The sequence below is a fragment of the Phascolarctos cinereus genome, unplaced genomic scaffold (assembly GCF_003287225.1).
Source record: "Phascolarctos cinereus isolate Bilbo 61053 unplaced genomic scaffold, phaCin_HiC Scaffold_5;HRSCAF=322, whole genome shotgun sequence".
Lineage (NCBI taxonomy): Eukaryota > Metazoa > Chordata > Mammalia > Diprotodontia > Phascolarctidae > Phascolarctos > Phascolarctos cinereus.
Window position 1 is genome coordinate 415,676,399 of NW_027555958.1, and position 144,179 is coordinate 415,820,577.

The window sequence follows — 144,179 nt, forward strand, 5'->3', positions numbered from 1 at the left end:
AATTTCATTCTTCAAAAGGTGGAAAAACTAACGAGGGGAAAGTTCTCTCCTGGAGACCTTATTCTCATTAATTAGGAAGAAATCAGTTGCCATGGTAAAATAATGGGAAGCATGGGGAAAAGAGAGTACTATATCTTAGAATTTAATGATAGAGGAAGGGAAAGTCAGGTAGATTAACATGCACCTTGGATTTTGGGAGAGCAAATTTCAAAGGATTCAGCAAGACAAACAGGATTCTCATGACCTGAAGTTCTCCAAGAAGTTTGTCCAGGAGGGATAGAAAACTGAAGAATGCAATTCCAAGGACACAAAGGGAAGCAATTCCAATAAGGAGGAGAAAAATGGGAACTAACCAAAGAAAGACTGGATGTATGGTACAATGACCAACAAACTTAAGATTTTAAACAGGGTTTGAATACAGTACCACATGAATAAATAGGGTCAGAGCTGCTCACAGCTCAGAATGAGCTGAGACTAATGAAGAAAGCTAACAACAAAAGGAGCTTTTTTTATTATTATTATTGGTAGGGGAAAAGGGAGAACTTAAAAAAAAAAAGTAACCTTTGTTGGTGATAGACAAGATCATGATAACTGAAAACTGCAAAATGAAGCTGCTCAATTCGTATTTGTGGTCACTGACACTCAATATAAACAGACTGTAGAGAAAACACAGAGCTGTCGTTGAGGAGCTCAGCTTACTTGGTTCAGGTGAGCTACATCTTCAGGGACTGATATAACTTGCAGAAGAGATGGCCGAGTCACTATCAATGATATCTAAAAGATGTCCTGCAGCCTGAATGAAGGGCAAATGTCCTGATTTTCAAAAAAGAGAAGAGCTTAGAGTCTACAAAATGACTGGGACAGAACTGACAGATCTAATTGCTGACTACGGTCAGTTTTACCTGAAAAATATTGCAGAATAGGAGATGAGGCAAGGGCAAATGTCCAAATTGGTGGGAAAGGATAGGAAATGGGAACCTCCACACTGTAGTCCACGGAACTTGACTTCTAAAATTTCTGGCAAAACTCTAGAATACATTGATAGTAAACATTTATTAAGGATGACAAAAAGCCGGCATGGCTTCCTGAGGAATAGATCGTGCCAAACTTAGCTTATTTTTTAAAATAGATTTTTTTAATCTATATTAATAAAGCAAGGAGCTGCTGTAGATAAGGTTTACCTAGATTTTAGTAAAATATTTGAAACAGTCTATCAAGTTATTTGGGGGGGGAGGAACTGGAAAGATGTGGTTTAGTGAAGGTACAGCTAGATGGATTAAGAACTGATTAGATGGCATGACCCAAACATTAACAGTTTGATACTAACTTGGAAGGTTTCCACTGGAGTGGCTCTGGGATTTGTGCACAGTCCCCTGCCAAGGGTAGAGGGCCAAGCACACTTACATTTTTATCAATGACTTGGATAAAGGCATACATAAAGATACAAAGCTTAAAGTTTCACTAACACACTGTATAAGTCAGGAGCCAAAAGAATGTATACAAGCTAGAACACTGAGCTGAATACAGTAAAATGAAATTTAATGTAACTATAAATGCAATGCCTTATGTTTGTTTTTTGCTTGTTTTTTTTTTTTAAAGAGTTCCTAGGAACAAAATTGGAGTGGGGGGCGGAGGGGCATGGTCAGATAGCAAACTTGTCTGAAGAAGATCTAAGTATTTGAGTGAATTGAACTTTCAATGAGTCAACAGTGGAACATGGCAACCAAAAGGCAAAAGTTGTATCCAGAGAAAGGCATGGCTCTTCCTGGAATTAAGGTGTGAAAGTCCTACCTTCTGCCTTAATATTGAGTTCAGTTGTTGTGTGTGCCACATTTTAGTAAATATTTTGAAGCATCCATGGGAAGAAAAATAATAAGAGAAGGGTTTTAAGTTTATGTTATATGTGGATCAGTCGATGGAACCACAGATGTTTAGCCTGAAGTGTCAATGAGGAACATGAGGAATTTCTTCAAGTACCTAAAGAGATACCACGTGCAAGAGAGATTAGACTTACTTTGGTCCTAAAGGGCAAAACAACTGAAAGCTTTAAGGAGGCAAATATAGGCTCAGGATAAGAATTTAAAAAAAAAAGTTATTCAAAAGTGAAAAATGCATCCTGGGAAAAAAGTGGGTTCTCCCTCATTGGAGGTCTTCAAATAAAAGCTAAATGGTCACTTTGCCAGTATTGTTTGGAAGAATTTCTAGTAGCTCTCCTGGTAGAGACAGAACAGATATTTGCTGATGTCCCTTCCAACTCTGAGTTTCTAGCCTTCCCTGCCTCACTTCTTTAAATAATAACCCTAAACAAGGAAGCTTGAGGATAGCTTTTTTCTTCTCTCAGTAAATTTCCCTGCAGCAAGTGGAGGCAATTAAACCCCTCCTACTGACCTCAGATGACATTTTCCAAGTTCTATAGTAGGAGCTTAGCATTTCTTATTGATGGTGGTTGTTTCTCCCATTGAAAAAACATTTTTTAAAGTAGGGGGAGGTAGGTGACAACACCAGCAGAATCATTAGGTTTCTCTTTTTAACTATCTGATGTTGGTTTTCCAGTTATGCTTCAAGGTCTTAAGAAAGAACAATTCTTCTGTCTCATGCAAATGTTGTATAACACAGACTCCCCAAAAGGCATCCTCCATTAATGATTAAAAGATCATGCTATCTAAGAAGGAATGAGTATTATGACTGTATATATCTATGTACGCATATATGCATGCTTTCATACTGGAGAAGAATGTAGTACAAGATTACAGATTTCTATTTCTTCAGAATTCCTATAAGGTCCTTGGTTCTTGAATTCTCTTAACTATATCTTTTAATAAGCAGCCAGAAAATTACTATAACAGTGAACAAATAAGGGTTGACCCAATATTTCCATCACCTTCTCCATCTCCTTAATCTATTGAGAGCCCCAAGAACACTTGCTCTATATAGTTCAAAAAAAAGAAAAAGAAAAAAGGAACTACAGGAAACAGAACATGCTGTTGAATCATTCTGTAATCCTCAAACACCATAGGGATTACCTGACACTTTACTGAACACTATCAGAGCATTTTAGAAAACTAAAAACTAATGTGAATTTTTAAAAAGATGCTTCAAAACAACTCCCAAAGAATTGCTATTACAAGTAAAAACCCAGCATCCTTGGACATGCATGTGCCTCTATGTGGCAAGAAATGAACCTGCAATTGAGTGGTAAAACACTAAGCAAATATTAGAAGGTACCAGCTTCAGTATTTGGTGTTTAGTTCTAGCTCAGCCCATAGGTGTGCTTATCACCTGATTGTGTCTCTAGGGAAACAGAAGGTCACCAAAATTATTAGCTTTGACTTGGCAAAACAGTATAGGTAAATCTTTACAACTATTTCAATGACCTATTTAGACTTTCAAAAAGCAAAATGATAATCTTATCATTAATGACTTCTGAGTGCCTAACAGCATTAAAAATTCAGAGCTAGAAGGGACCTCAGAAGTTATTCATCTAGATCATCGCCTTCATTTTATAAAAGAACTGAAGTTCAGGGAGGCTGTGACATGTCCAAGGTCACGTGGTGATGGAAGTTAGATATGAAATAAGGGCCTCTGACTTCCCAGCCATCCAGTACCCCAAAGGGCCTTCTAGTAGATTTATGTCACTGACTTTTACTAGTTGTATGTGCAGTGAAATATCAAGCACAGAAAGAGGAAAACTTGGGTGTGTTGAGCTATAACTCAAATAATATACTACTGGAGGCTTTTTTTGTTGTTGTTTCACATATTAAAGGTTTGGTTACCAGTAATATCTTTCAACTCATGTAACTAATAATTTGACATAACAGAAAAAAGGCAGACGTAGAATTACACAAAGTTATTTTCTCATTAAATATGTAGAGTTTAAAATGTACCTATAGAAGCGAGTCTAGGAAGAAGAAATATATAAAGATCAAACAAAATCAGAACGTTAGCTTGATAACAGAAAACCTGAAATCGTTATTAAGTGAGATTAGCACCAAGCATTTATGTACAATCCATATAAATATTTAGCAGAATGAATGTTGAGTGTTTAACTAAAAAAAAAAATTAAAGTTACAGAGATCAGTAATGAGCTTGTGAATTTCTCTTAACAAAAAGAAGAAAAGCCATTAAATTAATAAAGACAAGTGTTCAGATTTATTTGGAAATTCACAGTTTCTAATGGCACTACAATCTTCTTCCCACAATGTTGAATGCTGCACTCAGATGATACTTTCCCATCCCGATCATTCTAATTTGGACCTCAATTCACTGTAATTACTATAAAACTCAGGCCCTCCTGCTCTGAATGGCTAAATGTGCAGACTGACCAACAAAAATGACATCACCCAAAATGTACTGGTAAATTAACATGAAAGCAGCAAAAAAAATTTTTTAAAGGCTTTAAATAAGTCACATTACATACAATACCCAGAAAAGGCATCAGATCAGTTTTAAAAAAGGATATTACTAAAAGTGCTCAATAAGTTATAACAACCTTACAAGGAACGTGATGCTGTTAGACCTCTCAACACAAAAAGAAAAAAGAAAATGCTTTCTCCAACTTCACTCATCATTGCACATTCATACCCCCTATGGAATAATTGTAATCCAAGTACACAATCGCTGCCAAAATTTAAAAAAGAAAAAGTATGAAAACAGACAAAAACCACACACATCCAAACATCCCACCCTGCACATTTGTAGCCAATACTAAAGCAAACACATTATGGAATAATTCAGTCTTGACCATTTAGACAAGGTTCGGCAAACTCGTTGGTATGCCTGTTGACTCTGCAGTGATAATATAATTTTAGAATATTACTGGTCACAAGGTTTTTTTTTCCCCTTTGCCAAATCTACTTCTCCAAATTTTGCATGTTTCAAAGGATTAGTGTTCATTGTGAACAATCAGAATTCAAATGTGGCCAATGAGTACCCATAATGGTAGTTAAATATCCCTAAGGTGAATCTATAAAAAAATTAGTTTGGGAATAATGGTCATCTGCAAGATCTTAGGTGGTCCAATTTATATTTGTATCATTCAATTCCCCAAGGAATAATGAATTCATTCTAAATCAAGTAAATGAAAACACCATTAACAGCATCACAATCACCCTCCGAGAACAGGCTCTCTGGCCCTGAGAGTCTTCCATATTCCTTTGTTGAGTTTGCTACACAGAGATCTTCTACGAAAGTCTCATCTGATCTTCACTGCCCAACATACACGTACAGGCTGAGCTTCAGGCACAGGCCCCTTGTAGAGCAATGTAGTGTTTACAGCTTCAAAAGAGCTTATATTAGCAAAGAAATCAGATGACAGCAACAAGTTTCTCTTTCTCTCTCATCTTCCAGTGGCGTTATAAATAGACACAAGGCACATAAATATGGGAAGGTGCAAGAAATAGGAACAAAGCTGAAGGAAGAGCATTAGGCTTTCATTCCTATTCTACCCGAGGAACTGGGTTTCCAAATTACCCTTGCCCCAGTAATTAATCTGTGAAAAAACATCTTTATAAAATGTCTCCCATTGTCCAGATAGGAAGTGATCAGCCTTGTAAAACTGCAGCTCATTAACCAAGATTGACACAATCCCATCTACTTAAAAAGGCAGAAATCATAATTTCTGAATACTTTTCCCATTAGTTTTTAATGCCTCCCTAATCCGCCCCCCAGCCCCTTCAAATACCACAGACTTCTTCAGTGAACAACAAAAGTCTCCAGTATGAAAAATTCAGCTAGTTTTAGATGTGTCCTGATACTGCTGTGACACCAAATGTTCCCACCCGTGATCTCCTTGTTTCCTTTGATGAGGTCATGCAGGCTCGGCATCGAACCCGACTTAGTCTGAATTAGGGTTTTTATCAACTTTCCTTGATCTTGAACTCTAGATCGCCTTCGCTTTAAAGCCCTCTTCTCAGTTTTTGTTTTTTGGGTCTGTCCATTACACAAACTTGTGCACGCTGAAATGCCACAGAAATAGGATTCCTCAGACTGTGAGGAGGTTTCTGAACTTCCTTCAGATGGAGGACCCTTATAAGAAGAGTGATAAACCTCTCCCATATTAGAGAAATCTCTCTGGTTCGTAAAGGGCTTTCTTCCTTTAATGTCTCCATTAGCTATAGGATGCGATGTGTCAGCTGGCTTAACAGTCTCAATTTTTTCAGTTTTATATTTGCAGCGTTTCTTCTACAACACACACACAAAAGAAAACTGGGATTAGAATTTCAAAAATTAGGCAGTTATTTATCTGGAAGAACTGAATCACTGTGGAATAAGCACCATCTTCCGGTGCCTGGCACATACAAGACACTTAATAAATGCTTAGTGATTCAAAAAGTAAGAACAAATACATACTGTTAACCATGACTGATACCCTCCCAACTCTGCATAACACTAATCTTTCAAAAATAACAGATTTTAAATAAATTGCTACTTCTGGCTAAAGATAACCTGTCATTCATCAAGATTCAGGTAACCACACTAATAACATTAATTCTCATAATCTATCTACAAAACAAGAATCCATTTCCCATTTTTATGGGGAGACAGATAGTATTTAACTGGCTTATATTTATCTCTAAGACCATACTGACCCTATTCCTTATCCATCATCTCATAATATACCAAATGTATTCCATAAATGCAAAACTACCTTTTTTTCCGGTGAGAACTTAAGTGGTTCTACGATGTATAAATCATCTGGGTCCACTACAAGGAGAAAAAGAGCAGATATGAAAATGAGAGTCAAATGAACTGCAATTAGTCACTAATCTTGCACAACAACTGTAGTAAAGTCTTTAGTCTTGATCCAATAAAATCTTTAGCAATCTAATTCATTACTTATATTTCTAACAGTTAAAAAATTATATTTGTAATAACATAAAATTACTAATATACATACACAAACACGTACATACACAATAGCTAAAGAAAAGTTTTAAGTAAGGCTTCTAATTCAGTCAAGGGCATGTGGCTTAATGTGCACAAATACTGTGATACTAGGAAGCACTTGGGTTTTCTGAGAGTCAGAGACACTGCTCATTAGCTGTGACCTGGCAAGTTTCCACAGAAAAGTTTGAAGGAACTTTAAAGACCCAAAGTTCCCATCTAATTTAGGAATCCCCTTCAACATCCCTGTCAGATTATCTAGTCCCTGCTTGATAGCAACAATAATAACAATAACAATGATAATTACAATAAAACTAATGCTAGTGTTTTAAAGTTTGCAAAGTGCTTTATAAGTATTTCATTTTATCTTCACAACAACCCTTAGAAGTAGGAGCTAACATTATCTCTATCATACAGATAAAGGAAATTAAGGCAAACAAAACTCAAGCAATTTGTCTCGGCCAGGTCTCACAGTAAGTGTATGAGGCAGGATTTGAACTTAGGACTTCTTGACTCCAAGCCCAACACTCTATTTATGTGCCACCTAGACGCCTTGTACAACCTCCCTGTTCTGCTTAAAGATTTGTCAGATGGAGAAGTCACTATTGCAAGGTAGACCCATTCCATTACAAAATTGTTCTATTTCTTTGTAAGTTTTACTTTACACTCACATTAAACCTTCCCTCCCTGTAACTTCTATCCAATGGTTCCAGAATAATTTAAACTTTTTAGAAAGTTTATCATTCCCATTTCAACCACATTAAGGTCTAAAAAGCAGACATAATTTTTATTGCAAACATAATCCTCCAATTTTAAGTATTATCTATCATTTGCCACAGATGCCACTATAAAGGTGACTTGCTTCTGGAATTATGGCAAAAAAGGTCAATTTCTAAGTTCAGGTGGGCAAGCAGGAAGGTTTTAACATCCATAAGGTACCTAATGTGATCCTCAGAAAAATAGCAAGAACATACAAAACAAGAATTATCCCATAACTTAATTACATTTCCTGTTATATGCGTTTAAATACAAATACACATACAGAAATTAAATTCTACCCTATGACTGACTTTTGCCCTGTTGTTTCTCAGTCTGAAGAATGCCCCGTAGACTCTCCTGACTTATTGAAATCCCTTTTGACTCTCTGCTCTGGAAGCTGAAGAAAAAAAAAGAAACTGCTCTATTTATTTAAAAAAGTAGGCATCTGCTAAATTACTTAAACTTAAGCTTTATTAAAAACAACCACAAATGTTAAACAAAGAATATACAGCATAAAAGTCCATTCTCACATATTCTAAGGTCTGGCAAATACTGATTTGGCTGGATAATTACCTAACTATATGCACATGCTAGGAGGACTGATTTATAACATGGTTATAACCAATTAATATTTTTATATAACCTTGAGAGGGACAAGAAAAGAAGTAATAAAAGGGTACAGAATTCACCCAGATTTATATCACAGATAACAGACTTCTGGGTTGGAAGGGACCACTTAAATGATTAGTTTAGTCCAATAAACTGAAAGATGAGGACAATGAGGCTCCAGTAAGTTAAATGGCTTGGCCAATGTCATCTGGCTAGTTAGCTGGGAGACACAACTAGAACCTAAGAATCTTGGCTCCTAGTATGTCTGCTTTGCTCTTTATGCTCTTTATATGTAATTGGAAAAAATAAAATACTATTTATATTAGAAAAAAAAAGAAAATGACATTTATTGAAATCTTAAACTTGCCCATGTACAATGAAGTACATGTGAAAAGCTGCTAAAAGATGACATCTACTGGTGAGACAGTAAACTCTGACTCAAACTTTGGATTTATAGGACAAAATCAAGGAAGCTAAGCTAAGCTATGAAAATATGATGTGATAGAACACATCATAATTGGAAACTAATTTAATGCCTAATAATCTAATGATCTTTCTGCTTTAGAAATAGTAGACTCTTAAACACATTAGTAATATCGTTATATAAAACTATTTTTTTAATTCACCACACACATACACATACCCACACAAAGCCTACCTTCTTTGCCAGTTAACTGAAGAGATTTAGATCTGACAAGGGGAAATGAAGTTCTTCTTTTTAAATTCAGATCATCATAGGAGGAGAAACATCTAAAAAGTTAAGAATCATCAGCATGTACAAAAAAATTCAGAAAATCACAAATAACCCTCTGAAATATTTGGGCTAGATAGTAATTATTGGTAACTATGAGCAGAACAGTTTCTGTAGAATTATAAAGTCAAAAACTAGATTTGTAAAGGGTTGATGAATGAGAAGATGTGGAGACAACAAAGGTATTCAACTTTTTCAAAGAGTATAGATGGAAAAGAGAGAAATACAGAAAAATAGAGGAAATGGGAGGGATCTAGAGAAGTTTTTTTTTTTAAGGGTGAGAGAGAGACACTTGTGCATGTTTGAAGGCAACAGCGAAGAAACTAACTGATAGGCACAAGTTGAAAATTCGAGACAGGGAGATGACTGAAGAAGCAATTTCATGGAGAAGACAGGAGAGGATGACAGTGCATATGTACAGCAGCTGACCTGGGCAAGGAGATGGGTAATCTCTTTGTTTGAAAGTAGGTAACAGGAGAGAGTGGGAAATGTCAAGGGATTTTGAGATAAAGAGAATTGGGGGAGAAGCAGCTCAAGTATAATGGGCTGAATTTTTTCATATATATGAATATATATGTGTATACACACATATGTTTTGAGAAAAAGAGAAAGAGAAGCTTGTACAGGTAAAGAATCAATTAGGGAGGAATAAAAAGGATGGTCTTGCTTCAGTAAAGGACCTGGTGACATCATATAACATGAATTTGTAAAAACTCCACTTAGTATATTTGTGGGATTTCCTCCAGCTTTATCTAGCAGCTCATAAGTAAGAGTAGAGGAGGTAGATGGGTGAAAGTAACTCCAAGCTAAGGTTTATAAAGAGGAGGATGATGACAGGACAAGAGGGCAAGGAATTCAGGAGCAGGGGCAGTATAGACTTGAAATGACTAATTACTGGTTTAAAGTTAGAGACTGGAGAGGGAGTAAATGACCTGAGAAAGTACTGAGGGGTGGAAGGAATACAGGTCTCTTTGAGGATGACAACTAAAGTGTATGAGAAGTAAAGAAAAGGGATAAGTAGAACTATAAAAGGTTGAGGTCAAAATGTTGTGTGTCAAAATTTCTAACCAGAGAAGTCAAACACTTATGGGTAATGGCAAGATCTAGTGTGTGACCATCCTTATTGGCTGAGGTAGAATGAAGTGTAGGCTCATGGGAATTTAGGAGGTTAGGGAGTCTAAGGGGCATCTACATAAATCTTTAAGTCCCCTAGTACAAGTGCAGCAATTTAGAAGAAGAGAAAGATGATGCACGAGGTACCGAACTCTTTTGAGAAAAGAGAAAGAATGACCTGGAGATCACTTTACTACACCTACATAATTACTACTGGATGGAAAATTTTAATTTTGAGGACTTCAAAAGAAGACAGATTAAGTGGAGAACAGAAACAAAAGCTTATCTGGAGCAAGGAATATTCTGATTCCCCTTCCAAAACCAATGTGGCAGGGATTAGGAGAAAATAATAATGACAATGGTGATACACAGAAAGATAGATAACATTTATATAATGCTTTAAGGTTTATAAAGTGCTTCACAAATAATATCTCACTTTATTCTCACAACAACTGTAAGAAGTAGGTGCTATTTCTATTTCCATTTTGAGGATAAGGAAACTGAGGGAGGCAGAGGTTACAGCTAGTACTGGTACTTTGACTTCCATATTCAATTGTTCCATATACATAGATGACTTATAAGGAAAAAAAAACCCTACTAAGTTTTTCTAGTCCTATCACTAGTGCTCTTATCACATAGAGGAGGTTGTCTCAATAAAGCTAAGGCAACCAAATACCGGGCCATCTAAAGTATCAGCATTGACAAGAGGACAAATGAATTTACAGGACCTCAAAAGGGTATGGGAATACCATTTTTCTCCTTCAATTTCATATGAATAGTAAAGAGGTTTATTCCACCCACCAGAAAAGTTAGTTGTTCAAACTGCTATTCAAATAAGCCATTCAAATTCATATTTCAAAGAACATAAGAATATTGTTAGAACAGAGAAATAAGCCAGATTACAAGATCATATATCTAGAGCAGGAAGGGAACTTAGAAGGTTATCAGTCCAGTCTTTCATGTTACAGATGAGGAAACTGAAACCCAATAGAGGTTCTATATCTTGCCTTCCACCACAAAGCTACTAAGTACCTATGAGCCAGCCAGGATCTGAACCCAGGTATTCCTGACTCAAAGGCCAGGGCCTTTTCTATACTTATTACTAAAGGAAAAGTGAAAGGATAAATTTCTTAAAAGTGTGTAAATCATTGCAAAGTAAAAGCAAAATTAAATATAATAACTACTGTACCTTTTAGGGCTGGGATAATGATTATTTTTAGGAAGCTTTGAAATATAATCTCCATCAAACTGAGAAGTATTTCTACAACGCTGCATACAAAGCATCAGTCCCAAGATGACACACAAAACCAAAGAAATCACAAGATAGCTTTGTCGATCTGAAACCTGGAGGGGGTAAGTAATAAAATACATTTTATAAATTATTTAGTCACACTAGAGAAAAATATATAGTCTACTCGGTGAACTTCAGTGATCAATTTGAAGATGAAGGGCAAGCATTTCTCTGAGAATCTACTTTCCAAAGTACTCCTTCAGTACTCCTCAGCACTTAACTGAATTGAAACATATAAAAAGAAGTGGTAAAATTACTTAGATTATTACATACTTATACTTCTCAGTTGTTAAATATATAAGAACTGACAATGCGATCTAGTTAAAAAAAATACGAACACACACACACACACACACACACATACGGGTATAATCTACCTTCAAAGTTTATAAATCATTTTATATCCCATATTATTTCATCGAAGGCTCACAGCTCCCCTCTGAGATAGGTGCTACAGCTACCATCCACATTCGAAAGAGAAGCGGAGGCTCTCAGAGACAAGGTGACTTTGCTTATGGTCAAACCATGTCTCAGAGGCAGGATTTCAACTCAAGAATTCCAGATCCCAGTGCCTACTATAGTACACTACATCAAACAAACACTTTATTAGTTCTTGTTCAGTGTTCAAAATAATGGCCAATAGTTAAATGATAAATTATGTTTCACTGAAACTTAATTTTAGTAAAAGTAGCATGTTCTTTTAAAATAAAGAAGGAAAGGGAGGCAACATGGCTTGGTGGGCACAAAACTGGTCTCTAAATTGAGGGGCTGGGTTTGAGTACTGTAGCCTCTGTGACCCCAACAAGTCACTCAGCCTCTCAGTGCTCAGACCACTCTCTCTGGCTGTAAAATGAAAAAGAATGCTGGGATCTGCATTAGCAGAGAAGCTCCTCACAGATCCACCTCTTAGCACTCAGTCAAAAAAATTGGGTTGCTGGGTTTTATTTAGTTTTTTGCGGGGAGCTATTTTATTAACAAAAAAAATTCTTTCATATTCTTTCTATATAACAAAAGTTTATTAAACATTCGCTAAGTGCAAGGTGCTTAGGTGAGTGGCACCAGGGATACAAGGATGAAGAAACTACAGCCTCTGCTAAGGACAGAGGAAAGAGCCAGAAAAAAGAACTTCTGGATAATGTGGACAGAGGGAGTATTTGAGGAGGGGAGGGGGTTCAGAGAGGGTGGTACTGAAGCTGGCTCTTCATGGGACAGGTAGTATGTGTAAAACGCATAGCAGCCCAAGAAGAGCAGGGAGCAGAGAGGAACCCAGTTCAACCACGACACTGACAGGTGAAGGAGAGTTCAGCTGATGAAAAATTGAATTTAGGTTAAATAGTAAATAGGTAGGGCTACAAAAAACAAAACAAAAAAAACAAAGGCTTGTTTTGGAGTTGTCTAGAATTATTAGGGGGTATGTAAAGTTAAAGAAATGAAATATCCTTTGTTTTGGAAAACAAGTTTAAACATGATTTGTTAGACTCAAAAGTTCATTTGAGAAATATTAACTGGATACTTTTAAGTTATAAAAGCTTGTTAGCTAAATATTTGCTAAGATCTAGATTATGAGACTATGAGAAAAAGCTAAAAGAGGGCATTTAAAATTTTAAAATACCATCTATCCTGGCTTATGATACTATTATGTTAACCATCAGACAATCTATTTATGAAAAAGTTCTTAGATTCTTTGACTTTCATCTTTATAACAATTTTCAGGCATGGACCATTTCACCGTATTAATAATTACCTCACGTTTTAGTTCCACTACTGTTGTTGATAAATTAGAAACTAGCTGTGTCATGTTGGTCAGCTGCGCCTGCAGCAACTGGATAGCTTCAGTTTGCCGTTGATCCTGTTAAAAGGAAGGGACATTTTTCTTCTGAGTTAAATTTGTGGAGATACAATTTGAGTATAACCAATTGTGTTTTATTTTAAATTTCACTATTTGAACTTCTAAGTCATAATGTAAGATTTTCATAGTTTTCAAAACTCTAGCTATTCTGATTGTAAATGTAAGTATATCATATATAGCAAGATACATAGAATATCTTGATTCTGATAAGAATTATTTTTCAAGGAACCACCATTTCAAGAATCTGAACTAGGTCAACTAAAAAAAAACAACCAAAAAAAAAAGCTTCATCCACCTATAGCACTATTCTGTAAATTGAAGACTTATCAAGAATCAAAAGTCATTTTGTAAACTGCAAATCAAAGAACTGTGGCTATATAATAAACAACATATACTCTGGGAGGATAATCTATTTTTTTAAATGATCAATTTAAATTTGCAGTATTCATCCATTTATAAAACCAAATGAAATCCAGTGAATTTTAAATTCTTTAAATATATCTGTTTAAAATTTAAGAGACTCTATTAAAATCCACACTTGTCTTGTTCTTGCTTACAAATATCATTTTGCATATATTAAAAATTACAGATTTTTTCAATCAGCATAATTCTACTTTCTTCCTCCCAACATACTATTTCTCTGAAATTATCCTTTTTATCTCTTACAGCACAATTGTATTCCATTATATTTATATAACCTAATTCGTTCAGCTCCTAACCAATTTATGAGCTCTCCCTCAGATTTCCCATATTTTACTCCCTCAATAAGAGCTATAGATATTTCTGTACATCCTTAGGATTTGTTTTCGCTTAGGACTAATCACCCCTCTTAATCTACTTTCCCTTTAATTTCCCTTCCCACCCCACCCCACTCCTCTCTATCCCTATTTCCCTGTTGAGCGAAATTTATTTTTGTACTCAACTGTGTTTATATGTCTTGACCAGTTCAGATGAGAGTAAGTTTCAAGTGTCAGCAGTTCAAACTCCAAACCCCTCCTCATTTGTATAGATATCTATATGTACACCTTAATTACCCAAGATAATTTTCCCCAAACCTTCTTTTCCCTCTCTCACCAATGTTTCCTTCCCCTCTTCTTCCATACTTCTTTTAAGATCAACACATAGCAGAACCCAGACCTTCTGTCTAATTGGACACCCTCTATGACTCCCAATGATAATAAGATTCACAGGGGACATATGTAACATCTCCCCAAATTAGAACGTAAGCATTTTGTATCCTTGTTTAGCCCTTCATCATTGTTCATTTATGTTTGCCTTTTTATGTCTCTCTTTGAACTTCCACGCTTCTGCTTAGAAGTTATATATTTCATTAAAGTTCTCTATTTCATTGCCCCCTCCAAATAAGATTATACTTAGTGTTGCTAAGTAATTCTGGTTGTAAACCTTTTATCTTTTGCCCTCTGGAATATCATATTCCAAACTCTGTTTCTTCATAGTGGTGGCTGCTAAAACATGTGCGATCCTGACTATGGCTCCTTTCCTTCTGGTTGCTTTCAGTATTTTTTCTTTTACCTGGAAGCTCTGGATTTTGGCTATGATATTCCTGGCAGTTTTCATTTAGGGGCTTCTTTCAGGAAGTGACTGGTGGATTCCTTCTATTTCCTTTGTCCTCATTTCTAAAAGCTCAGAGTAGTTTTAAGATTTCTTGAAATATGATGCATCTCTAGTCTGTTGTTTTAGTCATGATATTTAGGTAGTTGAGGATTCTTAAATATTTCTTTTGTTTTCCAGGTCAGTTGTTCTTGCTATGAGGTAAATCATATTTTCTTCTATTTTTTTTATCTAGTCTTTTGACTTTGTTTTAATATTTGTTGTTGTCTCCTGAAGTCTGGCTTTTATATGGTCTATTTCATTTTTCAGGGACTTTATTTGCTCAGTCAAGGTACTGTACCTCTTATATCAAACTGTTAATTCCCTTTCAAATATTTCTTCCATAGTCCTTATTTCTTTTCAAGTTTCTCCCTCTAATATTCTCATTTCAATGACAAAAACATTTTTAAACTTTTTTTTTTAACTTTTGCTTCATCTCTCTCAGGAATTCTCTAAATCCACTAAATTTGTGCCCCACTGTATTTTTCTTTGCAGCTTTGCTCACATTCTCTTTTTCTAGTTTTGTATCTTGAGTGCCCCTGTTATCATAACATCTTTTTATGGTCGAAGTCTTTTTTTTTGTTTGCTCATTCTTCCAATCTACTGCTTGACTTTAGACTTAATGTTAAGGCTGGGCTACTTACTGACTTCTGTAGAGAAGACCTGGGTGGTCCTGTTGCTGCTTTCTTGGGGTACTAAGTGTTGTGTTTTCAGGATCTCACGGACAGCTCAGCACTTAGCAAAGTGCCTGGCACATAGTAAATGCTTAAGAAATGTTTACTGACTGAATGACTGGGGAATCTGCAAGCTTTTAGCACTTCCAAAGTGATCTGATCCATGGTAAAGTCTTAAAAATGGCTCTGGTCTGATGTATTTGTCTTTCCTAGGTTTGGGGCTCAACAACAGCAGACTGCTGCCAGGTTCAGCCAGTCAGCCAGCTGGGAATTTCTATTGGGTCAGTGTGAAAGAAAGAAATGTAGGATCTCACATCTAGAGTACCAATAGCTGCCCATTTGGTGATGAAGTCTTTGGCCATGGAAACTCATGAAACAAAAATACATAATGACTTTCAGCATCTCAGGATGTTTTGGTTTTTGCAGTGACAGTGTTACAAAAGGAGACAGAATACATTAAGAATCACAGTATTCAGACCTTTTAAAAAATTAACATAAGTAATAGTACTCTACAATTAAGATTCTCATCTCCAGTAGGCATTCTATCAGAAGAACTTAAATGTATCAATCTTGACATTCTTGCTATAAATAAAACCATTAAGAAAACAGCAAGTTGCAGCCACATAAAAGGGATGGTTTGCAGAATTTTCTTGGAATTGGCTTTATCACTTTTACAAAGACAGGAAGAAACAATTTCATACTAGCATAATAAAATAACTATTTGCAAAAAGAACGTCAAGAAAATAATTGCAATTTATCATATTTGTTACAAAAGACAAAGAGCTAGAAAAATTCTTTGAAGATCTTCCAAATTAAATAAAAATATACTTTTCGTGTGGTAATATCAAAGCAAAGGTGAGGACAGTGAAAAATACTGGGAAATATGACTCAAAAGTAAGGAAGCAAAGATGTGAGACTGGCAGACTATGGAAATGCCTCACCTACACATCATGAATACTCTGTAAATAGGTAAGAAGGCCATGTACATAACAAGGGCTATTAATATCCTAAAATAAAATGGATATTTTAACATAGAGGAAACAACTATTACTAGGATAAGAGTCATTCCTGAATCAGCAGTCTTATCCAAACTCAACTAGGCAGCAGGGTATAACAGCTAGGGAACCTGCAGTCAGTAAGACCTGGGTTCCAGTCTGGATTTGCAATTACTAGCTGCGTGACAATGTCACATCATCTCTGTGCCTGTTTCCTCATCTGTAAAGTGAGGAGACTGGATTTGATGGCTTTGTAAGGTCCCTTCCAACTCTAAATCTTTGATCCTATGATTTCTCATGCCAATCCTTTCCCTCTTCTCTGATTCTCTACAGAATCTGTTTCAAACTTCTTCTCTCAAGTCATCTAATACCCTCCCTTCCCATCCCTTATCAGCAAACCCTGCCTCATATTTAGTTGGAAAAAAAAAAGTGAGCCCATGTGTCATAAGCTCCCTTCTCTCCAATTTCACATTTCAGATAACCTAGATAGCATCTCCCATTCTCTCCTTTGCTTCAGCTTCGGAGAATAAAGTAGCTCATTTTGCCAGTTGTAACCCCACTATTTGTGGCCCTGATGCTACTACTTTCTCATCTCCACCATGAACTTGCCTCTTTGATCATCCTCTCATTTATATTTGTATATCTAGTGCCTGAAACACAGGATTTAAAGGCTTGAGTGACTGAATTCAGGTGAATTTCTTAATTCTTAACATATTACCCAAGTGTTCAATGGATCGCTTATAATATAAAAAGGAATGTTTAATTTGTCTATGTTCCCTGGGCCTAGATCATAGGTATTTAATAAAACATGTTAAACTGAACTTAAAAATGCTTAAGCTTAGAACCCTGGATCCTGTTCTTCAGATACTTATAATCTAGTGGGGGAGAGAGGATTTATATATAATTCTACACTTTCTTTTCTGGGGTACTGAATGAGAGGATTAGTTGAAATAATTTTGAAGAAATTGGATGAAATAATTTTTGCCAGTACGCTCGATTTTTAATTAAAATTAAGAGTGAAAAATCAAGTTCATTAAATAGCACTTGTGGGATCCAATAGTTGCGGGGTAGGGGGGGATTTTATGAATACATAAAGTCTTCAGTGTTCCTCCCTATAAGAAGGAATAGATCATTGCCTTTTACTAAGTTAACTCTTTTCTTTAGGTCAGGCCAGAGAAATTTTAGTGTCCAGAAATAACTAAGTAAGAAAAAGCAAAGGGACACAAAGATGGCCAAGCAATTACTTTGTAACTGATTCTGTTCAATCAGCTATTCTCTGCTATATATAATTCTATTTTACATATAAAAGCTAAAGATTAGAAATCAGTAGGTCTCTCCCTGAATAAAATTAATGTTTTCCCTTCATCTAAAGTGTCTACAATGTTAAAGGCAAGAGTGTGTCAAAGGGGGATATGCATTCCTGTTCAGCTTTATTTTATTTATTCCCACTAACAAAAATATTCTGCAGTTCAACTTGCTCTCAAAGAATAGATAAGATAGTATACTAACCATAATATGAAGTAAGAATATGGCAAGAGTCAAGAGAGGTATAAAAGTACAATAGTTATTCAGAAAGGAAAGACTTCTTTCTGGTTGACAGGAGGCATTGGGAAAGCTTTACAGCAGAAAAGGAATCTAACCTGGAACTTGAAATCTGTTAGGATTTCATCAGGTTAAAAATAGGATTAAAATAGGCCAATCTGGGGGGAGAAAATAAAGAGGTGGGAAAGGTAGGGAAGCAGGAAAGACTGAGGATTGGGTATAGTGTAATCCGTGGAAAGGCTTTGAATATTTAAAAAGCATGGATTTATCAACGCTTTTTATTAGCAGCAATATATCAGATGGGCTGGAAGAAAGAGAGATGGGAAGGGAAACTAAACTAGTAAGAAGAGGTTAAAAAAAATCCTAACTTTCATAATAACATGCTTCTGCTGTGGAAAATTAAATATAATTGTATAATAGGCACCACTGCCCTTCAAATTTTCAATTGCTTTGCTAACCACCAAACATACTTTGACAAAACTCATTTGCATCATTATTCTGTATATTTTCCCAAGCAAAATTTTATTCCCTCATCTGAGCAGTATTCTGAGATGTCAAACTGAAAAGACCCAAAGCAACCATTTTTAGGCATAATCATATTTCAAATGTTCTTTTATCAAGATTATGAAGAAACTACATAAGGGAATTCCTAATACTGATGGCCAAACAGCATGCCAAGAAAAAAAAACACACTAAATAGAAGCCTTTAGAGTTTACCAACTAGAAGAAAATATAATGTCTTAATAATTATTTCTCCCATTTTAGCAGGAAGTTATTTACCAAAATTCAGAAGGAGCTTAATGAAAAAACTATAGTAGCTAAAAAGACTACTTACCTGTTCCTCTGCTATTCGAGAAGTGTTCTGAAGTTTTATTATAGTTTTATTAAAGGCCTTTTGCATTTCTTCCATTTGTTTCCGATACCTATGAAATGAATACACTTTTAAAATTAATTTTCCTTTTCCCCTGATTTACTTATTATTATGTATGACCTCTACTTTAGAGAATTATATCCCTAGTTCCAAATCCTTCCTTGATTTTCTCCATCAATGACAACTGTTTTCACTAACTGATTTTTCATAGAACTACTAAAAAATATAAAGAAAAGGTGTCCTGGGAGTCTACTGGATACTGCTATTTAGTAATAGTGATAACATCACACTCCTTAGGGGTCTATGGTTTTATTTGGTTTGAGGTTTACTTGGGGAAGTGGAGTATGCTAGACAGGTAAGGAGAGACAAGGAAAGGTGATTCTGGAACACAACAGGAGGATTACTCAAGTAACAGGAAACAAGAGCTGGGAAAGAAGTCTGGTGTCTCACTAAATACAATTTTTCCTTATTTTGGCCTACTGAAATCCCACCCTTCTTCCAAGGCCCAGTACTGATATTGCCAATACCATGAAGTCTCCTCTGATCATTTTAATCAGAAATTATCTTTTCAAACACTGGAAGGAGGAATGTTGGCCATATCCAAAACTAAATTTTAATTTTCATGTATCTGTCAACAAGCATTTACCTACCTATTATGTACCAAGAATTCTGTTAGGTACTCTGGCCACACAAATTAAAAAAAACAAAAATAAAAACAAAAAACAATCCCCACGTTAAGTAGCAGTAAGGAGGGAGGTGGCTATGGAATATATTATGTTCACAATTATTATTTAGCTTTGCCTTGAATCTCATGTTAGCGGGCTAACAATGCCATGCACATAGGAGGTTATATGTTTTATTAATGCCATTGGCTTTTACATCAACAGTCATTTCTTTATATACTCAGCCCCTATCTTGTGGGTCTTCTTTATAAAGAAAAAGAAAACTAGTTAAGTAAAATCAATCTATATCAACCTGTAGTTACATCTAAAAAGTATGCAATATTCTGAACTCATAATTCTCTACCTTTCCAAAGAAAGGTGGGAGCTAAATTTGCTCATCTCCCATGATTGGGAAAATCATATAATGATCATAATGCTAAGTCACTATAATTAATAGCTAGCATTTGTATAGGACTTTAAGTGTTGCAAAGTGCTCTCTCTCTCTCTCTCTGCTCTCTCTCTCAACATACACATACACACACACACACACACACACACACACACACACACACACACACACATCTCATTTTATCCTCACAACAATTCTCTGAGGTAGGTGTGTGATTATTACCCCATTTACAGATGAGGAAAGTGAGGATGAGAGTAGTCATGTGATTTGCTTAAGCTGAATATAGCTAGTTATGTATGGGAGGTAGAATTTGAACTCAGGTCTTCCTGACCCTCTCTCCAGTGGCCTATTCCATTGTAACACTTAGCTGTGTCTCCTGTACAGCTGTTTGCTCTGCTTCCCTTACCACATGTAAGTACTTCCTGAGTATTCCTAAAGGACATACTAAAGCTATAATAATGTTCCAGATGGGCTAATCTGACTAATGTAGCTGGACCCAGAAGAAGCGGGATGTGATGAGGACTGAAAAAATATTATCAAGACTTTTCTAAGATCCTACTGTTCTCATTCCTTGACAAGAAGCTCCCACACAGCTGACTACTAAGCTGATTGTTCAATCATTTGGTTAACGGTGAGAAGAAAGTTGAGGGCTAAGCTTGAAGGGATGGAGTCAGGCACTGTGCAAGCTCTAAACTCTTGACACAAATGTTATCAAGAGCCTCAAGACAGCAGGCCCAAGGAAACCATGTGAGGCCAGCTTGTACTCAAAAATCTATCATGGAGAAGTCTTCAAAATGTCCCCACAGGGAACTCATTCCCACATTAAGCTCTTCTAAATCTTCCATCAATATGCAGGGTTGCCTCTAATGGTGTGTTACACAGTTAATGATCTTGCCTACATAAAGAAATGTAAGGGAGGGAAAATAAGTAGACGTACATTCTTCCCACAGAAAAGCAAGAATGGCACTCTGCTTTTTATAGTTTAAAAGAAAACCGGAGGGCATATGCATGTGTACACACGGCAAGTGTGTACCCCTTGTGCTTTGTGCCCATGGGTGCCTCAATAGACTGGAAGGGGCAGGGAGAGAGAGATGGCTCACTCTCCCGCAATTCACTCAGAGGAAAATAATCTCGGTTTTTCACAGGAGCTGGATCTGAGGTCTGGAAAGCTTAGCAATTTTGCGTAGCCAGTATCACAGAAGAAGAAGCAACACTGGAAGAGGTCTCAGGAGCTCTCTAGTTCAGCTCTTTACTCCAGAGATGAGCAAAAGTGAAGATCTCACAAGTTTAAGGATTTGCCTACACTCATATGGCTCCATGGAGGTGGGACTAGACATGGGGCTGCCTGAATCCAAATCCACTACTCTGCCTCTTTAATTTCAAAGCATCGGATCCAAAGATGGACAAAGGGAATATTAGGGAAGGTTGTCTTTTTTCACTGTACAATATATTCCTGAAAATATTTGCCTGAGAGTTGCACCCTCCAATTCCCCATTACATTTCATCACTGTCTGTATACTCGTATATCATCTTCTAATGAGACGGAGCCCTTTCGACCTATATTCTGTGTGCCTTCTTTACTCAACTATGGTATGTGAGAATTACAATCAGGATTAATTAAAAGGTAAAATTCTGAAAATAATGCTGATGTCCACTGACTAAGGAATGCTGACACATTATGTGGTACATGGATGTAACAGACTATTATTGTGATGAAATGGTGAATATCAAGAATATGGGGAAATTGCATGAACTGATAAAAAGTGAAGGAAGCAAAATCAGGAATACATACAATGACATCAAAGTAAACAGAAGGCTAACAAGAATAAAATAACTGAAACTGAATGATGCAAAATCATAATGACTGATGACCAAGTCTATCCCCAAGGAAGAAATATCAGAAGGCATCTCCTTCACATTAATATCTGCCTTTCTGATATGAAGGTTGGTTTCCATGAATGTTTTTTCTTCTTTTTCTTCAGGTTGGGAAGAGAAATCCAGGTGATGTAAAAAAGATATAAATTTTAAAAAGCTAAGTATTCCCCATGCAATCCAGTTATTTTGTGTTTACCAAAATGGGGAATTAACTCATTTGTCTTTGCATTATATTTCCCTCAAATGGTCAATAAACAGTTTAATTCTTTATAATTAATGAAATAAACCATTATTCTAAAAGGGATCTGTGTTGATCTCTGTTGCCAAGATAAACTTGGCAAAGATAATAAAATCATAGAGTTCTCACAACATGTATAAGAGAAGCACATATCCACAGGAGAAGGCTCAGTAACATATAGAACAGCATAGTAGTTCTATATCAACAACTCAATTATTCACAAATAACCAAAAATCTCCATCATTCTTCTCCACCAAACAAACTATAGTCGGTGAAAAATAAGAAAACTGATCAGTTTGAGCTTCATCATTATTTTTATTTTCCTTCCTAAATTGCTAAGATTTGTGGCTCAAAGTTGGCTAAGACGCAACTTGACACCCTCAAATAAGTTTAAGTTTCATAATACTAACCAACTGTGGTTAAAATTCCACAATTAAAACTTACCAAGAAAAAAAGCTAATTATTTCATTTTCATCCATCTGTGTGTGTATAAGTAAACTCTGTAGGTAAATACTGGCTGGTACCATTATATCAAGAATTAATTCAATCCTGATCTACAATTTTTTCTTTCTTTCTTGAATGTCCTAAGAATATTCCAGTCCTCAGGGAAAACACTACTTAACCTGCCCTTCAGGTACAACTACTTCGATTAATCCTTCTATGACAATCTTACCTTTGGCTAAGCTCCTCTAGGTACCGGCCACTGAGGGACATGTTGACTTCTAGGGCTTTAATTCGGTTGTTAAGCCTCATAAATACAGACTCCTTTTGGTTTGATCCATGCACAAGGTTTCCATTAGCATACCCTAGATCTGTTGAATTTTGTAATTCAGCATAAAAATCAGGAGCTGTCCTCTGCAAACCACCATGCACAGGGAGAGCAAGCAGCACATCTTCTGCAGCTTGTTCCTCATCTCTTATGTCAGAGACTGGAGAAGACTCCACAACAGGAGGTGGAATGTGCTTGTGTATGTCAGTGGTGGTCACCTTGGCTTCTTCATCTTCACTGTCTGGCACAGAGGTCGTATGTTCGGGCAGCTGGACTGATTCTGAAGGCTTTAAGATCATTTGAACTGAGTTTACATCATCCCTAATGCTACTGTCCCTGACTTCACCCACTGTAATGGTTTCATGGATCACAGAATGCTTTTCTGTAGCAATACTGTCCTCAGACTTTTTTTCTGTTTCTGTATAAACTTCAACAATGCTTTCTTGAGGAAAGAGCTGTGATACTGTCTGTCCCACTTCCTGCTTAATGGGGTCAGGAACCTCAGCTCTGGAGGATGACTTGATTTCTGGAGTTACATCAAAAAGAACTGATTGAGACACAGCTGGAGGATGGCTGGGCTCCAGCTCAATAGCATCCTTGGTATGATTGATCAGATCCTCATGGAAAACACTGCTTACATTACGTGCCACAGCAGCTTCAGCTTCTCTCTCCATCATCTTACTGTCCAATTCCTCACTCAGAGGTTGTGACACAGAAGCCTCTACTGACTCGGTGGCCAGTGGTAATAAGGGCTGAGCTGTAACAGGATAATATGCCTCTCTGCTCCCCACAGTTCTACTGCGCTGACGAGAAAGAGCAACTCTAAGGGAACACCACTTCAGCAGATATTCTGAAAAGCTAGAAATACAACACGCAGTTGCTAGCTCACTGCAATATGTTTGTGTCTCCAACTCAGACCATGCTGGGGACTCTTCTTCTTGTTCATCATTCCCCAGAAGAGTGACAGTTGATGGGCTTGGTTCCTCCTCTTCTTCTTGGACCAGTTGTACAATTGGGCCTTCTTTAGGAAAGTCCAGGGTGGGTGGCTCTGCATCTGGTAAATGACCTTCAGCAGCTTCAAACCTAGGAATAAACATCTCCATTATAAATCTAAAGGCCAAACAGGGTCTCAGAGTTTAAAAAAAAAATCTATGTCACGCAGTAAGAATTCAAATATCTGTTAATATTTTAAGTTAACTTTTCCCCCTTGAAAACACGTGCAATATTTCAAATGTTGTTCAAATACTGGAAACAGCTAATTGTTTTTTCAAAAAATCATTAATACATCATTTTTGTTTGGGAACATTGCTTGATTAAAGGGACAAAATGGAATAACTTTGCGTAACAGTTATATTACTAGAACCCAAGTAACTAATTTTTCAAGTGACTAAGAATAGTATATCATACTAAATCATAATCTTTTACTAAGGGAGGCCTACCTCTATTCCCCCCCCCCCAAGTTCTCAAAATACTTCCATGTATATTCTCATGCAGATATCCCTTCAGATAAAAACTAAAATAAAGTTTAAAAAAAAAAAAACGGAAGACTTAATTTCATTGGCACAGAAAATTTTATAAGAGATAAGCTGAGGAAGGAATAAGGGGAAATATCAAGGGAAAATCACTTCGGGGATAAAATTTTGAGGTATCTTAATATTTTTAGGATGGTTTTCTATTATTTTAAAAATAAGACAAAATGCTGTTGACCAACATTATTCCTCCCCACCATTCTAAGACCAACAATAACTCCAAGAGAAAACACATAAAGTATCATTAATTAAAGAATACTATATTCCAAATCTGATTTCCTTTAATACTTAAGAGTCTATAGCATAAAATGTATCGATTGCGGCACATTAGGAATATCATAAGTTACCAGATGTTCTACTTTTCTCATATCCCACACATGGTATGCACTTATTAATATTTATAAATTTAGATTCATTATAATTGGACCCTTTAACAAATCCTTTGACCTATAACCATAACTAGTCTCAAAAGAAAATAATTTGCAGTAATGGAAAAAATAAGCCCTAAGAATACTAAAAAGGTCAAAATCATGCCTACCTGGCATTATAATGTAGTGAAAACTGTTTTTTGGGGGGGTCTGTTCTTACCATACTGTAAGATTCACCTGCCCTTCTATGTTTTGCTTGGGGATAATCAAGTCTGAGATTTAATAAATTTTTACTAGTAATACCTCACTCACCATTTCAATGGAACTCAAATTAACACCTTGCTGCTTCTGGGCTTAACATTACAGGGTACTATTGTAACTTACTCAGTTGGTGGAATGGGACTTGGCTCTGAATCTGGCATCTGAGGGGCCGCTGTGGTTGGGGCATTCTCAGATACACTCTTATTTCCTATTTTAAAAGAAATTATACACATCCACATTGAGAAGCTGATTAAATAGAATATTTTCTTAAGCTATATCACAAGCACCCTAACAGAAAACTTTACTTTCTTAGGCAATGATAAAGAAAATAAATAGGTTTATTACTACAGCATATTGTCCTTCAAATAATTCTGCACTGGCTTCCTTAACAAAAGCAAAAATTCATGGTTAAACCTAATGATATTTAGCATTTTCCCCCAAATGAAATCACTGGTACTTAAACCAAAACAAATACCATATAGGACTGAGTGTGTGTGTGTGTGTGTGTGTGTGTGTGTGTGTGTGTGTGTGTGTGTGTGTGTGTGTGTGTGTGTGTGTATCACATTTTCCTCCCTTAAATCTGGTAATTATAAAACTGAGTAAGGCACGTAACTGGCACTATTTTTCACACATTTCATTTTAAGGCAAAAGGCAAGAATAAATATTAAGATCAATATGTTAACACAAATAAGTGTTCTAACTTTCCTTCTATCCTGCTGAAGAACTTAAGGAAGGAGAGAAGGAAATGAAATTGTGGGTTTAATTATGCCATTAGCAGTAATTAATGTGAAATACCATATTGTCAGGAGAGTTTAAAATTACAAATAAGGTAAAGGGCAACCAAAAGACATAATATGGCAGACACATATAGACCACTGCAAGTCACCAAAGACTGAGGTAGGGAAAATTGCAAAAGACTATGATTAACAACATGTATATCTCGGAAAAGAAGGTAGGTTTTTCTATAGAATGAAAAGCAGCAGAAAGACAATCTGGTAGAACACTGCTATCTCTGAGATACAGAAAGAAGAGAAAGACCTCTAGAATACTGGACAGATCACATATGGAGGATTTATGGAAAAATACAGATATAAATCATAAGAGAAGCTATGAGAAAGCTGCAACCTGTATCAGTAGAGGACATACCCATAAGCTACTTATCATGGTCCATCAAAGCAATAATCACGTGGGAGGTTTAACTATCAAACATTTATTAAATAGCTATTTTGTTTGTGTTCTAGGAAAGGACCAGGAGGTTGGAAGGATATAAATGATGACTTAGCCCTCATGGAAATTACAGTTTAGTAAGCTGACAGGACAGCAATGTAGATAGGTATAACACAAACTATTAAGTGTTTTAGAGAGTTACAAAACAAAATACCATGTAAGACCTTTAGGGAAACACTGTTACTAACCAAGGATTCAAGGAAGGCTTCAAAGACATGATGGCAGCTTCTGAATTGGGTTTGAGGATGGATATGAATTCAAGAGCTGAAGAGAGGGAGCCACAGAGAACAGGCTGGGAAAAGGGAGGAAGGTATGATAATGCAACATGTATTGGGGGGGGGGTGTTAAAAAGTAATCCATTTTGAAGTAATACTGAAAAAGATAAGATGGTGCCTGATTGTGGAGGGTCCTGGGGTCCTAAATGGCAAGAAAATTAAGAGAAAGGGGTGGCTGTTTGTGTCTGTAACTGATTCCTAAACAGACTATAACAATAGGGGCCTTATTTCTAAACTGTCTTGGTAGGCCATTAGATAGAAAAATAGTTTAGGTAGCAACTGAGGAATCAAAATTATCACTATCACACTCTCTTGACTATTCAAAATAACCTTAAACAATTCTAATAAATGGAATAAAAGTGACAGTTAATGAACATATGTGTCATATGTCTATGCGGCTGTGTGTCTATGTATGTGTATCTAAGCAGGGAAGAACCATTAATAAAGGAATTAATTACAATTCTATTAATAGAATCCTGCTACAAATGCAGAGCTTGTAGTAGCTCTAAAAGGAAATTCTTAAGTATCTTATTTATATTTTTCTTTTTGAAATCTAACTAGTTTATTAATTGGTCTTCCTAGTTAGGCAGAACAATAGCACAAGTAGTATCTGAGAAGCCACATTTGAAAAAAAGATTCAAAACGTGGGTAGGTAGGTACCTTCTGCCTCAGCAAGGTCTTCAGTTTTCGCTCCCAAAATATTTGCAGCAATATTCACCATATTTAGAATGGCATCTAAACAGAAGGCAACCAGTCAGTTATGGAATGTTGTGAAGTGTCACTGTTTTAAACACTTTTCAAATCCTATAGCAACAAAAATCTCCATGTAATTCAAGCATTAGCCAATAGAGTTTTAGTTCAAAAAATACTTGATATTGGACAGTTTATTCATTGATAAGTGCATAGGTGATAAATCATAGTGTGCCCGATCTCAATAACATTTTTCTTTTGATGGATCTGCGACTGATTCCAATTACTCCCAATACCACTCTTCTCATCTGATGTGATACATGTCCATAAACTCCTATATATCCTCCTTTAAACCAGGAGTGGAGGAAGAGAGTGATATTTATGCTCAGTCAGATTTCCTTAGGAAATGAGATTAGTATGCATTAATATCCATTTCCAGTTTTTCAGTAGAGAATATACAATTGTCAACATCTTAATTGCATATGCTTAAGTTCTTGCTTTTATTTTCTCTTTCTCATCTGATACAGAGTTTGATCTTTAAACCTGCGGGCGTAGTTAACGTCAGCTGTAAACAGCTGATTCAAGAATGACTCACTCTGGTATGATCATTTTCTCTTGTCCTTTTAGCTTTGCTATTTTATTCCATGGTTACCACATGGTGACAAGTAGACTCTCTCCTTCAGTAGACTATTCATTATTAGCCTTTGGCCTCTCTTGTTTCTTACTCCTAAACTATGTTTTCCAACATAATTTTTTCCCTCTTCTTCAATTTGTGCAATTTCACCACTATCTTAATCCTCTTACAAAGGATACACTGATTTAACTTGGAACTTCTTATTGGATTCATCATAGACATACTTGCAATACTTTCTCATTCTTTTACAATTCATACTGGTGCCTCAAGTGCAACTATGTTTACAATGATCTTTTGGCAAATATTCACCATGCAATACAAAAGGATCAAGTGTCTCATTTTGTACAAATGATAAAACCCATCTCTGCCACCTCTTTTATTGGTTTCTTCAAGAAGGCTCTCCAAGTCATCTGTCCATTTAGAGTCACATACCTTTTGTCTTCTGGTTTCATTTATAACAAGAATGTCAATATTGATATGATCTGATTATTGATATCATTTGATTATTGGATTAGGATTTCACTTAAAGTGCCAACATTAACTTAATGTTTAATAATGTTCTAAAAATCATGTGATTCTTAGAACACTCGTTTTGTCACTCTGCCTCCACCACTATAAAAGTGAATGGGGCCTATACAGAAATGAAGGCCATTCTGAATTTCTGTTTTATGATTCACCATGTCCAAATAATACGTCAGCTACTGTATGTATGTGTGTATATGTATATGTGTGCATACATGTTTGTGTGTATACACGCATGTGTGCATGCGTGTGTGTGTGTGTGTATGTGTGTGTGTGTGTGTGTGTGTGTGTGTGTATGTGAGAAGACTCGTGCCCATGCCTTCCTTTGAAGTCATGTTTCTATCCAATATATCACATTGCATCTAAAGTCCTTCTTACTAGGGTTTATTGAAATATAGGTGGCTCCCAAGTATATGAATGAGTTTTTGTGTCTGCCTGTCTTCAGAATGGTACAATTATTGAATCTGTGCTAATGTTAATGACTAAATGTGTTAATGACTATAGAAGAAAAGCGCTATGAATGGAGGAGAGCTTCATTCAAACAAATGCTGACTCTCTAAGGGATAGAAAGCCAATGATACAGTAAATTCAATATAATATTCCTTTTATTTTGTATAGCAAGCCTAACAAATTTAAATTTTATGTGGTAATAGACTCCCACTTTGAAAGATCTTAATTTTCTAGAAATATATCAAAACATTAAGCCACATGCTATCCTGTTACTATATTATATATTATATTGATTATATTTAAATGTTAATCAAAGAAATTTAGCATAATGTTGTATTCTTGTGGTATTATGTCTCACTAAGTAGAAACCACTAACCTATTTGAACAAGTTATAAAATCAATGTGGCAATGACAAAGCATGACAGAAAGACAAAAGCAGAAGGGTATTTTAATATTTTCTCTTTATATGTCTACTTTTCATAATTTACCAGAAGTTTTTCCTCACTTATTAATTTCCGAATAAATGGAAATTCTTACAATCTATAGTAGTTAACACACACACACACACACACACACACACACACACACACACACACACACACACAATATGTATCTATGCTACTTTTAAAAACTGAAGAGTCCTGATGGGAGATGGCACCTGACTAATACTCCATTAAATCTCCCTCTCTTTCTACTTCTATGTTAGAAGCAGCATTGCCTCACACAAAGAGGGGCCCTTCTTGCCAAAGCAAACGCCTCTGCAAGCACAAGTGATTCAATGCCACCCTGTCTCTCCCATCACACTGCCCCCTCTATCATCCCAACTCTCTCACTTACCTTCGATCATTTATCTACTGGATATTTCCCTGTTACCAACATTCCTCTGTCTCATCCATCTTCAAAAAACCATCACTTGGATCTATCCATCCTTACCATCATCCCATATCACTTCCTCCCTTTTATGGCTAGACTCCTTGAGAAGACCATCTACAATCAGTGTCTCCACTTCCTTTCCTCTCCCTCTCCTTTTAACTATTGCCAGTGTGGCTCCCAATCTCATCATTCATTCAAACAAAACTGCTCTTTACAAAGTTAATTAAAAGTTAACTTTAATTGCCCAGTCGAATCTCCCCTAAATCCTTACCCTTATTGACCTTGCTGCAGCCTTTGACCTTGTTAATCGCCTATTTCTCCTTGATGTTCTCTTCTATGTTTTGGGACATTGCTCTTTCTCCCGTTCTCCTTCTACCCACTTGACCACTTGTTCAAAGTCACCTTTACTGGATCTTCATCCAGGTCATGCCTGATAGCCATGGCTATTCCATGGGGCTTTTCTGTTCTGGGCCTTCTTCTCTTCTCCCTCTGTACTCTTTCACTTGGTAATTTCATCAGGTATGATGGATTCAATTATTATTTCTATGTCAATAATTCTCAAATTTACTTATCCAGCACTAACCTGTCTGCAGACCTCTAGTCTTACATCTCCAAATGCCTATTGGACATCATGAACTGGACTGTACAGTCTATATCTTAAACTCAACAAGGCCAAAACTGAACTCATTTTCTCCTTCCCCCCGTACACCCCTCCAAATCCTCCCAACTTCCAAACTTCCCTATTTCTGTCAAGAGTACCACCATTTCCCCAGTCACACAGGTTCACAATCTAGATACCATGATCATCATCATCAACTAACTCCTCACTCTCTCCCAACTTCCATATCCAGTAAATTGGCATGGCCTACTGATTTTTTTCTCTACACCATCTCCCACACATACCCTCTTCTCTCCTCTGACACTGCCGTGACCCTGGTGCAGACCCTCATCACCTCACACATGGACAATTGCAATAGCCTTCTCAGTTGGTTTCACTGCCACAAATCTCTCTTCACTCCAGGCCATCCTCCACTTTGTTGTCAAAATGATCTTCTTAAATAAAGTACCAGTGTGACCACATCACCCCCCACCTCTACATTCTCTCTCTCTCTCTCTCTCTCTCTCTCTCTCTCTCTCTCTCTCTCTCGATACACTCCAGGGTCCTGTGGCTCCTCATCACTTCAAGGATCAAACATAAAATTCTTCATAATATCCCACCCCCCACCTCTCTAGTCTTTTTACACCCTACACCCTTCCCCACCCTCAAATACTCTGTCTTCTTGCTGTTCCTTGAACAGGACACTTCATTTCCACTTTAACCAATGTAAAAGTATGGCTAAAACAGAGTACATACATACTCAATTAGTATAATGGCACTTCACTTGCATGTTAAAACCAGTTCTTTCTCTTTACATATGCTTACAGCTCAACATTCTGAGACATAGTCTGGGCTTTTTTCTCCTTTGACTAGTCATTCTGTGTCCATCCTTGCTAGTTCAGTGTATTATAATATTCCTCTCCTCAATATCCTAATCAATAATATTCTCTTCAAAGGTCAATTAACATTCTCCCTCCCTTTCTTTTCATATCAATTTTCAACTGTGGATATAAGAAAGGCAAGAGTGTGTCACAGCAAATGTTAGAGATTTCCAAGTGGGTCACAAAACGAAAAAATGTGGGAAGCGCTACAAAGTGACAGGGGAAAAATACTTACTTGTAGCAGAACCAAGAAGATTTTTTGAAGATTTGTCCTCCCCAGCACTATAATCCAAAGGATAATCTGTTTGAAATAACATAGTTTATCATCATAAAAATTACACCACACCAACAACTGTGGCCACGCACAAAAACTAAAAGTAAAATAACTGGGAACACTGACACACTGAGAAAATCAATCAGCAATTATTTATTTAGCACTTGCTATGTGCCAACAGAGTGCTAAGTACTGGGAATACAAAAACAAAAATCAAACAGTTCCTGCCCTAAAACAGCTAACATTCTATCGTGTGTATCTAAATATACATAAAATAAAATACATGATTACAGGGGAAGGGGACACCACATTGGAGAGAGGAGAGGGGAAGAGGAAGGATTTTATGTAAAAGATCCTAAGTACCTAAGCTGAATTTTGAAGGAAGCAAAAGATCCAAGAGGAAGATTGGGAAAATGGGCATCCCAGCCATGAGCGACAACTAATGGAAAGTCATGGATGTGAGAGTGTCAGTGTCAGAGGAAAGGAACAGCAAAATCCTAAGTTCAGCTGGAGTATAATGTAACAGAAGGTCATACTCTACAGTGCGCTCTTATAATAAAGCTGGAATGGCAGGCTTGAGCTAAACTGTAAAGACAAGAGATTATATTTGAACCTAAAGGTGTCATTAAAGTTTACTAAATAAGGGAGTGACATGGTCAGATATATATACTTTAGGAAAATCACTTTTGTAGCTATGTAGAATGGAGGATGGACTTAAGGCTGGGCTACCAGCAGGAGACCATTGCAATAGTCCAGATGAAAAGTCACTCAAAAACCATTTATTAAGCACCTACTACGTTCCAGACACTGTATTAAGCACTGGGGATAAAAAAAAAAAAAGAAGACAAAAGATAGCCCCAGCCCTCAAGGAGCTCACAATCTAGTGGGGGTGATGAGGGACTGGACTAGGGTGGCAGCAATATAATGAGACAAAAGGGGATGGGTAGGAGAGATAAAAAGGTAGAAATAACAAGATCTGAGAGGTGTGGGATAAAGTTAAGTGTAGAGCAGAGGATAATGCTGAGAATGCAAACCTAGGTGACTATAAAGCAACTATGTGATACGGTAAAAAGAGTGCTGGGCCAGGAGGAGGAAGACCTAATTCAAATCTAATCTCAGACACTTATTAGCTGTGTAATCTTGAGCAAGTCACTTAACCTCTGTTTGCCTCAGTTTCCTCATCTGGAAAATGGGGATCATAATAGCACCTACCTCCGAGGGTTGTTGTGAGGATCAAATGAGATAACATTTGTAACATACTTAGCACAGTGCCTGGTGCATAGCAGGTAATTAATAAAGAACTTGTTTCCTTCCCTCCTAGCAGGAAGATGATATCTTTAACAAAAACAGGGAAATTGGAAAGAGGTTGGGAGCTGGGTTTGACACTTACAGGACACCTAGTCTGAAAAGTCCAAGTATAGCTGGAGATTAGTGACAAACTCAAGAAAAGAGCTAGATATATAGATTTAAGATGATCTATAGAGATGATAACTGAATTGTTAAGAAATAGTAAGGTCACCAAGTAATAAAGTATGAAAAGAGAAGATAAAGCAGGACAGAGCCTGGGGATATGATTACAAGCAGAGGTTTGTGATATGGATGGTGAAAAGCATTAACTCAGGTTACAAAAATCTGTGTAAGCAATGGAACATTTGTAACAATTATAGAACTCAAAATTTAAAAGAGATCTTGCAGATCAATTTCCTTTTCTTTATATATATCACATATATAAGTAAATACTGCCCACTCAATGAGGTTAAGTGACTAGATGAAAGTTACAGAGGTACATTTGAAATATTACATAGAGTATGTTTGAAATTAAACTCAGGTTTCCTGACTCAGCATTGGACAGGGCCCCTGGGGGTTGCAGTCAGAAGATCTGGTTCAAAAACGACCTAACTAGCCATGGAACTCTGGGCATGTCATTTAACCTAGCTGTACCTCAGACAGATCATTCACATTCACACACACACACACACACACACACACACACACACACGCACACACAGAGCTCATGAAGGAAAATTGGAAGTAACATTAAGAAATTAAACAGATACCATTTAATGTGCAAAATAAAAAAACCATTCAACAAAACATACTGGTATACTAATGTTAAAAATCGCCAAAAATAAGTTGAAACCACATATTTTTACTATAAGACCAGGATCACTCAATTTTCTTAAGTAACAAGAAAACATTGTAAAACACTGAAAAGCAAAATGCTTAAATGCATTGTTTGCCTCTATAGGTTACTTACCATAGTCCTCATCAAATAGCTCTTGTCGTTCAGACTGATACTGAGAATCAGCAATTTCTTCATATTCTTCAACCATGCTGGTGCCAAATACCCTAGAAACAGCAATTTATAATGAGATTCTCAATTCAATAATTTTGCTAGCTTAAGAACATATTTTTGACAATAAAAGGCTTTTACAAGGTTTTTTATGATGAAGGTTTCAAATTCATACTAAAATGCAAAATATACTTTGAAATCCAGTTAAAATATTTTGAATAAACTAATGTACTAAAATTTCTTCCATATCATATTTAATCAGCAAGACGTGAACCTAACCCCAACATGAATTTGAAGATTCCAACTTAATGAAATTCTTAAAATCTCACGTTAACAGGGTTGCCTTGCTAGCTATCTGTCTATATCTATCTATACATGCAAACATGAAATAACTCTCTTTAAATAATGCAATTAAAATAAACAAGTTGGTGCTATAAGAAATGATGAACAAGTCGACTTCAGAAAAACATGGAAAGACTTGTATGGTCTGATGCTGACTGAGTGAAGTGAGCAGAACCAAGAGAACGTTGTACAATAACAGCCACGTTGTGCGATGATAATATTGACAAACTTAACCCTTTTCAGCAATACAAGGATCTAAGATATCCCCAGAGGCCTCGTGATGGAAAATGCTGGCCACATCCAAAGAAAGAACTATGGAAGCGGAATCACTATCATTTTTTTCCTCTTCTTTTGAGTTTTGTTTCCTCTTTCTAATGGTTCCTCCTATTGGTTTTAATTTTTACTTACAACTTCACTAATGTGAAAATATGTTTAATAGGAATGTAAACATATAGCCTATATGAGATTGTGTGCCATCTTGGGGAGGGTGGTGGGGAGGAAGGAGGAGAAAAATTTTAAACTCAAAAGCATATGGAAGTAATTGTTGATAAATCAAAATAAATTAGTAAAATTTAAAATAAAATAAAATAAACATGTTGGAATTTTTAAAAAATTAATTGTCAAATATTTTTAAGGCCTTAAACTCTGTGAAATAAACCTAGTGTTTATTTTCTCCCAGAACATGCAATTTGTACTACATTACCTTATAAGGCTTAATGGACAAAAGTGTTCTGATCCAAAATGTGATACCAACTCCACCTAAAGAATAAGAGGGTTTAAAAAATGGAAACCCAGAAATGTTTAACCTTATTACAATTCACAATATAGATCCAAGTTTTACACTTTCCATATTTTTACAAGGTACACATTCCCAGAGAGAAGGTGGGAGAGGAAGAGGGAGAAGGAGAGGGGAAGGCAGAGAGAGGCTTGGAAACTTTTGTTTTTGCCATGCATTAAGATGGTGAGCTGCAATATACCAAGCTCTATGCATTCAACATTCCAAAACAGAAGGTCGCTAACCTTTATGTATTTGATGAACATCTGAAGCAAGAGAAAGGAAAAGAAAAAGATATCAGTACAAAGTCTAGATAACATGCTAAAGGCAACTTCAAATATTTTAAAATTACATTTTATGGAGAAAATACAGAAAGAAATGTACTGTAATGGATAAAGTTGTAGTACTCTCACATTCTGAAAAGAAACTAAAACTATAGCCTTGATTTTTATCATTACTATTTATAATTTTATCATTACTATTTTTAAATGTAATCTAACAACATGTGCCTTAATGCCTATATCAAAATAAAGAAATTTAGCTTTATAATCCTCAAATGTTTGGTTACTTTAGTTAAAATGATCGCAACTGACCAGATTGTCAAATTATAATATTTATAAATCTCATTAATATTTATTAGATGCACAAAAAATTATTTTCCTATATGTGAGAATGTATTTTAATCAGTTAACAGCACATAAGAATGAAATAACCAGTCTCTTAACAGCTACTTTTACCTACATCAGCTACAGATATACATATATAGATGTAGTGTTTAAAGGTTATCATCCCAACATGAAAGATTATCTACAGCTTGCCATCCTATTTTAAAGAAATAATCTCAGGCAAAGTAATGACAAAGTCAAATCTGGTAAAATACAATTTTTTTGATAAGGCATAGCAAGTATCCCTTTAAGCATCATTTAATAATTTTAAATATCGGTGATACTGCAAGATATGCAGTAAAACTGCATTTGCAATACAAAAAAAAAGCTTTAAAAGAACAATTTATATACTTCCCAAATTTTGTCCTTGGGGTGGGTTAAAGAAAATTAAGTATAATCCTAAGATTCAGATTTTTGAACTGGAAAAGATCTCGGGTCATGAGTTCCAAACACATTTTATAGATAAGGAAACTGAGGGACAGAGAGGTTAACTGATTTGCCTAAGGTAACAAAGAGTATTAGGAGTAGGACTTGGAACCAGGTCTGACTCCAAATACAACACTCTTTCCACTGCACCAAGTACACAGTGTAAGAAATTGATCAGTAGAGAACGAGAACCAGAGATAAACTACTCTCACAATTAAGACCCAATTACTCAAAAACCTTAGTGCCCTATTCTGCAAAAATGATAAACACCAATAAACAGTCTTGAGCCTCCCATAATGAAAAGGGGGTAAACTGTTTAAGGACTCACCAACTTGGGTAGTAAATTTTGAAACAAAAATGCATTTATACTGAGAAAAATGCACTTCTACATTTAATAACAAAAGCAATGAAAATAAACCAATAAGCATGTCAATACTTTGCCTTTATTGAATAGTTACTACAAAAAAATTATCAAAAGCAGTTAAGAAAAATAAAATTTAATACTTTTAGATTAAGATTATGAATACTACAAGTTTACCCGTTTGCAGATGTCAATTAAATACGTGCTAAGCAAACAGTAAAACCCCCAGAAGACCACTGGCTAGCTATGAATTATTAAAGGAAGAGCAGAAGTGATCAATGCAAGTGCCATTCAAAAAAAGTCACTATAATAGCCATAATAGAGATTTCAAAGTTTGCAGCTATGGATAGAAAAGTGGAGGAAAGGCAAGGTTATCACAAATCCAACTTAAACTAGAAGTTTACTTATTTAATCAAGAGAGCGTGGAAAACAGACATTAAAAAACACCCTTTAAAAGTTGAACATCAAAATTTCCACAGGATTTCCACATATTTCATCTGTATACGTAAAACTTGGCCAAGAATCTTGCAACAATCTCTTCTTGCTTATATGTTTAAGCTACATCAGAAATTTCTACATTTTTACTTTTTAAGAAATTATCATATATAATAAAATTCCATTAATTCACTAGTGTAAGATAATGTTCCAGTGACTTCCACATCAAATAACTAAAGAATTAAAGTAGAAGAAAAAGAGAGCTTTTTTAAAAATCTTACTGCTTTTAAATGTAACAATATGTGTTTTTAGGTTATAATACGTGAGGAAAACAAATCTGCTTTATCATTAACAGCAAAATTTGTAAGAATAAGATTGGAAGGAGTTTAGATAATAGCATTATGCAATGATGCATAATAAATTTCCTTGGATAATCATTTTCAGATATTGATACAGGAAGCAGAACTATGAAAAGGCAGGCTTGGAAAAAATAAAAACTAATTTGCCACTTCATCATGCCCAGAGATTACAAAATGAACTTATTTAAGCTTTCAGTTTGTCCCATAAAACATCAGTGTCAAAGAACAATAATTTTTTAGTTAAATGATTAATACCTGCATACTTTTTCATGTGTGTCGAATTTTACTTTTTAAATGAGAATAGTCACATTTTCATTACCGAGAACAATATTCTATTACCAACTATTACCTTGACATATTTCGCATACATCTGTTCGTCTAAAGGGAAACTCTGGACAGTCCTCTCATCTCTACCATGAAAAGTGCCCAATTTAATCCATTTGCTTGTTGGATATCTGGAAAACATACACACCCATCCAAATGGGGGTATTACTTAGTATATTATATCACAAGCTATAGATCAAGTTTTTATCTGTTTTTTTTTCCTATCCAAGTTGACATTGATTTACCTCAGTATAAAAATGCCTTAAGTGATTTTGTCTACATGTATGATAATCACCGCTAAAGTGCCTGTAATAAAGTCTAGGAAGCGCCCCTTTAATGGGGAAATAGTTCTTGGGCAGTGTGAATTTACCAAATAGCTACAAGGGTGAGCATAAGATCAAACCAGAGTCATTTCTAAGGGGCTGTCCTTTCTTATTTGTATCCTTAGCACTTGGAACAATGTACACAGAGCACACTTTTAAAAGGTGCTTAATGGTTACTGAATTAAATTGAAATGACGTTAGTATAAATGAATGAGTGGATGATTTTTGTGCTGTATACACAGTATATGGGAAGAGGAAAAATAAGAAATAGTGAGCAGAAACAAAGTTATCATAATTATATCTAAGTCTGGAAGAAATATATAGCATTATAAGAAAAAACAATAGACTAAAACTCAAAACTGCCCACAGTGGTAAACTGAAGATGATTGCCTATACTATACAGTTTTCCTTACTAAAAAGGATTCAACAGACATCCTCCTACCATATTAACAAAAATTCAATTTAGATATACTTCAGAAGTTAACATCTTACTATGCAAAATGAGTCAATTACAACTTTTCTATAAAATAAGGCACTGGCCATGGAAAGCAATGTAAAAAGTGGCAATTTAGGTTTTAAAAGAACTTACCTGTCACTAATAGACACCAGAAAATCTTTAGGAGTAGATGAAAATAATTCATAATTAGCAATGTCAAACTGCTTTACTTGAATTGGCTCACAGAGTTCAATAACAAACCTTAAAAGAAAACACAGACATTACCTAAATAAAAGAATTACCAAAAATCAATTAATATTAAAATAGCTATAAGTTTTGAATTTTTCCTTTAGAATAAAAAGCAATAAAATACATATTTATTAACAAGTCATTTCACTACCTAAAGCAATCAGCCTTAAGAGAATTAATAGTTTGGGAGCTATTCAACAACTTGAATGAATTCACAAGATTTTATCTTGAAATCCTTAACTCTTTTTCCATGAATTCCATTAATTCACAGAAAAAACTTATTTCTTTCTCCTTGAATATATGTATCAACTCCAGAAAATGCTCCTTAAAACAACTTTAAATTTGTGCAGTTATTTACAGAATAATTTTTAAACAGCTGTGATTAAGCACACTCCATTAATCCACTTTTGAAAATGCTAATTAAAAGTCCAGATATCTAAAAACGCTTGTAATTTCACTTCATAAGACATGCTTGGAAGGTATTTTAAAAATATCTCTGCCATACTTGTCTCGTCGGCTATAACAAAAATTCGGTAGTATTTCTGAAGTACTAATACTTACTACACACTTAATAATTAGCCAGACAACATGAGGTATAAAGCAGTCTTTACCCACAAGAACTTATAATAAAGTTACAGAAAAATGTAGAATATGATGAATTAGGAAAGTGTGTTTATTTCCTAAACATACAACATTTGAGAAGTGCAGTCAAGAACTGCCTATGCTTTTTGCTTTTGTTTTTTGGGTTTTGTTTTTTTTTTAAATCTCAGATGTATTTTGAATACAGAAATTTTTTAAAAGGGTTTGGAAGTCTTAATCCGTAACTACATAAATGTGGCAGCGCGGGTGAGTGCAAATAGAGCCAGTTACCAAGCCAGAAAGACCTAGGCTCAAGCCCTACCACTAACACATTTTGGCTGTGAAACCCTAAGCCAGTCTCAATTTCTCAGCACTTTATGTAATTCTCTAAGGCAGAGATTCTTCAGTCTTGGATAATGGATCCTTTCAAGAATCAACCTATGAACACCTGAAAATAATGTTGTTTAAGTGCATAAAATAATATACATACAATTACAGAGGAACCTAATTATACCAGAAATAGTTAATAAATTATTTAAAATACATATTCATGCACACTCTGAAATCTATTCCCATTACAGATATCAAAATATTTCAAGAACAAATTCATTGATTCCAAGTTAAGAATCCCTGATCTAGGTCCAGGTAATTTAACACAATCTATATATCCACATATAGCTGGTGAGATACAGATAACAAACACACATACAAACATATGACTACTATGGAGGTATTTTGCATGACTACACATGTATGACCTGTATTGAGTTGCCTGCCATCTCAATAAGGGTGGGTGGGGAGGGACGAAGGGAGAGAATTTGGAACCCAAAGCTTTAAAAACAAATGTTAAAAATTGTTTTTACATGCAACTGGGAAATAAGATACACAGGCAATAGGGTATAGAAATCTATTCTGCCCTACAAGAAAATAGAAGGAGAACAGGATCAGAGAAGGGGGTGGTGATAGAAGGAAGGGCAGATCAGAGGAAGGAGTATCTAGAATGCACACCGTCTTGGGGTGGGGGAGGGGCAAGATGAGGAGAAACTCGAAATCTTGTGGAAATGAATGTTGAAAACTAAAAATAAGTTAATTAATTTTAACAAACACATATGAGAATAGCTAACCCATAATTCAATGTTGGCTAATGAATAGAAGCAATCAATGGCTAAAAATCTGACTTTAAAATATGCTGTCTTAGCAATTGCTATTCAAAATTTTTAATAATTTCAATGATGAATGTATTTAATGTTGAGAATAAAATGGTTATCACCATGATGATCTCAAAACTATTATAACTCAAAATAACCAAGCTTAAAGTTTAGTAATAAGAACTGCAGGATAATTTACCTTGTAAAATAAAAACCAAACTACATTTTTAAAAGTGGGGCAGGGAGCTCTTCTGAAGAAACATGCTGAAAAGATATTGAAGTAGGAGACTACCAGAAGCTAAATTTAAGCAAAGAATTTAATACAGTCACTTAAAAACAAACCAAAAAAAATGTGATAGCTGGGGAAAAATAAGGGAAAAAAAAGATCTTTGCTTTTCTATTCTGATAATGTTGAACCTTTATTAAAGGGTAATAAATTATGCTCTAACTTGGGCCCACAAATGAAGCAAAATAATACGGCACACAAAATAATTAATTGTCTCAATTTGTATATTTGCTAATTCCCTAGGATTTTACAAGAAGCCACCATGTTATCAACAAATAGGGAATAGTTCTATTTCTTCTTTACCTACAGCAAATCTTTTTTTTTAATTCATATCATTAGCATTTCCAGAATGATGTCAAATAATAGTAGGGACAATGGGTATCCTTGCTTTACTCTTGTGTTTACTGAGAAAGCTTCTAGTATATTTCTATAGCACATGATGCTTGCTTTCAGTTTTAGAAAATTTTTATATTTAAAAAAAAGATAACTCTATGGCTATGGTGGTTTTTTATTTCAAAGCACAAATAATTGTTTCAAAGACTTTTCCTGCATCTATTTAGGTAATCATGTGGTTTTGGATTTTTTTTTTGTTTTAAATATTGTAATACTGATTGTTTTCCCAATACTGAACCATCCTTGTATTCCTGGTATAAATCTAACTTGGTCATAATGACTGATTATTTAGATAAAACACAGCAGTCTGAACGGATTTTACTTTAAATTGTTTAATCAATATACGCTAATAATATTGATCTATCATTCTCCTGTGTTTTATCCTTCCTTAGTTTAGGTATCAGGACTACATTCATGTCATAAAAGGAATCTGGCAGTGTGTGCTTTCTCAGTTTTTGAGAATAATTTGTATAGTAATGGTAATAATTGTTTTTTAAAAGTTTGTAGAATTCTTCCATGAAAACATAAGGAAAATGAGTTTTTTCTTTGGCAGTTCTACTATAGCTAATTCTATTTTTTTTAAATGAGATTTAAGAACTCTTTTGTATTCTCTTAGTTTGGGTAGTTTATATTTTTGAAATATTCTATTTTTTTGGTTAGTACATAACATAGTAGATGCTGATCACTCTTTTTCTTTAAATTTTATTGTGATTTCACTTGGTTCATCTGCTATTTTGTTCATCTGATTTTTAACCATCTTCAGTCAAGTTACAGGCTACAAAATAAAAACCTTCAAAAATCAATAGCACTTCTATGTAATAACAAAATCCAATGGGACTTAACAGAAAGGGAAATCCCATTCAAAATAACTACAAAATGCATAAAATATTTGGAAATCAAACTACCAGAGCACACAAAATAATGCAGAAACAGCCTGGCATAATTTATACCTATTGCAAAATAAGAGACTCTGATGAGGTCTTTAAACCTGAAAATATAAATTCATTCTTCGAAAAAGCAAGGCCAACAGTGAAACTGCTACTACAGATCTGATTCTCATCAATAAAGAAGAAATTGTCACTGATGTAACCATGACTACATCAGAATTTGTGATAAGCCAAGAAGAAAAGTCAAGAATAGTCCAAAATAAATACACAATAATAGAAGGCAGATTTCAAAGTTTCCAAAGAAAGTATAGATAGGATACCATGACCTAATATTTTTCTAAGAAAGCTAGCATAGGATAGATGAAAGACCAAAAGAACGAAATTCTGAAAACAAAAGTGAAACAATTCCAAAGAGAAAGAAAATGGGGAGTTGTCCATAGGGATCGATGAAAATGTACATGGAAGTCACCAAGAACTTACATTTTAAAAATACATTTAAAGAAGATGGAAACATGTGCACGTAATATAGAATGAATAAAAAAGTGTGCCATAATAATAATTAGCTAACATGCACACTTTAAAGTCTGAAAAGCTCTTTACATATATGGTTATTAAACAACTAAGCCAGGATTTGAACTCTGGTCTTACTGATACTAAGTCTAGTAGTCTCACTGCCTCCCTGACAACAAATTCTTGCATGAAGAGTTTCAGGAATCTAAAATTCAGAATATGCCCACAGTGATGAGGAATACTATGGACAATAAAAGGCTCCCAAGACCACAGCTGGAGTGGATGGGGTAATAACAACAACAGCAGGAAGGCAGAACTGAAATGTCCTTATTTTGCTTCTTTTTGTCCTCTGCCATTCATCTTGTCCAGTTTCTGAACCTCATATATAACATACCAAATAAGTGGCTATTTATTCAGAGTTTGTTTTTAAAATGTCCACTGAGGGGAAACCCAATACATCTCAAGGCTATATTCATTTCATTTCAAATAGCTTGAATTCTTAGGAAATTATTTCCATACAACAGGATTAAATCTGCCTCTCTGCAGCTTCACACCATGGCTCAAAGTTCTGTCCTCTGAGGCCAAACAGAAAAAGTATAAACTCTTCCATAAGACAGTCTTTCAGATATTATTTTATCCTCAAGGCTAAACAATCCTAGTTCCTTCATCCACACCATACAAAGCATAATCTAATTATACTGCTGTGAAAACTTGTTAATCAGGATGTTACGGGGCTGGTTGCTAAATTCTAGGTAGATTATATATTAAAAAAGGAAATAAGATTAATCTCGCATGACTTGCTGACTCTTTGTGATTACTGTTTCCTTTTCTAGATGTTCATTAACCATCCCTTTAATACTATATTCTAGGAGTTTTGCCAGAAATCAGTGAAGTTTACTTAACTATATGTAAACAACACTCAGTTACCTCTTTAAAAAGATAATATGCTCACAAAATGATAACAATTTTTAACTGAAATTTTTCTCATTTCCTTTCTTAAAAAAAAACCCTTATGTCATTTTGTTTCTATTTTGCCATCCTTTCCAAATGTATCCCTTGCAACAAGGATTTTACAAAGAGGGAAGAAAAGGCAATTCAGAAAAGCCAACCAAGGTATACACCGAGTTCCCGGCTCTGGGAAGAAGAGACACTAAAGGTTTTTTTAAAAAGGGGGGGGGGGAGAAGGGCAGTAGGATTGCAAAAATTTCCTAAAAATTTATAGTACAGACTAGCTACAGTTTTATTTGTAAGCTAAGAACATTCAACTGGCACAACAATGCTTGTCCACCCACAATTCTCTTTATGCTTACTGGACTGCATTCTTTTGATCAATGTGATCAGGAACCAGGTAAAATAACTGGCTAGAATAAGCCTTGAGATCACCGAGATGCTGATGATAATTCTGATGATAGGCCTATAACTATAAAATTTGTTGATACAGAAATATAATTACGAATTTCTTTAACTTACCAAATTTTAGTGCTACATGGATTCAGCATATATAAGTCCATGTTTTCTATCAGAATTGCAGATGTGCTCTATGTAAAGAGGAAATAATAATTACAAAAGGAAAATACTAGACAAAAAAGAAAAACATTTTTGAACAGTTATAAACCTCTTAATTTTTCACTCCTCAGGTACTTAAGCTTCAGAAAGGATATTAAAATCTAAAAAATAATGATTTGAAACTGAATTAAACTCATGGGTTATAAATACCTCAAAAGAAACACATAAATATTTCTTCCTAAAGCTTAGGGTCAGATTTTATTTAAAGAAAGAACATTTCACATTCCCTTCAAGACATTCAGGATCATAGTTTAAATGTCCCCATCCCTTTTAAAAAAGAAATCCTAAAGGCTCATGTGACATTTTAGCCAAGTTAAAAAAAAATTTTACAGCATCATAATCCTCAAAATCAAACAAACAAAACTCATAAAAGGCCACTTTATACTGAACTTTTTGTAAAAAATGCTTTTAAAAGAATTATATATAAATTTAATTATGAATCAAGACTCAAATCAGTCAACAAGTATTTATAATGCACCTATGTGTCAGTCACTGTGGTGAAGATACAGATACCGAAAAAAAGATAAGCTTACATTTAATCTCAGGGGACAGTGTGAACATATATAAATAAGTACACGCACAATAAATACAAGGTAGTTTAGGGTGGGAACGCATTAGCAGTCAGAGGGAATATGGAAAAGCTTCATGTGGAAAGGAGTCCTTCAGGTGAGTCTTAAAAGAAGTAGGCAATTCTATAAGGCAGGGGGAGGAAGGAATATATGGTACAGCAAATATGGGAGTCAGCCAGAGCAGAGGCACAAAAATGGGAGATGGCACAAAGATGCGTATGAGGAGCAGCAAAACCACAACTGCACAGGTAGACCACAGAATGTGGGAAGGAAAATAATGATAAAATAAGAAAAGACAGTAGTGAGCAGCTTGTGAAGAGTTTTCTTTAACAGTCAAACAAGAGCTAACGAAATCTACTGAGAAGAGAAATGACATGATCACAGCCTGCACTTAAGGAAAACCACTTTGGTAGCTATGGGGAAGATGTGGAAGGAAAAAGAAAGCCAATAAGCATTTATATAGTACCAGCTATGTGCCAGGAATCGTGCTAAAAACACCTTTTACAAATATCTCATTTTCAGGGCAGCTAGGCAGCACAATGGATAGAGCACCGGCCCTGAAGTCAGGAGGACCTGAGTTCAAATCTGGCCTCAGACCAAACACTTGACACTTACTAGCTGTGTGACCCTAGGCAAGTCACTTAACCCTAACTGCCTAAAAACAAAAACAAAAACAAACAAACAAAAAAAACCCCAAATATCTCATTTTCCATGTCAATTAAGATAGAATGGAGTGGGGAGAGATTTGGGGCAAAGAGGTCAATTGGGGGGGCACTGCATAAGTCTGGGAAAAAGTGTTGACAAGGGGCAGCTGGGTGGTGCAGTAGATAGAGCACCGGCCCTGAAGTCAGGAGGACCTGAGTTCAAATTCGGCCTCAGACGGCACACTTGACACTTACTAGCTGTGTGACCCTGGGCAAGTCACTTAACCCCAATTGCCTTTAAAAGAAAAAGAAAGAAAAAGTGTTGACAGCCTGAATTAAGGTGCTATTTTTTTTGAGTAGTGAGAAGGAAAGGGATGTGAAAGATAGCAGGGAGAGATAGAAATATCAAGATTTGACAACTAGTGTATATGTAAGGTAAGGGAGTGGAAGGAGTAGAGAATGATGCCGGGGTTACGAACTTAAGGAAAGAGAAGAACAGTGGTGTCCTGAGCAGAAATAGCAAAGATCAGAAGAGGTGAAGGTTTGAAAGAAATGATAGTATTTTCTGTTTTAGGCATGTTCAGTTTGAGATGCCTATAAAATATGCAATTTTAAATGTACAGGAGGAAGTTGGTGATGTGGGACTGGCATTCCAGAGAGACTAGGAACGAAATATACAGTGGAGAGAAAAAAAAAAGAGATTAGGTATGAGAAGAGACTTGGAATGTACACATGACAGGAATAAAAAATGGAAAAGGAAGTAAATATCATTGGGACCTCAAATCAAATTTAAACTTCTTTCAAATAACCATGTAACTATACTGATTACTCTAAAAACTTAACCTTCTAAAAGTTAAAGAAATTTAAGCTTCTAAAGAGATTACCTTGGCCTCTGGATTAGCTGCTAATATTTTGGCACCACATTCTACTGAAGCATAATTGTTCCGGTTTTTCTGGACTTTCTTGGTTGAATGTTGACCACCATTGGAAGATGGATGCATTGACTGACCTGTGGATAAACATTATTTATAAAGAACAACTCACCATTCTTAAAAGCTAAAAGCATTAACTCTACCTGTCAGTTAAGAATAGGAATTACTGGAAACAGGAAAGAAGAAAATAACAAAAAATCTCTGCTTATATGATCAACCCAAATTATTTTGTCTACACAGTTTTAAAATTCATCTAGTATTCTTTTTAGTTAATTAGCAATATCAATATTCCATTCAATTAAGACATTTATTAAATTTCCATAATGTACACGGCACTGTGCTAAGTTCTAAGGATATAACAATGATAGGGGAAGTTAGGCAGTACAGCGGAAAGAATGCTGTGCCTGGAGTAAAGACATGAGTTCATATGCAGTCTCACCTACAGTGTTGAGTGCACCTACCTCCTGTGATGATCAAATGAAATGATAATTGGAAAGCTTGTGGCATAGTGTCTGGCACATAGTAGATGCTATATAAATATCACCCATTATTATCTTAAAACAAAACAGACTCTACTACAAGGAAATGTATGTGTAAGCTCTGCAATTCCTCCACTAGAAAATCTGTTATCCATGGGTATAGTGTTCTTCTGTATTATATAATCTTTTACACATGAGGAATGGCACAGTTACATATGTAACCTTAACACTGATAATTTTCAAGGATTCTTTAACTTAACACTTGGGTCTTTCTACTCTGGCTCAAGACAGCAGAAGAAAGAAAAACAGTTAACTATGACAATGAAAGCCAATCTTCATACAACACATACATTTGCACATATTTATATGTATATAACAAATATACTTCAGACAAGCTGGCTTTAAAGCAAAACCAATTAACTTACTGTTGACTCAAACTGTAAAGTATGAGTCAATGAGGAAGCAGTAGAGAAAAAGAACTCAGAGAGGGACAACTGCAAGGCAGAAGCTACTCAGATGGGGGCACACATAATATCATTTTTATTCTTGCAATATCACAATGATTTTATAAAACAGCTCTATACTACTTTTACTCAAATTTCAACATCTCCCAAATACGGTTCCAATAAAACACAAAATGCTTAACTTACTGTTTGAATGTGGTTTTTTCCTATAAAAACCCACTGCTGAAATGTATGCAATATCTCTGAGATAGTTTGAAAAGTTTTTGTCCCAAAAAAATGTAAATTAATAATTGTTTTAAGTTAACACTTTTTACTAGAGAAGTACTTAGGGAACTCCAAAATTAAGATTTCTATAAGCAAAGTATTAAGAATAAGATTACTTTAAATACAAGTCATTTTATGTCAATATGAGAAAAAAAATAAGGAATATTTAAATAGTCTCCACATAAAAAGTGAATAAACTTGCTGCTTACTTTTTTCTTTCTCTACTTCCATAACTTTTTTTTTCCATTCATCAAATGTTGGAATGTCTCCTGGATCTTTGGGGCTTACTACAGATGTGGGGTCAGCATCTCCAGATTTTCTGTAATCTGGCATCTGAAAAAAAAAATTCCACACAACCTTAAATTTGTTTCAAGAGGTAGTCAATGCCTACTATACAGTAAACTCTTCTAGGTGCTAGGTACATGAATATTAAAAAAAAAAATTCCTCCACAAGCTAGGTATATGAATTTAAAAAAAAAAACCTCCACAAGCTTAAATCCTAGTAGGCAGAACAAAAATATACACACAAAAATATCTTTTAAAAGTTGTTTAAATATATATTCTATTCTCTTTCTACAGTCAACTAGAGTGGCACAAAAGATAGAAGGAAAGATCATTTCTAGCTAAGGGGAATCATGGAAGGCTTCCAAGAAGTCTGAAATAAGTCTTAAAGAAAGAGAATTTCAACAGGCAAAGATACAGGGAGGGTAAATTTCAAGACGAGGAAATAGTATGACACTAGAAAAGAGCCAGCTGTATAGTTTGACTAGAGCATGAAGGAATAGATGAAGGCGACCAGTGTTTAGTTGCTATAAAAACAGGTTAGAGGAAGAAGACCCTGAAGACCAGGCTAACAACATCATATTTTATTTAAAAAGCAATGAAGAAACACATTTGCACTAGTCCAAATTGATCAAAGCACTCTAGACTATTTTCTTTGAAGTGAGTATTTATTGTTTTTACTTCTTCAAGTAGCACATTCTTCAGTGTTCAACAATTTTAATATATTCAGTGCTGAGAAAACAAATAAGATCATCACATGGCTGTATGAAATCTTATCTGATGGCTCTCAGATGTATTTAAAAGTAATGGGGAATTCCGACAGTAGACGCCTTCTTAATAAAAAAATTTCATTATAAAATTTTAGGGAAATTTCAATTGTAAGAGTGAAACGGTCAAAAACAACAGAAAATGGAAAAAAGAAAGCAAAACTGGGGATCATAAGACCAGAATTACAGTCCTGGATCTAACTAGCTGCAGGGTTTTGTGTAACACCAACTTTTTCAGTTTTGGCACCTATAAAACATACAAAAGATTATCTTCAGTCATCCCTTTTCAGGTCTTAAATTGTAGAATTCTAAGGATAGTATTAGATTATTATGGATTATTAAGACAATCAGGCTTATTAAAAAAACCCAACAGGTTATCTATGTTTGCCTTCTTGCAAGATTTTATATATTTCTACTATTGTGTTTATTATAATAGTTAAAGGTGGTAACCTTAACACATCTACTCAAAAAGTAGCAATTAATACAACTTCAAACATTTATTATTATATTTTCTTTCTTTTTTAAAGAAAGCAGAAAAATTAAAGAGACCAGTAGAGGGAAAAAAACTACATGAAACAGTGCTTGCCATGATTAAATAAATTCACTACCTTAAAAGATATTTGTTAAAGACTGAGATTAAGAGCTTGGAGATATGGGTGTTGACTGAAGAAGCAGTGACCTCATTTAACTAACATAAAAGCTACTTATTTTTGCTTTTTCAAAAATCAACTAACTAAAAACCAAATTTAAAAAATTATAAATCTAGTTAGCTAATTCGATCAAATTATTTATATCTGTTCAAAGAATAGCATTATATATTAAATATTACTTATATATCTATTAAGTAGTATTATATATACTAAAAGAAAGTGTGGCACAGTATAGAGAGAGATGGAGTCAGAAAGCCCTGGGTTCAAAACCTGCCCCTAAAGCATAATGCCTATGAGATACTGGACAAGTTGCTTAACAGAAGAGCTTCCAGGCAATTCTGTAAGACCAAGTTACAGAACAGTTGCTGATATATGGGTAGAGGTAAATTCCTCAAATATACCAATTAAATCACAGGTTTGGATTCTCTCCCCCTCAAAAAGAAAAAAAAACACTAATGAAGAAATCAAAGAACCAGAGGGAGGAAACATCATGGAGAACATCTGGTGAAGGCCAAAAGTCAGAAACACAAACAATAACATCATCTGAGTATTAATACAAATCACCTGAACAGAAAGAGGAACTGGATTAAGAATTTGTAAGAGCAATAACTCAGTAATGATGGAGAACATCAAATTCCCAGTCCTCTGCTGGAACTCTCCCCTTCCCCCTGAAACAGAGTAGCTAAACTTAAGGATAACATCATCACTGAAAACAAAGCAAGGACCAAAAAATAATTTTTATCCTTTAACTTGGAGGGACTGATTACCGGGGGGAGGGGGGAGTTTAAAAAAAAAGAGAAGTCACCACTCCCTCTAAAAACCTGTGACAAAGAAGAACACCAGGCAGAGTCTGACATTATTATTGTTCAAGTGGGAGAGGGCAGGGGGAGGAAGGAAAAAATGCTTGAAAAATAAACATTTTTTTTCAAGAAAATTTTTCCTATTAATACTAGTACAGGTTCAGCCAGGTGGCGCAGTGGATAGAGCTCTGGCCTTGGAGTCAGGACGACCTAAGTTCAAATCCAGTCTCGGACACTTACTAGCTGTGTGACCCTGGGCAAGTCACTTAACCCTGACTGCCTCACCAAAAAGCAACAAAAACAACAACAAAAACAACAAAACTAATATTGCATGTGTGTGTGTGTGCACACGCACGCGCGCACGCGCATATGTGTATACACAGTTAGCAATTCCATTAAAAAGAAAAATCTCTCTACACTGATAAAAGTAGCTACTTAACTTACGGACAGTTAAGAAATAAATGCCAAGGAAATTCAATTTGACAAATACCTATCGAGTAAATACTATGTACAAGGTACTGATTGTTACTACCTGCTGTGAGTGGTAGTAAACAAAGATGAATAGGCTGTCCTCTCTGCCATTTATCTCCATAGATATAAATGATAACATCATCTTATACTGGGTTCCCACCTCACACTTATCAGATTGGTAAAAATGACAAAGAAAAAATAATTGTGATGGGGCTGTGGAAAGACAGAAATACTGATGTACTGTTGCTAGAGCTGTAAATTGTCCAGTCTTTCAGGAAAATAGTAATTATACCTCAAAAATCACTAATCTGTGTACTTGATCCCTCGCTGGGATGGCTAAACTCCTCAGGAAGGGTGTCTACAGTGTGTGCCTCCACTGTTTTCCTCTCACTCTCTTAACTCTGCAGTATGACTTTCAACTCCCTTATTCAATGGAAACTGTTCCCTCTGAAGTTACCAATAAGCTCTCAACTGCCAGCTGAATGGCCTTTTCTAAATTCTCATCCTTTTGGACCTTTCTGCATCTTTCCACATTTGTCAATCACTCTCTTCTCAATACTCATCGCTCTAGGTTTTTGTGACACTACTATCACCTCCTTAGTCTTCTTCACTGGAGCACCTGTCAACCATGACTGTCTCATAAGACTTTGTCCTGGGGTTTCTTCTCAATTATCATCTCTACATTAATGATTTCCAGATCTGTTTACTCAGCCCTGATCCTTCTAATCTCCAGTCTCATATCTCCCAAGTGCCCATACTTAAAGTCTAAAGTATTGTAACCAAATGAAGACAGTATTTCAAGGAAAAACTAGAGCATTTCTCTGATATTCCAGCCCTTTAATCATGAGTGGAAGCACCAGTCATTGTGCTGTAGTAGTACCAGGGTATTTGTTTCATAATTTCCTTTAGAAAACTTTTGCTTAAAGAATCTTTAAAAGCACTGGACTGATTTTCCAAGGGAAAACAACTCAATTGTCATAATACCTGACCAATATCTATAATCCTCTTTCTTGATATTACATTAAAAGTGTTCTGGGTTTCAACTTCAAGCTAACAGGGAACTGGGGGATACTGTTTGTCAAAATTGTTAACTTTCAAACCAATCTACCTAATACCACAATGCACAAACAGCTGGATAAACAAAATCAAAATCATCCTTGCCAGTCAGTGGCCTAAGTTATCTGTCAATCGACTCTCCCTGTCACTGAACATGTGGCAAAAAATAGTGACTTGACTAGCATCAAAGACTGACTAGCATTAAAAAGACTGACAGACATCAATGTTTTAGATTACAAAGATTTCACTTACCTCTTTTAAGTTCTCTGAAGCATTTAATGCAGATTTTTGAAGATTTGCATCCTGCTTACTTGGTTCAACTGATTCAAATTCTGATTTAGTCATCATTCCCTTGTCTTGTGAAGAGGAAGCATTTTCTATATGCTGACCAACAAGACTATATATATGAAAGTAAAACAAATTTTAAGTGATAAACACTGGCTGGATCATATACACTACAAACTAACCATGAAATGAACATATTAAAATGATCAAGTCCTTTACAAAAAAATAGCAAATTAAGTACAACTTTCCATACTCACCTTTCTGGTGGACTGACAAAGGCTGACTGTTCAACATGCTGGTCTAAACCAATGGTCCCATGTTTTTCAACTTGGGGGTCTGAATAAAGGCTCCTACCAATATTACAATCAGTTTCAGACTGCTCGATTTCACTCAAACTAGCAAGTGGGTTATCAGCACTGGAATTTTCTATTTCACTGAAGTAAAGAAAAAATGAAAATAAAAACATTCTAATCACTGAAAAAGACTAAACTATTCAAAAAAAAAGTCTAGCACAATGCCATAACTAAAGGCAAGAGTTGTGAGAAAGAAAAATGATTGAATCAAACAATTATACATCATTTTCTAGAATAAATGCATTTCCCTATTTTAATTCACATAAAAAAATTCAAAATTTAATGTCTTCTCTTTCCATAAAATTCACAAACAAGTACTTTAAAAGAAAAAACTATAAGTACTTTAATTACCATAGATAGCATACTGGCAATAAGCAATCTGATACATTATGCATACTAATTAACTTTGGATTGCCTATGTTTTTATTTCTAGATCAATAAAATTTTACTGTGCTAAAGTTGCCATAGTAAGAGAAATCATCTATCATTTTAAAAATAGCACTACAGTTTTTATAACATTTCAGACTTTTACTTCTAAAATATTAAAACCCCTAACATTTGATTTCTTGGAAAGAAATAAAGGATAGTCAAATACATCTCATTATTTGTGGGAAAAGACTTTACATTTACTACTTCCACAAAAAAATCTTTATTATACGTGTGTTGTCTGATGATGACGATGATGATGATGACACTGGTGATAATGACAGGGCAGGCACAGAGACAGGGGACTAAACCTGTGATTTCAATGATATATACAGAGAAATAAGGAAACATTCTTAGTCCCTATGCAGGACTACACCTTCTCTGAAAGAGAGTTGCCTAGGCCACACGGGCTCACAGCCAGCAAGTGACAGAAGGAGGACTGAGGCCAGCACACTATGCACTAGCAATAATAAACAGCTGACATTTCAAATTTGCAAAATACTTGACATATATTATCTTATTTGATCCTCACAACCATCTTGTAAGGTAGTTACTGTAGGTATTTTATCCCCATTTAATGGAAAAGAAAACTAATGATCAGAACGGTTAAATTATTAGCATGGTCATACTAGTAAGTGTTCAAACAGATTTTGACTCCCAAGTCTACTACTATCCTATCCACTACACCACAGTACAGCTAATCATGAGCTCCTTGAGGTCTAGGGCCATATCTTCCATACATTTTTATATTCCTCCCCATTGGGTCTGCTAGAATAGCATCTTTTTTTAAAATGCCAAAGAAATAATAGAGAAAATACACACAAAATACAGAAAAAACGGGAAAATGTTACAGCTTTATTAAAATTAATGCAACCAAAAACCAAAACAAGGTTGAAAATATGTAGTATTACAGTAAGACTGAAATCTTATAAGAATACAGCAACAATACCTAATAGAACTGACTGGTGTATAATTCGCAAATTCTAGAAAACTACAGCAAAGAGATTACTCAACATAGTTAATAAATATACTTTTGGGGGGAATTTACTACCTTCACTTTCATTTGAATATCTAATTTTTCAAATTATAAGAAAATCAAAAGATAAATCACAGACTGGCATTATTTGTCTAAATTAAATTTGTGGATAAAGTTGCTTCATATCAAAAATACAAATGATTCTATCTTTAGTTGATCAAGAAAAAAATAAAATTAGTTATACTTAGGTTTCAAGACTGGAGTGATCTCTGAGGTAGATGAGGTGGAAATATTCTCAACATTTTCAATATTTGCAGCTATACTAGGAGAATCTCCATTGATGTCAACTGATGGGAGTGTCTCAACTACAGGTGAACTTAAAATCCTTGACTGTGTATCCTGTTTTTTAAAAAAAAAAATTAATATTTATATAAAATCACAACCTCATTTATTCTTAATAGGTTTTTATGGAAAATATTTTCTAGGCTGACATTTATAAAAATATTTTTTCCCACAAAAATGTTCTTCCTTTCCACTTTACCAGCCTATTTAAGTCTTTTCATTTAATTTCATATTCTACTTATTTTCACATTACATTTACAAAATTGTAAATTAACCCAAAAAAATCCTCCACTATTCCTATTTTTCCAATAGTCCCATTTAAAATTTTTCTTTAATGTATAGTGAAGAGTTTCCTCTTAGCAAATCAACATTTATTGAATCTGTGCAAAGCATAATAAAATGGGACTGAATGTGGTGGGAGGCAGAGAAGCAGATAGTGTTACAACCAATCACCATCCTTACTTGCAAATTAATTAGAGTACCTAACAATCTTCTGCTTGAACCCTAATTTGCCAATGTACCCCTTAAAACATAGCACCCAGAAATGAACATAATGGTCCACATAAGATGTCTGTACAGCACAGAACTGCAAACTATGTAAACTCTATGCCTATCTAAACTCTGTGCCTCAATTTCTTCATTTGTAGAATGAGGTTTTATGGAATGGGAAAGGTAGAGAAAATAAATACTTCTTAACTGAAAAAAAATCTATTTAATAAAAAAAAGACTCAATGACATTTAAGTTACCTTACAGCTCTTAATCTATGATCCTATGACTTAAGACACTATGCTTCCATATATGCAAGCTGTTTGCTTTATTCTACGAAAATCCTACTCTGATAATTCATGGAGGGGTCTTACAGGATATATAAGTAGAACGTAAGTTCTGATAGGGCTCACCAAACTAGAAACACTTCCAAAACATTTTCTAACTTGTTTGAGGACTGGTTCGCTGAGGCCCAATCATATGAGGGTTGTGCAGCAGGTAATTTTTCTTTATTTATTTTTGTAAACAAACCAAAGAATAGAGGAGGAAAAGTGGTAGCGAAATTCATGAAAATTATCTACTAAAGTGTAGAGAGCTTTGCTTTCTAAATTCATGGAGGAAATAGCCATAATGATGAAACTGCAGATTCCTGAAATATTTAAGATAACATTAACTCCAAATCTCTTTTCACAAAACTACTGTCAAGACGGATCTTCCCATTGCTAGAATTTTTTAAATTATTTATTAAACCCAAATGCAGGGCTTAAATTTTTTATTGATAAGTACTGAAATGCAACTAGTTTTTAATAGAGAAAACAGAACCTAAAAGTCTTTCTTTAATTTTCTTCCCTTGTTATACTTGTTAATTTTATTGAAAGAATTTCACAGACTTTTCACTGAATGGTATACTAATTACTTATAATAGCAGACTTGCTCCATAAATCCATACAAATCTCAGGAAAATACATATCCAATTGGTGATAAGCCATACAGAGAAACACAATTTCTTGATATAGGAGGCTTTTCCTCTCATCTTCCCAAATATCACTTTCTTCATAAATTTCCTCAATTTTTCTATTCCACTTTACAGGTGGCAGCCATCCTAGCTGAGTTCTCACAACAGTACTTTGAGAGAGATGGAGTCAAATATTGTGTCCATTTTAAGTATGGAAAAGATAAAGATCAAAAAAGGCAAATAACATGTCCAAGTGACAAGTTTATAAATGGATTTTTTAAAAAGTTTTCTAACTTTACATTTATTATCTTTAACTACAATACCAAGACTGCTTTTATGAATGAAAAGCATAGTTTAAAATTCAGTTACTCATGTGCTTCATATATTACATAATAGTAAAACAGAAGCATAGTAAATTCATAGTTCTTACTCTGAAGGTTAAAAAAAAAGAGGATGACAGACTGGTTTTTGCATTGGTCACTATTCTTACTGTAATAATCTTGTCCTTTGTCACAAATGTCCTTTTAAGTATGATGAGGACTTCAGCTGACTTCAAAGCTAGATACGAATTAACAGTGTGATATGGCAGTCCAGAATTGCAATGTAACCTTAGGCTGCATTACATCACAGCATCCAGTACTAAGGAAGAGTCCTACTGCATGCACTCTGCATGGGCTAGAACAGGGATTGGCAAACTTCCACAGGCCATATCTGGCTCCCCACCGGTTTATGTATGGCCCATGAGCTAAGAATAGTTTTTACATTTTTAAACAAAGTTTTATTGTACTAAAAAATGTACAAACCATTCTTGGCTCAGGGTCCGTACACAAAAAGACAACGGGCCAGATTGGCTCACAGTTCATACTTTGACAAGTCCCGGGTTGGAACACATTTGGATACTGTGTTCTGAGCACTACATTTTAAGAAGGTCAATCATCTACTCAAGAGTCCAGAGAAGGGCGACAAGGATGATGGATGAAAAGCCTTGAAACCATACCCTATGAGGATCTATCTGTTGAAGGAAATGAGGATGTTTAACTGACAGAAGAAAAAAAGCCTTTGGGGAGTATGGGAGGTTGGAAGTAGCAAATGATGAAAACTCTTGTCAAGTATTTAACGGACTATCATGTAGAAGAACGATTAGAGCTTTCTCAGCTTCAGAGGGCACAAGTAGAGCAATGAGTTGCACAAAAGCAAATTAAAATTTGATAAAGAAAAAAAACTTGCAAATGATTAGAGCTATCTAAAGATGAAATGGGATGGGATGCCTCAAAGGTGAGTTCCCCATTACTGAAGGTCTTCAAGCAGACTAGATAACTACTTGTTATATGGAAGGGGTTTTAAAGAATAAGCTGGCGGGATAAGCTAGAAGCATTTCCAATAAGATCAAGGATGAAACAAGGATGCCCATTATCACCACTATTATTCAATATGGTACTAGAAACATTAGCTTCAGCAATAAGAGAAGAAAAAAAATTGAAGGCATTAGAATAGGCAAAGAAGAAACAAAGCTATCACTCTTCGCAGATGATATTGATGAAATGCTTAGAGAATCCTAGAGAATCAATTAAAAAACTACTTGAAATAATAAACAACTTCAGCAAAGTTGCAGGATATAAAATAAACCCACATAAATCATCAACATTTCCATATATTACCAACAAAGTCCAACAGCAAGAGATAGAAAAAGAAATTCCATTTAAAGTTACTGTAGACATTATAAAATATTTAGGAGTCTATCTACCGAAACAAACCCATGAACTATATGAACACAATTACAAAACACTTTTTATACAAATAAAATCAGATCTAAGTAATTGGAAAAACATCAGTTGCTCATGGGTAGGCTGAGCTAATATAATAAAAATGACAATTCTACCTAAGTAATTTACTTATTCAGTGCCATACCAATCAAACTACCAAAAAATTATCTTATAGAGCTAGAAAAAATAAATAACAAGAAAAAATAAGAAGAAGAACAAAAGGTCCAGAATATCAAGGAAACTAACGAAAAGAAATGCAAGGGAAGGTGGCCTAGCCATACCAGATCTTAAATTGTATTATAAAGTAGCAATCATCAAAACTACTTGGTACTGGCTAAGAAACAGAGTGGTGGATCAGTGCAGTAGGTTGGGTACACAAGACAGAAAAGTCAACGACTATAGTAGTCTACTGTCTGATAAACCCAAAGACCCCAGCTTCTAGGATTAAGAACTCACTATTTGACAAAAACTACTGGGAAAACCGGAAAAGAATTTGGCAGAAACTAGGTATAGGTCAAAATCTTACACCACATACCAAAATAAAGTCAAAATGGGTACACTATTTAGATATCAAACTCTAAGCAAACTGGGAGAGCAAGAATACCTTACCTGTCAGATTTATGGAGAACAGAAGAATTTATGACCAAACAAGAGATAGAGAACATTATGAAATACAAAATGGATAATTTTGATTACATTAAATTGAAAAGTTTTTGCACAAAGAAAGCCAATGCAACCAAGTTTGGGAAGGAAGTAGAAAACTGGAAAAGAATTATTACAACCAGTGTCTCGAATAAGGGCCTCATTTCTAAAATACATAGAAAACTAAGTCAAATTTATAAGAATACAAGTCATTCCCTAGTTGATAAATGGTCAAAGGATATGAACAGGCAGTTTTCAGATGAAGAAATTAAAGCAATCTATGGTCATATGAAAAAATGTTCTAAATCACTATTGATGAGAGAAATGCAAATTAAAAAAACTCTGAGGTACCACATCACAACTATCAGGTTGGTTAACATGACAAAACAAGAAAATGATAAATGTTGGAGAAGATGTGGGAAAACTGGAACATTAATACATTGTTGGTGGAGTTGTGAACTGATCCAACAATTCTGGAGAGCAATTTAGAACTATGCCCATAGGTCTATAAAAATGTGCATACCCTTTGACCCAGCAATACCACTTCTACGTCTGTATCCCAAAGAGATCATAAAAATGGGAAAAGGACCCACATGTACAAAAATATTTACAGCAGCTCTTTCTGTGATGGCAAAGAATTGGAAACTTAGGGGATGTCCATCAATTGGGGAATGGCTGAAAAAGTTGTGGCATAAGAATGTAATGGAATGCTATTGTGCTATAAGAAATAATGAACGGGCTGACTTCAGAAAAAACTGGACTCATATGGACTAATGCTGAGTGAAGTGAGCAGAGACAGGAGAACACTGTACACACTATGAGAACAGCCACAGTATGGGATGACTACCTTGGATAGACTTAGCTCTTCTCAGCAATGCAAGGATCTAAGACACCTCCAAAAGTCTCATGATAGAAAATGCTATCCACATCCGGAGAAAGAACTATGGAGTTTGAATGCAGATGCAAGCATATTACTTGCTCTTTTTTCTTCTGTTTTGTTTTGTTTCTTCTTTCTTGTGGTTCCTCCTATTGGTTCTAATTCTTCTTTACAACATGACTAGTGTGAAAACATGTTTAATAGGAATGTATATGTAGAGCCTATATCAAATTGCATGCCGTCTAGGGAAGAGAGGTGAGGGGGGAAAAATTTTTAAACTCAAAAGCTTATGGAAGTGAATGCTGAAAACTAAAAATAAATTAATATAAAACAAAATCAAAAATGCAAAAAAAAAAAAAGAGTAAGCTGGACTCCCAACTCAAAACTGTGATTTTATATTTTTCATTGCTTAATGAGTTGGCTTGGTCAAAGAACAGATTATCTAGTGTTCACTCTGACATCAATAAGCATATATGTATTTATGCTGGTACTAAAGAAGACACTGTTACTGAGACTAGAATCAGCATGGGAGACTCTAGAGAATTTATGGCCCAATGGCATAGCCTCCAAGAATCAGAGTTAGCTCTGTACCACAAAGAGACAAAACAGTATTATTTTTATGGTGAAAATATGGAAATGGAAGCAGGCTATCATGGATATTCCTCAGCCTTACTACTTAAAAGGTAAAAGAAAATGTAAGATCCCACTCTGCTTATTGTTTGCTGATTCTAAAGAAACATTTAAAACAGTAAGGCAAAATATAGTATTAAAATTTGTCTTCCAACAAGGTGTCTCTATTAATAACAAGATGCATCAGATTATTTGATACCTTTGAGGATTAGTATCTTAATTATTAATATCAAGTAAGGCATAAGACAGGGAGATACAGTCATCAAAAGTTTTTGCACTCATTGAGGATGTCCAATATATAGCATAAATGGAAGACAGATTTCCTGAAGATCATAAGGTTTCCCATGTAACCTCAGTTTATGAATGTCATTAGGTTAACTGTATCAAATTCCAGGACACTGCAGAACTTCCTTAGAGAGATCCAAAGGCATATGTATGTATGTGTATGTATACATATATGTATATACACACACAGAGGAAAACCTCAACGAATTTTGAATAACTGTTGTCTGGTTGATGTGAAACAATTAGATGTTAAATGAGCTAGCCCATTAAAATTAAAAAATTTAGCCTAGAATAAAATGGGAATAAAACAGGTAATATTGCATATGGGAAGTTATGTAGTACTTTCAATGATTGTGAAAGGTTATTCCCAAAACCCATCTTCCTTAATGTTTTTCCAATAATTCCATATGGCAACAAACCATGAATTAAATCATTCTCTTAAGGAATCAGAATTGCAGGTTAAAAAAAAAGGAGAGTAGACAACTCACGATGGAGACAAATAGGCTACAGCACATCACAAACTATAAAACGGCATAAAAAAGACATAGCAAATGGCCCTGTCATGCTGTGAAAAGAAGGGATAAGAGACGGCCATTCTATGCTCTACACTAGTACAGCATGATGTCAGGATAGAAGCAGAATGCCCTAAGTACAAAACACCGGCCTCCTAAGAAGAGGTTACAGGAAGATAAGGGTTGTACAGGATTAGAAAGCATGCATGTGTTTTCATCTGTACCACTAGGGGGAGTGCTCACATAAATAAGACTACGGATCACTGAAAATTTGATGTACCTACCTCTCAATTAAGTAGTTAACTTGCAAAAAATATTCAATAGTAGCAACAACATTATTTTTTAAGTCATGTGTTGGTGCTGGTGATTAGTATGTGCCAAAAGCTGTGCTAAGCAGGGAGAATACACATTAAAAATAGCACCTGCTTTCTAGTAGCTTAGATTCTAAGAGTGGAAACACAAAGTGAGGGAAAAGCACTAGCAGCTGAGGGGAATGAACTAGGGCAGGCCTCCTGCAGAAGGTGGCACCCGTGGAGGTGAGAAAAAGCATGCCAGGGATGAGGGACAGCCAGAGCAAAGACAAGTAGAAAGGAGATGGAGCTTATGTGAGGAAGTAAAAGTAGGCAAGTATGGCTGGACCATAAAATGTGGAGGGAAGTAATATGAAAGCAGACTGCAAAGACAGAAAGGAGCCAAGTTATTAAATGCCAAACAAAGTCTCTATATTTGATTCTAAGGGGTAATAGAAGTTACTAGAGTTTACCAAGTCAGGGAAAGGGGTCAGAAGGGTGATATGCTCCAATTTGAGCTTTAAGAAAATCCCTTTGGGGGCAGCTAGGTGGTGCAGTGGATAGAGCACCGGCCTTGGATTCAGGAGGACCCGAGTTCAAATTCCACCTCAGACACATAACACTTACCAGTTGTGTGACCCTGGGCAAGTCACTTAACCCCATTGCCTAGTCAAAAAAAAAAAAGAGTATGAGGAGTGATCAGAGATATAAGAGGATAACCAATAGACAGCTATGTCAGGAAAGCCCAGAGAGGAAAGAGTACACGGAGGAGGACAAACTGGCCAGCAACATCAAATGTTACAAAGAGATCAAGAATGATAAAGATTAAGAAAAGGCCATGAGGTCTGGTAATCAAAAAAATCACTGGTAACTTTGGAGAAAGAAGTTTAAATTGAATGATGATGAAGTCAGATTACAGAGATTTGAGAAAATAGTGAGGAAACAGAAGCACTAAGTATAAATTAGTTTTTAAAGACTGGCTGAGATGGGGAGAAGACATAAAGGACAATAGCTGGCAAGGATGTAAGACCTAACATGGGTTTTTTTGTTTTGCTTATTTTTAAGAATGGAGGAGGCCTTGGGTGGGTAAGTATTAGGGGGAAAAAAGCAGTAGATAAGGAGAAAGAGGTTAAGAGTAGGAGCAATCTGAGAGCAGTGGTTCCCATTTCATTGTTCAGAAACTCCTTTAGGGTTCACAATGACAGTGCAAGAGGTGTGTGCTAAAAATGCTTTAATAGCACCTTAAGTAGTAAATAAATTGCCTATTTAAATAAATAAATTTTCCTCTGTGGAAACAAAAGTGCATGTTTCGAGCATTATAGATTTGTTTTTCAGCAATTTGAAATTATCATGACTGTGCACACAAAAATGGTGTTTGTGCAGTGATTATATCAAATTCTGACCACTTCAAAGTAAGTGAAATGTATTCTTGCACCTTCTCAGCCTGTCATCCAATTCTTTCTCAACTTTCAAAAAAAGAACTCAACACTTGATTACAAACTGATTCCCAACAGACGGTCAGGAGCACGCATTCACACACTCTAATTTACATTCTGTACACTGCACCAAAACCCCCTCATTTCCCCACTACCTTCTAACTAACTGCACCTCCTTAGCTGCGTAATCATCGGTGATCAAAATGTATAGACATACGAGTTCTTGGAGCACAAACGTCGGGCTGTTTGAAAATCATGACTGCTGGTCATGCACATCACAAGCCATCTTAAAACTATCACAGACCATCACAAACGCTCTGTAGAAACAAACCTTCTATTGCCTCTCACTGCAGTAGTAAGGCTGCTTTCCAACTTAAACTTATCCTCCGTTGGTTTATGTTACCATTTTTCTATCTGGCGGACTTTCAAAGCACTGGTTGGCAACACTGGTCAGTTGTTCAGAGTTGCTGTGAGTGTTGCGTGAGTGTTGCCAATGTGCCAAGGGCAGAAGAAAACAAAATCATGTCCGAAGAGATCCTTGCCTTACAAAAGTTAGTTTGTATTAAATACCATTAAAAATGATGCAATATGTGCAATTCAAATTTTAAGTATAGTTATCATTTAACGCAGTGCTTGTCATTAGCCAGCAGAAAAGTAAATATTTTATCATGTCATTAGATATTCACTTGATTAGGTGACTAAAAATTTTAAAATGAATTCCCATCTCTCAACAGAGAGCCAGTAAAATTCTCCTACTATTTTCCATCACAAATTTGTATGATCATGCAATTTCATTTTATTCCTGTTTCAAATCACAGAAATAAAATCAACGCAGAACAAGATTTAAAACTGTTTGGTGTTGAGCCAAATATTGCAAACTGTTGTTCAAATTAAAAAGTCTAGGGGCAGCTAGGTGGTGCAGTGGATAGAGTACTGGCCCTGGATTCAGGAGGACCTGAGTTCAAATCCAGCCTCACACACGTAACACTTACTAGCTGTGTGACCCTGGGCAAGTCACTTAACCCCACTGCCTAACCCCCCCCAAAAAAATACAAATTAAAAAGTCTAACACTGATTATATTATGTTAATAAGCTGTCAAACTAATTCATTTCATTACAAATGCTGTATTTAACAAAATTTGTAAAATAAAGAAATTTAATATGGAATCTTATAAATAATAGTAAACTTAAGGTCTTGCTGGATTACTTCTTTTAATTCTAGAATGTCCCATACAAAATATGAATAATTATTTTATAATTAGTTTTATATTACTATGCCATTTTTTCATAATTACAGGTAGAATATAAATTTACAAACGTAAAATTCTATTTTGGAAACTTTAGTGGTAAAAGTTATCAATGTACTTACTGTGAGGAGTTGATGAATTAATCTAAGAAAATGTAAATAGTATACTAAATTACCTTAGCATTCACTATACACTTGTTTAAAAGGGTCTGTAGATGAAAACATGTGGGAAACCACCATGCTAGAGAAAGGAGGGGATGGCAGCAATGAAATATATAAATAGGTGAAGAGGGTACTTTTTCAGAGAGTGGATTAAAGGAAATGATAGTGGGTAGGATGTCAGAACAGAGATGAGATAGATAAGAAGAGGGACTTCAGAGCAAATGGCCTTGAATTTTTTTTTTTAAGATATGAGATAAGGTTGAAGCCAAGGATGTTGTGGGAGGGCTTGAAGAGATTACATAGGTTTTGGCACAGTCACCACATAGAGTAAGAAGGAGAACTCATTTGGCAAGAGTAGAAGTATTGCCTTGTTGCAGTGAGAACTCAGGTGAGATAAAATAAATTTGTAGCGGATCCAGTCAGCATGGTTTTTTGATTTTTCTTGCTCCACTAAAGAGAACATGAATAGAAAGAAAAGCAGCAGTTGGTGCAGTAGAGAGAGCACCTGCCCTGGAGTCAGGAAGATCTGAGTTCAAATCCAGTCTCAGACCAGACACTTGATACTAACTGTGTGATCCTGGGCAAGTCACTAAATTCTAACTGCCTCACAAAAAAAAAAAGGGCAGCAGTTGGCAAGAATAATCCAGGGTTGGGGCAGCTAGATGGTGCAGTGGATAGAGCACCAGTCCTGAAGTCAAGAGGACTCGAGTTCAAATCTGGCCTCAGACACATAACACTTACTAGCTGTGTGACTCTAGCAAGTCACTTCACCCCAACTGCCTCACCAAAAAAAAAAAAAATAATAATCCAGGGTTGAGATTTAGCAGAAATGACTGGCAAAAGGAGGAGGAGCACAGGATGGTGGGCACTGAAATGATTCACCAAGTAGATGAGACTGGTAAGTAAGTAAGACTAGAACCATAACAAAGGTTGCACCAGGCCTGGGAAAGTACTGAGGGAAGGAAGAATTTTAAGTCACGGTGTTGACAAAATTTTTGGAGTCATTAATGCATAGGAAGAATGGAATGACAAGATTAGGATTAGATAGAAAAAATTCATTGTTCTTAAACACCAAGAGGAAGATTCATGGGTAACAGCATGATCAAGGATATTACTATTCCTGCGTGTAGTTGAAGTAGAAGAGAGGAACAGGTCTTGAGACCTGAGTGTACTGAGGAATTTGGATGGAGGGTGAGATTGTGAGCCAGGCAGTGATCTCCTTAAGAGAGTAGGAAGGATGTCCTGGGTGGAGGGGTCTGTATAGACCCACTGAGATACAGATGGGTTGATAATTTGAACTGAGTGAAATTTATAGGAGGAAAGGTCACTGAGTGATAGCAGTGGAGGGAGGTTCTGCAATTGGCAATAAACAGCACAGAGTATAAAGACTACCCCTGCCACAGAGAGCAATCATAATCTGAGCCAAAGCTAAAGGAAAAATAGACCTAATTAAAAGAGATAATCAGAGAAACTACATTTCCCTAAAACGTTCCAAAGACAATGAAGTAATATCAAAATTTTTTACAATAAGTTTCTCTGATAAAGGCCTCATTTCTTAAATAGGAACTAAGCATAGAACTGAGTCAAATTTATAAAAATAAGAGCCATTCACCAATTGATAAATGGTCAAAGGATACAAACAGGCAGTTTTCAGAATATGAAATCAAAGCTATTTACAATCCTTTGAAAATATGCTCCAAATCACTGTTTATTTGTTGTTGTTCTTCATGACTCCATTTTGGGGCTTTCTCAGCAAAGAGTGGTTTGCCATTTCCTTTGCCGGGTCATTCAAACAGGGTTAAATGACTTGCTAAGGATCACACAGCTAAATAAGGCTGAATTTGAGCTCATGAAGATGAGTCTTCCTGATTCCAAGCCCACACCTGCCCCCACTACTGACTGGAGAAATGCAAATCAAAACAACTCGAGGTACCACTTCACAGGTACCTATTAAAAATGATAAATGTTAGAGGAGATGAGGGAAAAAATAGGTCTGCTAATGAGCTGCTGATGGAGTACTGAACTGGTCCAACCACTCTGGAAAACAATTTAGAACTATGACCAAAGGGCTAAAAAAACATGCATACCTTTTGACCCAGGAACACCACTATTAGCTCTGTATCTCAAAGGGATCAAGGAAAAAGGAAAAGGATCTATTTGTACAAAAACATCTATAGCAGCCCTTTCTGTGGGGGCAAAGAATTGGATATTGATGTTCATCAATTGGGGAATAGCTGAACAAGTTGTGGCATGACTGTGATGGAGTACTATTGTGCTATGAGAAGTGATAGGGGATGGGGGTGGGAGTGGTTTAAGAAAAACATGGCAAGACCAACATGAACTGATGCAAGTGAAGTAAGAAGAACCAGGAGATCACTATGCACAGTAACAACAATTTTGTAATGATGGTCAACTGTGAAAGACTTGGCTATTCTCATCAGTACAATAATCCAAGACAATCCCAAGGACTCATGATGAAAAAAATGCTATCCACCTACAGAAAAAGAACTAATGAACTGAGGGCAAATTGAATTATAATTTTCTTACTTTATTTGTCTTGCTTTTTTGGGGAAACATGGCTAATATGAAAATGTGTTTGGCATGATTCCACATGCATAATTGATATTATATTGCTTATCTTCTTAGTGGGTGAAAGGATGGCAGGGAGGGAGAGAACTTAGATCTAAACATTTTTAAAGAATGCTAAAAACAAATAAGTAATAAATAGGAGGGCGGAAGAGATGAGGAGATTCTCCCACGGCAAATGAGTGAATCAAGGTATAAAAGATGGTATAAAACCAGTACTAGAAAGGCTAGTCAGGGAAGCTGAAAAAAGCTAGCCATTTGTGGGGAACAAGATCCCAGTGAGTGCTAAAAGATGGAAGGTGCATGAAAGATGAAAGAAGGGAAGAGGTCTAAAATGAAAGAAGTTTGTTAATTATGCATTGGGAGTTTTAGAAGGAACCCTGGAAAGGGTGGCCAGATCTGGAATGAAAGAATGAGATGACAATGCTGAGGGAGAGGAGAATGGGAAACTGGACAACAGTGACAGGTAGACAAGCTTTGTTCTTCTTAAGTCAGAGTTTCAATATCATCAGGACAGGGAAAGCAAGTGGGGGTGGGAATGTTAACCATTTAGGAATAAGTCCTGGCTGAGTTACAATGGCTAGATGATGTTCCACTGTGATCAGAAGGTTCAAAATCTGCAGAGACCACACGTGCCCAGTCTCCCAGGAGGCAAGGCTCCTGGATCCCCAGGAATTTAAAAGCCTTGCCTTGAAGCTGGGGATATAGTGCTATTCCTGGGGACACTGGGAATCCCAGCCTCAAAAGAAGCAGTACTGATATTCCCATCTCAGTACCTTTCTACTGGCTGTCCCTCATGTCTGGACCCAGCTCAAGTGCTTCCTTCTACATGAGTTCTTTTCTGATGCCCCAGCTGCTAGTACTCTACTCCAAAGAACCACCCTGAATCTATTTAGTATATATTTTCTATTACCTATATATGTACACACTGTCTTCCCTACTAGACCACAAGCTCCATGAAGCAGGGACTATTCTATTATTGTCCTTGTATTTCCAGTGCTTTCCACATGATTCACCAGGTACATCCAAGAAGTGCCCCCCACTATTTTATTATTACTAGTTCTCTGTTAGCACTGGCCTTTTCATGAAAGTCAAATAAACACATCACACCAACTGAAAAATTCTGAGTAGATTGTAGGCAATATATGGAAGTGCATATTATTTACATATTATTAGGAAGTGCAGGAAAAATTCACAGCACTGTCATGATAAAGTCTCCTATGTTGTAACTTTTTAAAAAGCAATATTTGTAGTGAAGCTCTTATTATGCTGTAAAAGCATAGTAATTATAAAATCTAATGACTAAACAAAAAGTTTATAGTTAGATGTAATCTTGAAAAGGCAGGTCACTTAAAATCAAGATGATGCAGCTTTTACCTGTTCTTCAATGCTGTAGTCATCTACTAAGGTATTATGTTCTAGTGGACTAGGCATAGCTGAGTCTACATTTCCCAACAATTCTGTATTAATGGATTTATCAGTTTCCTCCTATAAAATGAAAGAAGAAGAATACATAAAAAAACTGGTTGTGATTATGTTCTTAATAGAGATCTTCACTAACTACTTCAATACAACACTTCATTCTCATACTTCTCAATTAAATGCTAAAAATTGTCTGTGCTCTATTGGTTTCTTTTAATTTATTTCCACATCTTCTTTCTTCTTTCTTAATCTTAAAAATCTTCTTCATCTTAAAGATCTGTCTTTCACAACTTCCAGGCACATTTTCACTTATGAGGCTATCACTAACTATCATACCTTCATTTTACTCCTTTATTGAGAAGAAAAGGAAGCATCAGGGGATGCTGCAACTTCCTTTGGCAGATTTTTTTCCCTCTAGAGACCTCAAGTTGAATCACTCCTCAAAATGCTCTTTCAAATTTGAAAGCAGAAAGTACTACTATTAAATATTCAATTTAAGTTTTAATATTTATGTTATATCAAATCTGTCATAACCATGTTTTTTATGTATACCATGATACGGTTATACATCATGTATACCATGATAAGGTACACTATAAGGGGCTTCACTGGAGCTCTTTAGAAAAGAAATGTATTAAACATATTTATATACATTTTATAGGATTGGAATGTGGTTTTACTATTTTAAAATTAGGTTTACAGTTCTTGATATGTTTCTGTGACATATGGATCATATATGTTTTAGCAGATACCAAGTCAGGTTGAGAACAAAGCTCTCCACAAAGCTATTTCCATGAGGAAATATGATCCATTTTATAATACAATTTTCAAAGAAAAAAGGAAGTAAACAACAGTTCATTAAAAGTGCGTACTATGTTGCAGGCCCAGTTCTAAGCACTCTACAAAAATATCTCATTTGATTCTCACAACAATCCTAAAAGAAAGCCTTATGGGAAAAAATGAAGCCTTGTGGGGAAAAAAAAATAGGGACTACTAAGATTCCTATTTTTTTTTAATTCTGGCTTTAGAATTGAATACAAACTTGGAAAAAAACCTTTTAAATGCCACTTTAAAATGTGCAATAATTACACTAACAGAAAGCCCATATCACATGAAATACCACTCTCCCACTCCCAAAGAAAACCTTCTTCTAAAATCAATTTTCTGTTCTTACTTACTTAGGAGATACTGAGGAATTCCCAGGAGACAGTGACTTTAAAAAAAAAAAACCTTCAATCTAAAATCTGAGTAAGTTTATTAAACTGGAATTACTTAAAACAGACCTCTCTGGACGGTTAAGAATGCTTAAATAAGCTTACTTTAATGGGAAAAAATGTATCATTTCAGTACTTTGGGCATTGAATCTTTGGCTTCCACTGCCTTTATTATTAAAACTATAAGGCCTTAATACTGTAAGACTCCAAGTGAGAATAGTTTTACTAATTTAGAAAGTACCCATAGCCTTTTTTTTTTGGCTTTTAAATGAATTTGTAAATTATTAATCACAACTGCATCTGCACACATTTGAAACTTCTAGACCTGAAGAGAAAAAGTCCCCATCACATTGGGGGAATTCTCTATGGAGGTTTTGCAGAAAGATGCGGACAAGAGTTATACCACTGCAGTAGACATGGATGAGTTTCCACCTCCATCATTATAAGGAATACCCACACACAATGGATGAAGTCACAGATCCACTGAAATATCAAAGTATATGTAAGGCATAACTGATTCAGCGTACAGAATATTTAATAAATATTCATTATGCCAAGTCATTAAATGTGCCCCTTACAATAACTCTAAAGCCCAATAGGTTGGTAACTACGGGACTAAAAATCTTTAACTGATTATTCAGATTAAAGTTAGTAGAAATACAAATTCTCTAATCAAAAACAGATGGCCTATTATTTTTTTTAATTTACTTTCAAAAAGTTTTTTTTTTAAGAAAAAATCTCAAAAATTATATACATTATCTTTATCTATTATACCTTTTTCTGGAAATGTTCATCTTCATTTTCAAATACACAGTTGTCATTTTGAGAGTAATATGAAGAAGGTGAAGAACTCTCTTTACAACACACACGCCAACTGGGAAACCTGTAAGATAAATTCACAAAAAAATACTTCAAAACATGATCAGCAGAAAAAACTAAAATCTCAATTCATAAAGACTACTAAGTGATTTCCCTGCCTCACATCTCTCTTCTCTCCAATCCATCCTCCAGAAGTACTAACATGACAGTCCTGAATATGTCAGTCCTCTGCTCAATAAACTCCAGGGGTTACCTATTACTTTATAGGGTCAAATACAAATTTCTCTATTAACCATGTGGCTGCAACCCTACCTTCCCAAACTTTTTATAGATTACTCAATCAAGCAACCAATCCAGAAGCATTTGTTAAATAAGTAAGCACCTTCTTTGTGCCCCAAGTACCATATTAGGCACTGGGGATAAAAAGACAATTAATGGGGATAAAAAGTTAACTATTAAGAGAAACAACAAGTGAATATTTAGTAAGTTCCTACCATATATGAAGATACTGTTTTTGATGGAGGGAAACACTAGTACCTGGAGAGATCAGTAAAGGTATAATTTGCAAAGTGGTTCTTCAATTAAGTTTTGAGGGAAATAAGGGATGTGAAAGGCAGATGAGGAAGGAGTACATTTTCAGATGGGAGAAAACCAGTAGGAAGGCATGGGACTAGTACTGTATGAGTGTAAAGGGGAATAACGCAAAATGAAGCTGAAAAGGTAAGCTGGGGTCAGGTTGTAAAGAACTTCAAAGGATAATGGAGTTTGTATTTGATGGTAAAAATAATGGGAAACAATTAGAGTTTAGTGAGTAAGAAAGTGTTATTATCAAACCTGCATCCAAATTCATGCACTTTAAGCTACAGCCAAATTGGTCTTTTTGTTGCCCCTCACATAGGTCACCCTTATTGCTGTCTCACACCTTTGTATATACAGGCTCTCCTGTATTCCAAGAATGAACTCCCTCTTCACCTCCATCTCTCAGAATCTCTTATTTTCCTTCCAAACTGACCTAAAGAGCCTCTTTTAACGTGAGACCTTCCTGATCCTCACAGATGCTAACCCTCCAAAACTGCCTTGAGTTTATTTTGTATAACCTTCTCTAGGTACACAATCTACCTGGACAGAATGTAAGCTCCCTGAAAGCAGAGACTTTCATATGTCTTTGTATCTTCCACCACACCCAGAAGAAATCCCAGCAAACTGTGAGTGCTTAATAAGTGCTTATGGACTGAAGCTACTATATTGGTGCATATTTAAACTGAAGGAATAACGCCCTGCTGAAAGGCATGTACATCAGTTCAGTGTCACCTATCAAAAACAGGAGACAGGACCTTGCACAAATGTAGCCTTGAATCAGTATTTGTTATATGAAGAGATGAACCAACTTTATGTGAACATACAGACTTTCCCAGTAACACACACATAGCTTTGAGGTTTAAAGTATGTTTATTATTACTAAGCTCTCAACTGAGGCACACGAACACAGGCAATACAGTAAGTTTTCATTGTTCATTTTACTGTTCTTTAAAGGTATTAGTCCCAAAAGAAACCCACCTCCAACATTTCCCTAGCTGATCCCAGAATACAGTGCTGATGAACAAAAATTAACTTACCAAGGACTAAAACGTGCCAATCCTTCTAAATCACTCCATGTTTAATAATTCCACGAAATCAAAAAATGTATTAAACTTCAACCCTGTCCAAAGCATGGCATAAATTTAAAAATGATATGTGTATACATACTACATGCTATACTACAAAATGACCTGTTTCATCACAAAATCTACTGTTATGGTTCAAGTGCAAATCAAAACTTGAGATTGAAAATAAGTAATAGAATGGGATGAGAGAAGGAGCAATGTGGTAGTGGAGACAGGATGTAATGGGTTCACTTGAACAAGCAGAAGGGTTAGCCTTGGTAAAGAATAAGGCTACTTCATCATGTGAGACAGGGATAAAGAAGAACATGATAGAAGGCATCTGAGAGATAGAGGATCAGGAAGAATGGAGAAGAGAGTTCACATTAAATGGCCTCAATTTTTTCCGCAAAATATGAGTCAAAATATTCATGCTGAGAGGACAGCTACGGAAGACTTAAGAAGGGATAAAAAAGTTTGGAAGAACTGCTGTGGAGAATGGGATAGTGAGTTGATAAGATGGGTGTCACAGGAATAACTAGTAGCAGTGAGGGCTCATAGCAGACCCATTCAGAACAGATGCATTATGCAAGATTTTCTCCACCTTCATTCAGCAGCTATAAAGCCTCTAGTTCGTCTTCCCATGCCCTTGCATGGCATGTATATACGTAGTAAGAGAGAGAGAGAAAAAAAAAAAGAATGTTTTTGACCATTTGCCAAGTGCTTTTTGATGTGGTTTATTTTTAAAATTCAGCTAACTCCTAAATTTTGGGTTGGATTCATATAGCCAAAGTAATTTTGTGCACCCTGTTTTAAAAGTTTCCACTTAATCATAGAATCTTAAAATTGAAAGGGCATTAAGAGGTCAATATAATCCAACTTGCCACCACATACAGCCCTCTCCTCTCCCCTCCCCTACCCTTCCCCCTCCCCACACATATAAATAAAGTGTGTGGGGGATAAGGAATATCAGACAGGGGGTGAGTGCTAAATAGCCCTTGGTTGAATAGTTCCAGTAATGGGAAACTCACTTCCTAACAAGATAGTTTATTTAATAATCTGTTGACAGTAAATGCCTAAATGAGAGCTTTCTATAATTCAATTTAAATGTTTACTGAGCGTTTACTATACATAAGATGTTGTTCAGTTCAGAGTTCAAGAACAAAATTAACCTACTACCCAAAATGACCAAAACAGGTTCTATTTCTAGACAAAATACTAAAACTAAATGGAGTCACTTGGGGCAAATTATACAAGGCCATATCAATTTAAGAATTTTTGCCTTCTAAATGTAATGTATCCATCTATTTAAAAATTTAGAATTTCAATAATACTACCAAAGGAATTTCTACTTAAATATTTAAGGCATCAATAAAAGAAAAGGAAATAAACAAAAATAGTAAAGACTACTAGATAAAAGGTATTCTCCCTCCCAATCATACCTTCTGCCCCACACTCTGACCTGGGACCATTTATTTATCTTGTATACAACCAGTCATCTATTCCTGGATAGCAACCATCAGGACTTATACTATAAATTGAAATAGTCATTGCCTTTCATCAGTTACTGCATTTAACTTGTTAAAAAGTTATGACTGCTTCACTTTTTAAATTTTTCTTTTTTATTATTAACTTATAACTTATCATAAACAAACATGAACATTCCAATAATAGAATGTTCCAATAGCAAAAAAAAAAAACACACATGAGATAGCATATGAAACTACAAATTTCTAGATTAAATACCTGGCTTATCTCTTTCAATAGTCATACTGGTTAACTTTAGTATGTATTACATTTTTCACTAAATAAAGGTGTATAAAACAAACATCTGTATATTAAATCATTTCTGCCCCTGCTTTCCAATAATTAGAGATATGTTCCCTTAGGATACTGTTTCAGCCCTTAGCAAGGCATCCTAGACCCGTTGGTGGCAGGAAAGAGGGGGCCTCAACAGAGACAGTTGCTAACTGACAGCTTTGTTTCTCTTTCCTTCTCAGCTAAGGGGAAAGAGGTAAGAGAGAAGGTAAATTTTTGGTAATCATCTAATTTTTTAAAATTTTTTAAAGAATTCTAACCAAGTCCTATTCTGATATCACATCAGTACTGTGGAAATGATCTTGGATTCCTAAAGATTATGCCAACAGAAGACAAGCTATGGTAGGCTCTAACAAGGGGCAAAAGCTTTGAATGTAAGCCAAGACAGACTTTCCTTCTAGTCAGCCTACTAAAGCAGCTCATCAGAAGAAGGATGCCCACCCCGTATTTTTTTTTTCCTGCCAAAAGCAACTTATGAACCAGTATGCTACTCCATGGAATAGTTGCAATATGGTCAGGTGAGGGAGTGCCTATACCAATAAAATCATATTCACTTAAAGGAATAGTCTAACTTCTCAATACATCATCTATTTAATTCTCCCACACAACCTCTGTAAGAAAAGATAGTCAAACAGAGATCATCAATCCACATGTAACCAGGGCTCGAATAGGCAGGGCCAGATCACCTAACATGGAGGCACCCTGAGGGGCCTCTGGAACGTGTCCTGATTGCCTAACATGGAAGCCGCTGTGTCCCCTACCACCATGGGTTGGTATAGCCTCCTTTGATTGGAGGCATAGCCAAAAAAGTCTCTTTAATACTACTGAGACTGAAACAGTAGCTCTGTCTTGCTCTCTTTCTGAGATACTCACTATGCACATTCCTGTTGCATCCAGAGGGTGAAGATCACGGTTTACTCACAGCTCAGATGCCAGCAACTGAACAGGTGAAAGGCAAAGGACTTTATTCCTCTGCTCCCCCTCTCTTTTTATTCCAATTCCAAATGGGCCTGGGGGGTGTCTGTTTATTTTCTCTACAGTTTTCTCCTCAGTTTAGAGGTGCCTGCAGTGATCTCCTCTGACCTGGAAGTTCAAGCTATTGTACCCACGGAACTAGGATTCCAAATAGGAAGCTGCAGTCAACCAGCCCAAAAGAGAAGCCCAGAAAAGCAGGGTGCCTGAGACTGGAGTTCTACTGTGAGTTTTGGACTTAGAACTGAGCTCTGCTATGAACCTAAACCCCTCCCTGTAGACTGAAGTGGTACCTACCAAGGGAGACAGGGATATTTATGCCTGTGTGTTGGAAGAGTATGTTTGCATATTTGTTATTATATCTTTTGAAGTAAAAATTCCTTTGTAAAAGCTATTCTCTTAGTGGCTAAATAGAACTGGAATGAAGGGGCCAGAGGGCCTAAACACCCCCAATTCCCTTAAGAACACCAGAAAACCCTTGGGAAAGGGAGAAATGTGATACACCTGGCCTTCACACCTGGCTTGGAGTACGGTGTGGGGCTTGGGTTGTCAATATTATTCACATAATTGCTGAACTTTGTACATCCATTTTTTTAAGCATATGCTTCTAATTCGACATCATTCCCAGGATTCTGAGAATTCCAACTAAGTCTACAAAATAAATGTTTAAGCAGCCACAATGACCTCACCATTAAGGCACGATGATACTTTTTTTGATTAAACGGGTGTAATACAAGCTCCATAGAATTATAATTAATAATAATATCTACTATTTATATAGTGCTTTAAAGTTTGCAAATCACTATGTGTATGTGTATAATCATTTGATCTTCACAAAAACACACTGAGATTAAGTACTATTGTTATCCCCATTTTACAGTTGAGGAAACAGGCAGAGGCTAAGTGATTCGCCCATCTGAGGCTGCAAGCAAACTCGGGTCTTCCTGACTCTATCCAGGGCTCTGTTACCCTGCTACTCTGTTACCTACCGTTTCCTAGCAGCCCCTCCTAAGGTAGCTTTGACTATCTTTTCTCACCTTCAAATCTTCAATTACTGCTTAATCAACTATCTAAGAGTTATATTAGCTTATCAGTATCAGAAGAATTAAGAGATTAGTGTCCAAAAAAACAGCTATCAACCATTCCTAATGAACAAAGTAATACAAACACTAGAGTAATGAAGATCCGTGCCAGGTAATTTGTACTAATGAAGCTCATGTTTTCATGCAAGGATATGCCAAAATCCTTAAAAGTGCAGGTGAACCTGTAAGATATGGACATCTTCAGACTACTAAAAATCTACCAAAAAAATGCTAGAGGGATTTTTTTTACTTTCAATGGGACTTAAAGTCTTGTCCTCATTGAGAGAATTATGAACTTTGAGAAATATATTGCTATACTGAGAAGCAGAATTGTTCTGGAATTAAAAGAAATTTCCAAATGGGATGAGATACTGCAATATAGAATTACATGATATCACATGTGACAAACCAGAGTTTGCCCCAGCTCCTCCCCCATTCCCAACCTGACTGGGTTCCAATTTCCCTGAGGCAAGCTTCTGGTCTGGGGGCATAAGAGGTCCCATCCAGGCAGAGTCAGAAGCTTCTCAGAATTGATGGCCACAGGAGTCACCTTACCCTTATGACTTACTGACCAGACACATTTCCAGGTGGAGATGAGTGGAGCTGAGTGCCACTCTATCACTGATGCATGTATGCGTATTCTTACTGTATTAGGGCAAAATAAGTCTCCTTTGTTCAGTGTTCAGTGACCTGTAAGTGCCTCATTTCATCCCAATGCTGAACATGATTTAATAGGGTGCTGTTGTTAGAGTTGTACCTTTGGTGGAATCTTGGCAGGTTGACACAAAAGATGGCCTTATGTCTCACATCACAGTTGGGTTGGAGGCAAAGCCCTACAAATACAAGGATGCCAAAGCAGATGACAGGACAGTGCCTGAGTCCCTGTCACCAAAGTCCTCTTTGACATGTGAAAGTCCTCTCTGTGGGACTGGCAGTAGGCTACTGCTCAGGCAAGGGGATTAGTTCAGTGGTTGCTGAAGAAGGCTGCCTAGAATAGCAAAGAAAATGCCAAGGCCAAAATTCCCTGGATGTTGTTGACTGTGCTGCATAAATTGGACAGCCAGCATAGTAAGGCTAAAAGTTAAAACTGGGTTGGTGAATTCAGTTGCTAGATGACTCAAAGGTTCTGGTTTCTTCCTGTTGTTGTTGAGAAAAGACTTGGAGCAGAAATTGGGGAACTCTCACCCCAGGATATGACTCCCTGCCCTGAGGGAGCAAACTGTGGGCAGACCCTCTCCAAGGAGCTGAGGTGGTTTTAGGAGTGTTCAAAGGGAAATCTGAGGAGTCCCAAGACTCCTCAAGAAACTCTGGTCTAATGGAGCCAATGCTGACAGTCTCTCTCTGCTGTAGACTTTCAAAACTTGAAGAAAATCTAAGTACTCCTTTTACAGAGACAATTATATTGGAGGCCCAAAAGGAAAATGCTCTTTTTCCTCCAAGATGGGGACTAAAGATATATTCCCCTTGCAGCCAACATGCAGAAGACAGGGATCAGATAAGGTATATTTTCCAAAGGAAATGGGTTTGTGGGGCAGCTAAGTGGTGCAGTGGATAGAGCACCAGCCCTGGAGTCAGGAAGCCCTGAGTTCAAATCTGCCCTCAGACACACTTAACTCCAACTGCCTTAAAAAAAAATGGGTTTGACAGATTGGACTTAGGTGCCCTCTCCCACCCCTCCAAAGGCCTGCCACAGAAAGAAACGACAATTATTCCCTAGAGATGGAAGAAGCTCTGTGTTACCAGAGAGGAAGCTACCTGGCAGCTTTCAGTGGACTACATGGAGCTGAACAAAGCCACTGTGTTTATCTTTTCAGCTATTCTTGATCTGGTCAATGCTATGGATCAGGCTGCCCAGGCCAGGTTAAATGGTATGGGGATATCAACCTTGCCAATGCTTTTTTTTTTTCCTCCATAGCTGTGACTGAGACTAGTCAGGAACAGTTTTGCTTTCACCTGTAAAAGAATCCAACATACTTTTCACCATGGCCACCTGAATTCTCCTTCACATTGCCATATTATGGTGGCAGAAACCTGAAAGAAGCCTCACTCCCTGAAGGATATAGTGAACACCACTACAGTGATGACACAGTGTTTACTGGGCCAGGTGAGACCACAGAGAGCAGCCCAGGTGAGGAAGGAAAGATAGAAAATCAACCCTGAGAAAATCTAGAGTACACACTGCTCAGTCAAATTTTGGAGAATACAGTGAATGGAGAAAACCTAAAGGATTCCAAGCAGAATAAGCTACTGACACTTGCTTCTCCACAATCTAAGGAAACACAGGGACTTAGATTCTTCAGGTTGGAAGACTATACATTTCCCATATATCCTGGATATCCTCATTTAAACAGTTACAAGTCGGACTCTTACAAGTGGGGCCCAGAACAAGGCTATACCACAGGAAGACATAAAATCATGATTGCCTGGGTCCCTCTGGTGATAGTGCTCTTCAGAAACAGGTAGGCTAAGGTCTCCAGGCCAGACCTTAGAATCCTGCCTCCTCTGCTAGATCATTGGCTTCCCACCTCTAAGGACTTGGCTTATTAGGAATGTCATTTTGCCTGACTGACTGATGGCTACATCCACACTGCAACAAGAGAGACATATGCAACTGGACTTCAGCAGCCACTAATCGAGTAACAGGAGATACCCGTGGGAGTAGGGGTACTGGCAAGGACTTCCAATTGGCTGAACTCCAGGCTACACAGCTGTACATGTGAGAGAGCTTGAGGGATGAAGCAGTGAAGATCTCCATCTATATTAGTTCCTGGGCAGTGGCCAGAAGTCTGGCCAAGTATCTTGGCCTGGAAAGCACAGGACCAGACAATCAAAAGCTCTTCCCTTTTGGGTCAGGACCAGTGGAGGCACTCTGCCAATGCCTTCCACTACATAGCTATTTGTGGGACATGTCAGTAACCATCAAAGATATATGTTAAACAATCAAGCTGGAGCCGTTACAAGAATAACAGATGCTGAGGAATGGATCCAGTGTCAATTTGGACATTTGAGTGGTGACACCACGCTGTGCTGGGCACAGGACCATCTGATCTTCCCCACTAAAGACAAATTAGCTATTTCTAATGCAAGTGACCTTAAATGGCAAAATGGCACTCTCTCATCTCACAGCAAGAAGTCTGTCCCTACTATTAAACAACAGCATCATTATGCATCTGACTGCCCTCCCAACCTCCCAAGCCATGCCTGTGACAAATCAATGCTACCCTGGAAAGGAGAAGGGGTCTCTTTTCCAGTGGTTTCTTATATCTAGACTCCAGGAAGGATTACCTGATAAAAACGTAATCTTTGGGATATATTTCAAGCTGATCCTCTTTGGTACTTCCTTATTCCTATCCCAGCAAAGGGATGCCTTGGCCTCAAGATCCTTGTCCCCTCAGAGAAGGCTCCATATAGGACTCCCTCAATTAGCAAACTTCTTTTCCCTCTGAAATGATTCAGTGAACATCTTCTCAGAAAGGTGTGGGGGACCCAGATGTGGTATTGTTTTGTCTTGCTTTCTAATAGCACAGAAAAGATGAAACTATTTGCTACATACTTATGGTGAGTGCATATTTACCTAGAAGAAGGCCATCCCAAAAAAACAAACAATAAAACAAAATGAGGGGCAGCTAGGTGGTGCAGCGGATAGAGCACCGGCCCTGAAGTCAGGAGGACCTGAGTTCAAATCCAGCCTCAGACACATAACACTTACTAGCTGTGTAACCCTGGGCAAGTCACTTAACCCCATTGCCTAGTTAAAAAAAAAAAAAGAAAGAAACAATAAGAAAGCCATCCCTTGGTAATTCTCAATCACTAGATGAAGGTAAAGGGGAGTCCTTATTTAGCCATTATGGAAGAAGGGAGTGGCTCTTCAACATTCAACAGAGGCTTCTAGGGAGCAAAGCTAGATGCTTTTTGCATATTCTTACTATGTTACGGCAAAGTAAGCTTCCTTTGTTAAATGTTTAGTGACTTGCAAGTGCTCATTTCATCCCAATATAGAACTTAACCTAAGAATATGCTGGTATTAGAGCTGTGCCTACAATACCACTTGTGTTGTCTATAAGGAGCACTTTTTGAACTGGAATCAAAGTGCCAAATCAATGAGAGAATGGCTAAAATGTGGCATATGAATGTAATAAAGTATCACTGAGCTGTAAGAAATGACTAATATGATGATTTCAGAGAAAGCTGAGACTTGTATGAACTGAAGAAGGTTAAGGGGAGCAGAACCAAATGAAAAGTTTACATGATGATCACAATGTAAAGAAAGGAAAGCAACTTCAAAAAACTTCAGTACTCCAACCAACACAGTAACTAACCAATACTCTAACGAGTGACTTTAAAGCATTCTTCTTGGACTCTTGGCAGGAAGGGAAAGTTTCTATATAGGGGTTGGGCTAGTGAGTAGTACAGAAATGCCCCCCCAAAAAAACCACAATTTTAAAATTCATAGAAACCAGAAATTCTCAAGTGCACAAATTCCTTTTAAATATACATTTTTTAAAATAAACTTTATGAATAGCACTTCTAGGGCTGTATCCCAAAGAGATCACAAGAATTGGAAAAGGACCCACATGTACAAAAATATTTATAGCAGCTCTTTCTGTGGTGACAAAGAATTGGAAATTGAGGGGATGTCCATCAACTGGGGAATGGCTGAACAAGCTGTGGTACAAGAATGTAATGGAATACTACTGTGCTATAAGAAATGACTTCAGAAAGGCAGACTTCAGAAAAACCTGGAAAGACTTGTACGGACTGATGCTGAGTGAAGTGAGCAGAACCAAGAGTACGCTGTGCACAGCAACAGCCACGTTGTGCAATGACTAAAATTGACAGACAGCCCTTCTCAGCAATGCAAGAATCTAAGATATCTCCAAAGGTCTCATGATGCACAATGCTATCCACATCCAAAGAAAGAATTGTGGAGTTTGAATGCAGATCGAAGCACACCATTTGCAATTTTTTTTCTTGTTTTGTTTTGTTTCCTTTCTGATGGTTCCTCCTATCGGTTCTAATTCTTCCTTACAACATCACTAACGTGAAAATATGTTTACTAGGAATGTATATGTAGAGCCTATATCAAATTTTGAGCCATCTGGGGGGGGAGAGGGAGAGGGAAAAAAACTTAAAAGCTCAAAAGCCTATGGAAGTGATTGTTGATAAATCAAAATAAATAAAAAACAAAAAAAATAAGCTGTATGTAACAGAAATTAATTGTTTCTTATACATTACACTTGGTTGTTCTTTATATGCTGAAATGTTGTGTTTGCTTTTGGTTTAGTTCATAATAAAAAATAAAGCACGGAAAGCCTGAACTAAATTGAAATCTAGTTTAAATTGGACCCTGTGCCATTGACCAATAGATTTCAGTAAGCAGTACGACATAGTGAAAAGAAAACTAGACAGAGTCAAAGAGTCATAACTTTTCTACTTTAGCTTCACTTATACAATGAAAGAGTTGGGCTAACTGACATTAAAGGTCTCTTCCAGCTATAAAACAATGATCCTAAGATCTTTAATTTTAAAGGAATACTGTGAAATACAAGCATTTATGACAATCAAGAAAGAAAGTCTATAAAATGAGTAACTTTTTAGGTCTAAATAAATCATATAAAAGTTTGGAGCAATCTTAAAAGGAAAAATTCAAAGACGCAGTTAGTAAAAGCTGGACTAAAGTCAACATACTCTACGTTTTAGATTTTTTTTAAAAAATTCTGTAAGATTTTGCTTTTTCTCTTCATTTAACATGGGAAATATTCCTTATCAAAATAACAATCAAGCAGAGTCTGGATAAGAATCATCACAACAGCTGAACTAAGCATTTCTAATAAGTATAATACTAAAAAAAAAATCACACATTTCCTCACATAAAACAATAAAGCTAGTAAAGATTATTTAAATGTAAAACCAAAATTAAAGCTTATTATCACTTTTATTTTAGGAAATACACAAATATTCACAGTAACTAATGAATGATATTCATTCATTTACTATTCAAATATACTAAACCATGTTGGAAGGAAATTCATATCTGAGTATCTTAACAAGGAAAGGCGGAAAAAATGAATTCAGTATGCAACTAAAAAAAAAAAAACCTCAAATTTTCCCAAACACAAAAACAGAAATTTTGAAAATCCAAAAAGAAAGAAAATTGACTACTGCACCAACACCAAAGAATTTATTTTTAAAAGATCAATGAAAAGCTATTAGCTAATTTAAAATGAGAAAAACCAAATTCCCAACATTTAAAATAAAAGAACAAATGGATAAGAAAATTACTCTAAGTCATCTTAACCAATTATATAACAAAACTCAAAACATAAATGCGATAGACAACTACACACAAAAATATGAAATACCAAAATTAACCAAATGGGGAAAAATATACACAATCCAATATCTGACCTGGCTACCGACTGATACATGGGCTAAGGGACAGTGAGGATCCAAGGAGAACGCTAAGATTATAAACCTGGGAAAATCTGGAGGAATGTTTCAGCAGATACCAGAAAGTTTAGAAGTGGAATAGGATAGATAAGTTCTGTTTTAAACATGTTAAATTTGAGATGAAAAGAGGAGACTTGGGTTTGAAGGGGTGTCTCATGGAAAAATATTCTGGTTGACAATGATAGAATTATAAACAACATGTCAAAATTCTGAAGCAAATTTATGCTCAACGTAAGAAAAAACTTCCTAACAATCTAAACTTTCCCCAGAGTAGCATGGATTTCCTCGGTACACGGAAGTTTTCAAGGAGATCACTGGATGATCCATGGTAAGGTATATTAATTACACAAAGGATTCTTTTTCTGGTATCAGACTAGAGGTCCCTTCCAATTCTAACACTGCAACTCAATCCAGGAGGAATGAGAATCTCTTCAAAAATAAAATTCTGAAGACACAGAGAAAAAACACGGTGAAAAGGAATGGAATTGTCTAAAAAGACAAATGTGTTTAGGCAGGGAACCCATCGATCAAATCAGATTTAAACATAAACACAGGTACACACACACACTCTTAAAGGAGAAAAGATAATACAAAAGCACAGCACAATCTAGGAAGAACATACAGAAGTACTAAAGCTTGAACTTCCCTTATTTTTCACCTGGCTGTACTACTCTAGGACTTCTCTGACTTCTCCACTATGCACCCAGTCTGGGACCTAACCCCACCCCCTTTTCAGCTTCTTTTTTTTTGTTACTGCCTTTCCCCATTAGACTGTATCTGTATCCCCCAACCCTTAACATATTGCCTCTCACTGAGGCACTTAATAAATGTTTAATGACTACTGAATTCTCCTGCCCCCCTCCTAGTTGTTGGTACTATTTCTTCCATAAAATTGTCTTTTTTTTTTAAACTTATCTAGTTACAACACTGAATTCCTGTAGGAGAATAGAAACTCCTTTACACATGAATATTTTTCTTTGTAGTCCTAGCACAATGCCTTGCACATAAAAGGTTATTTAATAAATTGCGTACTAAATTAAACCTCCCCCCAATTTCAGTTTTGGCTACAGTGGCGTTTTTCTCAGAATCCACTAAAGCATGAGGTATGCCTATGCTGCACTACAAAAGTCTCCTTTCTTAAATTCTTAATTATTTTGCATTTGTGTTAATATTTCAATTAATTTTGTAATGGGTATTATTTTTTAATACGAACCACTGAAAATCCAAAAAGAAAAAGAAAACTTGAAATCACAGCTTCACTCGCTGTCTGCATTACATCCAATATTTGCTTTTCAAATGAGTCAGCTAATAAGGAAAGGGGAAAAAATTAAAAGTATAAATAGTTAAGTAGTTAAAATAAGCCTGCATTGGTTTTTTCTAGGTATAAGTAGAAAAAATATTTAAGTTAATATTAATAAAACTGAACTGTTAAAAAATTCAATTAATCTATACAGAGGTATATATTGGCATACTTACACATACTTATCAAATTTCTGAATAAAACCATCCTCTCTTCCATGTGACCCCTTCTCTTCATTTGCACAGCTGCTGCCACGGTTGAAGCCTTCATTACCTCAAGCCTAGATTATTGCAACAACTGCAATTTTGCAATTGGTCTTCCTGCCTCAAGTCTGTCTTCATTCCAATTCATCCTCCACAAGGGAGCATAGATTTGACTATGTCACTCCCCTAGTGAGGCAACTAAGTGGCACAGGAGGTGGAGCACTAAGCCCAGAGTCAGGAAAGTCTGAGTCCAAATCTAGCCTCAGATACTTACTGTGTGACCCTTGGGCAAGTCAGTCAACCTGTTTGTCTCAGTTTCCTCAACTGTAAAATGGGGGAAATAATAACAGCTACTGTATCTCAGGGTTGCTGTGAGGATCAAATGAGAGAATATTTGTAAAGTGCTTATCACAATGTCTAGCATATAATCGGTGCTTAATAAATGCTTATTCCCTCCCTACTCAACTCTAGTGGCAATAAAATATAAACTTTTTTTTTAAGTCCTTCAGAACCAGACCCCTACCTCTCTTTCTTGACTCACTTGCCATTACTCTCCTTCCTCTGTACGGTAAACTGGCCACTCTCTTCATCTCTGAGACTTTGCCCTGGTCATCCTATGTGCCTGGAATGTATTCACTTATTCCCTTCCACCTTGGAGTGTCTTTCTCTTTTTTTAAGATAAAGATCAAGCACCACATTCTGTATGAAAACTTGCCTGATCCTCCCAACTACTAACTCCCTCCTTTCCAAATTACTTTGTATTAAACTTCTTAGCATTTATTTGAATTTTTCAGTTTATGTCTATGCTGTATATTATTTGTATACGTATTTTTCTACTCATTAGAATGTAAACTCTTAGTGACTCAGGATTGTTTCATTCCTTGTACTTGTATCCCAAAGCACACAATTCTTGACACATAGTAGGCACTTAATACTTGTAATGAGTATTAATGCACAGTTCTCAAAACTTCTACATAGGCCTAATCACACTACCCTTTGATTCCCTCCACCTCCACCCCCTTTACACATACACTCTTCTCTCACCTCTCAACTGTAAGTGTTCTGCTTTAACCTTTCTATACTCTCTCACACTCAGCAAAGGCTTGCATTATCAGGGCTTTAATTATCCTAGAAGACTGGCAAATTTACATCATTAGTTCTTAAGTCTCACCTACCTTTCAGAGTTCAAAATTTCCTACAGAAATTTCCAAAAGAATATTTCCATTGGTTCCCCTTCCTACCTACCCCCCATTTCTTTTTCTGTTGTCTCCCAGGCTAGAAACTTTGCCATCATTTTCTAATCCCTTTCCATCTCTTACAGTATAAAATCACAGGAATATCGAGCTGAAACAGACATTAAAGATCATCTAGTTCTAATCCAATCTCCTTACTTTACAAAGAAACCAAGGAAAAGGGCTTGAATGCTTTCCCAAAGTTTCACAGTTGATCAGTATCAATCAGAAAGGGTCGGATGTTCCATACATTGTCAGAGTTAAATTTAGTGGATGGGGGAAAAGCATCTAGAAATGACTGTGATATAAAAATGTAAGGGTATCAATAAAATTTGAAGTTATAAAGGAAGAGGAGGGGAAGAAGGGAAGGGGGGGGGTGAGAGAGGAGACATAGAAGATGACCACGACGACCAGAACCTAGGTCTCCTAATTCCCAATCCATTATACTGATCACACTATATCTACTCCCCTTTATTACCAAATCCAAAAATTTTTTCCTTCAAAATGTCTCCAATTTCCCTTTCCCCACCAGCACCACTGCTACTACCCTAATTAAATACCTTTTCCTCCATGCCTATTTTATTTCAACAACCTAACTGATCTTCAGTTTTCTAGTCTCAAAGTTTGATTCATCTTGCATACTGATACTAATCTTCCCAAAACTCTGCTTTCACTACTGTCATTCTCCTGCTCATACTGAAGAGTACACTTTAAAGAGTTATTGTAGGTTCAATTTTAAACTACGATAATAATAGCTAACGTTTATACAGCACCTACTATGTTTTTCAGGCACTATGTAAGCACTTTACAATGATTATCTCATCTGATCCTCCCAAAAGCCCTGGGAGGCAGGTGTTATTATTATAATACCCATTTTACAGATAAGGAAACTAAGGCAAATAGGTTAAGTGACTTTTCCAGAGTCACAGAGCTAACAAGTGTCTAAGGCCAGACTAAACTCAGGCTTTCTGGACTCTAGGGCCCCACACTGTACCCACTATGCACCTAACTGTCCCTTTACCTGGTTTTCAAGACCCTTCACAAACTAATCCAACCCTGTTTATAAATTCTCATGCCCTAGTACATGCCAATATATCCCCCTCCACTCTAGTCATGTGTATATTCACTGTCCACCATACTCATTCTCACCCTCAAAAAGCTGCTCACAACTATAGCACCTTTTATCCCATAAACTTATCAATTCTTACCTAACTCACAGGTAGGTTTAACCTCAAGGCCTAACTTGAGTCCACATTTTCCATCTAGCCTTCCCTGACAACTCATTTTCATATAACACTTCACATTTAACCATATATTTGTTTTACATAATTCACCTCTTCAAGTAAATAAATTTTGTCTCTTCTATAAAATTATAAGCTCCTTAAGATGGCAGATAGTTTTATACTTTATTTTCTCACAAAGCCTATATTTGTTTCAATAATAAATGCATAGTGAGTAAATAATCTTTCACTTTTTGAATTCTAATTCTAAACTCAGACAATTACACTAAATATCATTTTCAAAATTACATATTTGTACCAACATACCTGTAAGATGAAAAAATGCCTACTGACATCAAAATCATAACTACAAGAAGAAAACATAAAGCTAGCTTACTATCTGTGATCATATGCATGTTACAAAATATTTTAAAGTGATAAAGTAGGTATTAAATAACTAAACAGGCATGATGTATATACAGAAAGGGGGGAAAAAAACCAGACTTTTAACAAAGTTCACTTAATTATGAAAATAGAACTAAAGCAGAATTAAGCCACTGTTCTACAAATGATATTCATTCATGAAACAAGTCCAAAAAAGCTATAGTCCTAGGGATTAACATTTTTTGTACTGCAAATTCTCAAAAGCATGTTTTCCATTCCCTTGTGATGCCTATAATTTTGTTGTAGGCTTATTACATATGCCTAACACTTCTTTTTAAATCATGAGTTAGAGACTGAGAAGCTGAGTTTAGGTTGCAAAAAGTACATTTCAAAAAAAAAACTAATTTTTGTTTCCATTTGCTAATAAAAATTGAACAGGATTTAAGTATGATAAATATCAATGCGTCTATTTAAAGATGGAGGAACAAAATCCTTACAGCACAAAAATTTCATTAGCATGGATGTCAGATTATTCACAGGAATTCATCAATCTTTAATTGGGTTGATATAACTGGGAAAGTATCTCCTACAAAAATCGTATTTACAGAATTCAAGGAGCAACTAAAAAAAATAATCACTAGAGAAATGCAAACTCTGAGGTACCACATCACAACTATCAGATTGACTAATATGGCAAAACAGGAAAATGGTAAATGTTGGAGAAGATTGGGAAAACTGAAACACTAATGCATTGTTGGTGGAGTTGTGAATTGATCCAACCATTTTGAAAAGCAATTTGGAACTATGCCCAAAGGGCTATAAAACTGTGCCTACCTTTTCATCCAGCAATACCACTTCTAGGTCTGTGTTCCAAAGAGATCATAATAACAGGAAAAGGACTCACATGTACAAAAACATTTATAGGAGCTCTTTTTGTGGTAGCCAAGAATTGGAAATTGAGGGGATGCCCATCAACTGGGGAATGGCTGAACAAGTTGTGGTATATGAATGTAATGGAGTACTACTGTGCTATAAGAAATGATGAGTGGGCAGACTTCAGAAAAACCTGGAAAGACTTGTATGGACTGATGCTAAGTGAAGTGTGCAGAACCAGGAGAACATTGTACACAGCAACAGTAGCACTGTGTGATGACCAACTTTGATAGACTTAGCTCTTCTCAGCAATGCAAGGATCTAAAACAATTCCAAAAGACTCATGATGGAAAATGCTATCCATATCTGAATGCAGAGATTGAAGCATGCTATTTTCTCTTTTTTTTGTTTCTTCTTTCTCATGGTTTTTCCCTTTGGTTCTAATTCTTCTTTACATGACTAATGTGGAAATATGTTTAATATGATTGTACATGTATATCCTATATCAGACTGCATGAGGAGGAGTAAGGGAGAAAAAATTTACAATTCAAAATCTTATAAGAGTGAATGTTGAAAACTAAAAATAAATAGATAAAAACAAAACAAAAAGTAATCACTCAGTGTCCTACTGATTTAACATAACTAGGTAATAAGTACCTACTTTTATTTCTATACAATCCTGTAATAATGCAGATTTTCCTTGTTTAACAGGCCTAGCCTTTACTAAAGGATGTATGCCTCTGCTCTAGATAAATTCCCTCTAAGCTTTGTGACTTTTTTCTATAGGTATTACCATCCCTACTTTATATGAGAAAACTGTAGTACTTTTGTAAACTGTAAAGTGCTAAATCAATGCAAGCTACTGTTTCTTACTACTGTAACAATAAGTTTGCAGAATCCTTCTTTATAGTAAATTAACTGTAAGTGATGTGCAGAGAAACAGGTTGAGTGTTGGGGGATGGGAAGCAATGGAATAATTTCTAAGTTTCGAATAAAAACATTGCATACTCTAATAGCTTACTAGAATGTAATACTGTTTGGACATACTTTAAATGTGGTATTGGAAATCAAAAGATTTATAAATAATACACAACATAATTAGTCAAATGGAACAGGTAGATTTGATCTAAACAGAAAATCTGAGGATTTTAAGTAAAGCCTAAATAGTTATTGCACAGAAATCCTAGGCCTCATCCTGGCTGGGCAAACATAATTTGTCACTTGGACCACTCCTAAAACCTTTCTGTGTCACTTGAACAATTCCTAAAACCCTTTTCTGATGGGGTATGGGCCCTGGGAAATGCTCCCCCTTACCCCCTCAACTTCCCCGGAGCTTTCCCACCTGGCCAAGTCTCAGGCCTTTGCCTGGGGCATTGGCCCACCCCAGAATAATCCTTTCAATTATCCTTTCACTGTGGCTGAGACGTGCAATTGTCTGTCATCTCAGACCCAGCCCAGCTCGAATAAAAGGGAGGTCAGTTTCTTCCAGAACACCCCAAGCTATTTCACCACTCAATTTCATCTAGACCCCTTTGGGTACCTCTGGTCACCCCAGCCTATTGTGCACTCCCATCCAAATCTTCCCACCGATCTTTTCCCTATAAAAAGAGTCCGTCTTATCTACCAAAGAGTGGATTCTTAAAATCTTGCCCACCACAATTGGTGTTTTAATAAGGGGAATTGAGTCAAATTCTTTCAAGGTAACCCCGAACCCCTAGATCTCAACATTCCATTTTGGTAGAACCCAGTGTCTCCTAACTCCCATTTTAAGCTCCTACAAATCACTAATGATAAGAGAAAAGCAAATCAGAACAATCTCGAAGTTCCACCTCACACCAAACTGGCAAAAATAACAAAAGACGAGAATTGTCAACAGTTGAGAGAACATAGGAAGATGGCCACTGTTGCAGGAATTATGCAAATATTATGACTAATATGATCATCCCCTTTGACCCAGAGATTCCACAGTTAGGCACATGTCCAAAGGTCAATAGCAAAAAAGAAAAGGTTAGAACAGTGTCTCAATCAGCAAGTAAATGTGTACTAAGCTAAAGGCAGAGGCCAGAAAGAAAGGCAAAAACTAGGTTCCTGCCCTCAGGAAGGTTGTATTCTAATAGGAGAGGCAACGTAAAAATAATTATGTACAAACAAAACAAATACTGTGTAAAGGGAGGGCAGAGTCAGAGTCAGCAGGTGGGGTGGCCAGTGTAAAGAACAGACAAGGAAGGACAGGACTACAGATCTGTAGAGGGGATTACAGTGTAAGAAGAAAGGACAAATGGGAAGAGGCCAGGTTGTGAAGGGTTTTAAAAGTCAAAGGATATTATATTTCATCTTAGAAGAAATAGTGAGCCACTGGAGCTTATTGATTTGGGGTGATATGGTCAGACCCGAACTTTAGAAAGATCAGTTTGGCAGCTGAGTGGAAGATGAGCTGGAACAGAAGGAACCAACCAGCAGGCTAAGTCCAGGTGTGAGGTAATAAAATTACTAGGATAGTGACTTAGTTGAGTAGAGAGAAGGGGACATGAAGAGAGGCTGTAAATGTACAGAGATTGTAAAATGCAAAATACTAAATCAATTAAACGGTAGGATTTGGCAAAAGAATGGATATGTGGGTGAATGAGAATTGGGAGCTGAGGATGACACCACGTTGTGAGTCCGGTTGACTGGGAGGAAGAGGGATGGGGTTGGGGAGAAAGATAACAAATTCTGTTTTGGACATGTTGAGTTTAAGATGTCTATGAGATATCCAGTTCAAAATGTCAAACAAGCAGCTGGAGATGAGAGACTGGAGGTCAGGAGAGATGTTAAGGCCAGATAGATAGATTTGAGAAATATCTTCCTTGAGATAACTGAGTCCATAACACTGACAGGGTCACCAAGTATAGTACAGAAGAAAAGAGAAAGAAGAGCACAGGACATGGCCCTAGGGGAAGACCCAATGTAAGCAAGCACAACCTGGACTGAAGATCCAGAATAGGAGACTAAGAAAGCACAGTCAGATAAGAAGGGCACCATAAGAGAGCAGTATTACAAAAACCGGTATCCAGAAGTGGTGAGAGAGTCATCAACAGTGGTAAAATGCTTATGACAATACTTTTTGTAGTAGCAAAGAAAAGGAAACAAAATAGATGCCCACCTAATGAAAAATGGCTAAACAGATCGTGGTGAGTGAATTAAAAAAAAAAAATCACCGTGCTATGAGAAAGGATGAACATGAAGACACATGGTACAACTTAACAAGAACTGATGTAAAGTGGTATAAACAAAGCAAGGAAAACAATATGTATAAAACCTACATCTATGTAAATGGCATTACAAAACAATCAACAATGAATGTTGCAAAACTATTAAAAAAACAAGTGTGGCCCTAAAGAAGAGTTACTGGAAGATACCTCATTCCCTGTCCTCCTCTGAGAGGTAGGGGTCCACAGGTGTGAAATATTGCATACAATGTCAGATTTTTTGATACATTGGTCAGTTTTGTTGATTTTTTTCCTCTTTTACTTCTTTAAAAAAAAGTTTTGTTATAAGGGATGGCTCTCTGGGAGGGGAAGGGACAGGAAAAGGAATATAAGGGGTAATCCAGGCAATTTAAAAAATAATAATAATAAAAATGCATTTTTGAAAACTCCTTAAAAGGGAGACTTTTTTTGTATCCTGGAAGGTAGTGAGGGTTTAACAAATGCTTGCTGACTGACTCCAAATTCAGGGCTCTTACCATTATACAAAAGAACAGCATATCTGACAATATCTATCCATGGTGACCCATGAAAGAGAAAAATATAAAATATGATTCTTAGTTTTGCAGAGCCCCTTTCTCCTTCCACATGACAATGGAGGAGGGGAAGATAAAGGAAGAGATTGTATTAATACTAATAATGTTCTTAGATTATCTGAAAACATTTAGCTGCTGGAGCTCAATTTTATCTTGGTCCAATAACCACCAAAACACATTGCTGAAGGACCTGAATCACATGCATATTGACATGGTGAAGTTAAGACAGAAGGATACAATGCAAAGAGCATCCACTCTGAAGCCAAGGTTCAAATCTTGCCTCTTTGCCATCTGTTTGGTGGTAAGCAAGCCACTTACCCTCCTGGCTCTCAGTTTCCTCACATGTAAAATGAGGAAACTGGACTAGTCTGCCTCTTGGGTTCACTCCAGCAATACAATCATACTAGAGCATTATGACACAATGCAAAGCTTCTCATTCATCCATCCCATGAGAGGCTATGTTAAGAAAGAGAAAGGCCTTGAAAGCTAGGGTCCCCAAGAAACAAGGCTCAGGCAAAGGCCTTTGTTTTATTTGTTTTTCCATTCTAAGTAAAAGGAATGAAGTCTCCACCCCTGATTGGGAAAGTAAACTACAGAAACCTAAAAACAGGAATCTAAGCCAGATTATTCAGCCAGAGGAGCATAAAAAAATCTTCCAGCACCCAAACCCAGGGGACTCACCTGACAGTCATGCTTCATCTGGACAGGAACTTTGTGCAACTGATGCTATGTAGGAACTCAACTAAATTTTAAGCCTACTCTTTCTCCTCTCTTCCTTCCCCTAACCAACCTGGTACAGGGGAAAATGTGACCCAGGGGTAATGGAGGAAATGTTTGTATTGTACAATTATTCTTGCTATTTTCCTTTCTTGAATTTTGTTGTTCAGTCGTTTTTCAGTTGTGCCTGACTCTTCGAGGCCCCATTTGGGGTTTTCTTGGCAAAAATACTGGAGTGGTTTGCCATTTCCTTTTCCAGCTCATTTTACAGATGAGGAAACTAAGGCAAACGGGGTAAAGTGACTTGCCCAAGGTCACACAGCTAATAAGTGACTTCCAGACTCTCTCCACTGTGCCACCTAGATATTTCTTGAATATCCCTTCCTCTTAAAAGCTACCTGATGTTAAGTGGTTTAATGGAACTAGAGTGCTGGTCATGGCCTACCTAACAAACGAGGATGGGGGCTTAAGCTGATGGAAACAAAGATACCCTAAATCCTCAGTGTGCCCTTATGACACAGTAAGGAGCAACGTAGCAGGCCTGACTCAAGGAATGGGGCCAGAACATACACACTACACTAATACATATGCACAGATTGTCTGACCCACAAAACTTTCATTTTTGTCTTTTTTTTCTCCAGTACCTAGCAAAGCTTCTGCTATGTCGGAGGTGTTTAATAATAAATGCTTGTTGCTTTCTTAAAATAAAAACGCAAGAAGAGTTCAAAGGTTTTCAAAGAAGAGAAATCAAGTTGTCGGGTTTTTTCTTCCCCATGCACAAAAAGACAACAATAATCATCGTTTCATGGGATATATGATCATCTCTCCTTATCCTGTTAATGATACCCTTAACAAGCAAGCATCTCACATAAGGAAAATTATAGTTTATGTACTAACATCTTTCTAAGAGGTGGAGGAGAGGAGAAATTCTCTTTCTCTATTATCTATAAAATGAGGTGATTGGACTAGATGATCTCCAAGGCCCCCACCCACTCTAAATCTTATGATCCTAAAAAATAACACATGGGGAGCCAAAAAATAGTACTGAAAATAAATGTGTGTAAAGTATTTTGCAAGCCTTAACGTGCTACAGAAACATGAACTATTAGTTTTGGTAGCTAGTATGGTACTACGGTACTGTGTAATGAGCCCTGAACCTGGAGTCAGGCGATCTTGGTTCAAACCCCTCTTATTACCTATGTGATCTTAGGTGAGACAGTCTTCCTGGACCTCAGTTTCCTTCTCTCTAAAATGAGAGGGTTGGACCAGGTGCCACTAAGATTCCTTCTGGCTCTAGAACTATTATCCCATGGGCCTCAAATCTTACCTTCCCTATGCAATTTGAACAGGTACCTTAATAGCAAGAACAACGTTAAGGATCTCAATTTAGGTTTATTAGAGTAATGAACTTGGAATCAGAAAATCTGAGTTCCAATCCCTGCTCCAATTACTAACTGAATGACCACAGGAAAGTCACTTCACCTCTGAGAGCCAGTTTCCTCAACTATAAAACGGAGATAAGAGCAACTACCTCAATGTAGCTATGAAATGTAAAACAATTCAAAAATGCTAAAGAACTACATAAATGTCAGCTATCAAATGGGAAGTTAAATACTTTTTAAAGGTCTATGTAAATCTATTATTGACACAAAAACATTTCATACAGCTCTGTGTTGTTGATATGCAGCCCAGCCAACAGGTAAAATTTGTACAATCCTTTAAATATCTACATCCCTCACTGGCCACCCCCTGCTCCCCAACATGCTCACATAATCATCATCTCTCCCTCTACTCTTCAATCTCTCCCTATCTACCACCTACATTCTCTACTGCTTACAAACATCCCCTGGTTTTCCTTCATTTTAAAAAAAACACTCACCAGACTTTATCATGTTCTCAAGCTATCATCCTATATAATCTATTCCTCCTCTTTTTTACAGCCAAAACTCTAGAAAAGGCACCAATCCCTTTTGCCTTCTTCTTCTCTACTCATAATTTTTTATTTACATTTCATTTTTATTATGAACTTAAACATGAACATTTCAATATACAAAGAACACAGGCAGTATACGAAACTGCAAACCTGTTAACAATTTGTTTTTTAAAAAAACATACACTATATTTAACACAGTAGTGACAAGGTAACCCAGTTTGAATAGGCTTCCGAATTTCTTTTCTTTTCTGTGTACTTTTTAAAGGTTTGATTGATTTTTTTTTTACATCTATCACTAACTCCACCAATTTAACCCTTCCACTTCAAAAATAGAAGCCGCCTTCCTTTTTTTTTTTTTTTTGCTTTTTGATGAGGCAATCTGGGTTAAGTGACTTACCCAGGGTCACACAGGTAGTGTCATGTGTCTGAGGCTGAATTTGAACTCAGGTCCTCCTGAATCCGGGGCCGGTGCTCTACCATTGTGCCACCTAGCTGCCCCAGACGCCTTCTCTTGTAACACACATAATCAAGCAAAACAAGTCAACACATTGGCCATATCTGAAAATGTATTTCTCTTATATATCTCTAATCTATCACCTTTCTGCTAAATAACTAATGGCATGCTTGATCATTAGTCTTATAAGTTCATGAACATCAATGGCTATACCAGAGTTCTACAGCTTTTCAATACTGTGTTGCTTTACACAGTGGTCAATGTGCAAATTATTCTGGTTCTTTTTTTTTCCTCATTCTGCATCAGTTCATTCAAGTCATCTAGGTGTTTCTCTAAATTTGTAGCATTTAAAATGTTTTTATGGTTTAACAGTATTCCATCATATTCATACAATTTATTCAGCCATTCTTCAATTAACGGATATCTTCCAATTCTCAGTCTTCTACAAAGTCTTCCAATTTTGCCACTCAATTGAAACTGCTCCCTCCAAAGTGACTAAGGATCTCTTATTTGCCAAATCCAACAGCCTTTTTTCAATCTTCAACCTTTTTTGTGTAGCCTTTAACACCCTCTTCTTGCTACTCTCATCTCTAAATTTTCTCTTTTGTCCTGGTTCTCCTGACAGCTCCTTCTCAGTTTCCTTTATTGATCTTCACTCAGGTCATGCCCAATAACCATGGCTGTTTTGGGCCCTCTTCTCTTCTCCCTTCGTACTATTTCAGCTGATGATCTCATGAACACCAGTGGATTTAATTATCATGTCTATGCTTCTCAAATATATTTATCCAATGTTAATCTCTCTGCTGATTTCCAGTCTCCCATACTGGACATCTCAAATACATTTTCAAAATGAACTTTATCTTTTCCCCCAACCAAACCCTCTTCCTCTTCCCGTTCCTAACTTCCCTACTACTACTGAGGGGTACCACTATCCTCCTAGTCACAAGCTCTCAACCCAGATGTCATCCTTGAGTCTTCAGTCTCCCTCACTCTCCATATCCATTGTGGTGAACCTTCTTAACATCTCTCACATAGACCCCTTCTCCCCTCTCACACTCCTACCACCCTAATCACCTCTTTCCTGGTTTACTGCAAGAGCCTGCTAATTGGTCCCCCCGGTCACAAGTCTCTCTTCATTCTAGTCTATCCTCCCCTCAGTTGTCAAACTGATCTTCCAAAATTACAGGTCTGACCCCAGAATCAAATGTAAAAATCCTGTTTGGCACCTGAAACCCTTTGAACCTTAATAACCTGCCCCCACTACCTTTCCAGTCCAATTAAAATCTACCTTCTATAAAGAAGCTTTTCTCCAATTCCTTCCTCTGTCCTTTAATTTTAGTGACCTCCCTGTTGATTATTTCCTATTTATCCTGTATATATTTTGTCTGTACATACTTCTTTACATACTGTCTCCCTCAATAGACTGAGCTCCTGGAGAGGAGCCTTTCTTTTTTTAAATTCTCCAACATTTATTAGCACAGTGCCTGGCACAAAGTAGGTGCTTAATAAGTGTTTACTGACTGGGTAGCCTTCCTTTCTCTCTTGGTGAGCTCATCAATTCCTCTTGGTTTAATTATTAATCTCTATAAAGATTACTGAGGGGCAACTAGGTGGCACAGTGGATAGAGCATCAGCCCTGGAGTCAGGAGGACCTGAGTTCAAATGTGACCTCAGACATATGATTCTCACTAGCTATGTGACCCTGGGCATGTCACTTAACCCCAATTGCCTCCAGCACAAAAAAGATTACTATTGGTCTCCATATCCAAGCCCAGTCTCTCATTTGAGCTTTGGTCCTGCATTACCAAATGCATATTGGCCATTTTCAACTAGATAATAAGTATCCTCAACTTAACATTACCTAAAACTGGATTCATTACCTTTCTCTCAAAATGACATTCCTTTTTTAAACTTCTCTGGTCTTGTCAAGTCAAAAAGCATTTGTAAAGTGCTCACTATGTGCACTGGGGATACAAGGAAAGGCAAAAGAGTCCTACCTTCAAGGGGATCATAATCTAATGGGGTCTACTATGTACAAACAAGATATATACAGAAAAAATTGTACATAATCTCAGAAGAAAAGCTAGTGCCTTCCCTAAGGGGTAATCACGAAAGGATTCTTGCAGAAGGAGGAATTTTAGCTGAGACTTGAAGGAGGTTAGGAAAGCCAGGAGGTGAAGGTGAAGAAGGAGAGCCTTCCAGGCATGGAGGAAAGCCAGTGAAAATGCATTTGAGTTTAGAAATGGAGTGATGAATACAAGGAACAGTAAGAAGGCCAGTACTACTATGATCCAGCCTCCTGGATCATAACAGAATGTGAAAAAGAGAGTAAAGTACATAAGAAACCTGGAAAGCAGTCAAGTAGAACACCATCTCCTTCCAGTTACTCAGATTCACAACCTTCAATTCATGCACCACTCCTGACTCTTCCTCAACCAACATCCAATTCGATCCTATCATTTGCCAAGTCCTGTCCATTCTACTTCTACTCTCACATCCATCTCCTCTTTACTCACACAGCCACCATGAGTCGGGGCTCATAACACCTCTCACTCACCTGGACTAGAGAAAGAGACTCTTTAAAAAAAGTTTCGTATTCTAAACTTGAAACACCAAAAAAGTGCATTTCCATACTTAGAAGACAGAAGGATTCTCTACAAACTGGAATCTCCATTTCACACTGCTTGCTTTTATTAAAGTATATAACAAATTCTACATGTTACTCTCTAAATTGCAATGTTTGTCTCTGCTTCCATCTGATCTTTCTTTTGTCCTCTTTGGTGCATTTTTTTTAAAAAATGTTCAATATCACTCTTATTTTTGGCATCGTAGTCACACAATTACATGGGTTGTTTTCTTTTTAAACCAAGAAAAATTCAGGAAAAAAATTAGATTTTTTTTTTGCTTTAATTTTCTAGTCATTTTTCCCTATGATTTCACATCTTGATGTCTGATTAGTTTATTAGAGGTCCCAAAGATGGGAAATATGCAAATAATTGAAATTTAGGGATATAATCAATTTAGGCTTTTCAAAAAGCCTAACCAAGTACATAAAAAAAAACCAGAATCACCATGAGATTGCAGGTTATATAGATATTGTGCTCAATAGCCAACTAACTGACTTAAAAGACAAAAATCAAAGGACAAAAATGAAGATTTTCAAAGAAGCACAAGATTTGGGTATTATTATCAGTATGGTAAGAGACAGCTAGCCTCAAAACCAGAAGACCTGGGGTTCAAGTCCAACCTTTGACATATATTGGATCTACAAAAGGGTATCATTTAGCCTTTTGGGACTCTAGGCAATTTGTTAAGACTATAAATTGCAGAGAAAGCATTGGTAATGAAATCATGGGTCCAGCCCATATCTCTTTACTTAGCATCTTCATAAAAATATTTGAGCTCCTGCCTTGGAATCAGGAGGACCCAAGTTCAAATTTGACCTCGGACCAGACCCATGACACTAGCTGTGTGACCCTGGGCAAGTCACTTAACCCTGACTGCCTCACCAAAAAGCAAAAGAAAAAAAAAATTGCAAAGAAAAAGTAACTAAAATTCTGACATGTCAAGGTGACATGAAAAGAAAAAACAAAGTTCTTTTAAAAATTTGTACAAACTGAAAGGTAACAGATGGATTTTTGAGTTGTAATGAAAAGAACACAGATTTGGAATCAGAAGACTTGTGTTAGTATGTTGAGTATGAGTAACTACCTGAATGATTCTCAAGTATTTTCCCCTATCTGGGCCTTAGTTTCCCTAATAGTAAAATGAAGAGACTGGCTTATAATGATCTCAAATAGCCTTTCCAATCTAAATCTTATGATCCTACGACACTAGATGATACTTATCAATTTTAAAAGTGTGTACTGACTGACTCACAAACACATAAACAAACACACACAGAAAATTCTGAGTGTAATCCAGTCAAGTCCTAGGAAACTTTGAATCACTGCAGGAAACTGGCCTAATATTCTTCTATAAGAGAAAAAAAAGTGTTGGGGGGGAGTTAAAGATTATCATAACAGTTCACATTTACATATAATGCCTTTTGGGTTTACAAAACTCTTTCCTAACAATGAGATAGGTAGTAAAATAAGTAATTTTCCTATAATAACACAATTTAATAAATGTCAAAGCTGGATCCAAAATCCAAGTCTTCAGATACCAAATCCAGTACCACTCTATCCTGCTGCCTCTCCAAGAAAGCCAGGTTTATACAAAACTTAGGCATATCAATTAGAATATTTTATACAGCCTGGATGCAATGCAAAGGAAACTAGAAAGATGGTAAGAAAAGGTTACCCCTACAAAGACATCGCAGAAACATGGCTCTTCGGGCTGCAGGAACAACTGTGTGTAAGTGACAAACTCTAGACCTCATTCACAAAATAAAAAGGGCTGGACTAGATGGTCTTGAAGGTCCTCTCTAACATCTATTCCTCTGAGAGGAAACAATCAAAATCAACAAGATTACGACGTGCATAAGCAAAGAACATAGACTGTTCCAGCAAACTATATGTAAAGTTAGGTTTAGGGCAAAGGAAAAGTTCTATGACTTCACCCAGTGGGTAATATGTTTCAAAATTTATGTAAATATTCACTTTCTAAAGAAGTGATATAGATAGGAAAAAAAAAACAAGAACACAATTTACTAAGAGAAACAACTATAACATACCTATAAAGTTGTCATCAGAAAGTACAAGGTCCACCAATGACTAGTTCTTTGGACACTTCATTGACAACTTGATCCCAGAACCATGAGTCTCATTGGGAATGACAATTTTGTTGTTTTGGAACATTTTGCTCTCTTTTTTCTTATAGTCTCTCTGTATTTCCTTTCCTCTCCCAAAAAACCAAAGAGCCATTGGAGAACAAACAAGAGCAAACTAATAATGAGCTGAACAATCCTTTATTCAATGATTCCATAAGCCTAAATAAGGCAACTTGTTAGTAAGGCTACTACCAAAGGATGGTCAAATTGCTTATATATCTCCAATTTTGGCTATCCAAAAAACCAAAAATCTCAAAACCTACCAAGCAGTGTCTTATGCCAATAAATTTCTTATGCCTTTACTTAATTTTAATTCAAACCTATCATCTTTTATAGTTGAATGGAAACTTCAGAAATAGGAATAACTGCACTAGTGAAAAACTCAGTCAGCTCTTGGATACCAGGCTAACCTTCCTCTGCTATCTAGCAAGCTAGCTCTCTTCTCACTATAATACACTATTTTTGTGTACTTAAGAAATAAATTTTAATAATGGCAAAAGACAAGAATTAAGATTTTATTCAACCCTAGATTATCTATGATAATGATAGCATGATAAATTTAAGTCAGAAGGGGTTTGGAAACATTTTACCTTCTAGTTATAACTTCTTCCACTATTCAAACTTTTATTTTTCTTTTTTTTTGAAGCTGTCAAAACTAAAACTATCAAAACTAAAAAGATACATTTCTAGGTACAGAACAACCAAAACTTTAAAAAACAAAAGAAAACTGAAGGGTTGGAGTAGAAGGTAAAAGAACTCTCTAATCTTTGCTTCATTTCTAAATTTGAAACTCCCCCCAAGCAAAAAAATTTTCTTTATGCTTTACCTTTTCAGTCTTCGATATCTTCAGAATCCAAATAATATTAGGAATTTACAAATGTATGAGTCTTTCAGAAACTGTATTAAGCTTTTTATTTCTATAAATAACAATCCAACTAGTGTTACTTTTACCCTAACATTATTGAGAGTCTTATATTATGAAATATCTTCCACATTCACCGAGATAGCCCTCTCTTGCATTCATTCTCATTCTCTCATTCATTTTCTCTCTCTCTCTCTCTCTCTCTCTCTCTCTCTCTCTCTCTCTCTCTCTCTCTCTCTCGAATTCTTTGGGGAAGGATAAAAGCATAGAACAAGACTTCCAAGAACATCTGAATAAAGTGCTGTGCATAAAACCCCAGAAATCAACAGGCATTTATTTATTATTAAACACCTATTATGTGTCAGACGCATTGCTAGATAATGGCAACACAAAGATAAAAGCAAAAGCAGTTCATACCATAACATTCTTCAATAAGATCTGTAGCCACTCTAAAGATATCAGTCTAACAACCTGCACAGGAAAAACTAAGTGGATGATGAATGACTGCTACTGCCTACATTTTGGGATGTCCTGTGATCCCTCGGCCCACTGAATGAAATCTAGTAGTGAAAATGTGTAGGACAAACACTGCAAATAGGCAAACGTTGGGCCAGGAATTTAAGAGAAGAAAGACAACAGCAGAACTAATTTCCTCAAAAGTAGCAATATAATCCTCCACGCAAATCCTCATTTCATCTTTTATCACCAGTATTTCCAATGATGCTATATAGGGAGAAGGCATGGTTTTGTGATCTTCACCTGTTGGAGAAATACCAAAATGAATGAGATCATAGGCCAACTGAGTATTCAAGCACAATGTCACATGGGGGAAAAAGAGCTGGGGTATAGAGTCAAAGCAGCTGGGTTCAAATTCCAGCTCTGCCATTTAATACCTATGTGACCCTGGGTCACTAGTGGTGGCACTGGATGGAACACTGAGTTCAAATCTGTGTGACCCTGGACAAGTCACTTAACCCTGTTTGCCTCAGTTCCCTCATCTGTAAAATGAGCAGGAAAAAGAAACGGCAAAACACTCCAGTATCTTTGGCAAGAAAACTCCAAACGGGGTCACTAAGAGTTGGACGTGACTAAAAACGAGGAACAACAATGACCTTGTTCTAAAGTCTCAGTTTCCTCAATTGTGAACTGAGGGGACTGGATTAGCTGACTAAAAGTGAAAGTTTTCTTCCTTTGGTCCTATCAACCTTATCCGATCAAAACACATACATCATAAAAGGGGAGTATGAATAACAGGACCCAGAAACATTCTTGAATATGTTTCGAGCCCTCAAAATGCAGTCCCTGAAAACGTAAAGCCACAAAAAATAACGTAAAGGAATACTACCCCTTTAGCTTCTAGGTACTAGGGCAAAGACCATCAATCACCGCCAACCCTTCACATCACAACAAAAGTCTCTCTTCAGGGCACCAGAAAGTAACCCAAGATTCCCCAAAACACGCTAAACCCTATCATTCGCCGGATGCCTCGTATTGAACACCCGTAACGTTCGGATCTTTAAACCTCCCATCCGGAGTGTTGTCAGGTCTACAGAACCTACTTATTAAGAGCCTGCTATGTGCCAGGCATGGTGCTGAGGGCTGGGGATACAACGCAAAGCAAAAAAAAAAAAAAACTTGCTCAAGAGGGGATGCTTTTATGAAGTGGCCTTCAAACTCCATCAAAACACGGGGGGACTGTCGAGCTCCAGCAACGTGCGTGTGCCATTCTACGGGCAGCACTCCGGGCACACACAAGCTTGCTTCAGACCCCGGTGCCACGCTGAAGGCACTTTCTAGTTCCTGCTCCCCAAGGGCCTTCCCCCTCCTCCCCCCGCCCCAACACTCCGGACTGGGAGATGCAAGCACGGCATATCCGCACCCAGGCACCCGCTGCGAGTTCTTAGTGAACTCTGGGGGGCACCCCGAAGTCCGGGGACTGGGGGACTGACGGCCCGGCGGAAAGCTGAGGCCGGAGCGACTCACCAGACCAGGGAGCAGAGGAAGAGGCAGGAAACCAGGGCCAAGGCCCGCCGGTACTTCTTCATCTTCTCCTCCTTCTTCCCCCGGCCAGAAGGCGGCACATCGTCCCCGCAGCCACGGCTGCCGGAGCCAAGATGGAGGAGCCGGAGCCGGAGCCGGAGCCGGAGTCGGAGTCGGAGCAGGAGCAGGAGAGGAGCAGGAGCAGGAGGAAGGGACCGAGAGTGCCGAGGGCGGCGACGCTGCGAGCGGCGGGGAGAGACGGGAGGGGGCTGCGCCCGCGCCGCCCTCTGCCGAGGAGTGACAGGCACGGGCTGAGGGGCTGCTCAGGGCCGGGGGACTCGGGAGGCGGCTGCTGCTGCCGAGGCTGCCGAGGCTGCCGCGGCTGCTGTCGCCGGCTCACTCGCGCCCGCCTCCTCCAGCAGCCGCCAACGCCGCTGCTGCCGCCACCGCCGCCGCCGCCGCCGCTGCCCCATATCCCCCCCGCCCACCCCGAGCCTCGCTCCGTGCTGCTCGCAACCAACGGCTGCTCCGTAAGCCACTCGCGGCAGCCAATCACCAGCGCGGCCGTGACACCTCACGCGCCGCTGAGCAGGAAGGAGACGCGTCACTCGTCTCCACTCCCACATCCACCAGCCTCAGCAGAGGCCACGCCCCCTCTTAAAGCTCCCGCTCCGCCCAGAGAGGGGGCGGGGCGGGGGAGGGAACAAAGAGCCGAGTCGGAACCGTTCCCAGTCGCTCCGCCCATCCCCCCCGGTCTCCTCCTATTATTGGTTCACGCTCAGGAAATCCTGGAACCCTCGGACCTGCGCTCGTTTCCTCACTACATCCTGTCCGTCCCTACACCACTTCAGATTTCGCGCACGGCCTGCTGGGAGTTGCAGTTTTCGCCTTCCCCCTCACCCTTCACAGCCTCGCTCCATTTCCTGGCGGCTGGAATGCACGGTTTCGGCGTCTCACTTTATTCCTTCATCCCCAAACAGTAAGAACTTGTCCAATACAATTTCCATTTTACTAACTAGTTGATTTCTGATCTTTTTTTACACTAATTCATTTCACAAGAGTCGTGAGTTCAACACGAATACCAAGCTTAACTCGAAAAGCTAATTACTGTTTATTTCTGAAAATTAAAGTACGCTGAAGGGCAAGTCCGTCGGGCTGAGACTTGATTGGCTGGCAGAGGCAGACGTCACACGGGACTGTCCTATCCTGACTGGGTAGATGGGAAAGCCCTTGCTTTTGCCCGCACCCTCGGAGGATTTCCCCAGTCCCAGACTGGCAATGGAGAGGTTTGGGTGTCAGTTCGACGGGACCTCGTGGGGCCCTCGAGACTATGTACTCCACTCCCTTTCTCTCCCACGCGCTTCACTTAAAAGTTGTGGAGGAGCCAGCGGTGAGGTCTTGCCCGGGATGGGCTCTTCCAGGGCAGACCTCTCTCTCGCTTTCTACTGCGACCGTAGAGAAGCTATTATCATCCAGGGACGCATGATCCAGGGGTGATTCGCACCCCAAGTTGGGGTAGAAGAAAAGGGGCCTTTTCTTCCAACCCCGTATCTGCAGGACGGCACAGTGAAAAGTATTGGAGTCGGTGTCCCAAGGACTCTGGGTTTTGAATTCTTGGCCCTGTTGCTTACCGGCTGTGTGACCTTGAGCGAGTCGCCTAACTCCCCAAAGTGTCAATTTCCTCCTTTGTAAAATGAAAGAATTCTGAGACGTGATTTCCCAACAGATCTAAAAAGGACCCCAGCATTGCTCCAAAATTTTTTGTTCTGTTTGCCCAAAAGCACCCAACTGAAGGGTATGTTCTATGGGGAAATCCACACACACTTTTGGAAGCACCTTTTGGTGGTGTCAAAAGAACACTAAGCCCAGGAATCAAAAGACCTACGTTCTTCTGTCTTTTCTGGACTTCACTTCAGAGTGCTTAGTAACAGCTTAGTGCCACAGTTTCCATTCCTGAAAGAGATACATTTTTAAGGTCCCTTTTCGCCTTTTAAGAGTCAATGAAATATATGTATCCTCCAATAGTTTCCTTAGAGGTCTAACTAGGGAGCTGAAGTCAGTCAATTAGCATTTATTAAGTGCTTACCTACGTGCTGGGAGTACTGAGGACGCAAAGAAGGTCAAAAAACCAGTCTCTTGCTCTCAGGGAACTCAGAATCTAGAAGAACTTCCTGTCCTACCTTTTTATGGAAATGAATTCGACAAAAAAGTGGATAAGGGGCACAGTTAAGATAGACAGTGGTTGGAGATGGAGGTTTAAAGCACACTAAAGAGGGGTTATTTTGAATTAGTCAAAAATATTTTTGTTTCATATTTTTAAGCGTAAAGATATAGTTGAGAGTGTAAGAAAAGGTGGTAGATTGGAGTAGGCCATCAGTCTTGTGAGCTAACCAAAGACGGCTGACCTGGGCTCTCCCGGTGCAATTCAACTAAACATTCTCAGGCTTCATTCCCTCAGCAAAATAAGGGAGATGGACTTAATAGTCCCCCTTCTGTCTCTATCTAGATTCCTTAAATGCTGATGAGTGTGAAAAAAGGTTAACTTGGAGAGGAGACCTAGTTTTGTCATCAATGCTTGCCAAAGAAGAGGTTCAAAGGATTACTAGTACCAGCAATTTGGATAGAAATATCCCTGCAAAGTTTTGGAGGGATTTTTTGCTTGTTTTTAACTAGGTCAACATTTTCCAAACCTTTTCATGTACGAGAAATGGGAGTCCTTTGAGAAAAGTGTAAGGAGAAGCATTTTCATCCTAAAATATTGTATATGAAATTACATGTTAATAAAATTGGATCATAAATTTAGGGCTAGAAGGGACTTTAGAAATCACCTAGTCTCCACAGGGAAACTGAGGTTCGGCCACATATGTCTCAGAGTTTCCCTATGTTGTGGTGGAAACAGTAGCAGGAGAAATTTCTCCTCCATTCCTGAGAGGAAACAGCAAGATGTGTGTAATGCTTCAGCAAACGTACCTTCCAGGCAATTAAGGCTGCAGCACTGGAATGCAAAGCCTTATGTTGCAGACACTGGGATTTCAGGGTTCATCCAATATGCATGTTGTTAAGACCCCTTTACCATCCATAGACTATTACTGAGCCACAACTTCGGGGAATGAAGAAGACAAGTAAGACTGCTTGCAGTTGCTTCTAGGTTTGAGAAGTGTGTGGTGGTGTGCATGGATATTTACTGCTTGACCTAGCACTTTGTTGTTCACTTTACCTTTTGTTTTGGCTTCCTGTACCACTATGATGTCATAGGTTGTTTTTCATCTTGTTTGGAGGGTTTCAATGGAAATGGAGCTCAGGAGCATGAATTGAAACAGATACCTGACCTGAGGTTCCTTAGTGTAGATAGTGGAGGGATTTATACACAGCCTTGATAAATTTAGATAAATAGATTCCCCCCCCCCAGGCCTATTTACCCTTGAGCAAATCTGGCTATTGATTCATTCAAGAGTTGCTTTCTGAACACCTGTGAAGCATTCATGCCTTGGGAGGAGGGAGGGGAAGAGGAGGGGGAAGAGATGCAAAGAGTTATTACCTGCCCACCAGGTGTTTACAGTCAAGTTAGCTAAGCTGTTCCCAAATAAGTACAATCTAAGATATCATAGTAACGATAACAATGGCTAGTATTTAGTTAGCATTTTAAGGTTTGTACCTGTCCCTTTTCATCCTCCACAACAAACCTGGAGGTAGGCTGTACCTTTATCGCAATTTTGCACAAGAGGAAACTGAGGCAGACAAAAGTTAAGTGACTTGCCCAGGATCACACAGCTAATAAGTGCCAGATTGGAACTCGGGTCTTCTTGACTTTGAGTCTGAACTGTATCTACTTTGTTATTTAGCAGCTTTAATCAAGATAAGTGTCCTGTAAGAGGGGTAAATGTCGAATTCTGTAAGAGTTTAGAAGGGAGAAGAGCCAGGGTCCTACTACCATTGTGATTGTGGAAGACTTTATTATACAAGAAGTAGGATTTGAGTTCAGGTTGAAGGGATGAATAGAACTTTGATAGGTAGTAACTGGAAAGGGATAAATAATGGTCATATAGCAATATTGTCATGGGATATTGGACTAAATCAGAAAATTAGGGCTTAAGTCCTGACTCTTCAACTTCTTAACTGTGTGATCAGGTATGTCACCTATACTCTGATCCTCAGTTTCTTCATTAGTAAGACAAGAATAATAACATTTAACCTACACGGTTTCCAGGAAAGAGAAGCACTCTTTTGGGACCGATACTGAGATAACACTGCAGTCACTTTAATACCATCTTAATGCCTGTTTAATGCTCTACCAGCAGAGCCCAAGCTCTGACAAATTCTACAGCTGCAGTTATATTACATATGTATGTATACATATATACACACATGTATATATTTAGTGATTATCACTAAAAATATACTTATTTGTACATACATATATACATATACATACATTCATGTATGCAAATGTACATATATATGTGTGTGTGTATATATATACCCACAGTGAGCAATGAAAATGACAAAAGTTTTAAATGACTTCCAAACCTGTATTTCCCTCCCACTTCGATAGTAATAGTGGTGCCTGGAGAGGGATGGAGGACACATGAAGGGCATGGTATGGAAGTCCAGAAAGAAGTAAGGCCTGAAACGGAATGAAGGATGCCTAGCCAGGGCTCTTCCTCAAAATGGTGGTCCCAGGAGGAACTCAAAAATAGGAAAGGGGGGGGAGAAGAGAAGGAAAGGGAATGTTACTGGAAGAGAAGTTTGAAAAGGGAATGATAGATGTTATAAGGAAAGAAAGCTCCAAGTGCTAAGGTAGTTGTTATCATGCTGTTAAAATGTCCAAAAAAACTGAAGTAAAGCCAAGAAAGGAATGAAGGCTGACTAGTTTGGCACAGAGGAAGATAAAAAACATATCTTTCTTAAGCCATCTACAAACAACTTGACTGTTGGTATTTTTAACATGAGATTATCGTCCAGTGACTAATGTGGTGACACACTAGAAGAATTGAACCATATCGGTAACCATCACCAAAAATAAACACTCAAATATAGAAATAAGAACTTTAAAGATTCAACAAATCATAAACTTTCCCTATTTACAAATTTTTTTTAGCAAAAATGTGTACATTAACAATAAAAAGAGGAACAATCATTTTATTGGTTTTGGTGTCCTTTTCTGAATGAACATTTTTATTTTTTGTTCTCTATCATATGGGCAAACTGTCCTTCTTTATCTTCTTCACACAGGACATTCCATTTTCCTTCTTACTGCCCATTGCAAAGACTATATCCATGAAACAGTTTGCAAGACTGTTGAATAGGCATTTAACTGTCCAAATATTTCCCTCCACAACCATGCCTTCTAGCAAACCAGAGCTAGGCTTGGCCTCATCCTCTAACAGCCAGTGGTCATCTCCAGTAATTGCTAGAGTCATTGCCAGGGGTCACTTCCTAAGTGCATTTGGAGCCCACTGATAGGACACAGAAGTTCCCAACCTCCGTATCCAAACTCTCACAGGAAGCTGAGGAGGGAGAAAGGTGAGTTTGGGGAAAAGTGAGTTCTGTATTAGATAGCCAATTCCAGTAAGGCCTCATGATGCCTGATAGCCGCTCAGAAGAAGCTACAGTAGACACAGACAGAGAGAGAGAGAGAGACAGATAGAGTGAGAGTATCCTGGAGCCAGCTGCTCAGGAGAAACAATTGTGAAATTTTCAATGTGATTATTTATAGATTGGAAATCAGCAAATGATAACAAATCAGGATTTGATATGTTGTTTTGTTGATTGTCCAGGCTTAAGAAAGTGATGGAGAAAATCTTAATAATGCAGATTAATCTTAAAAATGTGTTATGTACAATTTTTTCCTAGACAGCTGATAATTTGATAACTATCAACTTAAACATGCAATATGTTGCCAGCTACCTATTGGACATCTCTACTTAAATGTCTCATGGGCATTTCAAAATTATGTCCAAACACAGAAGTCACGTGGTCTTTACCACCTAAACTTTTCTTCCTAACTTTCATATTTCTGTCACAGATAACACCATCTATCTAGTCACTCAGGTTTGCAATTCTGGAGTCATTCCCGACACCCCATTTACCCTCAACTCATTTATCCAATCAGTCGCCATGTCATTTTGGTGATTCTACCTCCAAAATAGTTCTTATATTCTTTTGTTCCTCTCTACTCACATAGTTCATTCCCTCATCACCTCTGACCGGACTATTGCAATAGACATCTTATTAATTTCCCTTCTGTAATCAACCATCCATCCATCTGCCAATGTGATATTCCTAAAGCACAATATGACCATGGCACCTTCCTGCACAAGAAATTTAAGTGACTCCCTATTACCTCTAGTATGAAATTTAAATCCTTCTACTTGATATTTCAAGTCCTTCCTAAAGTGTCTCTAAACTACCTTTCCAGATTTTTGTGTATTAGTTTACATACTGACTCAGGAAGACCTGCCATGGCTTCAGATACTTTCCAATTATGTGGCCATTGGCAGTCACTTCACCTCTATTTGCTTCAGTTCTCTCAACTGTGAAATAATAGCACCTACCTCCCAGGGTTGTTGAAAGAATTAAATATGGTAATATTTATAAAGCACTTTGTAAACCTTAAGGGGCTGTGTAAATGCTAACTATTAATATTGCTTACGTCCTGCATTTCCCTTCCAGTCTATTCATTTGTACAATCTGTCTCCGTGACAAGAATATGCTTCCTTCTCATTACCACCTCTTATAAATGTTAGTTTCTTTAAAACATATAGGGAGGCAGTGTGCCAGAGTGGATAGAAAGCTGTCCATGAAACAAGGAAGACCTACCTTCAAGTCCCACCTTTGAGATATACTGGCTGAGTGACCCTGAGCAAGTCACTTTAACTCTCAGTATTCTAGACACTTTAAGACAATAAGCTGCATTGAAGGTGCAGATCTGCGTTGGTAGAGTTTCTTTATATAGAAATTGCGTATACTAATGAAATCACACATATAGACTCCATTTCTTAGAATCTTTCATTTCCTTTAGAGTTCACCTCAACCAATACCCTCTTCAAGTCTTTTCCTTATTCTTCCAGTTGATAATGCTCCTCTAATCTCATTGTATTTGTAACCCTGTCCCAAAGCCCATTAGTATGGGCCTCTCTTCTTATTGGTGGAGATAATGCCCTGGCCCTATGTGAGGGTGGGGTAGAGTTGTGGAGAGTAGAAGAGCTCCAGCCTTTACTGACATCCTCTTTGGGAATCTTCAAGCACAAGTCCTCTTTGGGACTTTTAAAGCTTCAAGTAGTCTTTGGTACTCTTCAAGCATTGAGTCAATTCAGGTGCTTTTGGCTTCTAGAGGGAAGACAGAAGAAACCAATCCTACTTCAGGTTGCTGAAGGAAAAGACCCTGAGAAGAGATGAGAAGAGCTAGCAGTCTTCATCATGTCGCTATCCCAAATAGCTACAGTAGAGACTTTGAGGAGTTTCATCTTGAGCCAAGACACTGTCTCTTGGTTGAAGTGAGTCATCTCACTCCCAATGGGAGAGCTCCTTCATTTTGTATTGTCTGGCGTATATTCTCCTGAATATACCTTCTCTGATTTTTTGTTTTGTTATGATTTGGATAAATGTTTCTTTGCTTTTTGCTCTGTGTGTTTGTTGTGATATTTGGTGGGAAAGTAGTCAAACCTTGGATATAAATGTTGGATCACCCTTTCCCCCAATAAGCATAGGAAATTAGAAGGAACCTGATCATATCCCCTAGACCAGGGGTGGGGAACCTGATGCCTCTAGGCCTCATGTGGCCCTCTAGGTCCTTAAGTGCAGCCCTTTGACTGAATCCAAACTTCACAAAACAAAGGATTTGTTTTTTCTTCACTGATGTTTATGGAAGGCAAAGCATATAGAAGAAAAAGAAAACTGATCTGAGAAGTAAACAGTTATTTAAGAAGGTGGTATCAAGGTTATATCTAGATATCAGGATTTTTGGACCATGGCTTAAAATACCAAAGTTTGGTTTAAAAAAATGCTTTTACTTAGTATCTTGCAAATCTAATCAAAAGGCTTTAAAATAAAATCTGTTAGGAAGGAGAAACAGAAGAGGGGAACATGGGACATGGGGATAGTATGGGCTAATTTTGTATATTAAAACAGTGCAGGCATTTGGGAAAATCCAGGAACCAAAATTGGGAAGCATGGGGAAGAACATTTGGGTGAAGATGAATTGAAAGAGAAACTGAAGCCATCTTGTCAGAGTACAGTATGGAACTTGTAGAAAGAATGAGGAAATAGAGGGAATTCAAGAGCAGATTCCATCCCTGGCATAAAGGCAATAGGTATAGAATTTATGGGCAACTTCAATTATCAAGACATCTGCTGGAACTCTTTCTGCCAAAAAGCAGACTAGTCAATCATTTCCTGACCTTCTTTATGAAAATATCATTCCTTAAAAAGTAGAGGAACTAGTGAGAAGGGAAGTCCTATTCCTGATCTGAATTTATAGAAGAATTTGCAGGCAAAAAAAAAAAAAGGAACTTTTGGGGAGAACTAGCCCCTTCCTGCTAGAGCTTGTGATAGAGAAGAAGAGAAAAGCCCAGCATAGTCTGACATTTATCTTACAATTTGAGAGAGCCAGTTTCAAAGGTTTGAGAGGAAAGCCATGTTGGATCCTATGGAATAAAATTCTACAGGAGAAATGAGCCCTAGAGTTATGGCATTCTGAGCCAGGCCTAACTTAGGCTGGTCTGGTGGTTCAGTCTCAAGATTAGAACAAAATGAGACTCTGGTACACCATATAACATTTACCAAAAGGACTTTACTTAACCGTAGCATGGAAAAGATTTTCAGGAAAGAGTGTTGATTCAGATAAATGCAGGCAGGCCCCCTTGTTTCCATAGGAAGATAGTTGACTCACAACAACAAAGAATTTCTCAAGACTGAGGGACACTTACTGCTTCTGAGCTGGACTTTTTATGCTTTAGGAGACTGGGATGGAAGGTCAATGTTTTAAGTCTTAATCCTCTGTACCAATTAAGTCTCAAGGATGGTTTCATTTCCTTTTTATGGGAAAAAAAACCCCAAACCATTAGCCCAACCTACATGGCAGGGACTTTCTAGTCTCAGCAGATTTTGCTCCTACCATAGACAGGAAATTCTCAAGAAGAAAATTCCAAACACACAAAGAGAAATAATTCCAGTGAGGAGGGAAAATGAAAGTTGTTGGAATGGCTAAAGAAAGTATCATATATGAATGTAATGAAATACTATGGGGTTGTAGGAAATGATGAAATGAACAATTTTAGAGAAATCTGGCAAGAATAGAATGAACTGGTTGAGAGTAAAGTGAGCAGAACCAAGAGAAAAAATTAAATTGTAACAAGAACATTGTAAAAAAACAACTTTGGAAGACTCAAGCACTCTGTTGAACGCTCTGACCCACTATGATTCTAGAGGATCAATGATGAAGTCATTTATCTGCCTCCTGACAGAGAGGTGATGGACCAAATCAGGGGTGGGGAACATGTGACCTGAGGTCACATGTTGCCTTTTAAGTTCTTAAGTGCAGCCCTTTGACTGAATCCAAACTTCACAGAATAAATCCCCTTAATAAAAGGTTTTGTTCTGTAAAACTTGGACTCAGTTGAAAGGTGCACCCGAAGACCAAGAGGGCCATATGTGGCCTCCAGGCCATAGGTTCCCCACCCCTGGACTAAATATATAGAATGAGACATACTTTTTGGACATGGACAATATGGGAATTTGTTTTGTTTGGTTATGCATGTTTGTTACATATGTTTGTTATAAGGGTTTTGTTTTTCTTTTTCTCTTTCTGTGGGTGTGAAGGGAGAAGGGAGAGAAAATAAATGCTTATTATTTAAAATAAAATTTAATTTAAAAAATTGAAGTGATGAAGAATTATGGCTGTAGAATGTTAAATATGCTATCAGAAACAGCTGATATGATGGTTGGTTTTCAATCAAATATTTTTTTCTTAAATCTTTCTTGCAGGGTCAGGCTCACTAAGTAGGGGAAGGATATATTCAGAAATAAATGTGATATCAAAGCAAAATGCACTAATAAAACTTTTTTTAAGTGAAAAAAGAAACCAATGAGTATACTTAGGATACTCATTAAATAAAAAGGATTTTTTAAAAAATAGTTTAACTTAATTATACTCAATTGCTCAATTTTGTCCATTATATTTTTACTAATTTTGTGTCATGCTCTGGTGTGTATATTAGCCATTTTCTTGCATCTTAAGGAAATACTATTTTTGTTTTTAGTGCTTCTGTTGGTATTATTTGGGTATATTTTTCCCTAACATTTTGTTCTTTTTTTTTCGAACATAACTTTTTTTTTTCATTTTGTCAGAGCTCTTCTTTGTTCATTTCTTATATTGACTACAAACTTGTCCCTGGAAAAACAAACAAACAAACAAACAAACAAACCAATTTTCCTTTGGGATTCCTGGCAGCATTCCTTTCCCCCCAACATTTTTACTTTTTTTTAGGTGAATTCTGAGCTCTGCCCTCTTGCGACCTCCACTTTCATGGATTGAACTATATCTACGTTGATATCCTCAGTTTAAATCAAGCCACACAACATAGAGAATTTGAAGCCAAATCACAAGGATCACTCACAAACAACAAGAAATATGTCTACATGGAACACTTGATCATCTTGCCTTACACTATTCATAATAAATGAAAGCAAGATCACTGTGAAGATAATTGTAGCTTATGTGGAAGGAAGGAAGGGAAGGAGGAGGGAGGGAGGGAGGGAGGGAGAAAAGAAGGAAGGAAAAAAGGAAAGGAAGAGAGAAGGAAGGGCAGAAGAAAGGGAGGGAGAAAGGGATATAAATAAAAAATGGAAATAGACACAAGTAAGGCATTGATTTGGAACATAACTATTTTTGGGAAATTTAACCAATTCAAAGTAGTACTCATAAGGAAGAATCCTAAAGAGGAAACTACTGAATCTTGCAAATAATTAATCTTGCCAAGTGAAAAAACATTACAGCCAAGGGAAACACAGTTAAGGATATAACACCATAGATACAAACTCAGTTGCGAAACATTACTGAGAAAGATGGTAGATGATTAAAGTCCAATCACAAAACAACAAAAATCAATTGAGAAAAATAATGACTGGCTTTAATATTTTCAAGGAACTTTACATACATTAGCTCAGTAGGGCTTAGTGTGAAATCCAACTCTGCCTGATCATCCCAATGATATTTAAATGTAGAGGAAAGTAGAAGGAGAACAACATAGATGCAAAATGGAACAGAAACACTGGCTCTTTTTTCATTGGTGACAATGGTGGAACCAGTCGATGGGTTTATCACTTTCTGACGTGCTATTTGAGGAACTGGCAGTGATATTAAGATGAAGTTGAGAAGAAAGCTTGGACTTGACCCAAAAGCAAAGAAAGGCATTTAAGGGCCACAGTCTGCTTTGGTAGAGATAAAGTCATAAATCTATCAAAGAGTGAAAGTAAATGGTTCCCCCTCACCATTCATTAGACTCCAGTGGCTCTTCTCACCCCTAGGATCTAATATAAAATCCTGTTTGGCATTCAGTCTTTCTTAACCCAGCTCCTTCACACCTTTCCAGTTTTACTTCACCCACCCATCCCCATTCTCACCCCTGCCCCCAAATACTCTGTAATCCAGTGACACTGACCTCTTTACTGTTCCTTGAAGAAGATACACCATCTCCAGGCTGGGCATTTTCACTGACTGTTACCCATGCCTGGAATACTCTCTTCATCTTTGCATCCAGGCTTCCCTGGTTTCCTTCCAGTCCCCAGTTAAAATCCAACTTTCTATGAGAAGCCTTTCCTGATTCCCTCTTAATACTAGTCCCTTCTTCTTTTGATTATTTCCAATTTATTCTATTTGTAGCTTGTTTGCAAATAGTTGTTTCAATGTTGTCTCTCTCATTGGACTTTGAGCTCCTCGAGAGCAGAGGCTCTCATCTACCTTTCTCTATATCCCCAGCACCTAGAACAGTGCCTGGTACACAGTGAATACTTAATAAATGTTTTAACTTAGCAAACTTTAAATTAAATAACTTTAACTTAATAAATGCTCTGATGGACTGAATGGTTTGGAGATTGTATTATCATAAAATCATAGAAATTTAGAATTGTAAGGAACCTCAGAGGCCATTTAATCACTCCTTCCCCATTTCACAGATGAGAAGACTAGGGCCCGGAGGAAGCTAAGTAACTCATCCAAGGTCTCACAAATGGTAAGTGGAAGAACCAGGAATAGAATCCACATCATTTCAATCTAGAGCCTTTTCATGTATTATGTACGTGGTACCATGTCCCATGTCTTCTTGGGGCCAAACAAAACAAGTCTACTAATAATTCTTCTATGTGGCAGTCTATATTACCTGAAGGCAGCTACTACCTGGGAAAGTACCTCATTTCTCCACTTCATTTGCCAAGCAAGAATGGCATTAGCAAATGTTTTATTGTATAAAACATCACAGCATTTATGAAAGAAGCTATTCAAAATAGCTTTTTATTGAACTTTCATTCCAATTTATCCTACTCACTTGGTTTTCATTTAGTTACTCATCCTCAAGCCTTTGAGTTTGGTGAGAAATAACCTCAAAATATAATTGAAGTTGATCATGGAAACCAATTCAATATGCATGTGTTAATCACCTCATTTCTTTTACTAATTAACAAAAAACATTACTTAATGAGCATTTATTCCATCTACCAAAAAATGACCTCCTACCATTTCATCCTTTCCTAGCACATAGTAGGTATTTAATCAATACTGATTGGTTGATTATGTGATTAGTTTAGAAAGAATTATGACAATATCTAGAAAAGCTATTGCCACCATACTTCTGTAGCATATGGCATTTTGTGTAGGGAGGACTAATTTAAGGGAGGAAAACTATATCCTAGGCAGGCTGTGGAGTGACTGTTCTAAACCCCACTCACACTGGCAGGCTGGCTCCCCAAAGGGCAGCTGCTACTTGTCTCTTGAGGGTTCCCTGGGGATAAATCCTGGGAAAGTTAGGGATTTCTTTTCTATTGCTGGTGTTCATAAGGCCCTATCAGTATGCTTCCCCCTGTGATTATTGTTTGATATCAAGTAATCAGACAACCTTTAGAAAGGTACTATGCTGTTAAAACTATTATAAAACAATCCCTCAAAAGTCTGTGACATATTTTCCCATAAGTACATACAGGGTCCTCAAGTTTAGAGATTCCCTGTGGTAAAGGAATAACCCAGTTTATGGAAGTCTTTTTGTTGGAATCTACCAGATGTTCTCATTAAGCATGGTATGGCTTTTGTGCTCACTCCTTGGAGAACTCTTCCCCTTCTTGTTCAGACTCTCCTTACCTCCCAAAGCAGGCAGTGCCATTCACTATCATGAGGACTCCTCCACAATGCCAATGAGAAATCCAAAATCCTTTGGATCCTTCAAGGCTCAAAAGGTCCTCTTCTAGCCAAAGGGGGAGGGTTCGAATACTGAGAACAATACAGTCGCCAAGGCTGGAATACAGGCTTGTCTCCTCCCCAACAAATGATTGTTTCTCAGGGTTTGACTAAAAGGCTTCCGTCATTAAGCTGATAGATGCTGGAATTCCTGATTCCAAACTAGGTAGATGGTTTTTTATATATATCCTAGAAATGACCAAGTACCTCAACCAATCTAAATAGATTTCCTGTCAGCTTAGTGGCATGGTGGGTAGAGTGTTATAGTGTTGAACTCAAGAAGGCCTGAGTTCAAATTCACCCTGAAACACTTCCTAGCTGTGTGACCCTAGGCAAGTCACCTACCCTCTGTCTACCTTAATTTCTTTATCCGTAAAATGAGGATAAGAATAGCACCAACTCCCCAGGGCTGTTGTGAGGATAAAATGAAATAATATTTGTAAAATATTATAAAGCTGCTAGATATTATTATTGTTATTATTAATTCATTCAATGAAAAATGTCTGAGCTTTGTTTATATTTTAGATTATGCCTTTAATTGATTCAGTTGAGATGTTTTCTCAACTGATAAATGTATCAGTGCTAAGTATAGTGGGGTTTTGGATTGATTTATTCAATTGACTTACTCAACTATAAAAGTATTAATAAAAATTATTTTAAGCTTTATTTTGGTTATAATCTGTTTTCAATTCTTATCCAACAAATTAGTATCTATTACTATTTCTAGGAATGACCATTGTGACTTCAGTTTTGAAAAATGGCTAATATTTATCAATACACTTAGAGGTAATAGTCTGAGTCTCCAATCAATATTGATGCAACATTCATGCTGTCCATCCGTTGTCTTTATACATGACTGGTCCACCTCCTTTCACCCATGTTATCAATGATGTGTTTTACCTGGATTCTCAAATACAAATACTTGTTGGTTATATGCTACAGCCTGCTTACACCCACCATGACTTTTTTCATTGTTAGTTAGGTTGCCTATAGTTTGACTGGGAGTCCTGAGTTCAAAACCTATTTAATATCCCACATAGGTATGTGACTCTGGGCACATAAACCCTTTTTACTCTTAGCATCCTCATTTGCAAAATGGGGATAATTGCATCTACCTCACAGGATTGTTGAAAGGATCAAATTAAATAAAATACAGGGTGTTCCAAAAGTCCTAGTGCAGTTTAAATTTATAATGCACTAAGACTTTTGGGACACTATGTAAAATACTTTGGAAAACATAAGCTATGCAAATGATAGCTGTTATCATATGGAGGAGCACGACTAAATTAGCAAATATCTCCTCTAGTCTTCTCCTTCACTTGCATGCTATTTTGTTTTCATTTTATCTTTATTTACTTGCACCTGCCCCTAACTTATCTCCTCCCCCCACGCCCAGGTCCTTTAATACCAACTCTTCCCATAAGACTGAGTCAAAGAATTTTCATTATCTATGAGATGAGGGGGTTGAACTATATGGATGTCTCATAATCCTTTTTAGCTCAAAAAGTCAGTAGTTCTAGATGCCTAATTTACCAGAAATGGGAATACATAGAGAAACTTAAAACTATTGCGACCAATTGCCCCCACTTATGTTTTTACTAACTTCCGTTAATATCCTTGCCATTCAGCCTCTGATTAATCCATAACCCATTTTATGGTTTCCCATTGTACAGTTGGAAAAGTGAACTGCCATGTAGGTATCATCACGGAATGTCAGCTCCTTGAGGCCAGGGACTATTTTGATATTGCCTTTGTATCCCTAGATCTTAGCACACAGTAGGTGCTTAATAAACAATGGTTGGATTGAATTGCAGTTGCTCCCCCAACAAGACCATAAATGCTATTAAGGGAAAGAAAACTTTTGTATGTCCTTTGCCTTCCCCACAGACTTAAATACAAACATAAGCATGTAGTAAGCATTAATAAATACTTGTTAAATTATGTAAAATGATTTGTCTTAGGGCAGAATTCATTTCCTAGGTGTGTTCTCTTCAGAATACTTCACAGCCTCCATTATTTATGGCCTTCCTGCTTTATAAAGCAATCATCACCATGCTTCTGTTGTGTCACTTGATTTAATGATTTCTTTCTCTAACCTCTTCCCTAGGAATTCTATACACTTCATTTTATCCTTATTTTCCATACAGCAACTTTACATTTCTATGATTAAGGGAACCTTGCAGTTTACATGGACTACCAGTCCATAGGTAGCTCTATGCCCACACAGGTGCAGTACACTAATAAATATAATTGGCTGCTCTAGCCTATAAAGTGAGAGTCATTACTAAGATGAAGCTATGGGTTTTGTTACCCTTTGAGAAGCAACTTGAATATTTGGCTTTATAGGGCAAAGGGACCTTTCCCTGCTACTTGAAATAGGGACTGGATTAGAAAGACTTTGACTCTTTATAAGAGTTTTCCTAGTGGAGGCTAGTTAAAGTAGATTTAATTGTAAAAGAAAGAGTTAAAATGGGAACTAGATCAAAGGGACCCAGAGGCAGCAGGACACACTGGCTACCTATTAATTAAATAAATACATTCACATGGATAAACCAGCTTTAGCCACCCACTTCTTTGGGGAAAGGAAAAGAATAGTTCAATCCTGCTGTATTAAACTGTGAAATAAGAGAGAGACAGAGAGAGAGGATGCTGGTTTTTCATTGGGTAGCTTGCTTGTATGATGGCAGATGGACAGACTGTACAACTCGTAACACATATGTTTTTTCACCCATGTATTCAGCCGCCTAGAATGTCTTTCTCCCTCTTCTCTGACTATACAGATTCTCCCCATTAGCCAAGGCCCAGCTCAAGTGCTGTCTTTTCCATAAAATTATCCTTAACCAGTCTAATTCAAAGTGATCTCTCTCATTTCTGCGCTGAAACCAGCCCTTATTATCTCTACAACTCATTTGGCATTTGGTCATATTTTGCCTTCAGATAAGGACCATGGCATCAGGGAGGTGATACCATGGTATGCAAGTGAATTGGATTTAAGTGAGGGAAGGTTCTGCAAGGTCACCAGCCTCACTTTCTCCTCCAGAGCCATCGGGGTCCAGTGGGAAGATATAGATCAGGATGACTGGAGATGGTCCTGGATGCAGTGAGAAACCTTGGTCTCAGTCTGACTGAGGCAGTGCCCATTCAGTGATTAAGGCTAGGTAAGAAATGAGGCAGAGAATGGCTGACAACAACCTCTGCGAATAGTAGTAGCAGCTGCCCCACTGGGGACCCAACTGGAACTGGCCATTTGGGCAACACAGCTCCTTTCTTTCTTTCTTCCTTTCCTTCCTGCTTTCCTTTTCTCTCTCTCTCTCTCTCTCTCTCTCTCTCTCTCTCTCTCTCTCTCTCTCTCTCTCTCTCTCTCTCTCTCTCTCTCTCCTTTCTCTCTGTCCACATAGGGTATCATACCCTTACCTGCAGGTGCTCTGCCCAAAAGAATGTTTCTGGTTTTGTTTTTGTTTATTTTCTAGGTAAAGAGGCCATTCTCTGCCTCATTTCTTCACTCATTCAATCACGGAATGGGCAGTGCCTCAGTCAAACTAGGACCTGTTAAAGATCTTAGCTTAAAAAAGGCCAATGTCTCTGACTGCATCCAGGGCCATCTCTAGTTGTCTTGAAATCTATCTTGCCACTGGACCCAGATGGTTCCAGAGGAGAAAGTGAGGCTGGCGCCTTTGCACAACCCTCCCTCACTTAAATCCAGTTCACTTGCATGTCATGGCATCACCTCCCTGATGTCATGGTCCTCTTTGAGAATGAAGGACAAACAACAACAGGCTTGAGATGGTTCTTTTATTGTTACATAATACTTAAATCTTGCATTCTTATCTAGCTTGCCTGAAGGACCCTCAAATGATACTGGATCCTATTGTACACAGAAGGAGATGTGACCTCTAATTGGAGAGGGATTTCTGTGGGAAGGGAGAGGAAGAGGCAAGGAAAGGGAGTGAAAGGGAGAGAGAGAGAGAATGAACATAAGAATGTGATCATGAAATGCATTTATGTAACTTTTAGGGTTTACAAAGTGTTTTATGAATATTATTTCATTTTATCCTCACAATAACGCTGGAAGGTAGGTGGTACAATTATCTCCATTTTACAGATAAGGAAACTGAGGCAGACAGAAGTTAAGTGGTTTGCCCAGAGTCATACAGATAGCAACTGTCTGAGGTATGATTTCAACTCAGGTGTTCTTGGGCTGCAAAACCATGCCTCTACTGCTCTCTCATCCTGGAACATCCTCTGGCTCATCCTGGATTATTCCTCCAAAAAGTTGGGCTCTCCTCCCATTGGTTAATACCTTCTGAAACCCTCATTTTGGAGATAGGTCTAGGCTGGCCTGCCTTTCTATACCTCCTGGCTCTGTTCCTGACTTTCTGGACTTCATAATCATTCCTTCACATTAACAACTTTCAGTACTGCCTCACCCCTCCTCCCTTCTGTATGTTGACTTCCTCCATTAGAATGTAGGCCCCTTGAAGGCAGGAACTAGCTTCCTTTTTACTTGTATTAATAAATGTTTGTTTCCTTTCCTTCCAAGCTCCATATTTAGCACTCTATCCACTGCCCTATCTAGTTGAACCCCCAAAGAGCATAGTACTCTAGATTGCAGATACCTGAAACATAATAGATATAATTCTATCCCTCTTGAAGATAGGAGAGCACAAGAGTGACTGCCCAAACACAACAGTTCTATTCTCCACAAAAAGGGAAATCACATCCTTGACTGGAGATGTAGAGTGGGGCATTCCAGATTATAGCTGTCTAAATAAATCCCTGCAACCTTGGCGGCCCAAGGTCCTGGAGGCCAGTCTTTCCTTCACCTGTATAATATTTCATCCATTTGTCTTGTTGCTTTAACTAGACTGTAAGCTGCTTGAAGGTAAGAGTCACATGTTAATCTTCTTTGCATCCCCCATAGCACTTAGCATGATACCAAGCACATAGCAACTGTATAGCAAATATCTGTTGAGTGAATTAATGCTTTTCTTTTTATAAATTGTTTTGTTATGCCTTCATTTTTACAAAACATTCATTTAAAAATATTTTACTCCCCTGCTCCATTACCTGGTGAATCTTCCCTTGTGACAAAGATTTTAAAAGTAAAAGCAAAGAATAAAAACAAAATCAGTTCAGCAATATCAACAATGTAAGACAGCATATGCAACATTCCATACTCATACTTCCCTGGTGCCTTGGGGAGTCTTTTTCATTTGTCAGTGCCTTCCTTTGCCTGCTATGACCCATGTCATAAGTCTAGTACTATTATGTTTGAATTTCTGTCTGTAAAAGTAATGCTAAGTTGGGGATCAAGCCATTGTTGTTATTATTATTTCTATTATTGTTTCTGCTATTATTTATGGTCTACTGAAAATACAAGTTCAGCCTCCATTTGGGGAAATTTCCTTCTTAAGTTAAAAAAGTTGTATATAAAGAATGTATTATTATAACCTCTCTTGCATATTAACAGTTATCTTTGGAGCATATTCTCCAGTAGCTTCATAAGTTTGCATGCTAAAAGTTCAATAGATTTTTCTTTTTTTCTTTTTCTTATGACATCTTATGACATCTTCCTTCCCATCCACCAAGAAAACAGTTGCTTCTGTCAAGGTCAACTCAGGATATTTATTAGCATCCAACCTGAGAAGACTGACCATCCTAAGATAACTGCTACCTCCTGACGTCACTTCCTATATGTCATCTTTGAAGTAACGAGGTGGCCCAGTGGATAGAGTGCTAGGCCTGGAGTCAGGAAGATGTGAGTTCATATCTAGCCTCAGATACTTACTAGTTAGTGTGAACTAGGCAAGTTACTTAACCCCTGTTTGCTTTAATCCACTGGACAAGGAAATGGTAAACCGCTCTAATATCTTTGCCAAGAAAACCTCATGGATCATACCATGGACAGTATGGTCCATGGGGTCATGAAGAGTTGGAGTGACTGAACAACATATATCATCTTTAGGTTAATTATAAGAGCCATCACATCATAGATTTTCCCATAAGCAAAGATGCCTACATCTAAGACCAATGTGTGTCTTGAATTATGTGCCAGGACTGAATTACCTGAAAGATCAATCATGAATTCAGAAAAGACTGTCCATAAGCTAGGCATATGCACCCTGGCCAATTAGCACTCAGAAAAGACTGTTTACAATCACGGGCCTGTGAAGCCTGACCAATTAGGATGCCTAAATCTTCAATAACATGTAATGTGAAGAGTGATTCATCCTCAAATCACACAGTTCATTCTGAAATCCTTGTATGTATATCAGCATGGAGAAAGCTAATGGAAGATGAAAAACTTAGCAGTCTCAAAGGAGGGTACCTTTTATCTAGAAAGACCCAATGAGAACCTGGGAGCATCAATACTCCCTGCATTTACTTGATCATCTGAGATGAGCTGGCTACAATTCACATCTTTAATATGTTCCGTGGGAGCACAAGTGAATTGTGTTTGGTTTTTAGCAGCACGGAAGTAATTCTTACCATAAAGCTATTTACTTTGAAGGTATTTGCTAAATGATTGGAAACAAGTAGCAGAACCTGATCACTTCTCCGGCTCTTGAAATTGTCCCCACAAACCTACGCCACCCCCTCGGGAATACAGGGAGGGAGGTAGATGCATTTTCTCAAGTTTTCTCTGGGGCCCAGCTTGGTCAATATCCCTGCAGTGGTCAGTAGTTTGTTGTTGTTGTTGAGAACACATAGAAAGAGAAACTAGATGAGGAGTTCAAGCATCAGATCACAAGCCTGGCACAGAACCATGAGATGATAGAGATGAAAGATTCTGATTATCCATATGTCTACTGGAATTCACTAAAAAAACAGAACGGATCATTTCTTCAGTTACTTTAATGATAATTTGAAGGGGTAGAAAACCCAACATGGGGAAATCTTTTACTAGATCTGCTTCTCATTAATGGTGGGAAACAGATCATGTGGGAAGAAATAATGGAATATTTGGGGGAAATGATCACTTCTTAATAGAGTTTGTTTTTTTTTTTAATAGAAAAGGAGAGAAAAGCTCAGCATAGTTTGACATGCACCTTAGATTTTGGGAAAACAGATTTCAAAGGGTTTAGGGTAAGACTAAGTAGGATCCAAGGGATTACAATTCCATGGAAAAAGTTATCTTAAGAAAGATGGGGAACTCTCAAGATGAAAATTCAATCAATCAATCAACTTTAAGCTCCTACTATGCTAAACACTGGAGAGATAACAAGCTAATGAATACACACAAACAAGCTATATACAGGATATATAGGGGAAAAATTGACAGAAGGAAGTCACTAAAGTTAAGAGGGGTAGGGAAAGTCTTCCTGTAAGATATGGGGTTTTAATTAGGACTTAAAGGAAACCAGGGAAGTCAATGGGCTCAATTAAGGAGAGAGAGCATTCTAGGCATGGTTGGCAGACAGAGAAAATGCCCTGAACCAGAGATGGAGTGTCTTCTTCATGGAACAACGAGGAAGCCAGCATCATTGGATTGAAGGAATGAAGATGTAAGAAGATTGGAAAGGTAGGAGGTTGCTACTAAAGGACTTGCAATGCCAAAGGAAACATTTTGTTTTTTATCCTGGAGGCAATGGGCAGACTGGAGTTTGTTGAGTTGGGGACAGGAGTATGTGTGACCTGATCAGACCTGTACTTTAGGAAAATCACTTTGGTGGCTGAATGGAGGATGGATTGGAGTGGGGAGAGACTTGGGGCAGGTAGACCCACCAGGAGGCTATTACAGTCATCAAGACATGAAGTGATGAGAGCTTGCACCAGAATGTCAGAGGGGAGAAGGGGGCGTATTCTAGAGATGTCTCAAAGGTCGAATTGATGGGCCTTGGCAAATTGGATGGGGGTGGGGTGCAGTGAGAGATAGTGCAGAATAGAGGATGACACCTAAGTTTCAAGCCTGAGAGACTGAGAGGATGGCATTGCCCTCTACAGTAATAGGGAATGGGGATGGCGGTTTGGAGTAAAGAAAATGAGCTCAATATTGGACATGTTTAGTTTAAGATATCTAATGGATATCCAGTCCAGGATGTCTAAAAGGCAGCTGGAGATGTGAGATTGGATGTCAGCAGAGAGGTTGAAACAGAATAGGTAGATTTGAGAATCAGGTCATGGAAGCTGTTGAGATTACCAAGTGAAACAGTAGAGAGGGAGAAGAGAAGGCGGCCCAGAACAGAACCCTGGGGACACTTACAGTTAGAGGGTGTGATCTGGAGTACGATCCCGCCAAGGAGACAGAAAGGAGCGGTCAGATAGGTAGGAGGAGAGCCAGGAGAAAGTGGTGTCCTGAAAACCTAGAGAGAAAAGAGTATCAAGGAGAGGGTGATCAGCAATGTCAAAGGCTGCAAAGAGGTCAAGGTCAAGGAGGATTCAGACTGAGACCATTCAATCTGACAACTAAGAGAGCATCGGTAACTTTGGACAGAGTAGTTTTGGTGGAATAATAAAGTCCAGACTCAGATTGTAAGGATTTAAGAAGAGTGGGAGGTGAGAGAGTGGAGACACCTATTGTAGAGAGCTTTTCAGAGTTTAGGTAGCTACAAAGGGCAGAAAAGATACAGAATGATAATGGAGATGGAAAGATTAAGTGAAGGGCCTTTTTCAGAAAGGGAGACATGGGCATGTTTGTAGGTGGTAGGGAATGAGCCAGAAGATGAGGAGAAATTGAAAATAAGTGATAGGCTGAGGACAATCTATTGGAGGAGAGAGCATGGAACGATGTTAAAACTATATCATGTTCTGGTCCCCTCCACTAACCCCTCCCCTTCTAGAATAGTTAGTTTAAAAGTAGCCAATACGAAGGGATAATACCAGGAAATAAGGTTACAAAGGGAAACCTGGAAGTCACATACAGTACAAACCTTCCCAAAGATCAAAAGAGCCTAATTTACAAAATGCACCACTGAGTACCTCAGAGATCTCTACAAGTTCCTATGCTATTTAACATTTTTTTATCAATGACTTAGATAAAGACACTGTTGGCATACACATCAAATTTGCATGAGACACTGAGATATAAAGGATAACTACATTATAATGTGAGTTCCTGGAGGGAAGGGATTGCTTTTACCTTTCTTTGTACCCCCAGAGTAGATCACAGTTACTGGTACATGGTGAACAATTGATATATCTTTGTTAATTGATAGCAGTCATACTAGGTAACAAACTTTAGGGTTCAAAGAGATCTTGACAGGCTAGAACATTGGACCAACTATAATAACATAAAATTCACTAGGGATTAATGTAAAGTCACGCTTGGGTTCAAAAATCAACTTCACAAGTACATAAAGGGGGAAGCAAAAACAGCACTTTGACAGGAAAAGACCTGGGAGTCAGTGAACTGCAAACTTAACATGAGTTTAATGTGTGATGTGGTAGTAATAAAAGCAAATCCAATCTTGAGTTGCATTGAGAGACATAGATTCTAGTTATAAAGAGGAATTAGTTCCATTTTCTTTTTGTAATATAATGTTCAGTTCTGGGTGCCATAATTTAAGAAGGACGTTGATAAACTGGAGCACACCCAAAGGAGGGCAAACAGAGCAATGAAGGACCTTGTGTTTATGTCATATGGAATGGATAAAGGAATTAGGGATTTTTAGCCTAAGCAAGAGAAGATTCAGGGGAAACATGACAATGATGTTTAACATATCTGAAAGGATGTCCTGAGGGGAAGGGATTTGGTTTATACTGTTTGGTCCCGGGGGCATACCCAAGAGCCACAGGTAGAAGTTGCAAAGAGGAAAATTTAGACTTGATATAGGGAAAAACTTCCTTATGGTCAGAGTTGTCTCAAGGTAGAATGGACTGCCTCAAAAAAGTAGTTGGTTGGTAGCAAGGTAGGTGATAACAATGGATGGAGTGATAGAGCAAGAATCAGAAAGACCTGACATCAAATTCAGCCTTGGACACTTACTGTGTGACTCTGGGTAAGTTGCTCAAACTCTGTGTGCCTCAGACTTGTCATCTATAAAATGGGGATGATGATAACATCTACCACCCAGAGTTGTTGTGAGTATAAAATCAGACAGTATTTTTAAAACATTTTGCAAACCTTAAAGCACTATATCATCATCATCATCATCATCAACATCATTGGAGGTCTTCTAAGTAGACATTGGATGATGACCTGTCAGGAATCTTTTAGCAGGGATTCATTTTCAGGTAGGCATAAGACCAGATGGCCAATGAGATCCCTTTAAACTCAAAAACTTTATAATCTTAGGATATTGTTCTTTCTATTTATGTGAGGGAAGACTGAGGATTTTGGGTGACCCAAATGTAGCACCAAAGCAATGAACGTTGCTACTGATAAACATGCATAATAAAGAATGGTCATTAGATAGATAAAGAACGCTGACCTTGACTCTTTATATTACGTTTGTCCTGGCTTATATTCATTTGTAGCTAAATGAGAGAGGATCTTAGGGCCTATAAGAGTAGCTGACCATAAATTAGATAGTGATGTATTATAAATGGTTGGGATCTCTAGGTCAGAACAGAGGGGTTAAAAAGAAAAGACATAATTTTAGCCTTGGGCCACTCTGCTCGGCTTTTGTTAGCTTGGGGTTATGACAATATCTATGCCGTCCATCTGCCATTTTCTGGGAGTAGTTCTAGCTACTATACTCCAGCAGACTGAAGCTTATGATTTGGCTGTCCATGGTAAATTGAGTCCAGAAGTTAGCAAGGTCTAGAAGAGACACTGAGACCAATGTTTTAGAAGAATGCCAATGGGTGCTACATAAAAAGCCCAGGCAGAGATGCTGAATCCATTGAGGAGCAGGTTTTGAAATCCAAGAGGAGCGATATTCCCATCAGAGACTCCATGCCCAATGGGCCAGCTCAACCATCAGAGACACCCCCAGAAGACTTCAGAGGTCCTACAGCATTGGACATGTGTGTTGCCCTTCCACACATTCCCCATGCATGGGTCCCTCATGTGTGATCTCTATGCATGTTCACTTTCTCTAATGATATTGTGAATATTTTGGGCAAAGCGTATACTAGGTTTGTGGGAAGAATTTTCTGTCTCCAATCTTCTTGCTATGTTATTTCACTGAATGCCTTTTCTTTTAAACTCTGTCATCTGACCAAAAGAAAAAATAAGTAAACACATCAGTGGGGATTGATGAACTATTAATTTTTAAGTTACTGTTTATTCATATAAGTACCTTAGTACCTTGAGCTTGGAGCCACTATTCTGGCACCCCACATGTGAGAGAGGTAGTACACCACGAGTTACATATATTATTGTAGTCATTGTGTATGTTTTCCATTACCCTGCATTAGTCTGAATAGTTTTCTAACGCTGAGTGTCAGAGTTTTTCTATTACAGGACCTCTAGAGCCATTGTACAGATGATATAAGCAAGACTTAGGAAATGATAATTCTTAAACTAGATCTTTTAAAATTAATAGTCATAATAAGATTCATTTTTATTATTCATTCACTATATTTTAATTACTCTCTTTGGGACTGCTTATGATAAAAAGCACTGAGTTTCATACCTTTGCCAGTTCCATCCAAGAATATAAGCATACATATACCTTAGTATACAGGAAGTCTGTTCTTTCAACTAACTGAAGATCAGAATCACCATTTTTTATTCAAATTTTATTTAAAGGGAATGGTGTATAGAGGGAGCTGTTGTTAATAGATACAATTACTTGGGTTTCTGATTTAATGCAACAGATGTTTCATTGCTTGTGTTTACAATAATCACAGCTTCTAAGATCTTTGGGGAATTTGGAGCCCCAGGTTTCTAGTTCTAGGAGAAGATATTATTAGCTAAAAGCAGTAGGCAAAAGGATTAAACCTGTAAAGTGTATCTTTATGCTCTCTTATGTAACTGTGAATGTGATATGAGATGATTTCCACAAATTTGACATTATGTTAAGGGGTTTAGAATGAGTTTCCAGTGTGGAAATGGCTGCCAGTTACAGTGAATGACAGGGTGGTGAGGGGAGTGATTAGGAAGCCCAACAAACCTTTGCAAAGGTGAATATGGAGCATCAAGGTATAGCAGCAGGTCCTGTCAAGAGAGCCGTGCGCACCTCCCTTTCCTGATTGCTTGGCTCATCAATTTCTTTTCCCATCTTGTCGTCCACTCTAGAACTATGCAGGTTCTTTGCTTTGATGGATATGTGATTTAGTCACTCTGATGACTCCATCTCAACCACAGCCCTGGGCCCTGGAATCCTCCATCATTTTGTCCGTGTTTTTCCATAAATCCTTCCTAGAGCATTTACCCTATGCAATGAAAACACTGGTATCAATGTAACCTTTGGATTGTTCACATGTATTCTCTTATTTTCCCACCCTCACTGAGTCTCCTTTCTGATTATGCATTTCTCAATACTGTTTTTATGCTGCTTTCAAAGCAAGTCATCACATGCCGTAGCCTACTTACCATGCTTGCAATTAGCTAATGTCATCCTAATGCTATCCCCAGTAGAATGTAAACTCCCTGAGGTCTGAGACTTTAATTTTTCTCTTTGTGTTCCTAGCACCTAGAAAAGTGCCTGGCACATAGCAATTTTTTAACAAATACTCGTTGATTGATTAATGATTGAGAACTAATTTTCCTGGCATAAATGGAGGCCATAACAACTCTTGAGGGCTTTCTATTGAGTCATGGAAAGGTTGTATTCTTCTTTGGTGAAGGAAGTGCCACCCTGAAGAAATTACAGGTGACGGGAGTGTTGAAGAAGATGACTAGTTTATTCCCAAAGATGAGTTATTCACCATAAAACCAGGAAATCAAAAAACACCTTTAGATGAGGTCAGAACTTGCCAGGCAATATTTCTTAATCTTAACATCCCCAAGGACTGGTAAACCCAATCAAATAAAAGGAAATACATTTCCTTTCTTCCTGTCTGTATTTAAAAAAAAAAAGAAATAAAGCAAAGATACTGGGTTTTTTTAATGCATGCTTGATTTCATCACTACAGCTAGTGGTATAGTGTATCTCTATAGGTATAGGGTATTGCTCCCATTTTATATATGGACTCAGAGATAAGAATGGAACATATAGCTATATGTACAGTTATAGATTCAGTGCCTAGCACATCTTCAGAGAGTGCCTAAATATTCCTGATTCTTACTAATAGTAGCTGACATTTATATAGTGTTTTAAAATCTGCAAAGCACTTACAGGTGTCATGTTATTTGAACCTCACAACAGCCCTCTGAGTGAAGTACCATAGGGAGTATTATCACTATTTTATAGACAGGGAAAACTAGACATGAGGAGGTTAAGTAACATTACTCATGGTCACACAGCTAAGTAAATATCAGAATTGGGATTTCAACCCAGGTCTTCCCAAGAACAGGTCTAGCATTCTATCAGTAATGCCACCTGCCTCCTTCTTACTTGTCTCTGTGTTCATGAGAGAAGACCATACTACCATACTCCACCACTTGTTCCCAGAAAAAACTTCATTGTAAGGATTGAAATGCCTTATTCACTCGAAGGAGATCAAAAAACCACCTATGGTGTTGTATTATCCATCTTCATAGATAGCCACCAATAAGCGAATGGTTTCTGGATCATTTTTAACTTTGACAACAGTTTTTCCTTATTTTTATTTCAACTTTTATTTGCTAAATGGATATAATAATACCTACTCTCTTTCTTATCTAGAATTGTAAAAGCAGGCATGAAATATGAAATAGGGCACACAGTCATGTAAAAACAACTGCTGAAAAATGATACAGTATGTGCCTTGTGTTGATAAGGAAGCCTGAAATAGTCTCTGGCTAATTTGACTTTTCATAAGAAACCAAACATCCAAGATCCAGAAAGCTTTTTCTAACATCTTAGTACTTTGTTAGAAGAAGCAGAGGTAGGGAAAAGATGATTCTCCCCTGGCACATATTTTTTTAAGTGTGTGTGTGTGTGTGTGTGTGTGTGTGTGTGTGTGTGTGTGTGAGAGAGAGAGAGAGAGAGAGAGAGAGAGAGAGAGAGAGAGAGAGAGAGAAAGATAGAGAGAGGGAGAGAAAAAGGAGAGGGAGAGAAAGAGAGGGAGAGGGAGAGAAAGAGAGGGAGAGGGAGAAAAAGAGATAGAGAGGGAGAAAAAGAGAGGGAGAGAAAAAGAAAGAGAAAGGGAGGAGAGGGAGATTGAATGTTTTCAGTAGATAGTGAATATGCTCTGGTTCACTCTCCCAAAACCAACTCTATTCTTATGGTTCCAGAGGTTGGAGATGTCTCTTAATGCCATCAGCATGAGCCCCAGTAGGTTGTATTTCACCACTGTTAGTCACCAGTAAGGAAGACCCCAGTTCCAAAAAAACCATTTAACATTAATTAGCTTTCACTTAGGTATATTTATTTCAAAATCATAGCAAGAACAAAAGCATAAACATTTCCTCTCTACACATACCCTTGTGGGGGGATGGGGAAGGTTGTGGCAAACTCTCCCCCATTCCAGCTTGGTCTTTAGGGAGAGTAGGTTCAGTCTTACCACAGTTTTTACAAGGCATTGGTCCCACTAAATTCATATCCAAATTTAGCATTGACATCCAATGAGTCCTAGTATGAGCCACTGCTGAGCTAGGTCCCAAAGGTCACTCCCACAGGTCACTCTTTGCTTCTCTGGGCATCAATAGTAGGCTGGCCAAAAAACCTAACATGAACTAGGACTCTCAGGCTCCTGGAGGTTCATTCTCCTAACCTTTGGAAACTCACCAAATGGGGCCCTTCACATTAACCCCATCACCTAAAATATCAAAGGGCAAACCAAGGTAAAGTGTCAAGGCCTATTTCATTGGGCTACATGGCAGCCTTAGAAGGAAGAGGGCTTCTCCTCTTAGAGCATTGTCTTTTATCAGACACCATCAGCAAAAGAGTCAAGCCAAGAGAGAACAGCTGAAGAGAATGAGGCCAACTTAGTCATTTTTGAAGTTCTAATTCTACAACTAGAGGCAATCAAAAAGGCTTCTTCTCCCCATGGGGTTAGCAGGCCAGAGCCAGTTAACAGAATGTCTACATATGTTTGAGTGTCTCTCCAAGGCATATCCATCATAGGTCATCATAACTCTTCTGAAAGCAGGCTTCCCAGTCCCTCCAACAGGGAGATGCCAATCCAAATAGTAATCAAATTTGCTTTTAGTAATTGACTGCTCCTCCTATGTTCTCACTCACCACCCTGGTAACTTTCCAGACTAAAAAGTTCCTTCCTCAATACCAATATCTGTTTTCTCCTTCAATGGAATATAAACCCTTGACAGCAGGGACTGTCTTTTGCTTTCTGCTTGGCACATAGTAAGTGCTTAATAAATGCTTTTAATCCATTCATTTGTTCATTTATTCATTCATTCACTCATGTTTTTAGGAACATATAACTACCATTATAGGTACATGGCCCAGTGGATAGAGTGTTGGGTCTGGAGTCAGGAAGACCTGAGTTCAAATCTAGCTTTAGACACTTACTAGCTGTATGACCCTGGGCAAGTGACTTGACCCTGTTTGCCTCAGTTTCCTCATCTGTAAAATGAGCTAGAGAAGGAAATGGCAAACCACTCCACTATCTTCGCCAAGGAAACCCTAAATGGGATCAGGGCAAGTCATACATGACTGAAACAACTGAACAACAGCAAATGTCATTTACAGTAAGCATTTATAATACAGATAGAAAGCGCACGATCATGCAGCTGACTATAGCATCCTTATCAAAAGAGAATTAAAGATCCAGCACATCAACTCTTGTAAATTAACAAGAGTTCAAAATAGGCTACAAAAAACCCACACAATACACTTTTCCCTGTTAAGAAAATTATGTTGCTAGTTTCTTTCACTCCGAAAAAAATGCGCTTTAGCATTTTCCAAGATAGCTATTTTTCCACATCTTTCTTCTTCTTTAAGAGAGCCTCTATGCTTTCCTGAAGACACCACTATGCAGAGCTGTCAAACGTTTTATTGACTAGAACCCCGTGTGTAGAAGGGGCATTCGCTTATCTCTAACTCACGCACCTACAAGGTTGTACCTACAAGGTTAGCTGAGCAAGTTTTCCCCAGCAAGTATGACACCTGTGCCCGAGGCCTCAAATCACTAACACGTCATCTCCTCTTTCAAGCCAGGGCTCTTTCTGAGCACATGCTAAACATGATATTCATTGAGTAATTAAAATTCCTCATGTGGTGGTGCCTGCCATGGGCCTGAACACATTCCCTCTATACTTTAAATGTGTTGCCTCCTGCATGTTATACTTTCCCCCAAGTCGGCCAGCTTGCTTGGGCAGGCTCATGATCCACAATGTGGGGAAAAGAGATGAGCACATGGGTTTCTAGCAGACATAAAATGACGTGTTCTCTCTGTCACTTCTGTTGGAGCCGGTCCACTTTTAGGCTGTGAAATTAGAGCCTACTGTAAGAACTACGGGGTGGTGGAGATGAGAGGCAGCAGCTTAGGGCAGAGAAAGGGTTTCTCTTTCCTTCCCATTTCCTTTCTAGAGTTGTCCTAGTCAGCAGAGGCTGAACAGTGAGACTATTCTTACAGGACTAGTGAAATGCTTTAAAGAGACAGTTGTCTCTAGTTTCCTGTCATCACTGGTCTTTAGAAGAGATGACAAATGAAGAAATTAATCCCATAATACTTCTAAGTATAAAAGTAATCCAGTGAAATGAGCTTCTTTTGGGCATTCATTGCACACATACCAGAAACTGCTGAGTACTTAATAGATCCTTTGATTATCCATGATGTTAGCAGGGCTGCTTCCTCATTTGAGTCTGATAACTATGGATTAGTAGTGTGGTATAGTGAATAAAGTTTAGAACTTGGAGTGTAGAAGACTTGAGTTTGAATCCTTAAGATACTTACTAGCTTTGAGACTCCGGGCAAGTCACTTAATCTCTCTGGGCCTAACCTTTGGAAACTCCTGGTGCTTGAATGTTACAATTCCTTTTAGTTCCAAATCTATGACCATATGAACACATACATATTTGATTTAATATATCTCTTCGTGTAAGGGTGTTTCTGTTTTTGCATGTAGTATGCATGAAACTTGGAGGATTCTTTCAAATTAATGCATCTTTGGAAATCATGATTCTATGCCCATTGTTTGGTCTACATCCATTCCTTCCTCCAATTTCTTGTATTAACCAGCAATGACAAGTGGGAACATTGCTTATTTGACAATAGCAGCCTTCTCATTCCTTGGATTTTCTTTTTTCTTTTTTTTTTTTTTGTGAGGCAATTAGAGTTAAGTGACTTACCCAGAGTCATACAGCTAGTGAGTGTTATGTGCCTGAGGATGGATTTGAGTTCAGGGCCTCCTGACTCCAGGGCCGGTACTCTACCACCCACTGGGCCACCTAGCTGTTCCCTCCTTGGCTTTTCTAAAGAAATATCTTCAGAAATAGGGCAGCTAGGTTGGTGTAGTAGATAGAGCACAGGGCCTGGAGTCAGGAAGACCTGAGTTCAAATCCAGTATCACACATTAAGTGTGTGACCCTGGGGAAGCCACTTAATTCTGTTTACCTCAATTTCCATATCTGTAAAAATGAGCTAGAGAAGGAAATTGCAAACCACTTCAATATCCTTTCCAAGAAAACCCCAAAAGGGGTCACAAAGAGTTGGATGTGGTAGAACAACAAAAATCTTCAGGAATGCCCTTCTAAAACATAAAGCACTATATGTGTGAACTATTATCATCACTGTTAGAGAAAAATGAAGCACAGGGTTCTACACACAACAAGTTGTCAATCGGTATTCCTAGAGCTGTCTGCTTTTTATGTATACTTATTATTCAGGTCTCTTCCTTAATAGAATGAAGGAAACAGGCATTTATTAAGGACCTACTGTGTGTTGGAGACTCTATTCTACAAATACTGTCTCATTTGATCCTCACAACAGCCCTGGGAGGTAGGTGCTTTTATTATCCCCATTTTAGACTTGAGAAAACTAAAATAAACAGAGGTTAAGTGACTTACCCAAAGTCATACAGTGTGTCAGTCTCGGAAGCCAGATTTGAACTAAGGTCTTCCTGACTCCAGGACCAGCACTCTATTCACTGTGCTAATCTATGATCATTTCTTTATTTTGAACTCATTGAGACGTATTATGGCACAATGAAAAGAACACAGGTTTCAAAGAGGAACTGAATTAAAATTTCTCTTCTGTTAGTTTGTGACACTGGGCAAGCCATTTTATCACCATGGACCTCAGTTTCCTCATCTGTAAAATGAAGGGGATGGAATAAATGGCTTTGAAGGTTTCTTTCAGCTCTAAATCTATGCTCACAAACATTTATTCCTTTTACTCTTTCAAGTTCCTCTCATCAATTAAAAACAACTTAGCCTTGAAGTTTGTATATCATAAATCCTCAGATCATTCAGAAGTTGGAGGATGTGCTTGCTTTCACTTTCTTTCAAATACATTCCCTCCCTTTCATATGTGTTCTGGATGAAAACTCTTTTTCTCTCCCACAGGAACTTAGTCACCAAGCTAGGGAAAATTCATTTGAGCCCTACAGTTTGTGGAAGCATATGTGATCATTCATTATCAGTATTCTAACTAGAGCCTTTGGATGGATTCATTCCACAAATTTCTCCATTAACTCTCCCTACTCCATACTTCTTACAGCTACCTTGTCCCTCAAATTTATCCCTTTACCTCCTGCTTCCCAGCTGAGTCTCTGTGATCCATATCCACCACTCTAGACAGAATGTCTTTTCTAAACCCTATTTCCCCGCTATATCATTTCCCTTTCGGCTTTTAGAAGCCTCATTTTATTGTAAATAAATGGATCTTCATTCCTACGCTCTTACTTCCTTTTCCACATCTTCACGTTAATTAAAACCTGGCTTCCTTCTAAGGATTTTACCTCCCTTGCCATTCTCCCCAGTGCAGGACACTTCTCTCATTCCTCTCTGGCTTTAGATGGGTGTATGGGAAAAAAAATGAAATTTAAAAAAGGAGCAGGTAGGTGGATAGAGCACTGGCCCTAGAGTCAGGAAGACCTAAGTTCAAATCTGGTCTCAGACCAAACACTTGACACATACTAGCTGTGTGACCCTGGGCAAGTCACTTAATCCCAATTGCCTAATAAATAAATAAAAAATTTTTAAAATGAAATTAGATGGGTGGATGGAGTTGACATCTTCATTGATCTTTACTGGTGCTTCTAAACCTACGCCCTGGAATCTTCACTCAACAACCTCCTTTTCTTTGTATTTCATCCTTCTCAACTGTACCATCGTCTCGACCTCTAAGATGCCTTGCAACTTTTCTCTGACATTGTAATGTCAGCCAAGAGTTGTCAATCATGTCACTTGGTTGACAGCCTGCTTTACGGTCCTATCACCTGCTAGTCTCAGTTATTTCAACATCCGTCTGGATAGTCTTTCATATGTCCTTGCCTCGTAGTTTCTTAACCTATTCACCTCCCGTGACCTCTATCTCCATTCTCCAAATTATGCCTGTTCACTGGTGTGGTCACATTGTAGACTTCAACATATCTCAAAACTCCTGTTTCTCCAAGATCTCAAACTCTGAGATTCTATTCTCTTTCAAGATTCTTGTCTTTCTAACTCTCCCATTCTTCATTCTTTTTTAACCTTTTTGCCTTCATCAGGACTTATGCTCTCTTCATCCCTACTTTTTTTTTTTGCAATCTATCACACATATTCTGGTTTTACTTTCCTTCCTGACTTGTCATAATCCAGTGGTAAACCATTTCAATACCATTCTCTATGTAACCATTGACTCTCTTGACCCCTTGTCCTTTTTCCCCCTGACTTTTCCACTCCTATATTCATGTCCCATTGATTCTACTATACTCAACAACATTGTGACTATATTTCAAACCTTCTCTATTCTCTTCATACAAACAAATTCACCTCTCACCTTCCTTTTCAGACCTTCCCTATTACTTTATTGAAAAAGTCATTGGTTTTAGACTTACAGGTAGAAAAGACCTTTGAGATCACTTAAGACCTTTGAGATCACTTAATTAAGCCCCATAATTTTGTAGTTGAAGAAACTAATGGCCATTGAGATTAAATAATTTTTCTAAGGTCATACCTGTAACAACTTTCAGCATCAGGGTGTAAACACACTTCCAAAGCTAGCTCTCTCTCTCTACTACATTATGCTAAAAAAATTACTTTAGTTTCCTTTGCTCCCCATCTCCATACATAAAACACTTTCTATGTCTTCCCTTTTCTCTTCCTTTCCTTTTTCTCTCCCTTTCCTTTTTCTCTCTCAGAGACTGAGGCAGCCTCTCTCATTTCCTAAGGTAACTCTTCCATCCATTATCTCCTTTCCCCTAGATAGGGGTGGGGAACCTGCCGTCTCCAGGCCACATGTGGCCTTCTAGGTCCTGGGTGAGGCCTTTTGACTGAGCACGGGTTTTACAGAACAGATCCTTTTATTAAGGGAATTTGTTCTGTGAAGTTTACATTCAGTCAAAGAGCTGTACTTGAGGATCTAGAAGGTCACATGTGGCCTCCAAGTCACAGGTTCCCCAACCCTGCAGCCTAGGACTTTACTAATTCAATCATTCTCTCATTTGCACTCCTTCATTTTCTAATGCTCCCTCTCTACAAATATACCTTTATTTTGACATTAGTTAGATGAAAACTCTTTCTCCTTCCTTTATTTTTTGCAAAATTCCTAGAAAGAGTGGGAGTGGTTCACATTTATAGTCTTTACTTCCTCACCACCAACTTTCTTCTTTCGCATGGTTAAGATGAGAAGTTAACAGTGTGACAAGCAGCTACAAAAGCTAATAGGATCATAGGAAACTAAAGAAAAAAAATGAAGGTAGTGATAGTCTTAGGCCTGCCAGATTTGCTGGCACATTCTGCTGGAATATTTCCATTGGCCCTTTCCCTTCTCCTCAGGGAGGAGGAATATAAAGTCCCCCAGGGGAAAGGCCAACAGAAATGCTCCCCTTGGATGTGCTGGCCCACTTTGTATCCAGAGTCCCATTGTATTCTGACATAAACTACATTTCTAGTGTTATTTTGGTTCAGATGCCATATTTTAGGAGTGCACAGATATGAAGGAGTGGGTCCAGAGAAATATGAATAGATGATAGAGGGACTGGAAACCATGCATTTTTAAGATTAATTGAAGGAATTAGGAATGTTGAGTCTGGAGAAAAGAAGGCTTAGGGAATGTGATGGTAGATGGCTTAACTCATGTGGAAGGCTGTTATGCGAAAAAGGGATTTGATTTGCAATAAGAGCCATCCTCCAATTAAAAAATGATCAAAGGATATGAATAGGCAGTTCTCAGAGGAAGAAATCCAAGCTATCTGCAGTCATTTTAAAAAAAATGCTCCAAATCACTAATAATTAGAGAAATACAAACTAAAGTAACCCCGAGGTTCTATCTCATACCCATTAGATTGGTAAAGATGACAAAAATAGAAAATTACAATTATTGGAGGGGCTGTGGGAAAACTGTAGAACTGTGAATTAATAAGCCATTATGGAGAGCAATTTGGAACTATGCCCAAACACTTACTAAACTGTATATACCCTTTGACCCAGAAACACCAATATTAGGCCTATACCCCCAAAATGATCAAAGAAAGGAAAAAGTCCTACACGTACAGAAATATTTGGAGCAGATCTTTTTGTGGAGACAAAGAAGTAGAAACTAAGGGGATGCCCATCAAGTGGGAAATGGCTGAACAAATTGTGGGATATTAACGTAATGGAATTATAATATGCAATAAGAAAAGATGAGATATTGATTTGCAACATTGCAAAGACTATTTTGAAATACTTAAGAAATCTGATCAGTACAATGATGATCATGATTTTAGAGGACTAGTGATAAAGAATGCTACCTCTTGAGAGAGAGGTAATGAGTGAAAATGCAGAACATGACACATATTATTTGATATGTCCAATAAGGAAATTTGTTATGATTGATTATGCTTATTTGTTAAAAGGTTTTATATTTGATCCTGAAGGTGATAGGGAGCCACTGACCTTCATGACCCCATTTGGGACTTTCTTGGCAAAGATACTGGAGTGGTTTGCCATTTCCTTCTCCAGCCCATTTTACAGATGAGGAAACTGAGGCAAACAGGCTTAAGGGTCACACAACTAATGTGTCAGATTTGAAATCAGGAAGATGAGTCTTCCTTACTCCAAGCCCAGCACTCTATCCACTGTGCCACCTAGATTAAGGAATTTTTATTAGCCGTGTCATAATGTTGATTCATTTCTCACATTACCTGTTATCCAGACATAACTCTCACCTATTCCTATTTCATAGCTTTCTTTTTATCCCAGGTGTAGATTTCATATTTATCCCTGTCAAATGTAATCTTATTAGATTTGGCCCAGAGTTCTAAAATGTCTAGATTTTTTGAGATACTGACTCTGTTGCCCAACCATACTTGCTATCCCACGCAGCTCTGTGTCATCTGCAAATTAGCTAAGTATTCCATCTATGCCTTCATCTAGGGAGAGGGAGAGCAGAACAAACATTTTTTTAGACAGCTACTACTTGCTTGTGGTAAACTCTTTTACAAATACTACTTCATTTGATAATCTGAATCAGTGGTGTCAAACTCAAATAGAAACAAATCTCAGCAGCAGACCTGCGGTTAACCCAGCAGGGTAATAGATAATTAACATTATCTATGCTCTGTTATGTTTTAATTTATTTTGTTAAACATTTCCCAATTACATTTTAATCGGGGTCAGCAGTTTTGCTGGCTGTTTATGGACAGAGTTTGACACCTCAGAACTAAAACACTGATAAGAGATTGAACAGACCTTTCTATGCCCCCAGGAGATCCTTTAGAACTGTAAATTGCAAAGCACTTTCAAATTTGCATTATTAAAGGACTGGTTTCTCTTAGGTAGTCCTCTATACCAAAGAAATCTCTCCCATCCCCATTAAAAAATGTTGAACTGAACAAAGCCAAGGACAGATTCCTAGGGCATTCTACTTGGAGACTGCCCTCCAGGCTTATGTTGATCTATTATTTACTCCTTTCACTCCAATCATTCCCCTGTTCAGAACCCACTCAATTGTATTATCATCCAGGCTACATTTCTTCATTTCGTCCACAAGTGTATCATGACTCAGTAAAATGTGTTGCTAAGATGCATTCCCCCAAAAAACAAAACAAAAAAACAAATAAAAAAAATTAAAAAGGGGCAGCTAGGCAGCGCAGTGGATAGAGCAACAGCCCTGGAGTCAGGAGGACCTGAGTTCAAATACGGCCTCAGACACATAACACTAGCTGTGTGACCCTGGGCAAGTTACTTAACCCCATTGCCTAACCAAAACAAAACAAAAAAAACAAATGAAATGCATTCCCCTGATCTTGTCTGACAGCCTTGTGCCATAGGAGGGTTGCTGGCAGGTATTCGAATGGGGTGACTACCCCAACAGAAGCAAGTGGGTATAAAAATATTTGCTTAGATTCTAAGGATGTGTTATCAAACCCAGGACAAAGATACATGTTAAGAGTTCTGATTATGTTTGGTTGAGTGCCAAGACCTTTCCTTTGTCTCCCTTTCTCTCCATGATTGAGTGGTGGAGGTACAACCCATTGGGTACTGGACAGACAGGTCTGAGAAATCTGGAAGCTTCTTAGGTGGTTACCTTTTCTATGCTACTGGGAATGCCAGGAACCATGTCACTGGAGAAAAACCTTCTTTTACATAAAACAAAGAAATTCTTCTGCTTTAGCTGCATATGTGGCAAGGACTGCTGTTTGGCAGCAACCCCTAATTCCCATGAGGCTTGTAACCCTATTTTCGACATAGCCTAGGGACTTCCCCTTGAAGTTCATCTATGTCATAGTGTCAACTCACACCTAGGTAATGTGCACAGGGCTGTATGTGGCCTACCACTCCCTGTTTAAAAAATAATGAAATGAGGTTAATCTGGCATGACTTGTTCTTGATCAATCAGTGATGTCTCTTAATGATCACTACTTCCCTTTCTAAATGTTTGTAAGTCATCCATTTAATAATCCATTTTAGATTTTTACCTGGAATCAAAGTCAATCTCACTGGCTTACAGTTTGAAGAGTCCACCCTCTTCCCTTTTCTTAAACTTGGGACGATATTTTCTTATCTCAAGTCTTATGGTGGTTCTCCCATTCACCATGATTTTTGAAAGTGGTTAAAGAATCATACCCACAAATTCTTTGAGTACCCTGGAACATAGTTCATCTGGACCTGATGACTTGAACTCATTGATAGAATACAGTGACTCTTACTATTTATCTTGGGTTTCAAATCCCTGGTAAGCATTTTTTTTTTCCCTTAAGAAAGCTACACTTTGGGTGCAGCTAGGTAGCGCAGTGGATAGAACACTGGCCCTGGAGTCAGGAGGACCTGAGTTCAAATCTGACCTCAGACACATAACACTCACTAGCTGTGTGACTCTGGGCAAGTCACTTAACCCCAATTGCCTCACCAAAAGAAAAAAAAATAAGGAAAGCTACTCTTATTTTATAAAGGCTAATTACACAACATCTCACCAATGTTTTCATCTTTAAGGGAAATATTTTTTTAAAGTACATTAAAATATTAATATACTAGAGTAAATGGAGCTATGAAACAGGCCTAAACAGGCAGAAAATATAAACTTTCCTTTTACAGAAAATGTTAATATTAAGTCTATAATAGAAGCATGATTTATATATATATATATATATATATATATATATTATCAACCAGGTAAAGGCCACCCCTCAAGATGCAGAGGAGTCCTAGCTGAGTTGAAAGCAGAAAAGTTTTATTAGTGCCAAGGTCCACCCCACCCCACCCCCAACTCGGCAAGGTACAAAGGAGTCCCTAGCCAAGGAGAACAGGTTCAGAGAGGGGTTAGGAAAAATAGTGGACAATCTGTCCTAGAAACAGGTAGACATAGAAGCAGGGTGTTTTGCATGAAAGGTTGACCACAAGGCTGCTTTGGGCCAATTTGGGGGCGAGGGTTGGAGGAGGTTTCGGGGCACAGCTCAGCAAAGTCAGCCAACAAACACCAGCAAAGGGAATAAGCAAGACTTTGATTCACTGCATTGTGATTGGCTTCTTTCGGCAACCAGGCTTACTTTGTGTCCAGTGCATCTGTCCTTAGGTAACTCATATAATACAAACATATTAATCTCAGGGTCATTTCATATTCTCCCCTTATGATCAAGGTGACCACCAGCCCACCGCTGGCCAAGGAGGCATGATCTTTTGCTACCCTGTGTGATTTCCCCTAGCACAGATCTAACAAGATGTGAGGTCGCCAGTTTTTGCTAGGGCTTGAAGCAGACTCTTGAGGGGGTGTTGGGATCCCTCCTCCCGCCTTAGCAACGAGGAAAGCGGAAAGGAAGAAAAAAAAAAGTGGGAGGGAGCCAAGGCAGTGAAATGATGAAACACCAACAATAAAAATCAGGAACAAAAGAAAACCCCAAAGAAAATGATTGGTACTTAGCCCATGTCCAGAGTCTCGGGGGGAACAGTCTCCTCTAAACGTCATCTGCTTCAGGGCCCACTTGAAGCACAGCTTGAGGCCCTTCCTCACTAGGTTTGGCAGTCCACTTGGGAACTGGAGTTTTCTTCAGATGATCCAGGAGTCTACTCTCTCAAATCTGGCAGTTGTGGGGAGTAGCCAGAAGGGCCTGGTGTGGGCCTTAGAAACAATGCTGGATTGATCAGTATACGGCCAGTTTTCAGATAAGACATATGAATTGCTTGAGATGTACAGTTGTGAGAAAACTCCTTGCATCAATCTTTGGATCTGACTGTAAGGGTCTCTAAATAGTAGGTAGAGATGGTTCAGTTTCCTAGCCACACAGGGCTAGGTTCAAACAATGCAATAAACTTTTTCATAAATTCATAATCATAATTGCATTAAGTCAATTTCATTAATGTCAAGTTCCAGAGCAAACTGCTTGGAAGGCTAACAATGGACTAGTTTTGAGAAGGGAGATTTATGTGTCATCAAGGCAACCAAGAAAACTTAAACATAAACATCGTGAAACAAAAGACTAGAGCAATACAATAATTATCACCGATCAAGTCTCCTTATATCCCAGTAACTTCTTCTCAATGTCCATTTAATCAGCATGTTTAGAGTCCCAGATGTCTCATGTAGTCATCTGGTCCCTAGAGATCTTCTCTTGGACAATAGGCTTTAATCTCCGGACAGCTCTGAAGAGGGCTCCGCTTCTCAGGTTCCAAATCTGTAAGTTCCTAAATAGTTCTGCTAGTAACAAGACTTAATACAGTTCAGTATGCTCACTTAAATTTGGTTCTCCAATATTGAAACTTCAGAGAATTTCAGTTTACATACCATTTGCTGTTTCTATCCTTACCTAAATCATGTATCTGATATAAGAATCTTTTTTTAAAAAAAATTGATGAGCTACTTTTCTATTTCTTAGACAGCACCAGATAGTTTTGATAATTACTGCCTTATAATAGAGTGTAAGAACTGATATTGCTAAACCTTATTCCTTCACATTTTTATTTATTTATTTATTTTAGGCAATTGGGGTTAAGTGACTTGCCCAGGGTCACACAGCTAGTGTCAAGTGTTTGGTCTGAGGCCAGATTTGAACTCAGGTCCTCCTGAATCCAGGGCCGGTGCTCTATACACCTAGCTGCCCCACACATTTTTTATTAGTTCTTTTGATACTCTTGACTTTTTGTTCTTCATTTTTATTATATTGGCCCTGCCTACTCACAGACAATTCATATTTCTCCAATTATTTAAATCTTCTATATTCTTGCATCTGTTTTGGCAGATAACTTTCATACTGTCTAGAGTTATTTTAAATGGGGTATCTCTTACTATTTCTTCTTGCAGGGTTTAATTTGTGATATATAGGAATGCTGATGAGTTATGTGGATTTATTCATTGCTTCAATGAACTTTTTAGTTGAGTCTTTGGGATTTTACAAGTATATCATCATATCATCTACAAAAAAAAGATAGTTTTGTTACCTCATTCCCTATTCTGATTTCATTTCTTCTCTTATTACTATTGCTAGGATTTCCAATACAGTATTGAATAATATTGGTGTCAGTGGGCATTCTTATTTTGCACCTAATCTTACTGAGAAGGCTTCTAGCTTATCCCCATTACAAATAATGCTTGCAGGTGGTTTTAAATAAATGGGTTTTTTTTATCAATTTAAAGTAAAATCTATTTATACCTATATTTTCAATTGTTTTAAAAATAGAAATGAACATTATAGTTTATCAAAAGCTTTTTCCTTATCTATTGATATAATTCTATGATTTTTTTCTTTTATTATGATACAATCAGTTATGTTCATAGTTTTCCTTATGTTAAACCATCTCTGCATTGCTGGTATAAATCTCACTTGCTAAGAATGCATAATCTTTGTAATATGTTGCTATAATATTTTAGCTAGTATTTTTTTTAGGATTTTTGCATTCATATTCATTAATTAAATTAGTCTATAATTTTCTTTCTCTGTTTGGTTTTACTCTTCCTGGTTTTAAGCATCAGTATCATATTTATTTCATAAAAGGAGTTTGGTAGGATCCCTAATTTGCTCATTATTCTAAATAATTTATTTACTATTGGAATTAGTTGATCTTTAAATGTTTGATAGAATTCACCTGTAAGTCTGTCTGGTCCTAGTTTTTTTTCCTTAGGAAGCTCATTTATGACCTATTCTTCTGCCTTTTAAGATGATCAGACAGATACTTTAAAAATGGGAAAATAATTTCACTTTCTTTACCACTATCAATATGATTTTATATGTAAAAGGCCCAAAAAATAATACCTAGCAGAGCTCAAAAAGGATTTTAAAAAGCAAATTAAAGAAGTAGAAGAAAAATTGGGAAAAGAAATGAGACTGATGCAAGAGAACCATGAAAAAAGAGTCAACAGCATGGGAAAAGATAGATAAAAATTTACTCCCTAAAAAATAGAATTGGCCAAATGGAAAAGGAAGTACAAAAGCTCACTGAAGAAAATAATTCCTTAAAAATTAGAATTGAACAAGTGGAAACTAATGACTCTATGAGACATCAAGCTACGATAAAATGAAATCAAAAAAGTAAAAACAATAGAAGAAAATGTGAAATTTCTCATTGGAAAAATAACTGACCTAGAAAATAGATCCAGGAGAGATAATATAAAAATTATTGGATCACCTGAAAGCCATGAATTAAAAGGGAAAAAAAAAGCCTTGACAACTTCTTTCAAGAAGTTATCAGACTGCCCTGATATATTAGAACCAGAAGGCAAAATAGAAAGTGAAAGAATCCACTGATCACTGCCTAAAAGAGATCCCAAAATGAAAACTTCGAAGAACGTCATAGCCAAATTCCAGAGCTCACAGATCAAAGAGAAAGTATTGCAGGCAGCCAAAAAGAAACAATTCAAATATTGTGGAGCTACAGTCAGGATTACACAGGATTTGGCAGCTTCCCCATTAAAGAACCAGAAGGCTTGGAATATGATATACCAGAAGACAAAGGAATTAGGATTACAACCAAGAAGCACCATCAGAATTGAATATAATCTTTCAGGGAAAAAAAACTGGTTATCTAATGAAATAGAGGATTTTCACCCATTTCTAATTAAAAGACCAGATCTGAATTAAAAAATTGACCTCCAAATGCAAGACTCAAGGGAAAAAAGGTAAAAGTGAAACAAGAAAGAGAAAACACAAGAAATGCAATAAGGTTAAATTTTATATTTCTATATGGCAAGATAATATTTGTAACTCTTAAGAATTTTATTATTATGATAGTAATTAGAAGGAGTATATATAAAGGATGTTGATATAAAGTGACTTTGACAGGCTGATACCCCAAAAATGAAATAAATAGATGAGAAAGAAAATTGCACTGGAAGAAAAAGGAGAGGTTGAATGGGGTAAATTATCCCAGATAAAAGTGGCATGAAAGAGCTATTACAATGAAGGGGAAGATGGGGGAGGGGGGAGTAGTAGGCAAAGTTTGAACCTTATTTTCATCAAAATTGGCTCAAAGAGGGAATAACATATACACTCAGTTGGATATAGAAATCTATCTTCCCCTATAAGGAAGTAAAAAGGGATGGGGATAATAGAAAGTACGGGGCGGGGCGGGGGGATGGGACTGATAAAAGGGAGAGTATATTGGAGAAGGTGATGATCAGAAGTAAAACACTTATGAGGAGGGAAAGGGTGAAAAATAGTATGGAGGGAAATACACAGGATGATTTCAGAAAAGCTTCTTACATGAACTGATGCATAGTGAAGTGAACAGAACCAGGAGAATGCTGTATCCAGTAACAGCAATATTATTCAATGAAGAACTACAAATGACTTAGCTATTCTCAGCAATATAATGATCCAAGACAATCCCAAAGGACTAATGATGAAGCATACTATCTGCCTCCAGAGAAAGAACTGTTATTGACTGACTATAGACTGAAGCATACTATTTTTCACTTTCTTTTTTTCATTTTATTTCTTTTATTTGAGTCTTCTGGTACAAAATGACTAATATGGAAATGTTTCACATAATTGCACAGATCTAAACTATATGTGATTGTTTACTGTCTAAGGGAAGGGAGATGGGAGGAAGGGATAGAATTTGGAAATCAAAACTTTAAGTAAAAATACTAAAAAATTTTTTAATTTAAAAAAGTGATAAATCTTCAAACTCCTTAATGATTAATCTCCAAACCTCCAAAATCTACAAAGATATTTTTAGCAGTTCTACAAACTTTGTTTTACTGACTTTATTTCTGTAATTCCAACGTGGCCAATGTTGACAGGAGAGAAAAAAAAAACAACTTTTGCAGGGTTGTTTTTTACCTTTTCTCTTTGTTTATGACCTAATCTCCTGAGGAAAGCCTGAAGTGGGAGTTAGTCCTGCTTACTGGGACAATTGCTTTAAGTATGAAGTTCATTAATCTTTCCCAGTGTTCTAAACTCTTTGGCTACAGCCCTTAGTAGTTTTTCTGGCGGGCTGCATTTTCTTTCCAGGTAACAGAGTCTACAAACAACACAAACACAACACAGGACAAAGATTTTCCTAGTTTTACAGACACAAACACAGACAAAATGATAAGACAGACACATAGAATATAAAGAAGAAACCCTTTTTATGAGGAGGTGGGCAGAGACCATCACTTAAAGCTGCCCAGTAAAACCAAAAGTTCATCTGATCAGAGTAAGAT

At 37.3% G+C, this 144,179-nt stretch overlaps 1 protein-coding gene across 1 annotated transcript; it reads right to left on the reverse strand.

The window, feature by feature from the left end:
* Window positions 1-4,126: 4,126 nt before the first annotated feature.
* SUCO (SUN domain containing ossification factor) lies at window positions 4,127-100,685 on the reverse strand. The gene is given in 24 exon segments (XM_078156494.1): window positions 4,127-5,777; window positions 5,779-6,180; window positions 6,647-6,702; window positions 8,909-9,000; window positions 11,304-11,458; window positions 13,150-13,254; window positions 18,912-18,999; window positions 22,805-23,983; window positions 25,182-25,266; window positions 27,221-27,295; window positions 31,444-31,509; window positions 33,740-33,831; window positions 34,821-34,876; window positions 37,488-37,593; window positions 38,375-38,482; window positions 43,744-43,811; window positions 45,937-46,061; window positions 47,401-47,524; window positions 51,470-51,614; window positions 51,760-51,936; window positions 53,502-53,656; window positions 66,848-66,958; window positions 68,881-68,989; window positions 100,601-100,685. Coding segments are annotated over 24 exon segments (3,783 nt in total). The 5' UTR covers window positions 100,663-100,685; the 3' UTR covers window positions 4,127-5,735.
* Between the last annotated feature and the right edge of the window lie 43,494 nt (window positions 100,686-144,179).